This window comes from Patagioenas fasciata, chromosome 1 (genome assembly GCF_037038585.1).
Source record: "Patagioenas fasciata isolate bPatFas1 chromosome 1, bPatFas1.hap1, whole genome shotgun sequence".
NCBI lineage: Eukaryota > Metazoa > Chordata > Aves > Columbiformes > Columbidae > Patagioenas > Patagioenas fasciata.
The window spans coordinates 96,534,419-96,664,702 of NC_092520.1; the positions used below are offsets into that span (position 1 = coordinate 96,534,419).

General features: G+C 44.7%; 1 protein-coding gene across 3 annotated transcripts; it reads left to right on the forward strand.

Moving 5' to 3' along the window:
* The first annotated feature begins 49,887 nt into the window (after positions 1 to 49,887).
* Positions 49,888 to 108,160, forward strand: ABCG1 (ATP binding cassette subfamily G member 1). Of its 3 annotated transcripts, none has more exons than XM_065861274.2 (15): positions 49,888 to 50,037; positions 53,142 to 53,385; positions 84,533 to 84,650; positions 85,409 to 85,541; positions 86,947 to 86,997; positions 90,822 to 90,967; positions 91,671 to 91,794; positions 92,870 to 92,984; positions 93,682 to 93,830; positions 94,014 to 94,115; positions 95,764 to 95,932; positions 96,701 to 96,801; positions 97,271 to 97,429; positions 98,810 to 98,928; positions 100,310 to 108,160. In XM_065861274.2, the coding sequence occupies exons 1-15, from the start codon at positions 49,996 to 49,998 to the stop codon at positions 100,536 to 100,538; spliced, it is 2,001 nt and encodes a 666-aa protein (XP_065717346.1). In that variant the 5' UTR covers positions 49,888 to 49,995; the 3' UTR covers positions 100,539 to 108,160. The 3 variants fall into 3 exon arrangements, with proteins under 3 accessions (XP_065717346.1, XP_065717353.1, XP_071667577.1); XM_065861281.2 differs by lacking the exon at positions 49,888 to 50,037 and adding an exon at positions 50,485 to 50,601; XM_071811476.1 differs by lacking the exon at positions 49,888 to 50,037 and adding an exon at positions 50,542 to 50,623.
* The last annotated feature ends 22,124 nt before the right edge of the window (positions 108,161 to 130,284 follow it).

A 130,284-nucleotide genomic window follows, 5' to 3' on the forward strand; every position in this document is an offset into this window, starting at 1 on the left:
GCGGAGGCGGAGGTCACTTTGTCTTCCACGGAGAGCCCTTTGCCTGCCCTGAGCACGACCGCTGCAGGTAGCGGTGCCACGACCCCTGCCGCTGAAGCTCAAACGCCCACCATCAAGCACGTGAGCGGCACGACGGCTCAGCCCAACACCAAGACGCTCCTTTCCGTCCCTACCACATCGCTGGCCAACCCCTCTGCCACGGAGACAGACGGCGGAGCAGGGAGCACTGAGACTGCGCCCACGACGGCCACCCAGCAAGGGAGCTCGAGCGGCCCGTCTGCCGCCACCAGGGTGACCAGCTCCGCCTACCCGTTGATGACGCCCAACAACACGGCCACTGGCGTGGCCACAGCGACTGGCAGTGCTGCCTCCGTGTCTCTCAGCCCCACCTCAGCAGCGACCAGCCGCTCATCCTCTTCTACCTTGGCTTTCTCAGTAGGGACGCCCAGCCCGCAGCCGAGCAGCACCAGCCCCAGCACGGAGGCGGGCTTGGCCACCACATCCCGCTCCTCCACGACACTTGCGTCCACGGCACTTGAGTCCACCGCTCCTGCTGCCGCTTCTGGACACACCACCTTGGGGTCGGGCACCACGGCGCCAGAGCCTACGAGCCAGAACACAGCGTCCAGCACGCCCAGCCCCAGGCCATGGGTATCCAGCTCCAGCACGGCCCCAGACTCAGCTACAAGCCAGGTTAGCCACTCGTCCACGCTGGCTGGCAGCGCGCAGACACGGGCAGTGCAGCTCACCTCCAGCCCCCTCAAACAGGGGCAGGCCACGGCGGAGGCGGAGGTCACTTTGTCTTCCACGGAGAGCCCTTTGCCTGCCCTGAGCACGACCGCTGCAGGTAGCGGTGCCACGACCCCTGCCGCTGAAGCTCAAACGCCCACCATCAAGCACGTGAGCGGCACGACGGCTCAGCCCAACACCAAGACGCTCCTTTCCGTCCCTACCACATCGCTGGCCAACCCCTCTGCCACGGAGACAGACGGCGGAGCAGGGAGCACTGAGACTGCGCCCACGACGGCCAGCCAGCAAGGGAGCTCCAGCGGCCCGTCTGCCGCCACCAGGGTGACCAGCTCCGCCTACCCGTTGATGACGCCCAACAACACGGCCACTGGCGTGGCCACAGCGACTGGCAGTGCTGCCTCCGTGTCTCTCAGCCCCACCTCAGCAGCGACCAGCCGCTCATCCTCTTCTACCTTGGCTTTCTCAGTAGGGACGCCCAGCCCGCAGCCGAGCAGCACCAGCCCCAGCACGGAGGCGGGCTTGGCCACCACATCCCGCTCCTCCACGACACTTGCGTCCACGGCACTTGAGTCCACCGCTCCTGCTGCCGCTTCTGGCCACACCACCTTGGGGTCGGGCACCACGGCGCCAGAGCCTACGAGCCAGAACACAGCGTCCAGCACGCCCAGCCCCAGGCCATGGGTATCCAGCTCCAGCACGGCCCCAGACTCAGCTACAAGCCAGGTTAGCCACTCGTCCACGCTGGCTGGCAGCGCGCAGACACGGGCAGTGCAGCTCACCTCCAGCCCCCTCAAACAGGGGCAGGCCACGGCGGAGGCGGAGGTCACTTTGTCTTCCACGGAGAGCCCTTTGCCTGCCCTGAGCACGACCGCTGCAGGTAGCGGTGCCACGACCCCTGCCGCTGAAGCTCAAACGCCCACCATCAAGCACGTGAGCGGCACGACGGCTCAGCCCAACACCAAGACGCTCCTTTCCGTCCCTACCACATCGCTGGCCAACCCCTCTGCCACGGAGACAGACGGCGGAGCAGGGAGCACTGAGACTGCGCCCACGACGGCCACCCAGCAAGGGAGCTCGAGCGGCCCGTCTGCCGCCACCAGGGTGACCAGCTCCGCCTACCCGTTGATGACGCCCAACAACACGGCCACTGGCGTGGCCACAGCGACTGGCAGTGCTGCCTCCGTGTCTCTCAGCCCCACCTCAGCAGCGACCAGCCGCTCATCCTCTTCTACCTTGGCTTTCTCAGTAGGGACGCCCAGCCCGCAGCCGAGCAGCACCAGCCCCAGCACGGAGGCGGGCTTGGCCACCACATCCCGCTCCTCCACGACACTTGCGTCCACGGCACTTGAGTCCACCGCTCCTGCTGCCGCTTCTGGACACACCACCTTGGGGTCGGGCACCACGGCGCCAGAGCCTACGAGCCAGAACACAGCGTCCAGCACGCCCAGCCCCAGGCCATGGGTATCCAGCTCCAGCACGGCCCCAGACTCAGCTACAAGCCAGGTTAGCCACTCGTCCACGCTGGCTGGCAGCGCGCAGACACGGGCAGTGCAGCTCACCTCCAGCCCCCTCAAACAGGGGCAGGCCACGGCGGAGGCGGAGGTCACTTTGTCTTCCACGGAGAGCCCTTTGCCTGCCCTGAGCACGACCGCTGCAGGTAGCGGTGCCACGACCCCTGCCGCTGAAGCTCAAACGCCCACCATCAAGCACGTGAGCGGCACGACGGCTCAGCCCAACACCAAGACGCTCCTTTCCGTCCCTACCACATCGCTGGCCAACCCCTCTGCCACGGAGACAGACGGCGGAGCAGGGAGCACTGAGGCTGCGCCCACGACGGCCACCCAGCAAGGGAGCTCGAGCGGCCCGTCTGCCGCCACCAGGGTGACCAGCTCCGCCTACCCGTTGATGACGCCCAACAACACGGCCACTGGCGTGGCCACAGCGACTGGCAGTGCTGCCTCCGTGTCTCTCAGCCCCACCTCAGCAGCGACCAGCCGCTCATCCTCTTCTACCTTGGCTTTCTCAGTAGGGACGCCCAGCCCGCAGCCGAGCAGCACCAGCCCCAGCACGGAGGCGGGCTTGGCCACCACATCCCGCTCCTCCACGACACTTGCGTCCACGGCACTTGAGTCCACCGCTCCTGCTGCCGCTTCTGGCCACACCACCTTGGGGTCGGGCACCATGGCGCCAGAGCCTACGAGCCAGAACACAGCGTCCAGCACGCCCAGCCCCAGGCCATGGGTATCCAGCTCCAGCACGGCCCCAGACTCAGCTACAAGCCAGGTTAGCCACTCGTCCACGCTGGCTGGCAGCGCGCAGACACGGGCAGTGCAGCTCACCTCCAGCCCCCTCAAACAGGGGCAGGCCACGGCGGAGGCGGAGGTCACTTTGTCTTCCACGGAGAGCCCTTTGCCTGCCCTGAGCACGACCGCTGCAGGTAGCGGTGCCACGACCCCTGCCGCTGAAGCTCAAACGCCCACCATCAAGCACGTGAGCGGCACGACGGCTCAGCCCAACACCAAGACGCTCCTTTCCGTCCCTACCACATCGCTGGCCAACCCCTCTGCCACGGAGACAGACGGCGGAGCAGGGAGCACTGAGACTGCGCCCACGACGGCCACCCAGCAAGGGAGCTCGAGCGGCCCGTCTGCCGCCACCAGGGTGACCAGCTCCGCCTACCCGTTGATGACGCCCAACAACACGGCCACTGGCGTGGCCACAGCGACTGGCAGTGCTGCCTCCGTGTCTCTCAGCCCCACCTCAGCAGCGACCAGCCGCTCATCCTCTTCTACCTTGGCTTTCTCAGTAGGGACGCCCAGCCCGCAGCCGAGCAGCACCAGCCCCAGCACGGAGGCGGGCTTGGCCACCACATCCCGCTCCTCCACGACACTTGCGTCCACGGCACTTGAGTCCACCGCTCCTGCTGCCGCTTCTGGACACACCACCTTGGGGTCGGGCACCACGGCGCCAGAGCCTACGAGCCAGAACACAGCGTCCAGCACGCCCAGCCCCAGGCCATGGGTATCCAGCTCCAGCACGGCCCCAGACTCAGCTACAAGCCAGGTTAGCCACTCGTCCACGCTGGCTGGCAGCGCGCAGACACGGGCAGTGCAGCTCACCTCCAGCCCCCTCAAACAGGGGCAGGCCACGGCGGAGGCGGAGGTCACTTTGTCTTCCACGGAGAGCCCTTTGCCTGCCCTGAGCACGACCGCTGCAGGTAGCGGTGCCACGACCCCTGCCGCTGAAGCTCAAACGCCCACCATCAAGCACGTGAGCGGCACGACGGCTCAGCCCAACACCAAGACGCTCCTTTCCGTCCCTACCACATCGCTGGCCAACCCCTCTGCCACGGAGACAGACGGCGGAGCAGGGAGCACTGAGACTGCGCCCACGACGGCCAGCCAGCAAGGGAGCTCCAGCGGCCCGTCTGCCGCCACCAGGGTGACCAGCTCCGCCTACCCGTTCATGACGCCCAACAACACGGCCACTGGCGTGGCCACAGCGACTGGCAGTGCTGCCTCCGTGTCTCTCAGCCCCACCTCAGCAGCGACCAGCCGCTCATCCTCTTCTACCTTGGCTTTCTCAGTAGGGACGCCCAGCCCGCAGCCGAGCAGCACCAGCCCCAGCACGGAGGCGGGCTTGGCCACCACATCCCGCTCCTCCACGACACTTGCGCCCACGGCACTTGAGTCCACCGCTCCTGCTGCCGCTTCTGGCCACACCACCTTGGGGTCGGGCACCACGGCGCCAGAGCCTACGAGCCAGAACACAGCGTCCAGCACGCCCAGCCCCAGGCCATGGGTATCCAGCTCCAGCACGGCCCCAGACTCAGCTACAAGCCAGGTTAGCCACTCGTCCACGCTGGCTGGCAGCGCGCAGACACGGGCAGTGCAGCTCACCTCCAGCCCCCTCAAACAGGGGCAGGCCACGGCGGAGGCGGAGGTCACTTTGTCTTCCACGGAGAGCCCTTTGCCTGCCCTGAGCACGACCGCTGCAGGTAGCGGTGCCAAGACCCCTGCCGCTGAAGCTCAAACGCCCACCACCAACCACGTGAGCGGCACGACGGCTCAGCCCAACACCAAGACGCTCCTTTCCGTCCCTACCACATCGCTGGCCAACCCCTCTGCCACGGAGACAGACGGCGGAGCAGGGAGCACTGAGACTGCGCCCACGACGGCCACCCAGCAAGGGAGCTCGAGCGGCCCGTCTGCCGCCACCAGGGTGACCAGCTCCGCCTACCCGTTGATGACGCCCAACAACACGGCCACTGGCGTGGCCACAGCGACTGGCAGTGCTGCCTCCGTGTCTCTCAGCCCCACCTCAGCAGCGACCAGCCGCTCATCCTCTTCTACCTTGGCTTTCTCAGTAGGGACGCCCAGCCCGCAGCCGAGCAGCACCAGCCCCAGCACGGAGGCGGGCTTGGCCACCACATCCCGCTCCTCCACGACACTTGCGTCCACGGCACTTGAGTCCACCGCTCCTGCTGCCGCTTCTGGACACACCACCTTGGGGTCGGGCACCACGGCGCCAGAGCCTACGAGCCAGAACACAGCGTCCAGCACGCCCAGCCCCAGGCCATGGGTATCCAGCTCCAGCACGGCCCCAGACTCAGCTACAAGCCAGGTTAGCCACTCGTCCACGCTGGCTGGCAGCGCGCAGACACGGGCAGTGCAGCTCACCTCCAGCCCCCTCAAACAGGGGCAGGCCACGGCGGAGGCGGAGGTCACTTTGTCTTCCACGGAGAGCCCTTTGCCTGCCCTGAGCACGACCGCTGCAGGTAGCGGTGCCAAGACCCCTGCCGCTGAAGCTCAAACGCCCACCACCAACCACGTGAGCGGCACGACGGCTCAGCCCAACACCAAGACGCTCCTTTCCGTCCCTACCACATCGCTGGCCAACCCCTCTGCCACGGAGACAGACGGCGGAGCAGGGAGCACTGAGACTGCGCCCACGACGGCCACCCAGCAAGGGAGCTCGAGCGGCCCGTCTGCCGCCACCAGGGTGACCAGCTCCGCCTACCCGTTGATGACGCCCAACAACACGGCCACTGGCGTGGCCACAGCGACTGGCAGTGCTGCCTCCGTGTCTCTCAGCCCCACCTCAGCAGCGACCAGCCGCTCATCCTCTTCTACCTTGGCTTTCTCAGTAGGGACGCCCAGCCCGCAGCCGAGCAGCACCAGCCCCAGCACGGAGGCGGGCTTGGCCACCACATCCCGCTCCTCCACGACACTTGCGTCCACGGCACTTGAGTCCACCGCTCCTGCTGCCGCTTCTGGACACACCACCTTGGGGTCGGGCACCACGGCGCCAGAGCCTACGAGCCAGAACACAGCGTCCAGCACGCCCAGCCCCAGGCCATGGGTATCCAGCTCCAGCACGGCCCCAGACTCAGCTACAAGCCAGGTTAGCCACTCGTCCACGCTGGCTGGCAGCGCGCAGACACGGGCAGTGCAGCTCACCTCCAGCCCCCTCAAACAGGGGCAGGCCACGGCGGAGGCGGAGGTCACTTTGTCTTCCACGGAGAGCCCTTTGCCTGCCCTGAGCACGACCGCTGCAGGTAGCGGTGCCACGACCCCTGCCGCTGAAGCTCAAACGCCCACCATCAAGCACGTGAGCGGCACGACGGCTCAGCCCAACACCAAGACGCTCCTTTCCATCCCTACCACATCGCTGGCCAACCCCTCTGCCACGGAGACAGACGGCGGAGCAGGGAGCACTGAGACTGCGCCCACGACGGCCACCCAGCAAGGGAGCTCGAGCGGCCCGTCTGCCGCCACCAGGGTGACCAGCTCCGCCTACCCGTTGATGACGCCCAACAACACGGCCACTGGCGTGGCCACAGCGACTGGCAGTGCTGCCTCCGTGTCTCTCAGCCCCACCTCAGCAGCGACCAGCCGCTCATCCTCTTCTACCTTGGCTTTCTCAGTAGGGACGCCCAGCCCGCAGCCGAGCAGCACCAGCCCCAGCACGGAGGCGGGCTTGGCCACCACATCCCGCTCCTCCACGACACTTGCGTCCACGGCACTTGAGTCCACCGCTCCTGCTGCCGCTTCTGGACACACCACCTTGGGGTCGGGCACCACGGCGCCAGAGCCTACGAGCCAGAACACAGCGTCCAGCACGCCCAGCCCCAGGCCATGGGTATCCAGCTCCAGCACGGCCCCAGACTCAGCTACAAGCCAGGTTAGCCACTCGTCCACGCTGGCTGGCAGCGCGCAGACACGGGCAGTGCAGCTCACCTCCAGCCCCCTCAAACAGGGGCAGGCCACGGCGGAGGCGGAGGTCACTTTGTCTTCCACGGAGAGCCCTTTGCCTGCCCTGAGCACGACCGCTGCAGGTAGCGGTGCCACGACCCCTGCCGCTGAAGCTCAAACGCCCACCATCAAGCACGTGAGCGGCACGACGGCTCAGCCCAACACCAAGACGCTCCTTTCCGTCCCTACCACATCGCTGGCCAACCCCTCTGCCACGGAGACAGACGGCGGAGCAGGGAGCACTGAGACTGCGCCCACGACGGCCAGCCAGCAAGGGAGCTCCAGCGGCCCGTCTGCCGCCACCAGGGTGACCAGCTCCGCCTACCCGTTGATGACGCCCAACAACACGGCCACTGGCGTGGCCACAGCGACTGGCAGTGCTGCCTCCGTGTCTCTCAGCCCCACCTCAGCAGCGACCAGCCGCTCATCCTCTTCTACCTTGGCTTTCTCAGTAGGGACGCCCAGCCCGCAGCCGAGCAGCACCAGCCCCAGCACGGAGGCGGGCTTGGCCACCACATCCCGCTCCTCCACGACACTTGCGCCCACGGCACTTGAGTCCACCGCTCCTGCTGCCGCTTCTGGCCACACCACCTTGGGGTCGGGCACCACGGCGCCAGAGCCTACGAGCCAGAACACAGCGTCCAGCACGCCCAGCCCCAGGCCATGGGTATCCAGCTCCAGCACGGCCCCAGACTCAGCTACAAGCCAGGTTAGCCACTCGTCCACGCTGGCTGGCAGCGCGCAGACACGGGCAGTGCAGCTCACCTCCAGCCCCCTCAAACAGGGGCAGGCCACGGCGGAGGCGGAGGTCACTTTGTCTTCCACGGAGAGCCCTTTGCCTGCCCTGAGCACGACCGCTGCAGGTAGCGGTGCCAAGACCCCTGCCGCTGAAGCTCAAACGCCCACCACCAACCACGTGAGCGGCACGACGGCTCAGCCCAACACCAAGACGCTCCTTTCCGTCCCTACCACATCGCTGGCCAACCCCTCTGCCACGGAGACAGACGGCGGAGCAGGGAGCACTGAGACTGCGCCCACGACGGCCACCCAGCAAGGGAGCTCGAGCGGCCCGTCTGCCGCCACCAGGGTGACCAGCTCCGCCTACCCGTTGATGACGCCCAACAACACGGCCACTGGCGTGGCCACAGCGACTGGCAGTGCTGCCTCCGTGTCTCTCAGCCCCACCTCAGCAGCGACCAGCCGCTCATCCTCTTCTACCTTGGCTTTCTCAGTAGGGACGCCCAGCCCGCAGCCGAGCAGCACCAGCCCCAGCACGGAGGCGGGCTTGGCCACCACATCCCGCTCCTCCACGACACTTGCGTCCACGGCACTTGAGTCCACCGCTCCTGCTGCCGCTTCTGGCCACACCACCTTGGGGTCGGGCACCACGGCGCCAGAGCCTACGAGCCAGAACACAGCGTCCAGCACGCCCAGCCCCAGGCCATGGGTATCCAGCTCCAGCACGGCCCCAGACTCAGCTACAAGCCAGGTTAGCCACTCGTCCACGCTGGCTGGCAGCGCGCAGACACGGGCAGTGCAGCTCACCTCCAGCCCCCTCAAACAGGGGCAGGCCACGGCGGAGGCGGAGGTCACTTTGTCTTCCACGGAGAGCCCTTTGCCTGCCCTGAGCACGACCGCTGCAGGTAGCGGTGCCACGACCCCTGCCGCTGAAGCTCAAACGCCCACCATCAAGCACGTGAGCGGCACGACGGCTCAGCCCAACACCAAGACGCTCCTTTCCATCCCTACCACATCGCTGGCCAACCCCTCTGCCACGGAGACAGACGGCGGAGCAGGGAGCACTGAGACTGCGCCCACGACGGCCACCCAGCAAGGGAGCTCGAGCGGCCCGTCTGCCGCCACCAGGGTGACCAGCTCCGCCTACCCGTTGATGACGCCCAACAACACGGCCACTGGCGTGGCCACAGCGACTGGCAGTGCTGCCTCCGTGTCTCTCAGCCCCACCTCAGCAGCGACCAGCCGCTCATCCTCTTCTACCTTGGCTTTCTCAGTAGGGACGCCCAGCCCGCAGCCGAGCAGCACCAGCCCCAGCACGGAGGCGGGCTTGGCCACCACATCCCGCTCCTCCACGACACTTGCGTCCACGGCACTTGAGTCCACCGCTCCTGCTGCCGCTTCTGGACACACCACCTTGGGGTCGGGCACCACGGCGCCAGAGCCTACGAGCCAGAACACAGCGTCCAGCACGCCCAGCCCCAGGCCATGGGTATCCAGCTCCAGCACGGCCCCAGACTCAGCTACAAGCCAGGTTAGCCACTCGTCCACGCTGGCTGGCAGCGCGCAGACACGGGCAGTGCAGCTCACCTCCAGCCCCCTCAAACAGGGGCAGGCCACGGCGGAGGCGGAGGTCACTTTGTCTTCCACGGAGAGCCCTTTGCCTGCCCTGAGCACGACCGCTGCAGGTAGCGGTGCCACGACCCCTGCCGCTGAAGCTCAAACGCCCACCATCAAGCACGTGAGCGGCACGACGGCTCAGCCCAACACCAAGACGCTCCTTTCCATCCCTACCACATCGCTGGCCAACCCCTCTGCCACAGAGACAGACGGCGGAGCAGGGAGCACTGAGACTGCGCCCACGACGGCCACCCAGCAAGGGAGCTCGAGCGGCCCGTCTGCCGCCACCAGGGTGACCAGCTCCGCCTACCCGTTGATGACGCCCAACAACACGGCCACTGGCGTGGCCACAGCGACTGGCAGTGCTGCCTCCGTGTCTCTCAGCCCCACCTCAGCAGCGACCAGCCGCTCATCCTCTTCTACCTTGGCTTTCTCAGTAGGGACGCCCAGCCCGCAGCCGAGCAGCACCAGCCCCAGCACGGAGGCGGGCTTGGCCACCACATCCCGCTCCTCCACGACACTTGCGTCCACGGCACTTGAGTCCACCGCTCCTGCTGCCGCTTCTGGCCACACCACCTTGGGGTCGGGCACCATGGCGCCAGAGCCTACGAGCCAGAACACAGCGTCCAGCACGCCCAGCCCCAGGCCATGGGTATCCAGCTCCAGCACGGCCCCAGACTCAGCTACAAGCCAGGTTAGCCACTCGTCCACGCTGGCTGGCAGCGCGCAGACACGGGCAGTGCAGCTCACCTCCAGCCCCCTCAAACAGGGGCAGGCCACGGCGGAGGCGGAGGTCACTTTGTCTTCCACGGAGAGCCCTTTGCCTGCCCTGAGCACGACCGCTGCAGGTAGCGGTGCCACGACCCCTGCCGCTGAAGCTCAAACGCCCACCATCAAGCACGTGAGCGGCACGACGGCTCAGCCCAACACCAAGACGCTCCTTTCCGTCCCTACCACATCGCTGGCCAACCCCTCTGCCACGGAGACAGACGGCGGAGCAGGGAGCACTGAGACTGCGCCCACGACGGCCACCCAGCAAGGGAGCTCGAGCGGCCCGTCTGCCGCCACCAGGGTGACCAGCTCCGCCTACCCGTTGATGACGCCCAACAACACGGCCACTGGCGTGGCCACAGCGACTGGCAGTGCTGCCTCCGTGTCTCTCAGCCCCACCTCAGCAGCGACCAGCCGCTCATCCTCTTCTACCTTGGCTTTCTCAGTAGGGACGCCCAGCCCGCAGCCGAGCAGCACCAGCCCCAGCACGGAGGCGGGCTTGGCCACCACATCCCGCTCCTCCACGACACTTGCGTCCACGGCACTTGAGTCCACCGCTCCTGCTGCCGCTTCTGGACACACCACCTTGGGGTCGGGCACCACGGCGCCAGAGCCTACGAGCCAGAACACAGCGTCCAGCACGCCCAGCCCCAGGCCATGGGTATCCAGCTCCAGCACGGCCCCAGACTCAGCTACAAGCCAGGTTAGCCACTCGTCCACGCTGGCTGGCAGCGCGCAGACACGGGCAGTGCAGCTCACCTCCAGCCCCCTCAAACAGGGGCAGGCCACGGCGGAGGCGGAGGTCACTTTGTCTTCCACGGAGAGCCCTTTGCCTGCCCTGAGCACGACCGCTGCAGGTAGCGGTGCCACGACCCCTGCCGCTGAAGCTCAAACGCCCACCATCAAGCACGTGAGCGGCACGACGGCTCAGCCCAACACCAAGACGCTCCTTTCCGTCCCTACCACATCGCTGGCCAACCCCTCTGCCACGGAGACAGACGGCGGAGCAGGGAGCACTGAGACTGCGCCCACGACGGCCAGCCAGCAAGGGAGCTCGAGCGGCCCGTCTGCCGCCACCAGGGTGACCAGCTCCGCCTACCCGTTGATGACGCCCAACAACACGGCCACTGGCGTGGCCACAGCGACTGGCAGTGCTGCCTCCGTGTCTCTCAGCCCCACCTCAGCAGCGACCAGCCGCTCATCCTCTTCTACCTTGGCTTTCTCAGTAGGGACGCCCAGCCCGCAGCCGAGCAGCACCAGCCCCAGCACGGAGGCGGGCTTGGCCACCACATCCCGCTCCTCCACGACACTTGCGTCCACGGCACTTGAGTCCACCGCTCCTGCTGCCGCTTCTGGCCACACCACCTTGGGGTCGGGCACCACGGCGCCAGAGCCTACGAGCCAGAACACAGCGTCCAGCACGCCCAGCCCCAGGCCATGGGTATCCAGCTCCAGCACGGCCCCAGACTCAGCTACAAGCCAGGTTAGCCACTCGTCCACGCTGGCTGGCAGCGCGCAGACACGGGCAGTGCAGCTCACCTCCAGCCCCCTCAAACAGGGGCAGGCCACGGCGGAGGCGGAGGTCACTTTGTCTTCCACGGAGAGCCCTTTGCCTGCCCTGAGCACGACCGCTGCAGGTAGCGGTGCCACGACCCCTGCCGCTGAAGCTCAAACGCCCACCATCAAGCACGTGAGCGGCACGACGGCTCAGCCCAACACCAAGACGCTCCTTTCCATCCCTACCACATCGCTGGCCAACCCCTCTGCCACGGAGACAGACGGCGGAGCAGGGAGCACTGAGACTGCGCCCACGACGGCCACCCAGCAAGGGAGCTCGAGCGGCCCGTCTGCCGCCACCAGGGTGACCAGCTCCGCCTACCCGTTGATGACGCCCAACAACACGGCCACTGGCGTGGCCACAGCGACTGGCAGTGCTGCCTCCGTGTCTCTCAGCCCCACCTCAGCAGCGACCAGCCGCTCATCCTCTTCTACCTTGGCTTTCTCAGTAGGGACGCCCAGCCCGCAGCCGAGCAGCACCAGCCCCAGCACGGAGGCGGGCTTGGCCACCACATCCCGCTCCTCCACGACACTTGCGTCCACGGCACTTGAGTCCACCGCTCCTGCTGCCGCTTCTGGACACACCACCTTGGGGTCGGGCACCACGGCGCCAGAGCCTACGAGCCAGAACACAGCGTCCAGCACGCCCAGCCCCAGGCCATGGGTATCCAGCTCCAGCACGGCCCCAGACTCAGCTACAAGCCAGGTTAGCCACTCGTCCACGCTGGCTGGCAGCGCGCAGACACGGGCAGTGCAGCTCACCTCCAGCCCCCTCAAACAGGGGCAGGCCACGGCGGAGGCGGAGGTCACTTTGTCTTCCACGGAGAGCCCTTTGCCTGCCCTGAGCACGACCGCTGCAGGTAGCGGTGCCACGACCCCTGCCGCTGAAGCTCAAACGCCCACCATCAAGCACGTGAGCGGCACGACGGCTCAGCCCAACACCAAGACGCTCCTTTCCGTCCCTACCACATCGCTGGCCAACCCCTCTGCCACGGAGACAGACGGCGGAGCAGGGAGCACTGAGACTGCGCCCACGACGGCCAGCCAGCAAGGGAGCTCGAGCGGCCCGTCTGCCGCCACCAGGGTGACCAGCTCCGCCTACCCGTTGATGACGCCCAACAACACGGCCACTGGCGTGGCCACAGCGACTGGCAGTGCTGCCTCCGTGTCTCTCAGCCCCACCTCAGCAGCGACCAGCCGCTCATCCTCTTCTACCTTGGCTTTCTCAGTAGGGACGCCCAGCCCGCAGCCGAGCAGCACCAGCCCCAGCACGGAGGCGGGCTTGGCCACCACATCCCGCTCCTCCACGACACTTGCGTCCACGGCACTTGAGTCCACCGCTCCTGCTGCCGCTTCTGGCCACACCACCTTGGGGTCGGGCACCACGGCGCCAGAGCCTACGAGCCAGAACACAGCGTCCAGCACGCCCAGCCCCAGGCCATGGGTATCCAGCTCCAGCACGGCCCCAGACTCAGCTACAAGCCAGGTTAGCCACTCGTCCACGCTGGCTGGCAGCGCGCAGACACGGGCAGTGCAGCTCACCTCCAGCCCCCTCAAACAGGGGCAGGCCACGGCGGAGGCGGAGGTCACTTTGTCTTCCACGGAGAGCCCTTTGCCTGCCCTGAGCACGACCGCTGCAGGTAGCGGTGCCACGACCCCTGCCGCTGAAGCTCAAACGCCCACCATCAAGCACGTGAGCGGCACGACGGCTCAGCCCAACACCAAGACGCTCCTTTCCGTCCCTACCACATCGCTGGCCAACCCCTCTGCCACGGAGACAGACGGCGGAGCAGGGAGCACTGAGACTGCGCCCACGACGGCCACCCAGCAAGGGAGCTCGAGCGGCCCGTCTGCCGCCACCAGGGTGACCAGCTCCGCCTACCCGTTGATGACGCCCAACAACACGGCCACTGGCGTGGCCACAGCGACTGGCAGTGCTACCTCCGTGTCTCTCAGCCCCACGTCAGCAGCGACCAGCCGCTCATCCTCTTCTACCTTGGCTTTCTCAGTAGGGACGCCCAGCCCGCAGCCGAGCAGCACCAGCCCCAGCACGGAGGCGGGCTTGGCCACCACATCCCGCTCCTCCACGACACTTGCGTCCACGGCACTTGAGTCCACCGCTCCTGCTGCCGCTTCTGGACACACCACCTTGGGGTCGGGCACCACGGCGCCAGAGCCTACGAGCCAGAACACAGCGTCCAGCACGCCCAGCCCCAGGCCATGGGTATCCAGCTCCAGCACGGCCCCAGACTCAGCTACAAGCCAGGTTAGCCACTCGTCCACGCTGGCTGGCAGCGCGCAGACACGGGCAGTGCAGCTCACCTCCAGCCCCCTCAAACAGGGGCAGGCCACGGCGGAGGCGGAGGTCACTTTGTCTTCCACGGAGAGCCCTTTGCCTGCCCTGAGCACGACCGCTGCAGGTAGCGGTGCCACGACCCCTGCCGCTGAAGCTCAAACGCCCACCATCAAGCACGTGAGCGGCACGGCGGCTCAGCCCAACACCAAGACGCTCCTTTCCGTCCCTACCACATCGCTGGCCAACCCCTCTGCCACGGAGACAGACGGCGGAGCAGGGAGCACTGAGACTGCGCCCACGACGGCCACCCAGCAAGGGAGCTCGAGCCGCCCGTCTACCGCCACCCTGGTGACCAGCTCCGCCTACCCGTTGATGACGCCCAACAACATGGCCACTGGCGTGGCCACAGCAACTGGCAGTGCTGCCTCCATGTCTCTCAGCCCCACCTCAGCAGCGACCAGCCGCTCATCCTCTTCTACCTTGGCTTTCTCAGTAGGAACGCCCAGCCCGCAGCCGAGCAGCACCAGCCCCAGCACGGAGGCGGGCTTGGCCACCACATCCCGCTCCTCCACGACACTTGCGTCCACGGCACTTGAGTCCACCGCTCCTGCTGCCGCTTCTGGCCACACCACCTTGGGGTCGGGCACCACGGCGCCAGAGCCTACGAGCCAGAACACAGTGTCCAGCACGCCCAGCCCTAGGCCATGGGTATCCAGCTCCAGCACGGCCCCAGACTCAGCTACAAGCCAGGTTAGCCACTCGTCCACGCTGGCTGGCAGCGCGCAGACACGGGCAGTGCAGCTCACCTCCAGCCCCCTCAAACAGGGGCAGGCCACGGCGGAGGCGGAGGTCACTTTGTCTTCCACGGAGAGCCCTTTGCCTGCCCTGAGCACGACTGCTGCAGGTAGCGGTGCCACGACCCCTGCCGCTGAAGCTGAAACGCCCACCATCAAGCACGTGAGCGGCACGGCGGCTCAGCCCAACACCAAGACGCTCCTTTCCGTCCCTACCACATCGCTGGCCAACCCCTCTGCCACGGAGAAAGACGGCGGAGCAGGGAGCACTGAGACTGCGCCCACGACGGCCACCCAGCAAGGGAGCTCGAGCGGCCCGTCTGCCGCCACCAGGGTGACCAGCTCCGCCTACCCGTTGATGACGCCCAACAACACGGCCACTGGCGTGGCCACAGCGACTGGCAGTGCTGCCTCCGTGTCTCTCAGCCCCACCTCAGCAGCGACCAGCCGCTCATCCTCTTCTAGCTTGGCTTTCTCAGTAGGGACGCCCAGCCCGCAGCCGAGCAGCACCAGCCCCAGCACGGAGGTGGGCTTGGCCACCACATCCCGCTCCTCCACGACACTTGCGTCCACGGCACTTGAGTCCACCGCTCCTGCTGCCGCTTCTGGCCACACCACCTTGGGGTCGGGCACCACGGCGCCAGAGCCTACGAGCCAGAACACAGCGTCCAGCACGCCCAGCCCCAGGCCATGGGTATCCAGCTCCAGCACGGCCCCAGACTCAGCTACAAGCCAGGTTAGCCACTCGTCCACGCTGGCTGGCAGCGCGCAGACACGGGCAGTGCAGCTCACCTCCAGCCCCCTCAAACAGGGGCAGGCCACGGCGGAGGCGGAGGTCACTTTGTCTTCCACGGAGAGCCCTTTGCCTGCCCTGAGCATGACCGCTGCAGGTAGCGGTGCCACGACCCCTGCCGCTGAAGCTCAAACACGCACCTTCAACCACGTGAGCGGCACGATGGCTCAGCCCAACACCAAGACGCTCCTTTCCGTCCCTACCACATCGCTGGCCAACCCCTCTGCCACGGAGACAGACGGCGGAGCAGGGAGCACTGAGACTGCGCCCACGACGGCCACTCAGCAAGGGAGCTCGAGCGGCCCGTCTGCCGCCACCAGGGTGACCAGCTCCGCCTACCCGTTGATGACGCCCAACAACACGGCCACTGGCGTGGCCACAGCGACTGGCAGTGCTGCCTCCGTGTCTCTCAGCCCCACCTCAGCAGCGACCAGCCGCTCATCCTCTTCTACCTTGGCTTTCTCAGTAGCGACGCCCAGCCCGCAGCCGAGCAGCACCAGCCCCAGCACGGAGGCGGGCTTGGCCACCACATCCCGCTCCTCCACGACACTTGCGTCCGCGGCACTTGAGTCCACCGCTCCTGCTGCCGCTTCTGGCCACACCACCTTGGGGTCGGGCACCACGGCGCCAGAGCCTACGAGCCAGAACACAGCGTCCAGCACGCCCAGCCCCAGGCCATGGGTATCCAGCTCCAGCACGGCCCCAGACTCAGCTACAAGCCAGGTTAGCCACCTGTCCACGCTGGCTGGCAGCGCGCAGACACGGGCAGTGCAGCTCACCTCCAGCCCCCTCAAACAGGGGCAGGCCACGGCGGAGGCGGAGGTCACTTTGTCTTCCACGGAGAGCCCTTTGCCTGCCCTGAGCATGACCGCTGCAGGTAGCGGTGCCACGACCCCTGCCGCTGAAGCTCAAACGCCCACCATCAAGCACGTGAGCGGCACGACGGCTCAGCCCAACACCAAGACGCTCCTTTCCGTCCCTACCACATCGCTGGCCAACCCCTCTGCCACGGAGACAGACGGCGGAGCAGGGAGCACTGAGACTGCGCCCACGACGGCCACTCAGCAAGGGAGCTCGAGCCGCCCGTCTGCCGCCACCAGGGTGACCAGCTCCGCCTACCCGTTGATGACGCCCAACAACACGGCCACTGGCGTGGCCACAGCGACTGGCAGTGCTGCCTCCGTGTCTCTCAGCCCCACCTCAGCAGCGACCAGCCGCTCATCCTCTTCTAGCTTGGCTTTCTCAGTAGCGACGCCCAGCCCGCAGCCGAGCAGCACCAGCCCCAGCACGGAGGCGGGCTTGGCCACCACATCCCGCTCCTCCACGACACTTGCGTCCACGGCACTTGAGTCCACCGCTCCTGCTGCCGCTTCTGGACACACCACCTTGGGGTCGGGCACCACGGCGCCAGAGCCTACGAGCCAGAACACAGCGTCCAGCACGCCCAGCCCCAGGCCATGGGTATCCAGCTCCAGCACGGCCCCAGACTCAGCTACAAGCCAGGTTAGCCACTCGTCCACGCTGGCTGGCAGCGCGCAGACACGGGCAGTGCAGCTCACCTCCAGCCCCCTCAAACAGGGGCAGGCCACGGCGGAGGCAGAGGTCACTGTGTCTTCCACGGAGATCCCCTTGTCTGCTGTATCCTTGTCTAAAACTTCTCTGCTTGCTGCTACTACTATTGGTGTAGTTCAAAGTTCCACCACAAACTTGGGGAGCAGTCACACATCTGAGACCACTGCCAAGATTCCTTTTTTCATGCCTGCGACGTTGTTGGGAAGCCACTCCACCATGAGTTTTAGCAATTTATCATCTCTTAATTCTTCTTTCACTACAACTTGCTGTGAGTATTTTGGTACCTAATGCTAAATAAATTTTCAGGTTTTTAGCTATATTTGAGTACAGTTTAGTTCTATACTTGGTATTTTGAATCAGAATTTTAACTTTTTACTATATCTATTTGAATTTGCCTATTTTATAGAGGAATAGTAATAACATCATCAACATACATTTCTCATATTTTTAGGTGTAGCCTGCGGTAGTATTCATAGTGGTGCTTCTTGCTCTTATGTAGTGTGGTGTGTAACAGATGGAAAATGCTGTGAGTTATGTTTCTTAGGTAAACTAATATCAATAGGATGTTTAATTGTTGTTGTCTAGTCAATTTCTGAAATTGCATTTTATGGAATTCCAGAGGCAGTTTCTTCCTTATGAGAATTCTTCCATATGTATTTGTACAAACTTGGTTTTCATTTGTTTCAATAGTAATTCTGTTCTAGTGAGTGTCATGAAAGCACCAAAAAGTCAATTCAGGCAGTCCACAAGTTCCAAAACCGACTGTATTCTAGCTGCCAAAGTATAGCAAATTGTCTAGAAACAGGGTTTATACAAATTATTTAGAATTATGACAACATAAAATACAGTTTCAGATACCAGTTGAGGGCATTATTGAGGTATGACCACATAAGAGGATCCACAACATGTACCCATTCACTCACAAGAAACAAAATTGAGAGACCTCTTTCTCTGAAGGGTACCCAGAAGAGTATAGTCACTTGCCTGGGTTGGGCAAGAGCTCACTCAAGGATATATCCACCACTCACGAAATGAGGAGGTGAAACGCACTCAGTCCCAGGAAGTCTCCTTAGATGACATCCTGATCTAAGGGGAGGGCTCCAGCTCACAGTCCTCCTGCTCCAAGAAGACCGTTCAAAGGTGGTCTTTGGCAAGGACCCTGTTTTATAGCCTGGTCAGATCTGGCTGTGGTCATTATGGTGTGGTCGAGAAGCTTCTCTGGCCATCTCCTTTGTTGAGGATCCTGTCCATTGACTGAGCACCGTGGCACCACCCTAGGTGTGTAGATGGGGACAGGCACAGTTGGGCACAAAAGGTGTTGAAGAGCCATCAACTGTCATATTGAAGGCTTCAGTTCTCAGGGGATGTGCAACTGCTACAGTGAGTCTTTGGTTTTTGCCAAGTGGCTATTTGCCTACTTCAAAGAAAATGGAGAAATGAATTTTGCATCATTCTTTAACGGATAAAAAACTAAAGCAAAGATAGAATAGAGGAGAACTCATTATTTTTATATTCTGCTACAAACAAACAAACATAAAGACGGGATGTGATTTTCATTTTTGGATCATAATAGTATTCTGCTAGTTTGAATATAAATCTAAGGGGTTAATCCTTCTCTGAGTTGGAGTCTTAGTGCTCTTACAGAATTCAGTAGGAGATACGCACATGCATGATAAGGTATAACTTAGTCTTTCACACTTTGGTAAAAACATTGCAGAGACTTTTTTTTATTCCTTAGGGAAGCAGCTTTGCATTAATACTTTATTCCTTAAACACACAGAGACTATAACTGCAAGCCTTACAGGAATTTCCTTTTTGCTTTTTAGCTCCAATCACTTTCTCCATACAGCTGGAGAAGGTGACCAGTACAATGATACAGTTCAGCTGGAAACCTCAAGGTGGCACAAGAGACAGCCCTTACAGAGTGCATCTATGGGGAGGCTCTCCCCAGATGAAGATAACCCTCAATGAAAGTACTGCATTTAATAATCTGCTTTCTGATCATGAATACCAAATATCTGTGGATGTTTCAACTTGCTCTAAGAACGTCAGTACCTCCTTGAAAGTTCGGACAGGTATTCTCTCTGGAACCTTCTATTTTTCTTTTTTTGCATTAGCAGAATAACACATACATGGCCTGGTGATGAAGCCCTTTTTCACTGAGCAGCTACTGAGACATGAATAAGCTATATACTGAAATGAATAGGTAAAGGGAGTTCGAACTTTTGGACACCAAAAGCCTTCAAATTTTTCACAGGGCTAAGATACAAAGCCTCCCTTGCCATCCTGCCAAATCCAAAACTTCACTGAACTAGAACCACAGTGATTCAACATGCCAATCTCTCACAGCTTTGTACTTTTTACTCCTAAGCCTGTCCTTCTCCTGCATCTTCACACGCAAGTTGTCCCTACCTTTGGGTTCTCAGTCACATTTCAGCCAGCAGGTTTAAATCCACAGTCCTCCTTGGGAGGACTTAGCCTAGGAAAGCCCGGAGTCCTGTACCTCCTACTGCTTGCACACTTTGCAAATCCCAGCTTCTCTGTCAGTAGAAGCAGCAGCTGCAGCATAGCAAATGCTTGCAGTAGGATATACCAGTGTAGTGAAGTTCGCAAGTTCAATACCTTTTCTATTACCTATTAATTACCTGGAGTCTTGTTCTGTTTTCCTATGGGACAGCATCTGTGATTCTGGGAGCAACTGTGCTTCCTACATTAAGCAGTATGTTGGAAGGAGCAGAGTCAATGCACAGCAGGTCAAGGGCATGCCTCTTGCAGGGGCTGATGTTCAAAGCTGCCTTGCTGTGAGGCACATAATCCAAGGGAATGGTGCTCCTTTCCCTTGATACCATCTAGCAACTTGTCCTCTTCTTCCAGAGACACATTAAGTAAAAGGTGTGGAATACAGCAGTCATTGTGTGGTAGACAGTATTTACGGGTTATATTATGGCCATCTGTGGTGCAGGGAGTTAACCTATCTACTTTCACTTCTGGTCTGCTCTTATCCTTAGTTCAGGGGTGTCAAACTCATTTTCACTGGGAGCCACACCAGCCTTGAGGTTGCCTTGGAAGGGCCAAATGTAATTTTAGGACTGTATAAATAAAGGAGTAGTTACATTTATCAGTAGTAACATATTATAGTTACTTTAGGATTGTATAAATGTAGAAGTAGTTACATTTATTAGTAGTAATATAGTTACTTTAGAACTGCATAAATGTAGTAGTTACATTTATGCAGTTCTAAAGTTACTTTTGGCCCTCTGAAGGCAACCGCGAGGCTGATGTGCCCCCCCATGAAAATGAGTTTTACACCCCTGCCTTAGCTGAGGAACCATTTTTAAACAATGCCTATACTTTGACTGGTTATTCTGTCTTTAATATCTCCACAGCTGCTGAAGTCTTCAATGGAACCACTAGGATTATCAACGAAATATTCATACCTGAATATCAGAACAAATCAAGTATAGCATTTAAGGACTTTGAAACCAAGTTCATTAATGAGGTATTTTTCTTAGGAGTTCTAAACCAACATTTATTTTCTGTTGAGCCCTTCCTAATGTAAATAATCACGAGGATCTGGATATGTATAATCTTAAGTGTGGATGGTTAGAAACAAAGCATTACTTAAGGCCATACTTCTCATTTACATTGTGGTCCTTGGAGGCCCTGGTTTAAATGAAATTGTCTGGGACTTAAACACACTCTCCTACTATGAGAAATACTTCTAAATGAATAATTGCCAGCATTTTGGTCTAACAATTCTTTATGTTAAAGGACAAAAATAGAAAATAACTTAAACTTTTTACCTTGCAGACAGAAAAACATCTGCCACAGAAGATAGGAGAATTAATAAAGGGAAAAAAGCTGCGTATCATAATTAATAGCATCGAGAATGGCAGTGTGACTGTGAACTTTGACATTGTGTTGGACATAGGAGAAAATATAACAGAAAAGGAGATTTCAGATGCTTTTATAGAGGCCCTTAACATGAGTACTGTATTGAAGGCTGATCTTAAAAAGACTGTTATACAAGGTATGAATTCATTCATCACTGTGAATTCAAGTGGTAGTATATATTTCACTGAGGGTGGAATGGAATTTAGGTGGGGAAAGGCAACTGCAAATAGTATTCTCTTTATCTGTTTTTCTATTGCTGACTTAAATTTTTTTTCTGTTCTCTGTTTTGTTTAACTTCACGGCAGCAAGGAATAGCTGTCAGCCAGGATTAAATGGCTGTTCCCAACATGCTACCTGCACTGCTGAAGGAGCAAGTTATTCCTGTCACTGCAATGAAGGATTCACAGATAACAGTCCCCAGGTTCCAGGGAGAGTTTGTCAGCGAAAGCAGAATTCGCGTAACTGTTTTATCTTTTTCTTTTTTTTTTTTCTTTTTATTTTTCTTTTTTTTTTTTTTTAAGAAAACACTTCACAAAATTGCATATAAGGTCTTTTCCCTCCCCTGACTCTCCTTTAGATTACTTACACTGGCCTTTGATGGATTGCATTTGGTGTGAGAATGGGTACCACAATTAACTATTTCAGCAAACAATGGAAGCATATATTCTAGGTTTGATTATTGAAAGATGTTTATGAAAATAAATAGCATAAACTTGGTGAAACTTTAGAAGAAAATGTACTCACTGCCTCCAAATTGCTGTTTTACAGAACGGATTACTACAGTGCTTCCAAAAAGTGTTATAGCTAATTCCATTGTCCCTACCAGAATTACATCAGGACTTTGCAGTAAGTAAATATTTATTATTGAATACTAGAACTAAAATTATCCAATATTAGTTATTAAAATCAGATACTATACTCTTGTTCATCAGTTATTTCAGCTGTGAAGTAAAATCTTGGGTTATAACTTCAGAAAGGGAAGCCTGAGAAAACCACTGAAAAGACATAATTATACAAATATAAATCAAGACAGTTTCTACACCTTGTTAAAGCCCCCCCAAATCCAACAACATTACACTGGGTGCCCACCTCCAGTGATATGTGATTTTTCTTAATGCTATTATGAAGCACATTTATGGAATGCCTATCTACTGCTCTAAACCTGGAGTTGCCTGGTGGGTTTTTAGTAATCCATCCTCCTGATGATATCAGTATGAGTCAAATTGCAGTCCACCTCAGAACACTCATCGGAGCAGCTGCCTAGCCTGTGATGAGAAAGACTAGAAGCAAGTAAAGTGTCATCCATTTGTGTTTTGGAGCCATTAATGTGTGATTTTTATCTATAGAGAAAATAGTTTAGTTCTGATGTTGTGGGAGAATGGGGTGAAAGGCTGGAATCAGCCCTAAGAAAACTCACAAAGATTTATATTGATTTAATTTGTGTATTTTTTGCTTCAATGTTAAATGTGTAGAATTGCAGAAGTGAAATGAACTGCCCTCAGCTGCATGACGCTTTTTTGCTTTGCAGTGCCAGTGTCCATCGAAGTTCAGAATGTGACTGCAGAAGCAATACAATTCAGCTGGACTGGTGGCAGGAACAGCAGCCTCTATGCCATCTCCCTCATGGATGGAAACCGGAAGATAAATGAAACTACTACAAAAGAGACAAAAGCTGTCTTTAAACATTTACTTCCCGGTTATGTATACACAGTATCTGTGGCAGTATTATCTTGTGCTGAGAACAGCTGGACTTCAGTCAGTGTCCGGACAGGTATTTCCTTGATCATCTTGTAATTTCTTGTTAAGGAATGTACTCTCAGAATATCTTTTAATAATATGGTTGCGTTTGATTTCATACAGTATTATTCCTGTAAGTCATCTTTATTTATCTGACTGATTCCCCTAGTTTGATAGGACTACTTGGATTAAACAGGAGTTTGGAAGAGTAAGTGCCTATTCTGTAAAATTTCTGACCATGCTATATTGATGAACCATAATTCTGTACAAAAGTCAAGATATTTTAGTTGTAAATTTAACAGTACATATTCTGGTGATGTGAAGTTTATGCCGTACGTGCTTTTGTGAATGCAGGCAATCCTTAAGTGTCACTGTTATATTTTTAATTTCATCCTAGGGTATAGACATTAAGAGAGGCTATTTAATTGTATCACTGTACTAAAGCATGAAAAGTAGAATATATGTTCTATTTTTTCTCAGAATTTCAGATACACCCAGGAAGTATCTTACATCTTTTCCCTCAGCCAAATACACTTAACTAAACTTTTCATATAATGTACAGGGCCTCCCAGGTGACGTTGCCTTTCTTACAAAACATTCAGGGACTGCAGACATAATCTGGATCCAACATTCTAGCATCCAGGGCACTCAACAGGATCATCTTAGTTTAAATATCTGTACACTGATTGTCATCAGGCCATGGGTAGCTCTGCAAAAAATGTTGCAGGCAGTCAGGAACTTGCTTTTCTCGAAAGATCTTCCTCTGCCCACCTCTCACCACACAAAAGCTCTGTAGTGCCCTTAGAGTAGCTACAAGGTAAAAACTAATGAGGGTTCTCATCAATTCTTTCACAAGCCATCTTGAAAAGACTTAGGCATTTTACCTCAGCTATTCCAAATGGAAAAGAGTTCCAGAACTGCAATGCTGTGATGTTCTGAGAACACTGTCAAATTACCAACCTAAAAGTATCCATGGCAAATCTATTTTCATTTGCTTTTGAGCCAACATTGCTCTCTAACTTAAATAGTTCCTCTCTCTTCCCGTCTTCATATTGTGTTCTCAATTTCTGATACAATCACAAACATTTCCTACAGACAATGCTCTCAGACTTTGTTTGCTAGACTAGACAAGCCATTGTTTCCTAGTTTCCTTTCATAAGAAGAATTCTTCATTGCCTTGGAGGCCTCTTAGGCTCTGCTCTTTGTTTTTTGAAATAGAAATCACGTTTCTTGAGTGTGGGTGAGTGGGATTACACACAGACATCCAGGAAAGCTTGGACCATTGCTCTTACCATATCATTAGCATTCCCATCTCTACTGGAAATGTATTGAACAACACATCATAAGACTACTCACGCTTTTTTCATAGCTGCATCATAGCTGTGATCAGCTCAGACACTGAAATACTTTTTTTCTTCAATGCTGATGCTGCCAGGTTAGAGAATAAATTTTTATTGTTGTCCCTAAATGCACAACTTTCAGGGAAAGTCATCCCAGTGTTGCTGCTCCAGCCTTAGCTTCATCTAATTCCTTCTGGAAGATATTTCATTTCTGCCTTGTGTTAATGACACTACTAACTTTGTGCCATCGGCAAATTTTATGAGCAAACTGCTCCGTTTTCTGGCAAGATCTAGCACGGAAATGTTAAACAAGTTCTACACCCGAACTCAAGGAACACCACATGTAATACCTCTCTAAAGCAAGGTTTTTTCTTTTAAAGCTACCCATTGCCATCTCCCCATTAGGCAATTCATTTAGACAAATCTTTTTCCACTAAAAAATTACCACTTAGCACTGTATAATTTTGCTTTCCTATCATTGGAAGAGATCTGAAATTAAGCTTGTCAAAGGAAGCTATGAGGTTATTCTGGCATTTTACGCTTTTGCTAAAACTGTATTTCAGTTTCTCATACTTTCTCTGTAGCTGAGAAATGTTTCATTATGTTTTTAACATCCTTTAAAAGATCTAACAGAACTTTTGACAACTGTTACTTTCTTTCAGCATTTCTCGGCCTCTAAAACATAATTCTCTTTGTTGCAACCTCTTTTCAGTTCTCTAATGGATTGTCTGATTATTCTCAAAACTCTCTAGGACAATTCTAGCAGGTAAATGTAGGGTTCCTTCTTATGGATTTACCCTCTATCTTAGGCTTTAGGACCACAGAGTCAAGGAATTCTCATCATAATTTCTATTCAATTATTTCAATACCTCATTCCCGTGGCTTTCATTTATTAGTTTTCCTATTTAAAAAAAAAAAAAAAAAAAAAATTAAAAAAAAGTGATTCCTTTTGTAATCTGAAGACATCTGCCCTTCCAAAAAGTGTGAGCTAATTTTAAAAAAAGCCATAAAGAACAAGTCATCTGGATTTTATGTGGAGTTAAAGATCATGTTCAATTCTGTGAGGAGAACTATAGCTATACCCAATGAGCTACCATAATTTACTACTATTTTGACCCATTATCAATAATTCAGATTAGCCAGTCCAGACAAGAATACTGAGGTCCTGAGACTCCATAATGCATATTGTTTTCAAATGAATTTGCAGGTGGCTTTTACTTCTGAAAACTCTTATCTAGTTTACCTGAGTTGTACAAGCACATAACAGCACAACCTATATCTTTAAGTTCCATAAGAAATTAGAATTCTCAACATTATCTCAGTAAAGTTCTCGAATACCACCTACCCACTAACCACCTGCCTCCCTTCTGATACGTTCTGTTTTCATAGTCTGCAGTTTTAAGTTCTCACTGGGCAAAAGGAACTGCTGCTTAGGTTGTTCTTTGGCCATGATTAAATGCTTTTACATATTCCAGTTTGGAAGTATGATCCACTAGATGAAGCACAAAGAGGGTTTTTTCATCCTATCTTTTTCTTACTAGCAACAATCACACATACTCGGAAGCAATTATATTGATTTTTCTTTTAATCATTTTACAGATCCTGTTTCCTGTTTCAATAGAACTGAGTTTTGCTTACCAAAAAATACCGGCTGTCCTGACTTAAAAGATATTGTATGCTCACGTAAGTTTTATAGAATTTTAAAATTTATTTATTCATAGCTATGGTGTATCATTTCACAATATAGTATCTTTCATGAGTATTTTGCCATCTGTTTTATTATGTTTCTTCATATAGCAGCTGAAGTTCACACATCTTTGGTAAGGAAGCTGCCTTCATCAAACTTCAGTGTCAGCTTCCAACTCTATTTTTAATTTGGACTTTTCTATGTAAAGCACACTTCTTCCAGCTTAGGGCTTATCCACCTACTTGGGAAGATTGAAATGTACACAGTGTCTTGAAAAATCTAATAGACTCATCTTGCTTCTGCTGAAATCAATGGGAGAGTGGCTATTGAATTAGGGAGTAAGATGCACTTTGAATAATATAGAAATGAGTAACGAGTTGCGAGAATTGTGACTGACAAATTAGAAGAGTTTCAATTCTTGAAGGTTCAGAAGCCAGTACATTTGGTATGCTGACATGATACACTTTCTTATTACGCGATTAGTTTATTTTTATATCAATTTGTATTATTAATACATGTGATCATAAAGTTCAAAAAGCAAGTATGGAGTAACGTCCTGGGATTCACTTAATTGTTTCACTTTTTTTTTTTTTTTTCCAGAATACCAAGCATTTGCCTGCACTGTTTTGTTAAAAAGCCAGACATTTAAGCATATGCTATACAACTCTGATAGTGAAAGCTACAAAACAATGTCTGAAAGTATCAAAACAGAAGTAAGTTGCTGTAATCTCCTTTGTCATTATGAAAGATCTAAGTGAAGTTTTGCAATTAGCAACATCTGTTTCCTAGATTAAGTCTTAAATCAAGATTGTGATGGGAGAAAACAGTGTAGGAAGTACAAGAACTGTCTTGACTGAAGGAGAGAAAGCACGTTGTCCAACAAGGAGGTGTATGTTCCCTAACTCATCCTCAAATATAAGATATTTATTGAAAGGCATTTTAAAATTATATTTTTATAATCACAAGGAACATCTCATTATTTTTATTTTCTCCCACCTTGTTAAGCAGATGCCTGTAGAGACAGAAAAAACATTAGTACTCAAAAATAACATTTCAACACATACTTGTGTTGGAAATATGGGACCTTTACAAATGTGTACTGTTAGTCCAGATCATTGTGAGTTTGCTTCATTGTGGTGGTTACTGGGCTGGAGAAGGTATCAAGGGGACCATAACAGAGAAGAACTGAATAGAGAACAAGGAAGCTTAGAGACAGTAGATGATCCTAGTAAAGCTGACAAGCAGAAGCAGCAGTCTGCTGCACAGCATCTTTAGCAGAATTCTAAAGAAAAAGAGTAATAATTTACACACCTCAAAAGAATCCTGATATACATGAGACTGTTGGAAAGGTAAAGATACTGTAAGATTGGAGTAGACCGCATTTAAATAACTAACACAGAAAATTATTTTTAGTGTAATCATCATACATTTTAGTGAAGAGTCTTCATGCATTTCATAAGCAGTAGTTGATTTGTTCTCACAAGGCCAACTCCTTGTAACCTTATCTTATGACTGCTAATATCTCCATTTTGTGGATAGAAAATTTGCTTTACTGAATTTAAAAGGCTTCCTCCAACCTGACCGAATGAAAAAGGAGTCCCTTTACTGTGTTTTAATAAACTTTCAGGCTTTGTGCAACATGTCACTATGACAGTTATCACAATTTTCTCTAAAAAAATGGCAAAACCAAGGAGAAGCTATACTAACATAACTGAAAATGTAGCAAATTAGTCTGCTGGATTTTTTTTTTTTTTTTTTTTACAATTTGGCTATTGAACTATTTATTTAAAATTCCACAGTACTATCCCTCTGTAGTTGTAGTTTTTGAAATTTTACACTTTCAACTGCGTAGGCCAGGTTTCCTATCCAGACTGCTCATTGTGGTAAGGAAAAGAAAAGCATTTTTGGAGTCTCTGGCCAGAAAGCTTGATGTGACCTGTAGTTTGGGGTGAGGTTTTATCCCACAGAGAAAGATGGAGGTAGACAAATGGGCAGAGAATCAGAACAGAGTCCGTTATCATCTATGAAAAATAGTAATCCTTCAGACTTTTCAGGCAAAATATCATATTTTTCCACAGCAAGAAGATTTCTTTTTCCTAGTGGGTTGGACAAAAAATCTAATTTTCTGTAAATACCAGTCCTCGCAGAAACATTTAAATCAGCCTTACTTAAAAAGTAGAGCTACCTGTTCTTACCCTATATCCACATGAAAGCACTGGGCAAGTCTGTGCTTTTGGAGACATCAGTGTAAACCTGAATCCTTCCAATTGGTGTGATGGGATTAAACTTATTTTATGCCACAATTATTGAGAGACAAATCAGACCCTTGTCTCTGTATAGTTAATCTGTGGCATCATGATTTTTATAATCAGGTGATAAAAACATTTTAGCTGTTCTAAACCTCTAATGTCAAGTTGTATGCTGATAGTGTGTGTGTGACCACTCTTGAAGTTTAGCTATACATGTTAAAAAAGCTAGAGGACGCTGAAGGTAACTGTAGAAATGTTAGCTGCACTATGCAGATTCCAAATTTTGTACAGTCTGGGTCTTATATGGGTTTGTAGTCTGTGGAGGAAGACAACATTGACAGCTAGCTAAGCAGATTACTGCTTTGGAAGTTAAACTTTGATTTCATATTTTCTATCACAGACTGTGTGTTGTTTTGGAATCCTCCTTCAGTAAGATTTTTAGTGGTATAGACAAAAATTACTGTCAATATTCATTTATTTGTTATTCCATAGAGATTACCCTGGAAGAATGATAAGTGCAGAAAATTAATATCTTGATGTGTGTGTGATGTATGTATTCCTGCTTCGCCTCAGTTGACTAACACATGGAAAAACATCCATTTCAATTTACACAGGTTGTTAGAGAAATGCGCATTAAACTGAAGGATGACCACTTCGATATCGTTATGGTTGGATTCAGACCTGGAAGTGTGATTGCCTATTTTATTTCTCTGCTGCAAAAACAAGAGCCCATTGATGCGAATCTTCTGCAGGCATACTTAAGTCAAATATTAAAGAGCAAGTTTGGTGACCAAACTGAAGTAACTGTACAACGTAAGTGATATTGAAACAGCTTCTCTGTGATAGTGTAGGAATTAAAGGGTCAGATCTCCTGCTCTTCACAAAAGCTGATAAATTAACTTATTTCTTTTAAGAGGTTGAAGTATTTCAGATAACTTCTTTAAACATTCACAGAACACATAGTCCAGATAAAATATAGATGATGGATGCATTTTAAAGAGCCACTGCACACAGCTGGCTCCAGACTCAAAGGATAGATTCTCCTCACAAAGAAGGAGGCCTAGGTGAGCTTCTTGTTGCCGTGCGTATTAACCTTCATATCCTCCATCCTGATCCTAAAAGATTGGCTTTCAGTGGAGAAAGGGATGAGCAGACTTCTTCTGCAGTGACACCTGCGATACTTCTCTGTGGATAGAGATGTGAAGGAAGGATTCACCTCTTCTGCCCTAAGAAACCTTTGGCCCCTGCTTCCATGGCTGAAGGCAGTGTGGATTTAGCAACACAAAGTACTGCAGAGATCCAGCGAGTCTGAGAGGGAAAGCAGAAATTGTGCAGGAGGATATTAATCCAGAATATGCTGTCATGCTCATGGTAGTGGTAATATGCTTGTTGTGTTGCGCTGCTGCTATGAGTGTGGGGCTTTTCATACAACACTGATGTTCCCTCTGCCCCAGTCGATACCCTTTCTTTGTAAAAATGCTAGCTAGCACTATAATTTAGCCTTTTCACCATTTCCACACACATCTTTACCACAGAGATGAGCTATGCTTACACACACTACAAGTCTTTCATTGCCTTTACCTGGCAATTAGGAAGCTGTCTGGGTTTGGCCTATCAGTTTAGAGACTTTGATTTAAGTGGACTGTCTCATGGAACAAGACATGGGTAGGTGTGAGTACAGCTGACAAACCAGGTCCCGATTAATTTCACAAAGTTGCTTGTGAAAGTGTAAGGAGAACTGCATAGGTTAAATTATGTACAGCTCCATTTCATGGCTCCTTTTGACACCTTGGAGTGACTCCTTGTTGAGGTACAAACTGGAGTCCTCTCCTCCCAAAACCTTACAGATATTTTTCACCAAATAAACCCTGAGAACTGCTGATTATGGATGTCATGAATAGATCACAAGGACCTTCAGAGAGAGAGATGTCCATAAAATTTTCAAGTTAACAAATCTTTACTACATTAAAAAACATTTTTAATATTATTCAAATGTTTCAAAGTTTCAAAACACTGAAATACAGCTGTCGCTTAGGGTTCCAAGCTTTCTTATACTTACTTTTTACTGTTTGTAGCTAACATTTCTAAAATGTGTTTTAAATTTCCAGCTCTGTCTGCTCAGCCATCAACTGAAAACAGTTCCCCCTGGAAAGTGGCAGTGATTGTCCTTGGAGTTTTACTTGGACTTGCATTAGTGCTGATTCTTCTGGTAACATTGGCTTACATCTATACAAAGGAAAGAATGGGTAAATATTTGTTTGAACCCAAAGGACTCCTGGGAAATTTTGTCTACAAGCACCCATAATATAAGCCACCCATTTACATATTGGGTAAGGGGAAAAATGAATATATTTGTCTTAAAATTTAATGCTAATTGTTTATATTAACTTAAGATAACACTACCCTCTCATTCCCAATGCCCATCACCAAATTCTTGAGCTCCTAGCACCTCCAAAGAATCATCCTTTTAATGTTGCACTCGGGTATGGAGTGGGGAATTTTCCTTATTGTACATGTGGTAGAGTGAGGCACAGAGAAACTTCTGTTCTGACTGACCACTGCAGGTATTGCAATGATTCCTAACCATTGACTACAGAAAGAGACAGGATGTGAACTGCTCATTACGCTAATATTTAGATGACACAGCAAATAAAGTGATTAATGGCAGGCCACCTGACTAAACAGCTGAGCCCAGAGTCCATCCTGTTGGGCTTTATGCACTCGGCTGAGGGTGATTCACCCTACTTGAGATTTTTATCACCATATGATGCCTCTTACTCTCCAGTGACTGCAGAACAAGACCAGGGCATTTAATGTACCAGCATGTGTGGTTTGGTTCGGAGTATGAAGGGAAGTGGAATGGATTTGAGTTATATGAACTTGCTATAGGAGTCTTTGGTGGAACAGGAATTTGATCTGGAGACTTCTGAATTCAAGGATACTTTCTTTAATTGTTGGACTATGAAGAAATATATTACTTTATGTGACAAATATATAGCGTGCTAAATACAGGTGTGGTTTAATAGGAAATCAGTAATTGAAAAGCCTCAACATGTTACTAGATGAGGTAAGGGAGACAAAATTTTATTTGGGCTGAAGTATTTCACTCATCTATTTTTGGCTGCCAAAAACAGTTGGGGAAGGATGTATCATACAGTGCCATTTTGCCTTGCTTTTGATAATTGCAAAGTCTGCTAAAAGCAACCTGAAGAATCTTGTGGCATTGGACCAGACCTTGTGCTTCAGAGCAATGAAAAGAAAGCCTTTATCTGCTTTCACCACTCTTAGCCGCAGCCTCAGTGAAGTTACAGTCTGTTTCTCCTGTGGTGTATTTTTTCTGCTTGGGACACGTTGTTGAACAAATACTAAAGGGCAGTATATTGCTGTACATATTATCAGTAGGATTTATGTATTTAATCTCAAACCAGTTCTCCCTGTGTCTGCTGTGTATTTTGTCTGTATGCCAATGCTCTGTATTTGTGTCAAAGCACTGAATATCCTGTGACATTGAGGCCCTGGCTTATGCCCCCTGCACAGTTCAAGCCCTTTGTCTTTCTGGGTTATGTTATGGTTAGTTGGCATGAGTTAGAGTAAGGAGGTGTTCAAAACTGTAGCATGTTGTGGGACATTAGCAGTCGCAGGACCTCAGCAGAGTGGTGGTGCACAAGCAACTCTGCTGTCTTCTGGGTGCAGCCAGGGTTAATTTTTTTTATCCCTCCTTTCCTGTGGTACAGTATGGCTCCTTGGAGGAACCTTGCCAAGGACTCTGTATAAGCAGAAAGGTGAAGCCATCTCATGTGCTGGCCCTACTGCAAGAAGGCTGGTTTAGTTCAGGCTGTATCATCACCCTGATGAGGGAAGTCATGTCCAACCTTGCTCCTCCGTCCTTGGCAGTGTCACTGTGTGAGGCCAACGGGCTGTGCTGATTGAGAAAGGAAGGCTGTTTGAGTACTCAGGGCATCTTTACACACAAAGTTGTGTTGGTGGTTTATCTTCGTGTCTGGAATATTTATATATTTTTTTCCAGAGGGACCTATGGAAGAGAGGTCTTGAATTACTTGCTCTGCCTTTCCTTCTATGTAATATCAGCTTGGCTGCCTTTCTGCTCCAGTCTGGGGTATGGAGTCAAAGCCTACCTCACTGATGGGAAGTCAGTATGATTAATATTTGTTAAATTTATTTTGTGGGGGTTTTAAACATACCTAGCTCTGGTGCTGTCTTCACTGAGCAGTCACTAGCCAATGTATTCTGTCAGTAAATACAAGTTCTCCAGTGAGGTGTGTATTGAAAATACAAATGAATGCTCTTGCTTATGTTGATACTATTTTATTTCTGTTTTGAGGGGTCTGCCTTGAATAGCAAACTCTCATTGTTAGTAAACCTTTCTGATGTCCTTGCAAATAATGTTGAAATAAAGACCATGTACAGCAGGCTTGTACTATGGAATCCTGGGACTTGTTAATGCAAAATATATTTAGATTCTCTGAAGAAAAGTGGTATTTTAAATGATTTTCTCAAAAGTGCTCTACAAATAAAATCTCTATTTTTACGAATTTGCATTCTGATGGCATCTGCTGTTCTTATTTTTTCATGCAATTTGGAGCCTCTTCTAGCTGGAGGAGGGAAGGGTGGCCAATACTATCAATAATAGAGCTAACCTTGATCCAGTATGCAGTTACACAGAAACATGATCTCTTTGAACTAGATTAAACAAGAGAAGCTAGGTCTAATTTTTTTTACTCCAATAAAAATCTCCCTACCACCACACTGTGTTGTCTAGACCCTGAGAACTCTGAAAATGAGAACAAGAATAGTCAGAGCTCCCTTTTCCATGGGGAATCGCTTCCTCACGTACAAGCAGCATTTGGACAGGCCCATGCATATGCCCTACTCAGAGAGATTCAGACCCAGCAAGCGGGACAGGGGAATCAATGGCTGATGGTAAGATGCTCAAAGATGTCTAGGTAGCTGGCTCCTGTTGATATCAGTGGGATTTAAGCAGCCCCTACATCTTTGTGGGTCAGGTTCTATATGACTGAGGAAAGGCATTTTGCTTCTTTCAGACTCACTTTTTTTTTTTTTTTGTTTTCCGCTTGGACTGACATTATTACCCAGAAAAACATGAGCTGCTCTGGCTTCAAGAGACAGGGATGAGCCAGTGTCTGAACAGCAAAACCACACAAGTCTGGTTTCCTAGGGGCTGGCACCCTGCATGCTCTATACCCCATCACTGCAGTAACACACCTTCCCACCTCCATGACCTCCCCTGCCCCCAGTTCCATGGTCACTTCACTGTGCCAACTCCAGTCTTGCCTCTTCTCTCTCATCCTCTAGGCCTGTTTATCTGTGCAAGAGATGGCATAGTATGGGTAATGGTTGAGCTTTCCAGTAGTTCAAGCACTATTAAAAGCCCCTGATTTTCACCGTACTTCAGTGACCTCAGTATACTTGAGACCTCTGAGCCTCTCTTTGGAGTTATCTCCTATGCTGGGGATCTTTGATGTGATTGGCAGCAGGGCTGCTGTGGAACCTGCTGGACAGCCTGTCTGTGAGAGGAACTGAGCCAACAAGGGTTACTGGGGCCATCGCCTTTTGGGAGGTAGCACCATACTTGGCCCTTGGCTGCTGTTTTTGTTTCCCATCTGAGAAGCAACCTGGAGCTCTCCTGCCTCATGGTTCACAGAAGCCTGATGTAAGAACCTCAGTCCGCTGTATATGTTTTACCACTTCACTTTGATATAGGTGGTCAGAGTTTCTGACCAGTTATATCACTGATCACACAAGAGGAGACAGAAGTGTTTTCAGATATAGAAGAAATTCTGCAGATACTGGTGCAGAGGGGCAGAAGGTTCTGGGACAACTCACCTGTGGGACTGATGAGATTTCCAGCCCAGGGGGATTCTCTAAAAAATGCTAAAAGTTAGAGGTAACTTGCTGAAGTTCATAAATGTGGAAGATAATAAACTAAGCAATAAGTGGAGAGGTAAAAATGTTAAAAGGCATATATTGTAGGACAGCATGAAATACATGTCAGTCTGAAAGTAGAATGCTGACCAGCGCATACCAACCATAGTTTAGTCTATCAGCCATTTTTTTTGTAGAGACAGGAGGAATGCAGCCAGATAATGATATTATGTTTTGCTCATGTGAACCTCTGCAATATATGCCCTCTGCCCTCTGGTATTTAAGCTGTCATTCAAATGAGAGCATCAGATAAGGTTCCTCACATCTGTTGAACTCCTACCCTGTTTTGCAACAATTCCAAGATTTGGATATTCCCTTTCTTGGCAGCATTAGCTTCCTAGCCTCAGAAGAGGCTCATGACATGCTTGCTATGTAGAGAATTGTTATGTTGGCTCAGAAGACCCACCTAACTCAGCACTCCAGCTCAAACAGCTTTCAGATGACATGCAATCCCTCTCTTTTGTGGGTCTCAGTCTATGGTGGGTAGTATCAGTCTCTACTGCTCAAGGTTCTGCCCAGCTTCCAAGTGCTAGCCACTTAGGCTACCATTCCCTTCATGCATGCTGTGATCAAGGCTAAGATCTTAGGAAATATTGTGTTCTGTTCTTGTTGAAACCAATAGCAATCTGCCTCTGGCCTTTGTCATGTCATGTGATGGCCCTGGAACTCATGAGATGACACTCAAGTCTTCTGCTGATTTTTAAATACTTTCACTTTTCTACAATTTATTATTCTAGTTGCTGTCAATAACCAAAAGCTTTGCTCCATCTTCATAAGTTATTAGACCTTGTGACGAAAACGATGGTACTGTGAAACCAGGACCATACTCAGCTGTTACTGTGGAAGAGCAGGTTTTGCCATCACCATCTTCTATCCAATTGAGATTACATGGGCTACCCTAGGAATTTCCCTTAATGCCCTTGTTGTACACTCATGGTGAAGAGTGGGAGCTATACCTTCTTTAAAAGGGAGAAGCAAAACAACAGGACTGAACAAGAGAGGCCTGGGAAACACCAGCAATGTCACCTCTCTCCTGCTCTCCTCCAGCCTATGAGGCACTGCCAGAGAAACAGAAGACACTGGCTGATGAACACAGGGAAGCCACCAGGCCAGAAGTTCCCTTTGCAGAGAGCTGGCTCTACCCTGTGCTGAAATAGACACTGAAATGAGACACTAAAAGATCTAAAAACACTCAAGTTAGACAAAATAGCAAGAAGAGGGGTCAAAGCTGCAGATGATCCAAGACAATAGCATAGCGATGTGCCTTACCCAAGCTTACCCGCTTTCTTATCTCTTCCCAAACAGCAAGAAAATGCCGTAGGACTTCAGGATATATATATAACTATAGACTGAGGAGTGCATGCATGCACTCAACGCAGCCTGGAAAAATGAACGGGGTAGGACCTTGGCAGCTGGTGCTAGGAAGCACACACAAGCTGCAGAGACATCAGACTGCCAGGGCCTCAGGCCCACAGTACCTGCACACAGTATTGCCTGGCTTGACTAGAGACTGCAGCTAGTCCTTACGACTGACTTTGTAATAAAAAACCTGCTGACATCTGCTTTAAAGTGTAATTGTGTGGAAATAATTCAGCAATGGAAACATTACCATTGGTAATCCAAGCAGACCTGTGTCATTTTTACTTATCTTTATCGCAAGCTGGGTCGTCCCGGGACATTGCATTCAGGGGACCCAAGTCAATAACACACCTGTTTAGCTACTCTTGACCAGATCAAGCTGGTGCATCTGCCTGCTGGAAGCCCAGTTTCCACTTTATGAGCACAGCTTGGCAGCACTGCCACTGAAAAGGGGTTGGGTTTAAACATATTTGCTGTATAAACCAGCCCATCTGCCATTTTTTTCCAGTGTTTACTGGTTCTTTTAAGGACTCGGCTTCCAAACATTCAAAAAATCTAGGGCTGTGTTCAACTTGTGGTTAGAAAGCTTGTAGTGAGAAACTTGGAACTGGGCAGCTCACATCTACTTGGCCATCTCATGGCCCCAATTAAAAGTTTGTCCTGAGCAATCGAAGCTCCTTTGTATTGTAGGGCCTGGGTTACATCTCGCTTCAGTCACTCATGCTGTCTAGTGGACATCTGATCTCATGGTCAGATAATATGTGGAATTGCACTAGAAAATGTAGCAATAATAGATGTTTCCATTCAGATAAATGTAAATTTTTGTTACTGGTGTTGTAAACACCCTGTTCTAAGCCCACTGTGATCTTGCACTGGCATCAATATTAATGCAGGCTAGGCAGGATTATAGGTAGCTCAGGATGCTTTTAGGAAGATTAGGTCCTGTCATGGGTTCAAGGTGCTGCCTACAAGACCAATCAAGTCACTGAAGACAAGTTCAGGTTACTTTTCTGCAGTTCTGTGCCCTTACAGTTTGGCTCAAGCTGTTGCAGTGAGTCAGTGCAGGTGTGTGATCCCGCAGCAGATGTGCACAATCAAGCAAAAATATCTGTGGGGTTAGTTAGAAAAGGGTGTGGGAGGGAACAGACTTCAAAGACTACTTTAGTGGTAACACTTCGAACTTCATAAAGAAAGGGTTTTTGTTGTTGGTGGTGGTGGTGGTTGGCTTGTTTGTTTTTATTATGAGATTGGATGTATATAACACTACATATAATCTTTTAAAAATCTTGTTAGTAAATGATAAAATATGGATGGAAAACTACCCATTCCTGAAGATATAGGATCAAGAAATGCTGCAGTGTGCAGCAGCAGCCACAAGACGGTGCTCCCTGTATCTCCATCAGCGGCTCCAAGACCTGTTTGCACTGAAATCGTCAATAATTCCTGAATTTTTGGCTCAGTCTGCAGGACAGGGCAGGCTGGAAACTTAGTCCCCTTTCTGTGGCCTTTGCAATGCTTAAGTCCACTCAGTCCTGACTCAAAGCCATCCAGGTGTCTTCTTCTCCAGCATGGAAGGGTTGGGGAATGAATAAATGTCATCACCCTGCAGAGGTGACATGGAGCAGAGAGATGCTGGACAGGCAATGGGCGCTTCTGCTGCCTGCAGGTCACCTTGGCTGTGCCCTGGCAGCAGACTCAGTGGCTGTGCTGCCACAGGCATGAAGAGCCTTGCAGCTCTCTAGTTACACATCCAGTTAAGCTCAGGGGGAGTTACAGTCAAAAAAGGAAAGGGATAAAGGTGTCTGTGGAAATCTCAGTGTGATCCTACCTGTCTCTTTCAGTACCTAAATGCCAGTTTAAAGCATAGCCCTGAACTCTATGAATACACTCAAATAAAAATGTTTTGATTTGTTTGTTCCACACTCTCTTCATTTGCTTGCTTTCTCTGTTTTGGGTTGGTGCAAGGTGAAGTGAGAAGGGAGGACAGCGTGTCATCAACACTAGAAGCCAGCAGAGCCGTCAGGGAGCAAGGAACAGTCACTTGCAGCCTGAGGCAGGGGACTGATCTGTTTGTTTGTTGGACTTTGCACAGCTGTTATGGCAATGCAAATCACTAACTGGTCATCACTGTGGTCCGGTATTGGTAGCAGCTCCTAAACTTTAATTCATCCCATTGCATAAATTAACATTCTTTATTTTTTTCTGATTAAAAGGTTAACTGTACATCAAGCACATTAAAAATCTTAATCTGATTTCTCTTTGCACACTCAGAAGGCTTGTGCAGCATATGGACTCTTCATCTTTTCAGCTGTTACTCGTGGAGATTTTTACATTGGATTCACTGAATCAGCAACTTAAGTAAATTAATATTAAAAAAGATAAGATTTTACAAGCATGGCCAAATTATCTGTGTAAAAAACACCCTATGAATCAAAAATGTAATTAAATATTAGCTCGCAGCTAATTAAAAATGTGATATTTCAACTGTCATTTTCCTTAACTATCAATCACTAAGGTCATTTCATATGTCTAATCATTCCTCTTGTCTAAGGAAACAGATAGCTGCAGGGTGTCAGCTATCAGTGAGCTTGCTCGTTCTTTCATATCACATGGAAGAATCTGAATATTGGACCATTAGTTTTTAAATCCTAATTAGTGTTCGAAGAGAAGATGACTTCTACTCATCGAAGTCACCCCTGGAACAAGGAAATAAGAATGTGTGATTGATAACACATGGCAACAGGAGGCTATATGCTTGTCACTGCTGTGCCACCCAGTGTATAGGGCAAGTAATATGCTATAACCCTACAGCCATGCATTTGTGGGCTGTCCTACAGGACCAAAGGGATGGGTGGTATAATTCCAGATCTCCTTTCTGTTTTGCCAGAAGCAGACTAGGGAAGGGCAGCTCACCCTTGGCCAGGGGTGGGGACGAGGGGGTGTCACCCAGTAGGAATGTCCAGGAGGAAGGAGCCCTATGTGCAGGAACCACAGCTTTTTCCTGCCCAGAGATGCAATTGTATTCACTGTGTGATGTTGTGACAGGGATGAGGCCATTTGTCTTGCCTTGGGTTGGCCTCTGTTGTCAAGGGAGAGAAATGAGCACCTTCAGGATGTGATTCATCTGCCCTGTTTTAGCTATCTACTTCAGATGAGATGAAATCACCCAGAAATGTTTGTTTCTCTCCATTGACTCTGAAGGGAACCTAGACTAACACTAGCTCATGAACACCTACATTATAAGACAGCTGCCGGTGCTCAGATGAAACACCCTGTTCCCACCTTCCATGCCCTGGGAGAAGGTACCAGCTTTGCCCATCACACCAGCATCTGGTGGGGTGGGTCAGCAGGTCTGCGACATTATAGGCCTGGGCAGGGCACTATATCAGGTCACAGAGAAAGATCAGCAATTTTTGCAAGCATGGAGAATTCAGCAGCAGCAGCACTGAACTGGGAGCCTGTGGCTCTACAGGGGCACAGATGGCCCAAGAATTTTTCTCTCTTCTCCAGGATTTTGCCAATATTCACAGAATGGTTTGGGTTGGAAGGGATATCTGGAGATCATCTAGTTCAACCCACCTGCAAGGGCAGGTTCACCTAGAGCAGATCACACGGGAATGTGTCCAGGTAGGTTTTGAATTTCTCCAGAGAAGGAGACTCCACAACCTCTCTGAGCAGAGGTTCCAGTGCTCTGGACCATAGGGTCCACTTACCACAGTGCTTTTCATGACTAGTGTCTTTCCTCAGCTTTCTGCTTCAAATATAACCAGGATGGAGGTCTTACTAACAGAACACTGGCCTTGGAGGAAGTCGTGTGGGATAGGATATGCATCCCTCATGTCTTTCCCCTCTTACTGTGCCTGTCGGGATGCATCTTGAACCCAACACATGTTAGAGAAGAGGTGGAGCAGCACCAGTGCACTATTGCACATGTCCTTGTCTCCATCACAGTGCTGCAGCCTCCCATCCTCTGTTGCCTGCACATAGAGCTGCAACCAAATCATCTATATCAGCAAAGACTAGGCAAGCCAGGACTCAGCAAAGGTATGTGTGCGTGCAGATTATGTAGAAGTGAAAGAGACAGGAAAAAAAAAAGGCTTAAAGCACAGACAAACTGAAACTTCCTTTAATGCTACCTTGTCAGTGCATACTGCTAGAGCGAAGGAAGCAAGTTAAGGAGAGTTGTGACTGCTTTATTCCTTCACAACAGATATCTGCCCAGCCTTGCAAACTCGTGCCCACTGCACGGTGCCCTCAGAGCAGCCAGGAAGCAGGGACGTGCCATCACTGTGCACGCCTGACAGGAGATGCCTGTTCTGCATCTCACTGCCAGCAACCTGCCTTCCTCAGATAAGCAAGCAGATGTCTCATCTGATAGCATGAGGGAAATCACATAAACCCCTCCTCCCCTTCTTTTATATTTCCTACGGGCACAAAGCCTTGTGGTTGGCCTGTTATTAATGCGGGGTATTGCCACACTGCTCTGTGAACAATTTCCTCAATTCTAGCAAAAAACGCTGAAATACTTAGGAAAATTTGCAGTTTATGCCGTGCTTGAAAACTCCATTCTCCTTTAGTTGTTTAGTCTCCTGCTAGTAACTGGTTCCTGCTTCGCTGTGACAACTTGCTATTTGCTGGGTTGTCCTTAATGCCTTTGGCAAAACGACAGTGCAAATGTGTGCAAGGCGTAGTTACAGATCACTTGCAGGAAAATATGGTCTAGGTTGTCACTGCCAAAACCAAAAACTAGCAAAAGAAGCTCTCAGGTCACTATGAAGGGTAATCTGATTTTATTCTGCTTGTGCAATGTCAGAAGTTATTGGTATCTTAAATATGAGGAAATTAAGTTTCCTGCTCTGTCCTACAGCTTGTATTACAATTGTCTCTGTCGCATTCTCTTTTATTAAATGATCTCTCCATGGGTAGCTGGAAATAGTCTCTCTTTTCATTCTCTACATTGTACAATGCAGTTTGTAATTATTTCATGATAACTTTAATTAGTCATTCTTTCATTAACGTTACAAGAACCACATTTTGTGATTTATTTATTTTCTAGTTGACTACTCAGCTCTTAAAAGAGCTGGGGGAGTTGAGGGGCTTAAAAGAGAGTGAAATGGCTATTTAGTTTCAGAATTACCTCTGACAGAGTACACAACTGGTTGTCATTTTTTTCCGCCTAAAGGCATTACACTGGAAAACTGCCAAAGTCAAATGGCTCTGCAGGATCCTTCTTGTTTTCCTGTCAGCTTGCTTAGACCCTGGCTGGGGAGGCTGCAGGTGCTGCCCTTCAATCCATCGTGCCAGCTAGGCTGGCGGGGAGCCTGGCAGTGAAAACTACCATCCACGATTTGTCTAAAGGCTCTGTCTTCCCCTGATCCTCTTCTCCTCGTCACCTTCTATTCCCAACAAAAAGCTACTAGGCTGCTACAAAACTGGAGGTGTATCTTGAATAAAATGATGCTGAGACATTTCCATTTGATGTAGGGTTATGTTGTCATGTCCATCAGGGCTGTCCTCTTCTACTCAGAAAAGTTATCTGAGCTGAGTTTGAAGAATGGCTATGTTAGTCTGAGATGCTCAGGTGTGTGGTCTTGCCCTTAATGACACAGCCTGCTGCCACCGAGCACACGTTACACCATGAGTATATGCACACGTAGTTGCCAGGAGTTTCTCACCAAGGCCACGCTAAATCTGGAAACTCCACGTGTCCACAGTGCATGCACAGCTGACATTGAGAATAGATCTGAATTGTTCAAAATAGCAAGAGGAAACAGAGGGATGCTTGCTGTCTATGCACTACACAGAGTGTACCTTGGTGGAAATAAAAGTAGAAAGATTATAACATGGGGGGCATGCCATATTCTGCTGCTGACAGCAGTGAACCAATGCTGGAATTATTTAAAAGTACTAATCTGGTAACAATTAAAAGCATTGTGCCCGACATAGAGGAGCTAGGTACTTTCTGTCTCACTGGACTGGAAGCCAGTGGTTGCTGAGGGGCCACTGATGCCAGTCTGCCCATTTGCAAGCAAGGCAGCAGAAGAGTCCCAGTAGCGCTCTGTACGTGGGACAGACCCACTGTGAAACTCACATGACTCACAGCGCTGCAGAAAATAGCAGAGTAATTTAATAAGATCTGGAAAGGAGCTGCATGGTGTGAGTAAATCAAGACAAAGAAGTACTTTTCAGGCCCTTAGGATGGAAGATGATGCTACATAGCACTTGCTGGCACTAAACTTGTAAATCATTGCCCTGGATAGTTTGCAGTCATGATTAGTAAAAATATCTCTACAGAGAACCTTTATTATGTTGAATAAAATTTGGAGTCTTGGGGAAACATCATTATTCCTAAAAATGTTGCACTGGAACTCATAAAAGGCCAGAGCAATGGCTGGATTAGGTTGGGTTCTGTGACATCAGCTCAAGACAAAATAATGGAATGGCTTTAATAGTGAAATATAATATCAAACAACATGCAAAATGCCATGTGCTGAGAAGACTGTTCTATTCTGAGTCTGCCCTAGCCAGATCAGCCCTTTTTGATGAGCAGGTAACAGCCTGATTTACTGAAAATACATGTGTATTCACACATAATATAGCCACATTCTTGTGAAGTCTCACTTGGTATCCTACAACAATCTGTCCAATACTTTGTAATACAATAAAGTAAGATAAATAGTTTAGTAACTGATAAACTAAAATACCTCAAGGCAGTCACCACTGAGGAAGCTTCTAATGGGCATGTTTGTATTAAGATTCTGCTGGAGATAGTGTTAGGCCTGAAGTGATTAAATATTTGCATAGATGATTTGGAAGTAAATATAAGTCCTCCGCTGATTAAGGTGTGTGACTTATGCAGAGTGGTAAACAGAGAGGTTAGAACTGTTGCATGTAATGATCTTGACTTCTTGATAAGCTTGACCCACTTAAGCGAAATGTATTTAAGTAGTTGACTGCATGGACAGACATTTAGGAACAAGGAATGAAGGTCTTGCCTACAGAATATGATGCTGTATCCCAGCAGGAATGGACTCAGAAAATGATTTGGCAACCAAAGGATAAGCAAATCAGCATGAGCTCCCACAATTATGCTGTGGCCAAAAAAAGGTTAATGGGGTGTTTGCAGAAGTGCATAAGCAGGGCAGAAGAAGGGTAACGTTAACTCTAAACATAGCATTAGTGGGATCAATGCTGAAATGCTACATCAAGTTTTGTAATCAACTGCTCTAAAGAGAGGCTGACGAGGTATAAAAAAGAGACCCAAATGATTAGACATCAGGAGAAACTCGAGGTCAGTGTGTTTAGCTTATCAAAAAGAAGACTGGATACAACTTGATTATTATTTCCAAGTATCTACTTCCTTGGGACTGGTAGAGGGAAAAATACCAAACTGTAATGAGCTTTTTAAACTCATGTAAACAAATAGTTGAAAACTGGGGTAGACATATAAATATTCTAAAAAATTATTTGACAGCAAATGACGAATTGGTGGAATAAACTATCAAAGCCCTTCTTTGATTTGGTACCTTCAAATAAAGTCAGAACACTTGCTCAGAAAAGAGCTGAACATTACCAACTCCCATACAAGGTAACTGAGCATGATTGAAGGACTGGTGACATACAAGGGACCAGACTAGCAGATGTGACTCTTAGTGTGACATACATCAGTCTTTCAATGGGCAAATACAGGTAAATTAAGAAAGGCTTATTGGGAAAGGCTTTCACATGAGGTATGTGGGCTGACCAAGGAAGTCAGGTACTACTGAATACGATGGCTATGAGGTCTGTGATGGTGCTAAATTATTTGCAGGGTTGCAAGTGCACCACTCTCAAGCTTCTATTAGCTGTGCCAGGGACTCTGAGGAGTGTATCCCTCCAAACTGACAGACTGTCACTCTGATAACCATGACAAATTTGAGTGTAGTTCAGGGCATGCAGTTTGGCTCTCTCATGGGTAAGGACAGCTCTGCTTCCTTGGGAGGCTTCCAGGCAGCTTTTGCAGCATGTATCACACTAATTTCTTGTTTCTAGATGTAATTTTGGATAAAAGCATTACCAAGTACATGCAAGACACAAACAAGCACGTACTAAGCTTACCAGCTCCTAATATGCTCCTTTTTGTGTGGAGTCCTAGTAGGTGTCTGACATAAGTGTGTTGGTGATCTGTTCCCATGTCAGCCTCATGTGGGCTACTGGAAGGAGCAAGCGGGACAACTTTTCCAATGCCTCACTGGTAACTATACAGTTTTGAGGGGATTTGTAGTTTTCCTCCCCTGAGCTATAGCAGAACATGCAATTTTATGAGACTGAGACTCCACCAGACTGGTTTTGTTGCCTGGGAATCATGGTCAATATCTGCCAGGGATTTCAGTGCTGCAGGAAATAAATATATACACCTTCAGAGGGCATAGAAGGAGGTTCACGTCACTTATAAAATTATCTTTGAGATGTGCCAGATGGCATGGATGTGCAGAATAATCAAGGTTTCTCTTCTGAGTCTAACATCTCTCTGAAAGAGTCTTAAAATCCCAAATCTTCTGCTTCTGCTGCCAGTCATGTACAAAACCACCTGAGTGGACAGAGTTGGGAAAAGGACAGTTTTTCCTTACAATGTGGATGGTTAGAGTGCTTTTCTGGCAGGCACAGGAACTGCTCTACCTAACCTGGAGCAGGGGGTTTTATCTGGAGTCTCCTGTTCTTTGTAGAAGAGCTATATATCCTGGGATGAAACTCTGGACTTTATGATGAAGTTGTTCCACTTCACACAGAAACAAGGGGAGAGTGGCATTCACATCCCTTCTCCAGTTGGTGTTTAGCTGCATTTTCAAAGCAGAACTGGGAGGGGAGAGACACCCAATACTTTCGCTACAGAAAATTTCATTTCAGTGGCACAGATCATGTCCTGCCCCAACTGCCATGTTCAAAACCCTTCTTGAAACCAAGCAGAGACTGCATTTGAATTTACTTTTCAGGACCAGGATGAGTGCTCTGTGGCAGGACTACTGGCTGTGATGGGATAGGTGCTGTTTGTAACCTCCTGCAAGAAACACATGAGTTGGTGTCATGGCTGAGAATCCCCTTTGGAAACAGCTTTCAGGGACCACGTCCAAGTCCTCCAGACATGAGTCTTTCCTTGGCATGTCCTCCTGCCTAACTTTTCCTGCTGATGTCTGCATATTCCTTTACCAGGTACTTGACTCTATCTTTTGGCGTTGTACAGGGAGCCTAAGGTGGCAAAGGATTTCAGAAGGTTGGCATCACATCTGATTTTCAAGTAGACTCTTGAAAGTCTTTTCATCAGACTGTGAGAATATTTTCTTCACCTAATCTGCTCACGGACAGGGTTGCTGAAGTTTTGCCCCTTGGCTATCGTTGTGTGAGTGCTGTCATTTTTTCCCTTGTGTCCAGACCCTGAGGCTACAGACTGGGAAGGTGCAGTCAAGGGAGACATGACGCCTAAAATCTAGCTGCTTTTAGTGGTGATTTCCAGCCATTAGTCTGAATACCGTGTCTGCATGTCTGGTTATAACGAGAGCAGTATGATTTGAAGAAGAATGCACTGCAGGAATGCAGAGATATGTCTGTAATAGCCTCTGTGCTGGGGATCTTTTCCGAAGAGCCCTTCTCTGCTTCCAGCATGATGTACGGGTGACAGAAAAATTTGCTATTTCTCTTCTCATGATAACAGAGGCAAAGTAAATTTGCTGTGAGTATCCTATGTTGACATAAAATGAAAGTAGTGAGTTCATATATATTATGCTCAATCTTTGACAAAATAACTCTATTTGTTCAAGCAGGAAAAATGATGTTGTATTTTCTTGCTCTCCCTTCGCATGTCTTCGGATCATCTGGCAATGGCAACTGAGGGCTACTTAGATACAGACTAATGGACAACCATCTCCTGCAGAGCTGGGCTAATCTATTGCACCCACTGTTACTTCCTTCCAGCGTTATTCCCCCTCAGTTTGCTTGAGTCAAAACACTCAGACAAATAACCCCCTTGCATCAAAGTGAGCACTGTACACCGTACTGATTCCCATAAGTACAACAGAAATAGCCATAGAAGCGACTTGCTGCTAAAACTGGTCAGAAATAGGTTGATGTTTTGCTCTTGAATTTCTTGCCTGTGGATCTCAGAAGAGAAACATTTGAGTACCGAGACATAAACATACTGATAAAATCTCATGTAAAATAAACATGTGAAACCTCTTGTGTTATTCCTGAAAATGTTAGTTGAAGACAAAAGTGGTGTAAAAATACAACTTAGGTGGTGTCCATCTCTAGTTCCGTTTCTGGAGCCTTCTCCAGTTGATAGGGAAGCCAAGATTGACCTAGAATCCAGCTCAAATCAAGGTACATATTTAAGAAAGAAAGACTGAATTTTCTTTTTGGGATGCCCATTTCTCTCCACTGACTGAAAGAGCATCTGCATGACTAGCTTAGACACCAATTTTCTAAGCAGCTAAAATTAGAGATGAATCCCACCCATTATACAGAGTATACCTAACCTGAAAGGAATGACTGATTATGGCCTTCAATATTAAATAGATCTGAAGGCAGATCTGTTCTCATATAGCACTATGTGAATATTTCCAGTACAGTTAGGGATGTATTAATGTCACATATATAAAGACAGGACAAAATTGAGAGGGGTTATGATGGTTGTTTCAATAAACAGGGAAGGGGAGCAACAGGAATGGAGAAGAAAAATGTGGTCTAAGCCAGGGTTTTATTGTATTTTAGTAAGATGCTTATTCAAATTACCAGCTCACTGCCAAAAAAGTACTAGAATAGTCTTTTTAGTTGGAAACTGGGTGCAAAGCTGCTAGTAACTTCCTTGTACTAAAGGAAAGTTTGATATGTCAATGTTGGTTTGCTTGATGTATCACCTGAAAGTAATACACATGTTGATGTCTTTCAAGTCCTAATACATGGGAAGTTAAACAGAGAACAATATTGCTTTAGTTAAAATAATTTTATTCCAGTTAAGACTTTGATTTTTTTTTCCCCACTATGCTTTTCTTTCCTCTCTCTCTCTGTGTATGTATATATATATATATATATATATATATATATTTTTTTTTTTTTTTTAGAATAAAGACTCATGGCTACTAGCTGCCAGAAACCCAGTCTCTTCTCAGGACTGGACCATAAGATTTTTCTCAACTTCATCTTTAGGCTGTTCAAACCTACCAAACCTACCAATATTCCAGTCTTATTTCACTAAACCTACAGAAATAATTGGGTTAGGGCATAAGATGAGAGAAAACATACTTCAGAAGCCATCCAAAACAGTGTATATTTTCAAATGGCAAAGTGACACTACATCTAGGATAAGCTGTTATTGTTGGGTTTTTATTTAGGTCAACAATTCCATGAGTGTTTCACAGCGGGATATATCTCTTTGTGCTCTCAGGTCTTTTGACTTTTTAGGTGGACTTAGAAACATAATTCTGAAACAAAAATCCCAAATAGTGGGGTTTTTTTTAGAATCTTTTTTTTTTCTTTAAAAAAGGGCATTTTTCTCAAAAACTCCCTAAAACTTTTGCACAGAATTCCTGCCCAGACCAGTTTAAATTAACAGCAAGTCGCAAATAGTTACATTCAAGTTACTTTTAAAATTAAAACATTTTGCCTTTTAGAGTTAGACTTTCTTTTTCACATCTGACTCTTCCACACATCTCAGTTTAACTTTTCCTACATGTTGTATCTCAGCAGTTAAGTCCATGCTGGCCTCTGTATTTCCCCAGGCTATAGTGCTTCTGTACATGAAGTAGTTCTTCTACAGAGACACCAGAGCTATCAGTGAAACACTAAAGTTCCTCCCGTGGCTGTGCTGTAAATCTGCCCTCTCCTGCTGCTGGTATGTTTCCCCTTTGCCCTTCCCTTCCCAGTGCATTTGTGCTTGCAACGTCCTTTTTCTTTCCTGTGGGCTGCACCAGTCTGTAATGCTTACCCTGTTGCAAAGCCTGCAAGCGACTACTATTTCCTCATCTATTTTAGGAGTCAGAGTTCTGTCCCTGCCTGCTTGCCCTTGCCTTCATTTGTAGGGATTTTGTCCTGGATTTTTTTCAACACAGTTTTGTATCTCTCTCTCTTTTTTTTTTTTTTAATTTTCTTTCTTTTATTTTTTTTGCTTTCCCCACAGCATTGTGTTCTTGATCTTTTGTCTGCAGGGATCAGGGAATCACCTGTAAAGTTAATGGAAGAGTTAATGAGGGAATGTAGGAATGCAGGAGACTGCTATTTTTAGCATGCTTCGTCTTATGTAATAATTTTTTTCCCTGTGTGGTATCAAAATAGATACCAAATAGAACTTGGTTTCTGAGAAACCTGTTTTATCTCTCAGTCTTCTACAAGAAGCTCCCTTAGATACTGATACTGCAGCCACCGTGGGAAAAAAAAAAAAAAAAAGGTTCTTTGGCATCTAATAATGTACTCTCGCTCAGGAAAAACTCCTGGAGAAAGTGACAGGAGCGGTCCTTGGCTTTCCTGCCAAGAACTGGTTCCTGAAAGGTGCAGTCCAGCCCTTAGTGCTGTAAGCTGCTTATAGACAGAACTAAAACTTCTGTTTGTGCAGCAGATTTCAGCACTGTAAATTTAAGTTTTGTTACAGCCTTTGTTTTCTTTGCTTCTTCCAGAGCCTTTAAGAAGGTAAAACAGAGGAGAATAAGCACTCTGCCGGGTCAGTATCACACGTTCACTAACATCAGGGTATCTCCCGCTCTCTGTGTTTTGCTCCTCCTCACACTTAAATACATGATGTCTCTATGCAGCTTCTTTTACCCTGATAGACACATGTTCCAAATCGAGTTAATTAAACCCCTGGACTCTCACTGGAAGAATGCTTCATAATTTCTCCTTGTTTCTAGTATTAGGAGATAATTGTATTTCAAATTTCTTCTCAAACACAGTTGAAGCCTTCAATGAGGACTACTGGATGGGCCTATCTATATTTGGCCTGGTATTTCACAGCAGGTAGGCATTTCTTTCTCAATACATGAGTTATAAGCAAATTTGCTGCAACATCTACAGACTGAATCCAAGGCCAAGCCCAGTGAGTCTCCACGCTCCGTCCCTTGGGAATAGGATGCAGTAGATGGTAAAAGTTCACATTTCCAAGGGACAGTCTTCTTTCATGGAAGACATATCTATCAAGGGTTATCAGCACATTCAGGGGTGACAACTACATCAGGAAGTCCTTGAGCCAAAAACAGCTGTAGGCTGGGAAAGTATCAGGGAGAGATTTGATACAAGCTAGTCTTGTGCTTAAGCTCTTCTTCGAGCACCCATCTCCAGCTGCTGCCGAGAGGGCGGGTACTGCAGGAGACAAGCCCCCTTCTGACCCGGCACAGATGTTTTGTGCAGTAGTTCCCTCCCTGCAGGGCTGTGCTGCCTGCAGTAAACACCCCTTCACAGCTCAGCAAGGATAAAATACTTACCTACCTTCCAGGGGCTTTGTGAAGATTACCTCTATGTCTGTACAATGCTACGTGAGCACCAAGTGTTACGGCAAGCTCCCTGGTTAGACGATTCCTCACAGATTATAAACTCATACATATAACACTGATAGATGCTTTGAATTTAATTCTCAGACCCCTGATGTAATTTAGCCTCCCTTTTGTTCCTGCTTCCAGAGGAACAGAGATGGAGCCCCATCATGCACATTAAACAGGCCCAGTGAGTACATAATTGCAGGGGCACTTCAGATGGCTAGCGGATGTTCCAGTATCTGGCTTCTTGATGAATTGGTTGGGTAGAGCTTTCTGCCACCAGGTAGCATGGCTAATTAATTGGTGGGTATTCGGCTTCTTTGTGGACTGATTGGGAAGAACCTTCTGCCACCAGGTAGCACGGCTAATGAATCTAACTCAGAAGCTAGTCATGGATCTAGATACAAGTCAGCAGCACCAACACAACCCTAACGGCACATGATCACCACCCATTGCACTTCATGGGCAAGTGTGTAGTTCAGGCCCCATCTTTGCAGGATCTTGCTGAAGATTGTCAGAGGAAAAAAGTAACAAAGATGGACACTTGGTGACAACCTTCGTTTCTCTCCATTTCTGAACTACAACAGCTTGCCCAGCTTCTAAGTCAGTGGCATGTGAGTCCCAGGGCCAGAACAGCCATCTCCACCTGCGGGTGGAATGGCACTTTGGTGCTAAAATAGATGGTGCTTCGATTCCCTGTTTCCTCAAGGAATGCCATCTGGGTCCCCTCCAGGAGCTCATTAGGAGGCAATGCCCTGCAACCCCCCCCAGTTATGTCCCAGCCAGAGACTCTCGGTCCCCCGTCCCCTGGAGAAGCGTCTGCCGCGGGTTTCAGCAAAGCCACGGCCACCCGCGGGACGACCCGCTACCCACAGCGGGGACACGCTGCCCACGCCTCCCCACGGCGCAGGGATGCCCCTACGAACCGGCTCCCCCCAGCCCCACGGCGGGGGCAGTGCTTCCCGCAGCGGGCCGGGGCGGAGGCGGCCGCAGCGCGGCGGGAGGCCGCTCCCTCCCCGCCCGCCCGCCCGCAGCCAGTCTGTGCGGAGAGGCGGCACTCGAAGGCTCGGCGCGGTGCCGGCGGAGCGGGGCGGCAAGCGTTGCCAGCAGCCGGGCGGGCAGCGGGGCACATGGCATGTCTGATGGCGGCTTTCTCCCTGGGCACCGCTTTGGTAAGGGGTGCCCTGGCCTCCCTGCCGCCCTCCGCGGGGCCGCGGCGAGGGGCGGGCGGGGGGTGCTGCGCGACCAGTGCGGGCGAAGTGCGGGGCTGAGGGGCAGCACACACGGAGCGAGGGCACCATGAGGCTCCTTCCCGCTCTGCCTGGGGGAAAACCGGAGCCGGGCGACTGGTCCGGGGTTGTGTCCCGCCAAGGGGTGCCGGGTATCGGGTGCGGGGCACACCCCCCATGGCCGGCGGGGGGTGTGAGGGGCCGGCGGCGCACGGCGGAGTTTGACCGCTGGTTACCTCTGGGCTGTAGCTAAAGCCGGGGGATTAGCGGCGGTTCCGAGCATGCTCCCTGCGCTGCTGCGCCCCGTCCTTTTCAAAACAGATTTACGGAGAGACCGTCACCTTTGCATAACAGGCGGGCGAGCGGCAGAGGGGCGGGAGGCGGCTGGGCAAGGAGCGGGCAGAGCCGGTAGGACCGTCCTGCAGGTGGGGACGGCCGGGCGTTTGCTGCCGTGTCCGGAGAGCTCCGGGAAGCCGTCCTGCTCCTCACGAGAGGAAATAAAACTATGTGAGAAATTGTAGGGAAACAAGTAAGACGCGAGCGCGGTCCTTGAGAACATACCCTCTTCATGTCTGGTGGGCACGGGTTGAGAGTGCAGGGCGGTACCTGCACATCGGTGTGTCAGTGGAGAAATGAGCGGTGGGTTGGTGTTGGTGGATGTACAGACAGAGTTCAGGTGTGTTCAAGGAGCGGTTACACTGGCTAAAGCTGTGCCAGTCGTAACCACAGGACTTGCCCACCACACAGAGATGATCCTGCAGCTGGGAGATGTTTCCATCACCCCAAATGCTCGGGGAAGGGGATCCCTGCCCAAGCAGGTGGTACCTGGAGGAGGCAGATGTGTGATGGAGAGCTCACAAGACTCTGTCACCCTCTCCTGAGAACAGGCATTGCAGTCTGCTGTGTGGTTGAAGTGGCGTGCTTAATGACCCAGGAACAAAAGCCTCTGGCTTCATACTCAGAGATGATTAAGTAGGCAGAGGCAAGGATCTGGTCCAAAGGATGTTTCTTTTCAAATTGTTCTAAACTAGAGAAGCTCCAGCTGTCTTTTGAACGCTCAAGGTGACCTACTCATTGAGTCTTAGTTTTTGGACATTCCCTCTGATGTACAAAGGTTCTCAATGGTTCCTCCGAACCAAACAGCTTATGAGTGCTAAAGCAAGCCTTGAAAACATTTAGGAAAGGGTATTGTTCGTTCACCTTCTCTTATTTTTTAGGGAAGAGGGAGGTTTCCCTACTTGAATTGTTCAGTTCTAAGACGTTTCACATTACTCTTGTTATGTTCAAATTACATGCCATTACAGTCAACTATTTAAGAAGTTGGGAGTAAGTGTTACTGGATACCTGACCTTTGAGTAAGTTGAGCGCACAATTAAAATATCTTACTTGAATAAATGTGGTAAGCAGAGCTGATTTTTACATGAAGAACTTGAGACTTGTGCATAAAGCATGTGAAGACGCTAGCTATAAAGTGGTTATGTAGGACTGTATTTTTACTATTTTTCATCAGTAGTTATGTAAGACTGGTTTTCTTAAAATTTTTTTTTTTTTTATCAGCATACATGACAAGTGGCTGTTCTGAGCAGCACTGCTTTTACAGCATAAATGGGAAGACCACTGACCATGACAGAGGAGGCAAAAATAGCACAGTGAAAAGGAGGCAATGTAGCTTCTCAGTCTCATTGGAGGACAAGTAGGGGAAGGCAGTGGCATAACCTATAGCTCTTCATTTGGGGGGTGTTCACTACCGATGAAAAGTACTACAGCACATATGCTGCCCAAGAGATACCTTTGGGAACATGTGGATTGTTGGGCAGATGTGACAGCATGGAAGGCCTAGCTCATAAGCCAGCTATAATAGTATTTTCCAATACTGATCTGCATTAAAAAATGCTAAAATTTCTAATGGACAACTGTGCAGATGATGGGCCTTGCTTATGACATGCTCCAAACAACAGATGACAACAAACAGCTTCTGAACTGTTCAGAATTCTGTTTAGCTGAAGAGAGTTCACAATTGTTTTACTTCTGACCTTATAAACATCCTGTTGATATTAGTGTAAGGTGCCCATGCAGGTAAAAGGAAGGGAAAATGTTCAGATTCTGTGTGCATAATAAAAAAAAGAAGAAAAAGCAAAGTGGCAGGCCATTGTCATGGCCAGGAGAAGAGGGGGAAGAGATTCAATCAAAAAAATGCCAAGTGGAATTGCACTGGGTGCTACGATAGGCAAAGGGTAGTAAGAGGTATGAGTAAGCATGGAGCAGTGACCTTACAGTGTCAACAGTGCAAGTACTGGACCAGGGTTTAGTATGCTTATGTAGCTGATAAGATTTCCATTAGGGATCACCATCAAGCAAGTAAAGTGTGCAAGGATTTTTGGTTGGAAAGTGCTGTGCTTTCCTAAAAGACCTCTAGGAAAGAAGTTGTACTGTTCCAGGGTGCAGAGTCTCAAGAACTATTAGTGCAGGAGCAAATAAGACGCAAAGCAGTACATTTCAAAATTTACAGAAGTATAACTTGTGCAGTTTCACATTTACAGGAGTACGTTCTAATCCAAAGGAATAAGAGCTCTTCGACATTTTGAGTGGTTGTCTTTTGAAAAGTCTGCACAAATGATAGTTCAGCTAGCTCCCTTCCCCCTTCAGCCCTGTCCCAATACAAGCTCTGGAATCAGAGTGAGTAGAAACAAATTCTTTGAGTGTGTGAGAAACCAAATACAATGGGAATTGAACTTATAAATGTTTTATTAGTCTGGTGCAAGAACTAACTCTGTTCTGAAGATACTGATGTGTATATACCCTTCGAGAGGATACTGGTGCTAAAGGAACTGCCCTTTGTGTGCTGCAAGTGCAATAGCTTTTTTACCTCTTCTGTCAAGATGCTGGCAGAACAAACAAAAGATTGTTTTATTTGTTTCCCCTTTCAGTGCATTACTGTACAGGATTCTTGTGTTATTGAAATAATCATTCTAATACAAAAGGTTTTAAAACATGTTTGTAAACTAGAGTCTGTGAACTTTGTCTATTCTCCAACTTTTTTCCTCTAGAACGGCAGCAATTCTGCTTGTACCATGGTGGAGCCAAAGTCAGTGTGTGTTTCGGTGGATGAAGTGGTGTCGAACAGCACAGATAACCAAGACATTCGACTGATAAATGGACATTTAAAGAAGGTGGACAATACTCTGACGGAAGCTCATCGTTTCTCCTACCTACCCCGCAGACCAGCTGTGAATATTGAGTTTAAAGAACTATCATACTCTGTGCAAGAAGGGCCATGGTGGAGGAAGAAAGGTGAGGAAGACTTAATGTTTTGGCTAACATAGAAACATTATTGCTCATGTGGGCGGTCCTGATAGGTAAAACGGGTCCGTTGTGGATGGCAAAACAAAATGAGTAAAGGGAGTGTGTTTTCACAGTTACTTTTTGCTTGGCTTCTTTGCATACCCACTGCCCCCAGCTGGCACCATGGAACTCTCACAGAGCCTGATGCACAAGAGTGCACGGCCCCTTTGCACTCCAAGAAACTGTAGCTGCAGTAGTTCATACAACTGCTTATTTTTACCTCCCAATTCTGAAGCACCTGAAGTAAATACAGTATTTATGTGCTGCCAAATATCTGTCCTGTGATCTTGCACGTCTACAGTTCATTGTGGAGGGTGGGTAGAGCATGCAGTAGTTTAAAGATGGAGGTGGGGGGAACAGCCAGCATCTCAGAATTTTAGAAGGCATTTGAAACCAGGATAAAAATTATTCTCTTAAAATTCTGTGTTTGGAAATAAATGCTGTGAGCCATAGGAATGTCAGTCCATCCATGTCTCCTGGTGTTCCATGATGGGTCTCTGGAAGCTTACTGTTTCTTTCAACTGGTGAAACCACTGACTATTGCTAGGACTGAATCCTGAGGTTTAGTCAAGGACCAGGATGCTCTTTGCTAGCTATTTTGCTAGTAATACACATTAAAGTGTTCACAACCTACAATACAGGGCACACCAAAATGATACAGATACTGGATGAATCTCAAGTGAAGAGTTACTGCTTTCCTCTCACAATCCAGTTACACTGAGAGCTGGTTCTGAGACAATTCTTCTGGTGCTGATTTACTGTTGGGAGTAAGGAGGGCACATTTAGCTCTCTTCTTATGTTCTTGATCTATTCCAGTTCTGAAAGGTGGGTGTAAGGTGGCTCTGTCCTTTTTCATCTGTTTTGCATTTGTTCTTTTTATACCTTCATCTGCTTTGTGTAGCCATGTGTTTCCTAGAGAGTTTTTGTTTTGCGTGTGTGTGTGTGTAACTAGTTATCTCTGAAAGAAAAACTAGGTTGTGCAGTAAATTCCAGCTAGTGAAAAGAAGTAAGCCCAAGAGAAAATACTGAAATCTTCCGGAGAATTTTGTGTACTGAATGATATAACTGCTCTTCCTCAAGGAATTCTCTCTTAGTCATGTAAATTGGTATGGTTGTGTGCTTTAGTTCCTTTTAATAGATAAGCCCCTGCCAATGCACCACTCACCTGAGCCGTACTTGGTACTTGCACTTGCTCTGAGTTTATAAATCCACTGACTTAAAGGTTCCACTTAAAATTGTTTCACAAAGTACATTGCCGCTGTCTGGAAATCGTGTCATTATCACAACACCAAGGCTTTAGTAGTCTAAAAATGTGTGGTATGAAAAACACTGGAGCTATGGCCATGGAACCACTACTGTATGTGGGCAGCCTGTGCATACAGTTATTAATTTGTTGAAGAACGTGGAAACTTAAGGCTTTAATGGATTTTTTTTAACATCAAAACTATATTGGCACATACCTCCCTTCTTTTAATTCTTTATTAAAATTGCATGTATCTGTACTGTCCATAGGAGAACAACTCGGTTTGGCAGCAGCTTTCTTACATTCAAAATGATTTTTTATCTTATCAGAACAAACTGAAAAGTTGAGGATTTTTTTTTTTTCCCCAAGAAATGGAACTATGCCATAGTGTCTTATGTAAGATTTAAAACATGAAGTTCTTAACTGGATTTCTTTCTTACTGGCCAAAAGTAATCAAGGGGTTCTAGACCAAAAACCTCTGTCCACATTTGCTGACATGTCTGAGTGACTCAGCTTGAACAATATGACACATCCTGACAAGCTGTCCTGCTGCTGAAAAGGACGGGTTGTGGTATTTAGCTCTAGGGCATGGCTCACTATGACTGTGTCACTACACTTAGATTTGAAAGAGGAGGTGAAACTTTTCTGGCTATCTGTGAGCAGGAGTTCATATTCTTCCCTGCTCACCTGGTCTTGCACCATCTGTCTTTCCTGGGACCACTGAGGACAGCCTGTGAGTGGCTGTGGGGCATGCTGGCTACCAGCAGGTCTTGGCACTCTTCTGCTAGCCAAGGATCTAAAGAAGACTTGGGAGGGTTTACAGTCGATGCCAAGCTGAGTATGAGCCAAAGTGTGTTCTCACTGCAAGTACAGTAAACCACATAATGAGCTACCTTTGGAGGACATGGCCAGATGGAGGCAAGTAGTTATCCTTGACGTTGGTGAGAGCACAACTGGAATATTGCATCCAGGTTTGGGCCTTCCAGATCAACAGAGATATTGGGAAGCTGGGAAGGGTCTGTCAGGAGTAGAAAATTGGTCAGGGAAGCTACAAAGAGAGGCTGAGGAAGCCGGCTTGTTAGGTCCAGTGAAGGGGAAGCTGGGAGATGATCTTATTCTGGTGTACAACTACCTAGAGGGCAGGTATAAAGGCAGAAGAGCCAAGCTTTTGTCAGTAGTGCCTGCTGATAGACAAGAGCCAATGGCTACATATTGCAGTTTAGGTGGCTTGCAGTGAACATTAGGAAATATCCGTTCACCAGGAGGTTGGTGCAGTGCTGGGACCAGGTCACGCAGAGACAGTGTGCTTGCTCCCTGCCAGCAGGTGTAGATTTGGCTGGGCAGAGCCACAGCTGACCTCATCTTGTGTTGGTGATCATCTTGCTTTGAGCAGAAGGCTGGGCAAGGCAACCTCCAGAGGTCCCTTCCCAGCAACACTTCTATCATTTAGTGAATCGCTTGCCAGGTATAGAAACCTTTTGTAAACAAACTTTCCTTGCAGCCATATTCCCTACTCCAGGGACTGACCTGATGTATTTGCTTTAATAAAAAAGGTTTTCCGTTAGAGAAATAGAAAAGTGAATTGTCTAAACTGTCTCAAATAAAGGTAAGGACTGAACTGCCAGATTCCTTGAATTGTTTTAGTGGTTCTGCAATATAATTGTTTGTTGGCAATTTGGGATATCTCTATTTGAAACTGATAGGCTCGTAGATGAATATATGACACGTAAGACTGTTCTGAATGCCTCTTACTGGTTTCTTCTCTAATGGCAAATGGGGACTTTGCAATGGGTTTTAATCAGTTTCTGACCAACCAAAGGGCAATATTGTGTCTTGAAACACTGGTGGATATTTTAGCTCTATGCTCCTTGTGGGTTCCCTATGCTCAAAGGATCTGTCATTGCTGTGATCTGAAATTTCTAAATTTATGTTTTTATGAGAAGATAGCAGAAAATATATTCCTGAAGGTACAAAGTCCAGTGTAGGAAATGCAACTGATTTAAAACCAATAAACTTGCATGCACAAGCTGAAAAAAATAATGAAGTGGGAGATGTCTCTTGGTTCACGTTTTTCTTGGGTGCTGGTCATGGCAATAAGCAATAAGGGATGCTGGTATGAAAATGTGCCTTTTAAATTAATGGTGTTTCTGTTCTAGAATGGACCTTCGAAAAAACCCACTATTTCTACATCTTTCTCTGTGGCTGTAATGAATTAGTTAAAACTTTTCATGAGTGTTAGATCACCAAGGGAGAAGTATATTTTCCTTTCAAAGACAATTTGTGCCAGCATGTTGGAGAGAAATTCAACTAAAGAGCAACAACAAAAAATGTACTACCTTCAGTAAAGATGGTATTGCAAAGTAATGTTAACGTTAGGCTCTAAATTAACAAAAGGAGGAATAATTAGTAATGCTGCCATTGTGTTCTGTACTTAGCTGTATTGTTCAGACAGTGAAACTCATGGTATGTAACATCATTTACTTGTTATTAAAAGCACAAAGAAATGTGAATTTGCATTGCTTGTCAACAACAAAGACGCTAAATAAACCATTCTAGACTTTAAATTAGAATTTTTCATTGATTTGCGTCAGCCTTAAAATGCCTAATTTATCTATGAAATCTCATTTTCTCTTTAAAAATAAGGAAGAGCATTTATTTTCATTCTCAGTTTTATATGATAAATGCTGTTCTACTCATTTCAATGAGGTTTTATCAAATTCATAGCAAAGATTGGCATGAGTCTGGACCTGATTCATTCATGGTATAATTCTTCTAGAAGTCAGTGGTATTAACAAGGAAGGAATCTGGCAGCTGTATCCTTGATCAAGGCAGCTGCATCTGACCCACTCTGTTCCATAGGAGTTCTTACCAATGTGGGAATTTGGTAAAAGGTTAGAGAGGTAAAAGTTTCAGAAGATCTCAGATGACTTTGGCATTTTCCTCAGAAAGCTTTTAGGGCATTTGTCAACTGGTAGAATCAACTGTTTCTTCAGTTTTAAAGGAAAGAGATTGATAAGTGACTTAATTCGGAACTTGTGAGGGTAAGGATCTTCCAGAACCAAAAATGTGTCTTGGTCTGTGAGCCCAGCCTTTGTCCAAACACGTGCCCAGGGTCTGCAAGGTTCCAGGTTCACGTGACAGAGCTGCAGGACTGCTGGGAGAGAGACCGTGTTGTAAAATTAAGATGGACTGGCAAAGCTATTATAGAAAAAGGAAACTTGAGCACACAAAGAAATAACTGGGCAGTTTAGTCTGAGAATGCCTTCTCCTTTTCTATAGAAAGAGGGAGCTGGGTGGCTTCAAGGGGAAGAAAAAGAGGAGAATCCTCCATTAGATCCAGTGTGGGCTTCTTAAATGAGGAAAAGTGAGATCCACAGAGTTCAGAACAAAACATGGCCAAAATTCAGTGTCTCGTCACAAAGCCATTTATCTAAGTGTTGAGAAAGAGATCTGGAAGTGGCTCTTACCTTGGCTTCTGGACTGTTTAAACTGCAGTTGGAAATGCAAACCATGGAAACACATATTGGTTTTACCAGTTTATACAAGAGCTATAGATGTGTAGGTTTTTATGCTAGGACTGCCTGAAAACTGCAAGAGGATTTTGGAGAAAAGTCAGTGCCTTAGGTTTCAGCTGTTTTTGTTAAAAGCACCATAAAGTAATCTGCGTAGAAGAGTGGTTTGGGGATAAAAATGTGGATAGTCCCAAATACGAAGAGGGCACAAAAAGTACTTTGGAGCCTTCTGTCTTGGTCAAATTCATTGAGCTTTACTTTTCAAGATATTTACATTCTGTATAGCCACCAAAGGACATTTGTCCTATTGTTTCTAGGTGTTTATGTTATAATGTAGGAGGGAAATGGAAATATTGTTCTCACATAACTTGAGTGCATCCAGGAAGAAGTATTAATAAATTGGATCAAAGCTCTACAATAACTCAGGGATTACTTTTTTTCTTCTTACTTGTCAGTATTCATGGTTAATTAGGCAACTTTTTAGTTGGAAATTTCTCCACTGTTATTTTTAGGACTCTAATGACTCATTTGTACTGTGTTTGAGTGTAAGTTCTGATAGGATTTGGTCTTTAGTAACCTCTGTGGAACAGTCTCCAGCCAGCCAGAATGTGTCCAGGTATTTTTATGGAGCAGTTTAGTAGCAATACAGAAATTTGTGCTCCGTAGAAAATGTGATTTTTCTGTTATTTTGAGTTTGTTCTAGTGGCTCAGACTCTGTGGAAACAACCAGCCAGAGAGGTGCTGTCTTTTCTCACAAGGTTGTTGCTTCATGGCTTGGAGATTCAGCACATTAAAGGGCAGGAGTGGAAGGAGGGGAATGAAGGACTGTGCTTATTCTGGATGGCTCCATCGTGTCCGATGGGGAAACACTGAGTCTTTGGCAGGTTGCCTGATATTCATGAAATGAGAAAATTGTCCATCACAGTCTGAGACAATGTCGTCAGAACAGCTAGATACCTATTAATACACTTCAGCTAGGAGGTCTGTATATTATGTTAATACTGATCTTTGCCTAAGATGGAAACTTAACCCACTGTCAAATCGTTAGCAGAGATTTTAACAGGCTGGGTTCTGTTGATTTGCTTTGGTGCTCTATTACAAATTAGTTCTGGTACGTGCACTTGGACAGACCTGTTTCTTTTAATTTAGTTAACCATTTTTTGCTGCATCCTTTCTGTGACTTCATTTAAGAGATTTCACCCCCCTGCCCCCCACCAGGAGTTATCCAAAGACCCAAATGAAAAAGAGGAGGGGGAGCTGGGGAGGGGAGGATTTACCCTAAATTGTTTGCTAATCCTTGCTGGAAGAGTCGGGAAAAAAAAAAGCCTGTCCTGGTCCCCAGCAGGTGCACTGCGGTAGCGGTGCGGCTGCTCGGCTGGGGCTGGCCCGGTGCGGTTACTAGCGGGCGATGCACGGAGGTAACCCGGGGAGGATGCTCTCGCCTCGCCGCCCCGGCGCTGGTTGGCTGCTTCAGGCGCTGTTGCTAAGATGGGAGGAAAAGATGCAGAACAGTAAAGAGCGAAAACCTTTGCGAAAGAGTTTGGGGTTTTTTGTGGTATGTTTTTTTTTTTCGTTCCTTTTTTTTTTTTTTTTTGTCTTCCTCTGACAGATGGCTTGTATTGTTTTTGTACGTTTTTGCCTGCTTTGTCTGAGAGCATGTTTTCATCTTGGAGAGCAGGATGTATGCAAATTGAGATCCATATGTTAGAAAGAATAAACAAGTTAAGCTGGTTGAAATGAACTGTGACACTAGGAAAAAAGTTCCTTAAGGAAATATTTTGTGGATTCTTTTTCAGTGACTTAAAATGTTAGTGAAATAAATGAAAATGAAACGTAATTTTTAATGGAGGATTTCTAAATGCATACTTCAATCTTGATAAAATCCATGCAGTTTTACCACTTAATTCTGCCTCCAGATGGTAGAAATATACCAAGTAGTCACTGTTACTGGAACAGTTCACAGCATTTTATTAAGTGATACATAACTTTTCTTAGCATCCTGTTGCATGAGTTGTATAAAATGGAGGTTATTTGGGACAAGTCTTGATCAGCCCCTTTGTCTGACTCTTCTCTTGTTTCCCAGCTGAATATGACCTTACTTCAGCATTACTTATTTTCCTCCATGCAGAACCCATTGTTCTTGTTGTGGGTTTGATTTATTTTTGCACCTGGAGCTTTTTTTGGTAATATATCTGAGTTTGACTCAATGAGTTTTGGCCACTGAGACTTTGTGTGAGTAGAACATATTTTTCTGTTATGAAAACTTGTGGCTGAGAAAGGATGTTTGAGAGCGGTAACCAATTAAAACATTCCAGAATGTATATTCCAGGGAAGTGGTGATGGCAGTGGTGATAATGACTTGTTGGGAACTTGAGCTCTGGTCTCTGCTGTTTCCATCTCGCAGTAGGCCTGTGTTGAGGGCTGGCTGTAACTCACCCTGACAGCCCTCCACTGCAACTTTCTGTACATTGAGTGGGATTTGATGAAATGCTTTGCTGTCCTCTGCCCATACACAGTCATCTCTTGCTTGAGGTGTTGAGGAGGTAGAGACAGCATGTACCGTCATATGGGTGTACTTTTTTCACGTTTCAAAGTAGAATTAGTTCCATAGTCTGAAGATACATCTGAAGTCTGAAAGAAGATGAAGCAAGAGTCACTTTGCAATTTGAGGCTTCGGCCTTTGATCAGGGTTCTGCATACCCTCAGCGAAAGCAAAGAGGAATCACAAAAGCAACTGAGAATAGAAGCTAGCTCAAGAGTAAAAATGCTGTGGGGGCCCCTTTTTTCTTGTGTCATGTAATTTTGGAAGGTGCCTTCTGAAGGCTCATGGGGTCTAAACTTACCTGCTTACTAAGTCAGGTCTTTTGTTCCCAAGGGATTTAATATCTCAGAGTTCAGCTCTGTATCCTCTAAGAAATTCATTGCTTCACACTTCTCTGTAGCATTGTTCTTGTAGGTAAACTGGCTGGCTTTGGGAAGACAGAGTTCAGGGAACATGATACTACTCAAAATGTGGCGAATCCTCACAAGGAATGCTCAACTGTATTGTAATTCACAACCTGGCTACCTTTATCCTCTATTAGAAAATAGTATTTGGTCTCACTATTAAAATCAAGATCTCAAGACTCCAAACAAAATTCAAGGAGAATCCAAGCAAAATTAACATAATAGTTTAGCACACAGGAATTAATTGATTTAGATTTAATACTGAAGCACTGCAAACTGTGGGGTCAGTGCTGGGTCTCATGATGAATGTGCTTGAGGCAAAACCTGAATATGTTATCCAAAAAGACCAGGCCTTAGCCCCAGGACCTCTGGGACTTGCACACTCTTGAGGTGCATAAGGATACAAGTCTAACATAAAACTGACGTTTTGACAAAAGTAAGCTGTGAGTTTAGGTCAGCTTGCCAATCATATGAAGTCAGGGAAGGTCCGCCTGGCCCCGTGTCCCTTCTCTGACAGCAGCTAGAGCTGAATGCTTGGGGAAGGGTTCAAGGGCAGGCAGGTTTGTGGTAGCAGTGTTTCCCTGGGATCGCACAGCTTGCTGCTCAGAGGTTTCCTGAACCAGGAATTATCGAGAGACCTGTTGAAATAGCCCATTGGTGATGATTCAGGTATTTGAAAACGGCTCCCTTGTGAATTATGTCCTTTAGTGCAGACTTTGGAGTTTAATTTGACCTTTGGATACTTTGTCTCTTAGAAAAGAAGATTTTAGAATGAGTATTTGATACAGAATGTAATGTTAGTATAAAATACAGAAGGACTGGTACTGTGTAAGTGTCTCTGGAATGAGGACAAAATAATTCTGTTTAGGAACTGGTGTGTTTGGAGACGTATGCTGCAATATGTCTTGAGTCATGCTGCGGGAACCTTCGTAACTGCGTTTCCTGATGGGACTTTTTTGTTGTTGTTAGGCTTGTATTCTCATTTACAGTTCATTTAGACTTTGCTGCTTTCAGTGAGAGACACAGATGCACTCTGAAGACTTAATTCTCTTCAGAGAGGATAGGGATGAAACCTTCCACGTTCTTTTCAGAAAGAACTATACAAAATTACATAATAGTTGAACTGAGTTAACCACTTGTTTGTTTGATCATTTTTCATCAACGTATCTGTTCCAAAGAAAATAAATGGCAGGGACCTTGGCTTTACAAGATACGTTACCATCTGCTTCTCATCTAGTATCTACAGCCTACATCTTTTGTACACAAATCATATTTCTTCCTGCTTTGCATGTTTAGAATAACAAGAAATATTGTTCGTAATTGCAGTACATCTGCAAGAGACAGGAGAAGACAGAACATGCAATGGTCAGGTTCCTGGGTAAGTGAGAAGGAGACCTCTGCTCTGTCTCTTGCTGATCTTTAGAGGATAGGCTTTTATGCCAGACAAAAGAAAGGAATTTCAAATGAAGTGATGCACCTAGTTAATAGGAAGTCTGAAGAAGAAAAAAAAATCTGAAGGTTTTAATACTCTTGTTAAGCAATGGAGTTGAATTGTGCGCTATTGCATCTATTTTGTGCTTGTAGAAGCAGTCAAGTGGATGAGGCTGCACCCACAGAACATGGTTGGTAAAAGTTTTTTAGTCATAATCCAGTTATTACCTGAAGTGCTTTGGAAATTAAGCACTCTAATAGCACCAGCATTACAGGACTAGAATTGGTAAATGGGTAGAAAATTAAAAGGAAGGGGATTGAAGGTAAATATTTGCTATTAGAGTTATTTTTTTCTGGGTCAAAAAGCCACACACTTCAGCCAGCTTATTGAATATGAATATTGAGGCCAGACTATCTAAAATAACTCTGAGTCTCATGAAGGTGAAGCCTGTTGGTGGCTGTCTGGGACTGAGCTTCCTTCTACACTCAGAGAGGTGAAGGTCATATGCTGCCACCATTGAAATGTGAGAGTTAGAAATACAAGGAAGAATACAGAGGGGTGCATCTGTGCACAGCTGGCCATGAAAAGTTACTCACTTGGGTTTTGGTTTTGACCCTGAATCTTGGAGAATTATTTGAAGGAGAAATTGCCCCGGAGGAGCCAATTGACAGTAAATAAGTATTAAGCATGCAGATGCTTCATCAGAAGCCTTTCTGAAAGCTGGTTGGATCAGGTCTGGTTTGTAATCAGAACTGCAAGTTCTTCACAAGAAGCTTGCAAAAGTTTCTAATTGTGGTGATTGTAAAACAAGACTGTTGTCAGTAGCCAAATCTGGTGGGGCTTCAGGACCCACACGAATTTCACTTGCCCCAGCCCTGTTGGTACTTAGCAGCTTCGGTTCTGAATTTAGAAGTCCAGTTAGTAATGAGGCAGGGCACATATTCCCAATAGGCACATGCATGTCCATATGTGCCATACATTCAGCCAGCCATAGGGACCAGCACAAGCACAGAAATGCCTTTACAGCACCCACCTAAACACAGGTGGCACTTGCGCAAACCTGGCCACCACCGATGGCTCACGGCCCTTCCTTCCTGCAGCTGCTTGAGGGTCACACAGGCACACAAGGCAGGTCTCTCCGCCAGTGAGTTTTGATCACTCTCTGAATCCCATCACTGGCCCAGACTCTGATCTTCTCCAGTTTTTGGCACCTGGACCTACAGGCCCTCAGGTCTGCAGCCTCTGACTCCAGCGGTGAGTCACTGAGATACGCACTGGGCGTGCAGATGGGGGTGCATTCACACGGTGAGTAGTTGGGAATAGTGTTTGGCAGGAGTACAGGTTGGACTGTGGTGATCAGGGGCAAGGATTGGTCAGATAGACAGTACTGACCAGCTGCCTGTTCACATGCTTCTGGTCCCTTTAATCTGTTCTTTCCATCTGTTTTCTCAGGCTTGTTTCTCCTCAGTCCTTGATCCATCCATTTCCCTGCCTTTGGCAATTCCCCTAAACGTCTGGAGATAAGTATTTGTTTCTCACTCTCTGTAGTTACCATACTCACTCACAGCTGGTTTTACACCATCCCAAACCTCTGTTCTCCCTGAATGATGTGGTAAGTCCTATTTCCTTTCAGACCACCACCCCCTCTTGCTTGCACGGCATTCCAGGGAGAGAGTTTCCCTGTTGACACATCTTGGTGGGTTTTCCTCCAGGAACAGTGGTCCTGTCCTTTTCCTTTGAGTGTCTTCAGACTGGCCAAATCAGGGGGCTGCATTTGCACTGGGTGGGTTTGTAGAGTTGTTCCTCTGAGCCTCGCCTCAGTCTCTGTGCCCAGTTTCACTGGCCTTTGATCACGTAACTGAGCAAAGACCATTTTTAGACTTTCTTGGCTGATTTGGTTGTTCTAAGCTTTCTGTTTAAAAATAAATGAAATAATGTGCCTGGCCAGTCTGTTGCTTAAGCCTATGCAAAATTTCCCTGTGATGTAAATTGTCATTGAAGTGGAACTCACACTGGCACATTTTTACCCTCACATGTGAAAGTTTCAGGCAAGTTGTGAGTAACTGCAAACAGGGAATCAAGCTGTTGTCAATTATGATTATAATAAATCAGGTACTGCTGTCTTAAAGTCTGAATTATGACTGTGTGTGTGAGCAGATATATTAAAAACATTCAGAGGAGCTTCACAGACGTTCCTGAAGAAGGTTGACTAGTTGATCTCTTGTCCAGGAAAATGGTGATGTAAACCTCAAGGAGAAATACGTTACCTGAAGTAGCCACAATTCCATGAAGCCTGGGATTACTGTAAGACTAGGTGTTCACAGAGAATTATTTTGTTTTGTCCAGTAGTAGTATGACACCTAGGGACACTAAAAGAAAGGTGAAACTCCGGAATATTCATAACACAGCATGTTTACTCTTTATCCTCCAAACAGAAGCACTAGCATCATCCTCCTGAATACCATATACTCTAAATATGCCATTTATGCATTATAAAAACAAAACAAGTAGATAAAAATAAAGCAGACCTTCTCATACAGGGCATGGCTGTGGCATTTTGACACTCAGCACGAAATTCTTATTGACAGGCAGTAAAAATAAACTCCCCAAGCGAAAGGAGTTGGGGCAAAAAGTGACACACATTCTGCAATAAATAAAATTAACTTTGAAGCCAACCTGAGATCCATCTCAGACGTTTGTACTCTACCACTTTAAAAGTACAGGGCCAAGCGAACCTTGAAATAACCACTATGGCATAATGAATAGAGCTTCTCCAAGGATTAGGTATTGACAGTCTGCCAGGAGTGTTGCCTGTGATAGAACATTTTGGGCCAAATTCCTCGCTGAGATACATTAACTGAAATGAGTAAAGCTTGCTGAAAGAGGAGTGTGGCCTACTACCTAAATGACGGTTTTTCAGTCATTAGTATGGTTTAATGCTAAAACTGCGTTCTAAAAATCAGAGAAGCTAATGCAGTTCATATGAAATGTCAGAGTGTTGAATGTGAACCAATATGCTTTTCAGGCCAAATTAGGGCTTTTGACTACCAGCATAGTAAAGCAAAGCCCTTCTTCTTCCTACTCCCTCACATCGCCCACCATTTTAACCTAAGAAAACTTGTCCTGACTTGGATTCCAACTCCTTGTGGCCGAGAAGGCCAATGGCATCCTGGGGTGTATTAGAAGGGGGGTGGTTAGTAGATCAAGAGAGGTTCTTCTTCCCCTCTACTCTGCCCTGGTGAGACCACATCTGGAATATTGTGCCCAGTTCTGGGCCCCTCAGTTCAAGGAGGGCAGGGAACTACTGGAGAGAGTCCAGCACAGGGCAACAAAGATGATTAAGGGAGTGAAGCATCTCCCTTACGAGGAAAGGCTGAGGGAGCTGGGGCTCTTTAGCTTGGAGAATAGGAGACTGAGGGGTGACCTCATTAATGTTTATAAATACGTAAAAGGTAAGTGTCATGAGGATGAAGCCAGGCTCTTCTTGGTGACAACCAACAGTAGGACAAGGGGTAATGGGTTCAAACTGGAACACAAGAGGTTCCACTTAAATTTGAGAAGAAACTTCTTCTCAGTGAGGGTAACAGAACACTGGAACAGGCTGCTGAGGGAGGTTGTGGAGTCTCCTTCTCTGGAGACATTCAAAACCCACCTGGACATCTTCCTGTGCAACCTCATCTAGGTGTTCCTGCTCCAGCAGGACGATTGGACTAGGTGATCTTTCGAGGTCCCTTCCGATTCCTAACATTCTGTGATTCTGTGATTCCTGTCTATCTAGATATTCAGTGTTACAAATGAGAGAGTGCAAGAAATGTCATCATGCAGTACAGGCATGTCCCAGAGCATCAGAGGCCCCCCTTTCAGAGTGCAAGGAGTAATGTATTCTTCCTACCTTTCTTTTTAGTAATCTGAGTCTATTTTATGTGCATTGCCTTTATTTTCATATTTATAGATGTGTTCAATGTATATGTAGAGATACAACTAATATATTTGTATAGATATGTGTAGATATAAGGGTGTGAGTATATGTAGATGTATATATTATCTCTGTTTTCATATATGTGTGTCTATGCGCATACAGGTGTATTTATTTATGTACCAAAACTGGTTTGTATCACTATACCAAATATTTTGAAGATAACATTTTTATAGAGGTATATATTCCTCCTCCTTTGTAGTGACAAGATGATATAATTATAGAAAAGCAGCAACAACCTGATTTTTTTTTTAATGAAAAGCAAAAGAATATCGTTAGCTTAGAAGTGGTTCAAGTCTGTTGCTACTGGATTAACAGCATAACAAGCTAAAATAGCAGGAAGAATGACTGTAAAATGGAAGCTGTTTTATCCACCTGAATGCCAGTGGTGTAAAGAATGGTATAAAAAAAAGATAGCGTTCTGCTGATGCTTTTCAAAAGGGGCTTATTACATTACATAAGTTGAGTAATTTTCTGCTCTCAGTCATTTCTCTTATAATCAGGTTGCTTGTGCTTTGTTCTTGTTTTCCTTAGAAGCTATAAGAAAGAATGGCTTGGAATTCTCATGTAAATCAATGGTGGGTCCAATTCATACATGTTTGATAAATTTGGCATATTTATAACTGCTGCCATTGTTGCCTGAATTTCCTTTTTATTAATCTGAGCGTTATTGCAATTCACTTTCCTGCCGGGTGTAGAGGAGAATATGTTCATGTGCCAGATAAATGTGTGCTACTTCTGTTCATTTGAATAGTGGTTTGCTGGTGACAGAAAACTGGAAGGAGTGCGTATCTTGGGGAGCAGAAGGAAAATGCCAAGGTTTTATGTAAACTAATGGGAACATGTGCTTTGATTTGCAAGAGCCACCAAGAGACTGGTGCAAAGAACAGGAATCTGGTGATGTTCTTCTGGCTGGTTTTCTTGGGGGCTAGAAAAGTCACTTGGCTGCATCAGGAAGGACAAATAACAGCACCCAAGATCGGCAAATCAAGGGCATTTCCCAGAAACAGCTCTGCGCACAGGGTGGGTGTGTCTGGTTGTGGCCAGGCTTGAGAGGATCCGCGCTGCGTACCCTGGGCACTGGACAAATCTCAGAGGTGGAAGCAGGAGTGCTCTGTGGTCTTTTCTTGACAGGGATGAGGGGAATGGGATAGGAGTGGTAAAAGCTGCATTGTTGTCATCTTTTTTGCTGGCCACACTGGCACTGATACACCTCAGGATTTGTATGAATCGCTTAGTATGTTTTAAAAGATTGTTTCTCCTGCTTTTTTTTTAGCTCCGCTAATTAACCGCATTTGTAGCCATTCTGTGCAAGTACTGATACTACAACATATAGGAAGAAGTGACTCCAAATGCTTCCAGGGTGTTTACAACTGCACACAAGGAAAGGAGATTGAAGATATAGTCAAGATTAACCTCTCCTTTTGTATCGCAGTATCATCATCTAATTAGATCAGAAGCAAAGCCCTGAGGCTTAGTCAGTATTAGAGCGTAGGCACCCATTTCAGGAGGAGGCCTTTGAGAAGAGTAGTCTTCAGCCGTCCACCTACACCATTTTCTTTGTGGCTTTGCAAAATGGAAAATGCGACAGATGTAAACCTCCCCAAAGGCAGTTGCATCTTCTTCTTCCATGTACTGCCTTTAAAGAGACTTTTGCCCCTCTGAACCACAGACTCTCGGACTATCCCTGCAGTTGAGCCTTGCCTTTGCTGTCCCTGAGCTGGCAGCGCAGAAACAGAACATATCCTCTGGAATTCAGTGGGTCACATCCTGCGGAAAGTGTCTGCCAGTTTGGAATCATCCATGCTATTTTATTACAGGCACAAGTAGCCTGTATCAGTGAACTGAAGCTGCAATGCTGATAAGATGGATGGAGAGGAAATAAGAAGGAGCAGGGAATTCTTCCCAGTGCCAGAAGAGGTCCTTTACCTGAACAAGGACTCTTTTCACCTAGTAGTTGCTTTGCCTTATGGCCAAGATAGTTCAGATATGTGGAGGTCCTGCAGCTGAGGCTGTTGCCACACAATTCGTAGGTCCCACGCTGGGGGCTTATATACAGTGGGACTCATGCCTGATGCTGTGATTTTTGTTCTCCGTCAGTTCCAAAGTGACTTTCTGGTTTAGGTTCAGCAAACAACCCTCTAGAAGAGCGTGTCTTATGCAGTTTCCCTAATGGTTCTTCTAACATAACAGATGGTGGGATTTTTGTGGGCAAAGCCAAACTGTGGCTTTGATTAAGTTTTGAATTTACTACTCTATGTGAAACTAATCCTTATATGACCTTTGGCTTATTGATGTGTAAGGATCTTACAGCGTTGCTTTGGATCCTAGTAGGAAAGCATACTGTGGCAAACCCTTTCATTGTATTGGGACAATTTTTCATCAGCAAATAAGTGGAGAGTGTGGGAGAGAATAATAGAATCGATCAGATTCTGTCCCTCTTCTGAGATCTTAGTATTTGATGTGAGATGACTTAAGAACATGGGACCATGAATCTGACCAGGGCATGTAGAGGCTACTGTGGTAATAGTAACAACAACTCTAAAATACAGAAGAACTCTTACAAATATTACAAATACAGAAGTGGAAACTCCTCTGCTAGGGTCAGATAGTACAGCTTAAAAGCAATTGGTTGGATTTCACTCAGGTCTTCTTTGGAAGTGGAGTGAGTGGTGACTCATGTACATACAGAAATTTTAAGAAGTAGTAATATTTTCAAAATGTTGTGATCTGATGACAGCACGATACTCTGGCTTGTTGCAGCCCCTGTCAGCATAATGTCATCTCACCTGTTGTCACAAAGACACCAGTGGTACATTCACCACTTGCACATAATAATCAAAAGCATTTAGCTAGCGCTGGAGTGAAGACTAACAATATTAGAGGTGTGCTTTTTTTTTCCATTTGCACACAGCCTACAACTGTCATTATATCCAGAAAATTTTGCCTAAAACTTTGACCTTGTGCATCTCCCCTGTGGCACTGAACACACTGCCCTCAGAAGGCCCAGCTGCAGCCCGGCGTACTGCAGCTGCTGTATTGCTGCATGTAATGAAGCTGCTCATGTCACAATCTGATATTAAGTCGTGCATAGCTATATCAGAGATTTTTAAAAACATGGATTACGTGATCAGTTAGTGGCTAATAGGCAGTGGACCACATTTTCCCTTCGGCTCTCAGAGCGTTGAGACAGGCTTGACAGTCAGATTCCTGTGAGTCCATGTAGGTTTCTGCTGTTTAAGAGGCTGTGTCGAAGCTAGACCACAACCTAGGCTCTCTTTATAGACAGAAGAGATTTCACTGATGGTCAATGGAGTATATCTTACTCTTAATTTAATCTCAAGCGAGGCAAACAAGTGACTCTCCACATTTACTAGGAGGAAGGCACAGCCTCTCCCTCACTCCCCATCACTGGAACAGGGGAGAGGATCAGAAAAGCAGAAGCTCAAAACTTGTGGAATGAGATAAGGGCAGTTCAATAAGTGAAGCAAAGCTACACACACAAGCAAAGCAAAATGAATTTATTCGCAGCTTCCCATCAGTCGGCAGGTGTTCAGCTACTGTCTGAGAAGCAGGGCCTCAGCATGTGGAAGGGTCACTTGAGAAGACAGATGCTATAACCCCAAATGCCCTTTCTTCCTCCCCCTTTCACCCAGATTTTATCGCCAAGCACGACATGGTATAGGATGAGATATCCCTTTGGTCCGCTGTCCCGGCTGTGTCCCCTCCCAGCTTCTTGTGCACCCCAGCCTACTCTGAAAAAATAAAACCTTGACTTAATGCAAGCACTGTTCAGCCAAAACACTGGTGTGTTATCCACACTCTTTTAGTCACAGATCCAAAACACAGCGCCGTATCAACTGCTCTGCAGAAAGTTAACTCCATCCCAGCCAGACGTGGTAGAATAGCTCTCATGCAAATGTTTACATTGTAGATGTTTGCAGCTAGTTAAAATAAATCCCACCTTGAGATTTCGAGTTCTTGGTGTATTAGTATGCCTACATGGAAGGTTTCCACCTTCCAGTTTTTGAATCCTGCAATATTGCCATGTGTCGAGATTGTCATGAATCCTTGCTTTTCATCCTTCAGCCCATGTCAGCTACTGAACTAGTGTAACCTGTGCTGCTGTACTGATTTTAGTGGTGGTATTTTGTTTTATGGGAAGGTGAGTCCAGAGAGTGCATGTGGTTTTTAGGATCAAAACAGGGGGTTTTGAGGTGGCATGGATGTTGTTCTCTGTTTCTTCAGTATTTCATTTAAAGTGACAGTACTTGCAAGGAAAACCATGTAAGCAGCCTGGACTCTTATCTCCTTTTTCTTTCCTGTGTGTAATGGTTTGTTAATAGGTAGCATAGATAAATGACCTAGAAGTATGATAAGCATAGGTAGGCCAGTCATACAGAAGACATACAATTAAAGAATAAAGAAACCTCAAGAGAGGAGTCCAGCTTAATTTTCTGGTAATGTATCCAACCAGCACTTTTTGAAATGTCATTGTCAGTTCAGTTGATGATCAGGGAAAGGTGGAAACATGTTGTTTTGACTTTGGGAAACAGAAGTGTTTTGGAATATAGTTTACAGGGACATCTAATTGGAAGGATGTGCAAAGACCAACACTCTTTATGTGGGCCTCTCTTACTAGTGATATACATAAGTGTTCAAGCCATTAACATAGCTAGGTTCTTCTGATGGATTTCTAGTTTGTGGAGGAAGCAACTCCTTTGACTACCAAATTTTTCCTGTCTCAATAGACCAGTTGGATCAGCCAAAATCCAACTTAAGTCTTTCCATAGTTTACCCCTTGCCCTTTCATTGAAAAGTTGAATGACCTAATTGTAAAGAGGAACAAAGAGTGTCAAAAGAAGTTACAGGTGTTACTGGGAAATTAACCAATGCAGACATGAAGTATAAGTGAAAGGACTGTTAACACAGAGGATGTCCAGATGAGCTTATAATGAAGATCCCTCTGGAAATTTTCAGTATCCTCTTTTTGTTGGAAAATGGCAGTGCATCAGAATAGAAACATGATGTTTCTTCACTACATTTTTATGACTACATTTTCATGGAGATTTTTCAGGTTGAGGATTTTCTAGGAAGAGAGAAAACTCAGTCAGGACACTTGAAAATGTGAGACCCAAGCTGGAGTTCTTGATCTGACTCAAGGACTTAATCTTGGTTCACCCTCACCTCAGTGTGTTCCACTGGCCTCTGGAATAATTTGTTACTGGTTTGTAAAAAACACAACAAAAATCTGACAGCAAAGTTGAGTTTTCTCTCTGCCTCAGAATAAGAACAAAATGGAAACTTGAGGTCGAAATCATGCTTTGTGAAATGAGTTATTGCTTCTCAACTTCCTTTACTAATCATTTTGTAGATAATTTAGAAAAGACAGGATTTCCAAAATGCTGAGTGATTCTGATGCCTTGTTTTAGCATGTCCTGAAATTGTGAATTAAAGTTCATTAGCCTTTTTTTAAACTTCAGATAATTTTAATGTGTACATTTGAATTTTCTTAGTATGTGAAATAACAGTTAATCAATTCAATGTTACTTATACAGCAATCTAAGAGTCTCTGTCAAATGATTATTACTCATTTGTGTGTGATTTGTGTCTTTACATGGGACATATTATTGATAAAACATTTAATTGCTTAGAATATATGGTTAGCACCAAGAGTTTTGTTTGTGCTACTCTATAAACTTTCGCTAATCTATAATATAGAATGTAGGTCAGCTGGAGCTTTTTAAAACAGATGGAAATTTGGTAGTTTAGGGTAGTTTGATGGATGCAGATCCCTACATGGCTGCCAACTTCTCCAGTTCCAAATTGTGAAAAAAGCAGCAACCAGACTGCTGAAAGCCACTTATTCTAAATAATTTTCATTCCAGAAGCAGCAATGCCCTGTGCAGTTGGGTTTTGTTTGTAACATATTCAGCACTGACATACTACAGAAGATTATAATTAGTTCAGTGGTGTTTAGAGGATTTTATATTTAGTTTGCAGACAATGAAAAGTGTTTTAATTTGGGCAACTTCAATAGCGTAAATATGCAAGAAGAGAGGTAAAATCACAGTTGTTCTAAGTAAAATGGGGGGACTGATGGTAATGCAGCACTTATTTCCTCACACACTTGTAGTTTTCCTTTATTTTTTCATTTAGGATCGTAGTTTATATCTGTTACTTGATTAGTGCTAGAATAAAGTAACCATATTATCCTGTGTTTCTGTTTCATGAAAGCTGAGAGTGTTAGGACAAATGGGCAAAATCGGTATGGCCATTTCTGAAAACAGAAGTCTCCCAGCTGTTCATATGGCTGACCACAGGGGATGTCCTGCTGCTGGAGGAGCTTCTTCAGCCTCAGAGGTTCTTCTGAACGTGACTCCTGTTCTCATTCACTGAGCTCTTCCACTTTTGGAGACCAATCTCTGAAGTTTCTGCTCAGGTAGCTCCTGGCTGTATGTAGTGTCTCACCTCTGAGATTTGCCTCTGACTGTGCTTCAGAGGGCACTCACTGCTGGTTCCAAGTGTTCCTCAGCCTGCTTGTGGGAGAGGATGGGATGGGATTTGGTGGAAGCACTTCTTGCAGTTTGCAGTGCCGAACTGGTTTGGGAGCGTGGGAAGAGGCAGGAGAAGGATGTGCAGAGTTGTTCAGAAGGTCGGAGGGCTGGGGTGCTCAGCAGCTGCCTGTTCTTCCGCAGAAGTTCCTGCAGCAAATTGTCATCTCTATTGCAGTTGAATAAGACTGCTTTGAAAAAACACTTTTTGTTTGGAGTCAAACATAGTGATTTGAGTTATAAGCTGACTTGTGAACTGCGATTTTTTTTTTAAAGGTCAAAAAGTGTGGCAGCTTTTAAATTGCAGTGACCAGGACTGAAAGCATTTTTCAGAGTCCAAGAAATGTGGCTCCCTATGTTTGTAAGGGCTAGGGACAGAATGTTGTCTCGTGAGTATGTAAATAATCTCAGAAATCTGTGTTTTAAACGATGACTCTTGTTGCCAATAGTTCAGAAAAATATATAGGATTTTTCCTATGCAGTTTGCAGGAGACATTTCATCACATTCCAATTTAACCTAGAGTTTGTGATAAGAATGTATGCAGGAGTATTAGAGGAAGCTTTCCTTTACACACCAAGCTCTTCAGACTAGATAATGCCATCAGGCCCAGCTTGGAGGAAAGAGGTGCTATGCAACTTCTGCTGCTTCCGCTGTAACTCTAGAAAGCCTCACGGCATTCCTCTCTAGCCCTTGCATAGGAAGGTAGGGGGAGAGAGCCAAAGTTTTACTTTTGCTTTTTTTCCCTCCCTGCTTTCTTGCTGTGTGCATGCATGTGGGTGGGAGAGGCTGGGAGAAAGAAGGGTGAGAGCAACAGTAAAAAATGTGGTGATCCTGAACATCAACACGGAAGACCCCAGTGTTCTTCTCTGAGGAAGGAAGGGTTTCTGTTTCCCTTGTGGCAGAGTGACCCAGCTGGAGCTGCACTTTGAAATGAAGGCAGATGGGCAGTTCAGTTCATAACAGCTGCCGGGCTATTTTGGAATATCTCCTACTTGAAGATTTTTTTTCAAAAGAGAAAGGATGTTGGGAAGGGTTCTGGTTTTATCCATTTGTAAGACTCTGAATAACACTATTTGTACTTTGAGGTATAAAGGTACTGCAATTATCAGAAATTACTTTCTGCCTGACTGGCATGCATAAACAGATTTCATCTCTAAATGTACGTATCGGGCTCGTGACTTTAGTTTGTCATTTGAGAGAATGTGTCAGCCTTTCATTTCAAATTGTGTTGGCTCTTCTTTTGTCAGGAAGGACCTTTCTTGCACTTTAAGTAACAGAAACAAAGGCAATTAAAAATAAGTCAGCAAAAAGCAATTATCAAACAAGAATTAGGCTATGGATATTGCTTTGAAAAGACATTTTCACCACATTCAGAAAAAAAGATGAAGCTGTGCGTCATTCATACATGTTTGGTTTTTTTGTTTTTTTTCCCTTTCATGTTTCCTAAGTGTTGAAGATAAATTAGGGTAGCTATTTTCTGTGCAGGCAAAGTACAAGCTATGCCCCGGATCTCCAAATGCTTCAACATGTAAATACCGCTTCTGAAGGCATCAGGTCTTGCTGCAAGTACAGATTTATTTGCAGTCATGTTTGAAGGTTACTATGGTTCATTGACCCATTTAATTGTCACTCTCTATCCTCTGTTGCAGGCATACGGCTTTATGTGCATGTGTATTGAAGATGAACAGCTTTAACTCTCTCAGGCAGAAACATTCAACAGAGAAACAGACAAGAACCAAATCTTGCTGTGGGCATATCTGATTAAAGTTAATAGACAGGACCCATATATAATCATAATCATCCTGTGAACCTCAGTAGAAGGCTGTAACCTTGCTGTAGGACTGGCTAAAGGGAGCTATACAGAAAAGGTGAATACAAGGAAAGGCTCAGAGCAGTTGTTCCAGTGGGGCTAGTATAAACCAATATGAGATGGTTTTTTTACCAAGAATGGTGTGTAGTAGTTACCTGGGCCTCTTATTGGCTCTGGTTGCACTGATGGGTTACTTATGTACTTCAGCTCTGCCTGGTCATAGCCATAAAGAGCAAAGATTTAAAGATGGCCAGCACAAAACCCATTAGTCTCACAGCATGGTGGGGAGGCATAATCAATAGTTGCAGGAGTGAGGAGGTGTGCCCACAGTGCGACTGACTCCTCTCCCCCTCCCCCGTACCCTTGGAGGGATGCAAGTCGCAAGATAGTCTACAAATACTGTGTCCACCTCCCAGCACTTCAGTCACCTGATATTTGGTGGTACGGGTTCTGTGTACGTAAACTTGTTTACAGAGAAATGTTACTTGGCCAGGAGATGTGATACAGGCAGACAAAGTGAGTGAAGTTGGATAGTCTGTTAAACCTTCCAACTCAAAATTACAGGGTTGCAGAAGCTGCAGCACAACAGACTGTCATATCTGATTAATTATTCTGAAGAAAAGCTAAATACTAAAATAATGCAATGAGTAGCCAATATAATAAAGAGCACAGTTTACAGAATCCTTATTTTGAAGTTTCAAGAGAGTGAAATCTTTACTTTGGGCTTTTTTTTTTTCTGAGCTGCACAATGTGGACTGTCATATCCAATGTCTTGTGTAAGTTTAATATCTAGTCCAGTGATCTCAGAGAACAATGACATTAAAGGGTCTTTTCAGATTCTCTATAATCTACAGTTTTGTTTAAGATTCTCCCTCTGCTAGAACTATTTTCTCAACTAGATTGCCATCTTCTCATCATCGTACTCTCATTCGTTATACAACATGCCCTACAGTAACAAGGAATTTCATGTCATAAATCTTGCTTTGGGCTCTTATAATCTCTCTTGAGGCTCCAATTTACTGTGCATTTTACTGAATTGCCACAGCAGGAAGTTAGCTGATACTTTTAGCACAAAGGACGAGTGCTGATAGAAGTCAAGTCATGGGCACCCACACAAACAAAATTCAAAAACTGCTTTAAAGTTTATTCTGAATTGCCTTTTAATTAACTTCTAATCTTCCAAAGCATATTTGGATTTTTCAGGCTTTGAGATTTTCTGGTTAAGTTTGAACCAAGTGCTACCAATACAGTGAGGTGTTCTTGAGCTAGTAGATAGCTTGAAGCAAAAATGTGTAAAGTTTTGAACTGTCCCCAGTGTGAAGTAAGCACTAAATACTAATGATAAAATAAAAACACAGTATCTAATACATTTGTACATCCCAAACATGGGCAGGATGCTTTTCTTGGTAAGTTCATAGGAGGCATCTTGAATGTGGAATGTCAATCCAGCTTGAAGATTTTGAGTGTGTAGTTTGTGTGCTTAGTTACTGCATTTGTGCAAGCAAATGAGGGACAGTGATCAAAATGTCTTTGTCCGTTTTATTTGTGACTGATACTGAAATCAGTGATGATTTTGTTGGCAAAGTATGAGATTTATCACAGCATCTAGAGGTTTGATGCATAGTCTAAGATAATTGTCCTGAGTTCCCTGTATAGTTAAAAGATGCACTTCTAGAGGGTTATTGATCCCTTCCCAGAATAGGAATGAAAAATAGGCAGAATTACCTGTTAGGTGTGCCTGTTTACTTCTATTGGTAATAAATAGGTTGTACACAGTGAATTTAGGTTAAATGTCGAATGTTCAGATGTATAAGATTGTGTAGATTGAATGCTACAAGGCTCACGGTGAGCATGGGCTAAGCTCTCTATCCAAGTTATGAATAATCCGTCCCATGATCACTAAGTGGGAAATCGGCTGTGGATCAAGAGCAATATGTTTAAGAAGGCCTGGTTGTGGGCTATCTTAAGAAATGCAGTTTAGTCCACAAAGAAAGAGCTTTGCTACTCAGGGGGTTTTCTATTTTTTCTTTCTTATATACCCCCCCCCCCTTTTTTTTTTTTTTGTAAAGCATGAACGACTTATATTTTTAGGTTGAGAGGAAATGATTCCTCATTTCTGATTTAAAAAGGACTTTGAGGCAAAGGAATTTGATTTAGTTCCTTCAAATACTGGCTTAGCTTTTCTGCCCTCTTTGTCCTGATGTTTTGGTGCCTGGCATGGTGTTTTATAGACGTTTATATAACGAAGGTCATTTATCTGAGGCAAGGTACAAGAATGCATTACAATTGTAAATTCCCTTAATTGTCCTAAAGCAGGGCTCAGAGCCTAGACAATGGAAAATCCTATTGTTCTACATCCCTGAGAGACGTGTGAATAGAATAGAAGTATATGGATGTGTGGATTCTAAAGCTTCAGTGTAAGAATGATTCATAAATAGGTTTATTCACTTGTGATACACCAATCATCTGTGAATTTACTTATAGGTTTTATTTGGTAGACAGTTACCTTAAACATACTTGTTATTTCTAGTGTGACTTTGCCCCTTGGACTTTACAGAAGTACAGTTCAGGCCATATACAATTAAGAAAATTCCTATTATTAAAGCAATGTATTTTTTCATTCTGTCAGGAAAGCTCTTTCTATCCCACACTCTTTTTGGAAGCTAAAAGATACCTCTTTTTCTTCCTAAGTATCAGTACCTGTAATTCACTTTAACTTAAGCCTGTGTAAACTCAATGGGGAACTTGGGAAAGAAGTGTCCATTTAAATAATCCCCATCACTAGTTTGTTGGTTTTTTTTTTTTTAATTCAAATTGTTTGAATAACTATCCACTGATACAGATAATCCCTCTCACCTGAGAAACTACATACTCTTAAACTTTAGCAAACCCTGTCTGTACCACTGAGAGGAAAATGTTCTGTACTCATGTAGCAGGGGGGCAACATGGTACCCTGGGTGGTTAATAGCAGAAGTAGACATACATGGAAAATATCTCCCTGTTTCAGAAATACCCTGTCTTTGAACTAACTTCAATTTAGATGAAAAGCCCAAAGTATCTTCATCTTATTGGGAAGTGATTTAATTTTTATTTTATACTAAAATAAAGCAAACAAGCAATCCAGTTTGGCATGGAATTATTTTAATGGGCCAGCATGAATTGTGCATAAAGGGCAATTTCATTTAAGTCCTCTTTTTGTTTCAGAATGGAGAAGAAAAGGAATCTCAAGAGATGGATTCCTGGGTGGCACAAACTGCTGGAAGGTCCCCACCTGCTGAAGGGTCTGTCCCACCTCCCCACCTTGCTTGTAACCCGTGAGGTCTTGTCCTGGCAGTGACAGCCCCACAGCCCATGCAGCTGAAAACAAACCCTTTTTGTTCTTAATTTCCAAGGAACTGTTTCCAGGTGGATGGGCTAGATGTCCTCACTGGTTGTGCAGGTGCACTTGAAAACCAGCTCATGGGAAGGTGTCCAGGGAAGAGAGGGCAGAAGGACACTACCCTCTTCAGTAACAACTTCATCTCCTCTAGCTGTAAGCTGCTTCTGAAACTGTGTGCTCCAAATAGCCCCAAACCCACAAACTGAGCCACCATCTCGCAGTACCTACTAGTCACTCCACACATCTCCTGGTATGTGTACAGCTGTCATGTTTACAGGCACAAATCGATGGTTGTGTGGCTGCCAAGTTGTAAAATGGAACTGTTAATCATCAGGAGCTAATTTACTTCCACAATTATGTTATTTATGTGCAAAGAAGAGGAACCTGCACCTGTTTTCTTGTGCAAATAGACTATGTGCTTGTGACTTTGAGCTCCAAAAAGTAGCACAATAAATGGAAGATATTTTCTGTCACTGCCCTCAGTGCTTTGCAGAACCAACCTGCTGTTCTCCTGTAGGTGCATGCTTGCTTCTGGGGTTTAGGAAGATGCTCGCTCAGTGCAGCAGGGGGACAGAGTGAGTAGAGCATGAGGAGACTGAGAGGGACTCCATGGGACAGCAATATGGGGTGACTTTCTCCAGGAACTTCATGTAAATCTCTGTGCTGCCACTCCCTGGCCCACAGGGATAAAACTCTGTTAGATGAAGCAGGCCAGCATAGTCTCTACCCAGTAATCATGGAGGTGGTTTGCTTTAACAGTGGCTTCTTCTCAGGCCTGAGGACAAGGGTTGAGATGGACGAAGTGAGTAATAGAGGAGGATCGGACAAGAGGACTTCTTGTTGGTATATTTACATCAAAGTATAAAGAAAAAGCTTTTTGCTGGTGTAAAAATGATTAAGAAATATGTTTCCTAACTAATGTTTATTACATCTACAAATGTTTCTAGTGTAAATCTGGCCTTGGGCTGTTATCTGTCTGTGTGTGTTTCATCATCTTGTGCTTGTCTGTGGAGTTGTGCCAGCATTCCCCAACTGTTCAGTTTTCTGATATAAATCTAAAGAGCCTATTAATGAAATGCCTGCCAGATATCATAAAGATGTTTTCCACATCTGGTTGGACTTCTGCAAGCTCTTTCTCTCATCCATAAGTCACTAACTTTCTGTTTGATGTGATAAGTGACCTGTTTAGTCTGTTTTTCCATTACTTGTGGTGTTGCACAGTAGGCAAACCAGGGAGTGCTTTTTACCCATGGGAGTGTGGATATGGTAGAGCTCAGGAGCAGCAGCAAAGCCCTGTGTTTCCTGGAAGCATTTTTCCATAATAGGAGGACTTCCTACTCTTGTCTCAGGGGTAAAGATGTGGATGTGGCATCTTGCTTCCGCATCCGTTATTTGGGTTTTGTGTGGGAGAATTCCCTGGACTTTGGCATATTTTTAAAATTGAAATGAGGAAGTGAGATGAGGACTCAGCCTATAAATTTTAGAACAGGAAAATGCAATGAAGTTTCATTAATGGGATAGGGTCAGGAGACAGTGCCAAGAAATCGCTGTGGTTTCTTCTCATGATTTAATGGACAGTTTGATTGATGTTACTGTACATGAACAAATTTATGTGTTTATAACAAATTGCTGTTTAAAAAGTGTGTTTCTCATATAAGGTATTAAAGTAGGGCAGGTTAGTAATATAGCACTTGCCAGAGGTGTCTTCTGTATTTCCAGCTGGATGTTTGTCAGCAGGAATGTATCACATCCCATCTAAAAAAGCACCACAAAAAGACATAGAAACATAGTACTTTTTAATAAACAAATGGTGCACTTCTACCTGGCTGCAGGGAGGGTTGTTTCATAGGTTTCCTATGTTCCCTATTTGGTGTAGTGAATTTTCTGAGGAAACTTTGAGCAATTTCAGGCCAGTGGTACTTGCAGAGTACCGACAACTATTTCTTACCTTCAGAAGAGCTTGTGATGAAAGAGAAATGGTTCAGATATATTGGGAAGGGCAAATCCTGCTCTAATTGCAGCGAGCAGGGAAAGCCTGCTGCTGTGCTCACCTGGGACCTGAGATGGGCTCTTGGTGCCTATTGGTGGATGCAGAATTAGGCTACAATGCTTAGAAACTTCTAGGAGTCTGTGTGACATTTCTCTGAGTAACAAATGAATATACTACTGAAAATGAAATGCAAATGAATGAAGCATTTTAGTCAGAAACCTAGAGACGGTATTTACCTGAGGAAATTCACTGTAAGGGTAGGAGTTTTAGTTATGATTTTTTTTGCTGCTGATTCAGACACTTTCTAAAGCATGCGCTCCTACCCTCAGTATGGGGAAAGGGTGACCTGCTTCTCTCCAGATGGATTGCAAATTTTTTGTTAGAATGATAAAACTGAATCTCCTCAGAAATCTTTGTAGAATCCATGAGGAAGCAGATACAACCATCAACACATCCATTAGCAAAGATTTTGGTGACTTGAGCAATGAGAGCTCCCTTGGTATCTTCATCAATACCAGAGGTCAGCCTCGATCAGCTCATGAAACAAGGGGCTGCTGTGGGCTTTGTGAGGGAAATCCGCCTCTTGAATGGGGGGTCTGTTCGGGCCAGTCATGTGTTTCTGGCTGCAAATTTGGTCTAATATCACAGTGTCTGGAGTTTGATTTCAGTGGGAACTCCTTACATGGGAAAATGAAATACAACTGGCTTCTCAGGAGAAGTAATTGGAATCTAGAATGTAATGTGAGGTGAAACCAAGACCAAAAATTCTTACATCACCTGAATTTTCTGTTTCAGTTTTCATTTATTACTTTTTGTATTCTGTTTTTAGTGGGTTGGACTGAGAATGTTGCTGAATGCTTGCTCTGGTTGGTGGTGGTACATTAATGTCCTGTTGACAAATTTATATTTTATAATTAAGTAGTTGTTGAAAACTGGTATTTGCGTTCTCATAGGCGTTAACCCCTAGATATATATTTTAAGGGTGAGATCACAGTAACTCCAGGAGGGGACACTGGAAAATCAAAAGGATCCAAGCTACTTTCCATTGAAAATCAAAATGCTTTTAAGAGAAATACTGAAAGTCATGATGCCAAACTTGGTCTTGGTGTAAGTCCAGTCCTAAAGGAGACAGCCACTGCGGTGCTCAAACTGAATTGCCTGTAATATGCACCCATCTTGGGGCGAGTTCACTTTGAGGTTCAGCCTTTCATTAAACTCTGGGGTGTTGAAACTCCCTATTGCACGGATCATGAACTAGTCAGCTGAGGAAAATGAAGGAGGCCAGGTAAACCGGGTTTGAAGGTGGTCAGCAGATGGATGTGAAACAATCCCTGTACTGTAAGAGTACAATCCCCTTCAAATGCATAATCTGTTTCTCGTGAAAGACATGTGGCCCAGTATAGAAGTTTTAGGTCAACTGATTCAGTTAAAGATTAGCCTCGATATTCTGAAAAAGAAGACTGTAGTTACTTATGGACTCTAATTCCTTATAAAGGATTATACTGGGCACCGCACTGCTGCTACAGTGTCAAATCTTTTTGTGGGTATGCTAAATTAACCTTTGTAATAGAAAAGCTTCTTTTGTGCTTCCAGTCAAAAGAAGAGATGGTTTTGAGTCTTTAACAACTTAAAATGCCAATGATTGGGATCCTAATCTAAAATTCATATTTTTTTCTATTTCTTCTTAAATCATGTTCCTCTACTATTTCGCAAATGAGTGTCCCGCTGTGTTCTAACATTGTGTGCAGGATACTTAAAATGGAAATCTCCATCAGAGGGGCAGGAACAAGTGCAGATAATGAGAGGGAAGGTACTGTAATTAAAGGTAAAGTGATTATCATTTGTGAAATTATGTTTGGAAAAGTGACTTTAACAGATGTAATGTTAAATCTCACAGTCATGTAGTGAGAGGAAAGGCTTCAGTTTTAGGTAGTGGTATATGTGTTGGTACCTGTTCTCAGATGATGAGTGTGTGTTTTGGATTGTACCTCCCTCAGTATTTATGGCAGTGCACACTCTTCATGCTCCTCTATAAGTTTGTGTAATATTCACTGTCTCAATCTTGAAACTCATGATGAGCTGACTATTATGAAACTCTGACGAGAACCCTTTGCCCTAGAAATCAGGTCAGAATGAGCTCACACAATAGAAATTTTTGGGATGGAGTTGCCATGTGATGTTCTGTCATGTTGAACTGCTTTGCAGGGCAGACAGGGAATAGAGACAGACACCAATGAGTACTTTACTCTGTGTACTACTTGTGGGACCTGGTGAAGGAAATCCTGTCCCAGTGGAAGTCAATGACAGGGCAACTTGGCCAATGTGAGAAAGAGTTTCTTAGCTCCATATGCCTTCTGTGTGTGGTGAGTGTGTGCATAATGCAAATCATTGGTGGTAAAGTCCAATGTTTGAGTCCCTATTAGGTTATAGGCTTGGGAGGCAGCTGGTTCTCATGACACTTAAGGGATAGTATGAAGGACTTCCACCCTATAGATCCCATCTAGTGAATATTGTCATGTTTGAAAGCTCTAATCTCTTCCTTGTACTTTTCTTTCAAATGCTGATTTCTGAAATGCGGTGACATTGGTGTGAGGGACAAACTTGTTAGACCTTGTTGGGGTGCCATGGACTTCTCTCCTCAAAATAACTGTTCCTTTTGATAGGTTATCTTTGCTTTTGTTCTTAGGACTCGCTCCACAAACAGACAATGTAAATACACTAGTGGTTTAATACCCATGATATTTTGTAGCTTCCAAACAAGTTGTTTGGTCGAGGACAAGCATTTAGAGTGAAGAATTACTAGCCTATTAAAAAAAAGGCACTTGAGCAAACTGTTATGTAGATACATTTGGTCTGTTATCATTTTCTAGGACATTTGCCATGAAAACAGTAGGATCAAATATTTCAAGAGAGACTTTTCACAGCTACTGCTTTTCTCCTGGTCTAGGGAATGGTCAGAGAAGAGTATTGATTGTGGATCTGGGAGATCCCATGGCAGCATTATGTTAGTGTTTTTGTGCAAAAGTTTGCTCTCTGTGGCATTGAAAGGGTGTTAACAGAGACTAGAGAAAGAAGAAAACTAGAATTCTAAGCAGGGATAAAAAGAAACCAAAAAATGGTGGCGCGAGGAATAAAGAGAAGATAATCTGCCATTCATTTTCTAGGAGCTTGCAGATAAGGTGATTTTTTTACAGCATTTCAATGTTCCAGCTACAACTTACGCTAATGATAATCACAGCACTGGGATAGTTTATGTGTGACATATAAATACTGCCTGCATATACACCAGTGTGGCAAAATGAATTGCCCAATCCCAGCACGGCATGTAAACAGATCTTCCACCCTTCTGTTTTGGTTTTAGTTTAATTACAGAAACATTTTCAACATATGAGATTGTTTTTTGACACGTTTCTTACTATTGAAAGTTTTAATGAAAAGCACTGGTAATTGCATTAAAGTAAGGAAGTAAAAAAATGAAAGAGATCCTGAAAAGTCTAAATGCCTGTCAGGGTACAGTCATTATGCCTTCAAATGGGAGTCATGCAAATGGATACAACTAAGCCCAAATCTGGAATTCTCGTTGGAGTCCAGTTTGCTTACACTTAAGAGTGACATGGAGTTTGGGGCTTTAAATTAAGGTTTATTGGCAAAGGTAGCTTATTCAAGAATAAGGTGAGATATTTGAAGTTGGTGGTGTGGTTATTCTAGAACAGCTTCGCCTGAGGACATATTTACTGTGGCATGATCTTGTGAAATCAATTTATCTAAATGAGAAAAAAAAAAAAAAAAAGGGTAAGTTCTTAATCTGGAATAAGCATTTCCCTAGGAATTATTTTTACAGAGTAATTGTGGTCAGTCTCCCTCACTAGACAAACCTTTATAGCTCTTGTGTAATGTTAGCGGTGGAGTATTAGATACGGTAATGGAGACACAGACATCCTAGTACCATACTCTGAGAAGACACTTAACAAATGACAGCAAGGTTTCTTTGCCCTGTTTGACAATTTTTCTAGAGTGAATCAAGAGCGTGTGATCCTGTAATCCTGCCATACTACTTGTGTAGTGGGAGGAGGCTGCTGCTCCCGTTCAGAATTTGGCTTTTGATAGTTATTGTGGCATGCTGATCTTAGCATCAGTCTCTCAGTAGGTTCCTGCTTACGCCCGTTTGTCAAAATTGTTTAGAGAAAATAAACTTTCATGGCCCACCAGATGTGATCATGAAGGGTTCAGTGAACTTTTCTTTCTTCTTTCAGGTTATAAGACCCTTTTGAAAGGAATTTCAGGGAAGTTCAGCAGTGGAGAACTTGTTGCAATTATGGGTCCTTCAGGAGCTGGGAAGTCAACGCTCATGAACATTCTGGCAGGATACAGGTCAGTAACAATGAAAATCCTAAGTAAGGTAAGGTCACCTAGCCTGATGGCTTCTTGGAGACAACAGCAGCAGAAGTCTTACCCCAGTGTTTGTAGAAAACAGATTTTTCACAGACTTTGAATTAGATTCTTATTGCTCATATTTTTTCTCTTTATCCTGTACTGGTTGCTTAGGATTTATCTGTTAGCAAGTCAGATCCAAAAATAGGAAGCAATTTAAAGTCCAAGACACCACAATTTTTTTCCTTTCTAACTGTGTAACAAATCTGACTCAGTGTCTTCTGTTCATAATGCTTTTAAATCACATTTTATAAGCACTTGAAAAAAAATTACCCTTTTTAGTTGCCACTTTAATAATGTTGATGTCCTCTTGGCCGAACTGCGAAGTGTGAAGTGACAGTGGTTCGTCTTCCTGAGTCCTGCATTATATAGCCAAAGTGTTTCTGTGTTATTGTTATTAGGACATAAGGAACAGAATAGAAAAACCTAAAAAAAATCACTTAAATGGCTTGATTTATTTTCAGACATTCATATAAGACAGCACACATTTTATACTAACTTCGAGTAAAATTTTCCGTAACACTGCGTGATGCCTCTTATGAAAGAAAGTATAATCATGAAGTAAATTAGTTTCTATGCACTGTATCTGTTTTATTCCATCGTGGGCAATAATTACCTAAGACTTCCACATACTGAGGCCTGTGGCAGCACAACTGAAGGCAAGAGTCACCCCTGGTTATTTTCTTGACTCGTTTCAGAGAGACGGGAATGAAAGGAGAAATTCTCATCAATGGACAACCTCGTGACCTGCGCTCTTTTCGCAAAGTCTCCTGCTACATCATGCAAGATGACATGCTCCTTCCTCATCTGACTGTTCAGGAAGCTATGATGGTGAGCTTTAGTTCTTGCTCTAGTTTATTGGAATGGGAGAAAATGGTACTGTGCACATGTTCTTACTCCTGGTAGTGCCACGAGCCATTTTCTCTATTTGATCCCACTCAATGAAAGTGCTCTTACTTCAGTGATGCCTTGAATTCCATTTCAGGCTCATCCTTCTAGTTGTCTGATCTTCTTTAGCTTCATCATTTTCAATTTGTGACCAGCATTGTGATTTGGAAGAAGATCTAAGGCTGTACTCCTTAGACCTCCCAGAGAATGGAGCCTGCAATTCTGCACAGAGTGGGTCTTTGTAGGCACCATTTTTTTTCTTGGTTAAGTAACCTTGTCTCACTTTCTCTCCATCTTCCATGTTCTGATTTCAAGGTGCTATTTTGACTTGAGCACAGTCTCTCTGCTTCTTCTGCTCTCTGCTCCTTCTACTCTTTTTTTGCTTTTTCTTTAATAAAGGCATTGTATAAAATCTCTTCCAGTTCTTCACAAGAAAACAACAGGAACAGAATAATCACAAGACTACAGGCAGCATAAATTATTCTTACTGTCTTTAATAGAATCAAGAAGTTTTCTGCTTGCCAGCTTGACCAAGTCTAGAAGTGCCTGTTGCTCAGTTTGAGAAATGAGCCACTTTTTCCTCAGAGGATGTTATGAAAATAAGGCTAGCATACTGTATGCTAGCATCAATTCACAAATTTTAAGGCCAGAAAAATCACTGTAGTTTTTATGTGGCTAGTTTTCTGGAAATGTTCTTCTTTGTAAGAAAGTTTTTCTTCTCTTTTGTTTATTTGAACATTGTAGTCAGAATCCTGTAGGACCGCTTTTGTAGAAGTGGGCCCAGATGATACTTGTTGTCTAAATTAGTCAATCAAGGCTCTGACAAAAATGATTACTTAACAGTTTAATTGCTTCTAATAAAGGTTAATCATAATGTTTTGTGGAGCTGCCTCTTAGAAGAGCATATGACATCTGTAACAAAATTATTTATTTCTGTACTCATTTGTTCAAATCCTGGAGAATAGCAGTGTTTTGGTCATTCTCATGATATGAATGAAGCACAAATAAACTGTCATTCTAGCATTGCCTGTGAAGTTAGTGGCTATGCAAAAAGTGTTATTCCTGTCTTCCCCTAAAGCTCTTTGGCTTGCAGGATGGCCTTTCTTTTTAATATGCTTTTTGTTAGATGCTGGAGTGATTCTTAGGTCAGATTATACTCAGTCACCTACTGCACAGGCATCTCTGATGCTTGTGATTTGAACACTATAGTTTAATTTAAACTTTCCTGACTGGGTTGAAAGAAGTGGTTTAAATGGTACATTGGGATGTTGTGCCTGAGGCATCCACTCTAACTGGTTGTTGTGCTTCAGACCAGTTCAAAATCAAATTCCTTTGTGTCACATTCCAGGTGTCTGCTCATCTGAAACTTCAAGAGAAAGATGAAGGCAGGAGAGAAATGGTATGTATACTGTCCATCAAACTGAGAATTTCAGGAATGCCAAAGAAGTCTGTGAAGTGAGCTCTGTAAAGCAGATATTTTTATCTAACATTGAATTGTGTTGGTCTTGTAATGATAGAAAAAATCCTGAGCTCAAAGTTGACAGGTATCATTATGAGGGACCATTTACTACAGTCTATATAAAGATTGCTTTCAGTATGAGACTGAATAGATAATTGTAAAAGACCTACTGAGGTGAATCCACAAGTTTTGTAGGATTCCTTTCAGTGTACCTTAGCACCATAGATTCTCTTACATGCATGTGTGAGGGTTCAGGCGTCTCGTGTGTGGTGAGAAAAATCAGTCATGTCTGGCAATGGTGAGCATAGCCCTTAATTTTTCCAAGGACTAATGAAAAACTCAGCAGTTCTTGTAACTGGTGCAGAAATATCTTTGCTGGTGTTTGAAAGTGTTGATCTTTATGGCTATGCTGGTGGCCATATTGTTGCACTAGACAAGTCAATGCAGTCACAGTTAAGATACAGACTAATGTATTTTGAAGCTGTGTTGGATGACTGAGGTTTGGACAAGTGAGAGATCAGTCTGAAATACTCACATGTGTTTTCTAAAACACTGGGAATGAGTTTCACAACTTACTCTTGCACATTTACTAGACTGTCCTGCTTCTGCCTGTGGCTGACATGGCTTTCCTGGGTGGGAGAGAAGTCTTGGTGTGTTATTGCCCATGGAGACCTATATAACCCAGCTGGACCTTCACTAGGAAGCGTTCTCTCACCCATCTGGTTACCATGATTCCTGCCCATTGTTTGATCTGACACAGGGCTGTGCTTTTGAAGAAAATACCTTGAAGGTGTGTGACCAGATAAAAAGGCTTCTGACATGTTAGCTTGTGCATGAAGCAGCATTCTCAGCTGAATTTTGGTTACCGCAGTTATACTTCGAAGGGCTGGAAATGTGCGCTTTCTACACATTTATTCTGCACTTGAAGTGTGTATGCCTGTGTATTCCTAAGGACATTCAGAGCTCACCTGTCTCTGCTGGGGTGGAGTTACCAGGGCATGCTGAAACCTGCGAGAGGAACAGTTTGGTGCTGCACAGCATGTTTTAAAACCACATACACCCTCAGAGGATAATGCCTGGAGCTAAACATAAACAAAAACTCACAGCACTGGTGAAAGCAGATATGGTTCAGGTTGTTTAGAGAGTTGTAGCTCGGAAAGTGTTCAGAGGTGTTTTGACTGGCCTCAGGCTGTGTTTCAGTCTACCTTAAGACAGCACCAGCAAGGAGACAGTGTGGTCTCTCACACGCTGCCTCCTGAAGAGGAAGCCTCTGGGATGTGGGGATTGTGCTGAGGGCCAGTGGGGCTCACATGAGAACATAGCTCCGTGGCTAATGTTGAGATTTACCTTCCAAGAAAGCTGTCTGGTCCTTCGACCTTTATTAGGGACATGTATGTTACTCTAGACGGGTCTTCTAATGGCTTAGTACCTCGGTTGTCCTGCCGATGAAAAGGGAGTTACTATTGGTATAGGAAGCTTCCAATGTTTTTGCTATACTTCTGTAAAATTCAAGTTTTATGCTTTCCATAATTTTTCAGTGTTCTTTTTTATAAATAGAAAGAAGGTTGATCTTTTCATTTTGGTGCATTTTGTGCTCCCAAAACCATGCACTGAGGAGACCCTTTGCAGGCACATTAGGAGATCTTGCAGGTGACTGGAAGAAGCCACCTCGCAGGACTCAATTGAAACCAAGTTGTGCAGGAGGAAGGAAGAGATGAGGAGACACAGGAGTGGGAGTGGGAGTGGAATGTGGACATGAGAAAGTTGTGGCCTGTAGTCTCAGGAATGTGAGAGGCTTCCTGCTTTTCCCCAGGTGTCAGTTCATTTTTTTTAATCCGATGGAGGCCTGAACTTCCCTTGTTGGGCTTAACCATTTCAGAGGAGTCTCTTTTCTAGTGAAAGGCACCACTGGCAGTAGGTGGCATGTGATTCTGAAATAGAGGTTTATAAAGGAAAAGGCAAAACTGCTTCTGACCCACCTGAAGAAAAGTATGCCTGAAATGTGAAAGCTATGGCAACCTCAAAGGTAGAGCAGCCACTGTTTTGGCTGTCTTCTGTTTCTATTTCCAAACTGGAAAATTCAGCATTTCTTCAGTCTCTAAGAATCCTTGAAAATCAGAAAGAGCTCCAGAGAGGGAAACTTACGGGAATCAACATATGTTTGGTAGCTTAAGATTGCTTTGATTCTCTCACATACTTTTTTTTTTTTTTTTCTTTTTAATGAGCGAAACACAGATTTTGGGGTTTTTTTAATCAGAAAACACATTTATTTAGAAACAGCTGTTAATTTTATTTATACTTTGAAAGTCTTAATTCGCTTACACTTTAATAAGTTAGGCTGAGCAAGTTAATTTACTGGTTCACACTGTCAGTGTAATTACAAACAGCTCTTTGAGGAAAAAGCTGTGCTATATGCATTTATTCAACACATACTAGAAAGGCAATCATTTTCTGGCTAGTGTTACTGGCTTGTGCTGGACTAGATCATGCATTTTATTGTAAATTATGAGATAAATGTTTATCATAGATAAATTTTATGAATTTATGCACTTGTGTTGGGAAGATTACAGATGCTTCTTTAAAACAGGGACAAGTGAAAAATTCATCCAGTGAACCATAGTTTGTTTCTAGTTGACCTACATTGTGCTGCGCCTGTCCCGTAGCATCCTTCCTAGAGATAAAGGGAGAGAGGTAGTTGGGCTCTTCTCTCTGAGAACAAAGGTTAGTGAGTTTTGTTATTTTTTCTCCCACTCTCACTGAGAGAGGTAGCTCCTGGAAAACAAAGTCAGGACAAGTGAAGGGTCAGGCCCTGGTTGATCTAACCAATTTTTACCATATTAGCCACCCTTTCTCACCCTCCACCCAGGTAACTATTACTTTAAAAAATGACAGGCTCCTTTTCATATACTTCAGTGAAGTATTCAATGTGAGGCTTGCTTTCTACCTCTTATGTGGTAGAGTTTTTAATTGCTTGACCAGTGTAGCTTGTATTCACTCATTTTTATGTCTAGGTTTTTACTGATGCCAAAGAACTATTTTCCTCATGTAGGGCTACCAGGCCAGATCTACAGTCACTGAAACAGAAAAAATCATAGCAGCTGGGATTGTCTGCCTTGTGCTGCAGACCCTGAGACAAGCTGTGCCCTTCCTGAGGCTGTGCCTTGAGGAAATCCCAAATATCTGCAAGTACATGTGACAACTGAACTGGGTCTGAGAAGAATGAAAACACTCAAAATCAATGGCTGCATTTTATAAAGAGTAAGCTGTGAGGAACAGATGAGAGAAGAGCAGGTCATGGCTCTGTAGAAACCACTGATTTTTTTCTTACACAGTTCTCCAGTCCCTTGTAAATAAAGTCTAGAAGTTCAGCTGAAATCAGCTTCTTGGTTGCCTTGTGTAATAACTCCTCATGTACTGCAAAGCTCTTTTGGTATCAGTGGGGGGTTCTGATACCACTGAGGGGTTCTATAGAAGAACTGATTGTCACTCCATTTTGACAGGCAAGGCTTCCATACGGAGACAGGTCATGTCAGACAAACAAGTAGAATTTGGGTCAAAATAGGAAATGGTAGGCTGTTAAGCCCCATTGAATCTAATAAATGCTTAAGATCCACTTTGGGTACATTAGATGGAAAAAGCCTTTGGTGTAGGAATCGTGAAGCAAAGTCATGAGGTCGTTTACGTTCTCCAGGAAAATCAGTAAAGAGGCTTTTTTTTTTTTTGTGCTAACAGGTTTAAATGATGCATCATTGCGTTTTCTCTAGGTAAAGGAAATATTGACAGCCCTCGGATTGCTGACATGTGCCAATACGAGGACTGGGAGTCTTTCTGGAGGCCAGAGAAAGCGTCTTGCCATTGCTTTGGAGCTGGTGAACAATCCTCCTGTCATGTTTTTTGATGAACCAACCAGGTACTTCAAGGCCAAAAATTAAAGATAGGCAAATATTGCTATATATAGTAGAAGAGTATTGCAGAAAGGTTTGTCACCTCTAAGTCCTTGGAAAAGGCTCGTTTTGTGTTGCCTGTAAGTACTGAATAAGACCAGAAGAAATAATTTGATTTAGGTACTTAGTGCCTTGGGTCACTGCTGTAACTGATGGACCATGGGACTATAAATAGTTTTTAAGGGAGATACAAACTGGAACAGGAAGGCAGAGAGAGAGAGGAAATTACTTTCAGATGGTGGCATGAGTTTTGTTTTTCAAGAAAAGATAACTTGACTATAAGCATTTTAAAGTGTGACTTTTAATACTGAGTGTAGCATATTTAGAGTCAAATTCTGTGATCTGTCTAGGAGGAGACTGGGAGAGCTATGAATATGTATCTATTCATTAAAATTGGGAGCATTTAAATCTACAGTCCTAAAATGTAGAAGTCCCCTAAGGCAGCTTTGAGAATACTCTTTAGTTTTCATTCTGAGGCAGTCTTCCAACTTAATTAAAAGACTGATGGAGAAATACAAGCATAAGGTTGGCAGATGATAAAATTAAACTGCTACAGAGAAAATTCATAACAGGATAATAGTGAGAGACCCAAGTAGCAAATACGTGTGCTAGTTTTGAGTGGTTCCTATGGACTTGTGCATGACAAAGCGTTTCTTTCTTTTTATTCAGTGGCTTGGATAGTGCATCATGTTTTCAGGTTGTGTCTCTGATGAAGGCTTTGGCGCAGGGTGGCAGGTCCGTCATCTGCACAATTCACCAGCCCAGTGCTAAACTGTTTGAGTTGTTTGACCAGGTAATAAACTCTTTATGTGTGTTTTAGGTAGGTAATGCTTTCAAGGCTACGCTATTTTAAGTAAAACCAGGAATTATTGTAGTTAATTATAGAAATTGAATAAATAAGAGCAAAATATCCTTTTTTATTATGTTTTTTTTCTTTGTCTCTGCCTGTTTCCATTATTTACATGTAGCATTTTAAAATAATCTGGCTGGTATGTTTGTTTGAAATTAGGATTATTGCGCTTCTGATTTTCATGCCTTTACCTACCCCTGTTCCAGGGCACAGGGCTATCAGTAAAGTAAATTAATTGAAGTAGTTTAAAAGCAAGAGAGCTTTAGTGCCAATGTCTGCAATGTTACTAGTACACATTCTCATCCTAGCTACACAGTTGTAAATTTAGAAGAGTTTATTCATGTGAAATAATCATAATTGAAATAAAGTCTGTTGGAGATCTCTTCTCTGACCTAACAACAGATGTAGACCATGTGTGTTTAGGTTAGATTTAAATTTACTTTAATCTTGTTAGGAGATTTAAATTAGACCTGTGAGAGCTAAGAGAAAACCTACTACACCTTATGTGAACAAGCTCTTGCAGATTGCCAGTCTGGCAAGGAGGTTTATTTAAAGTCAATAGTGTGGCTAAAAGTAAGAATAATCAAGCTGTTACCTATGGCTGGGCTGTTCCACCTCTCATTCTGTTCCTACATTCACCAGCCTCATCTCTCAGCCCAAAATATCTGTAATATGTGGAAATTAGATGTCTTGACTGTACAGTTTATTTCCTATTTTCAGCTTGTGTCTGAGGCTGGAATGAGTCTCTTTTCTGTGTTAATGTGCTTTAAGTCCTGGTGAGAATGTTTGCAGAATTCAAATCCTTAGGTATTTCATTTCCCATTAGTTGTAATTCCTTGCAAAGCTAGTTCCAAGTGGTGACAAATCTTCCCAAGTTGTTCTTCCTACAAGGACAACTAGAGGTCATTAGGTTCGTGGATTGTTGTCATACAGATAGCAGGTTCAAATACTTTGCTACTATTTCATGGTTTTCTTTTCCTTTTTTTTTTTCTTTCTTTTTCTTTGCCTTGTTTTTCAGCTCTATGTCTTAAGTCAAGGTCAATGCATTTACCGTGGGAAGGTATTAAACCTGGTCCCTTACCTGAGAGATTTGGGTTTGAATTGCCCAACCTACCACAACCCAGCAGATTTTGGTAAGATCCATTTGAGTAGTTGATTTAATTTATGTTGTATTTGATTAGCACCTTCAGGGTAATGGGGGCCGTGGTGTGTTTTATACTTTTGTACATATATATGTGTATGCTTGTGTACATATATGTACCAAAATTCAAAATAAAAATATTCGATTTTTTTCTAAGTAATTTGAATGCCATCTAGTGGTAGAATTTAGTGAATATCTCTCTGCGGTGCAAGTCCAGGTCCAGGAAATGAAAGATGAAACATATTGTTTAGTGTTTTACAGTAATTAATCTTAGTGGCTTTTCAAAGTGGCTCCAGTATTCTGGTTTTTTGGTTGGTTGGTTGGTTGGTTTTTTTACCTTGAACAATACCAGTGTGTTATTGTACTGCTAATAGCATTGAGAGTTTTTTCATTGTTGTTTCTTAGTTCCAAAGAAGCAGTAATTTTTGGTACTAAGACAATCCCATATTCACTCCCTTTCCTCTAAAATGGTTCATTTAACTTCCAGGATGAAGAGAACTCCCTGAAGACTTATAGAAAGATACATTTCAATTATTTGTGTATACATATGAATCTGCATGTGGCATTTTAGAGCCTGTTTTAAGCAGAACTCCTGTTTCTGTCGGTGCAACAGAATCAAGGGGATCTAATAATAAGGCCTGTAACGAATCAGTAGAGTAAACCAGTAACTTACCTTCTGGTTTGTGTAGTTATGGAAGTAGCATCTGGTGAATACGGAGACCAAAACAGCCGGCTGGTGAGGGCGGTACGGGAGAGGATCTGTGACACAGACTACAAGAGAGATGTTGGTGGGGAAAATGAGTTGAACCCCTTCCTCTGGCACCGGCCCTCTGAAGAGGTAGTTTGTACATCACAGCTACTGGGCATGGCTTGGGCTGGGAGCGGGAGGGAGAGAATTTAAATCCTCAGTCAATGGAGGAGGTTTCTGGGCACGTTCGGCTGATGAGAGCAGGGTTTTGTAAATGAAAACTAAGCAAGATACTGCAAAGAAAGAAGTTTATTCTTTCATGTGTTTCCGCAGGATTCCTCTTCCACAGAGGGCTGCCACAGCTTCTCCGCCAGCTGCCTAACCCAGTTCTGTATCCTCTTCAAAAGAACTTTTCTCACCATCATGAGGGATTCGGTAAGGCTGCCTTTATAATAACTTCAGTAGCAAAAAGGTCAATTCAGTTGGTTGTGAGGAAGTGTAGGACGCCTTAAAGGCCCTGCCCAACAGCCTCTGCATAAAGATAGTCACAGAATTTCAAAGGAAAGAGACTGATCTATCAGTCTTGCTATTAAATATACCATCTTCATTGTGAACAACAGTTTTCTTCAGAGGAACTCAGAAGCCTAAAAACCTAATGCCTAAATCCCCTCTGTGCTGGCAGGTCCCTTATACAGTTAACTGTCCTACTTAAAAATGAGTGGGAGGTTGTACTGGTATGTCAAAATATTAGTTTTTCCAGAAAATTCAGGGTGGCAGAGATGATAATTTCTGTGTGATGTAAGGTTAATACTTTGTTTTTCCTTGTGAAATAGAAAATGGATAAATAAAAATTTAGCTCCTCTGACGAAAACAGAACACTTCTAGTTTTATAAATTTAATATCAAGATGAAGTAAGTGTCATAATGAAACTCTTCATTCCCATGCTAAAAAACATATCTCTCACCTTTTTTCTTAAAAATAAGCAATCCCCTTAAAAATGCGAAACCCTGCAGTTTTCATGTAAGTCAATTAAATGTTTTGTGTGACCATTGTGTCCAGGCCTCTCCTGTCAGGTAACCACGGTATTTCTTCCCTTTCAAAAAGGGAAATGCTGTATTGAGTGCCATAGTAAAAGCAGTCAGCTGTTGTCCCTAGTGCTCTGGTTGGGAAGATATGGCAGAACTATGTTATTCTGATGGTTAGGGAGCATCTTCTTATTTCCAGACCACCTTTCTTATGCCCATTTGTCATAAGTTGTTCTTGTGCCTTGCTGTTTTAGATTATAGCACATTTGTCATTCAAGGATTAATTAATTGCTGAATTTTGCCTTCCTGCAATCTGGAATGGTTTGCACATCTGGTCTAGTACCAAATATTTGGTCAAAAATGAACTGACATGCTCATGTGGGAGGGCTGTTGTAATCCAAAGCGTACATACAGCTTCACATTCTCCATGTTGCTCAACTAGCCGATCAAGAATGTCTTTGGTACACATGGAGGGCACATCTCAGATGTGTTCAAGCACTAACCGTGGATCATATGGTCCTGAGCTTGTCTCCACCAATGGGAAACTGTAACTTTTTTTCTGATGTGTGGGTGGAAAAACAGTGTTGTTTTTAAGATTTTTTTCTTTTTCTGGCTCAAGTCTAAAGGCTAATTTATGCCTGATAGAGTTAGTTTGGTCTATACAAGCCTGAAATACCTTCTCTGCCTCACTTCTGCTCTGGGAAATTTATCATTTAGTGAGAGAGACTGCTTATCCTGGTGGAAGATGGCCAATGGCTCCATGACCATGTCAGACAGTAAGATTTTATGTTGCAGCATTTGCAGTTCCTGTCCTAGTTTACAGGAAGAAATTTTCTATACTGTAATAGGCGTGTGTCTGATTCACACTGGGAAGCTCATCACTGTAATTTTCCTTAGCTGAAGCCCAGTTTGCCAATAGGAAATTAACTTTTCTATATACATTCTTCTAGACATAAATACTCCTTTTCTGCAATCTGTATATCTGATTTCAATCATATTGCTGTCGTTTTTGAGCTCAGACTTTCTGATCAGAAATACTACTCATTCCTTGTTTCTAGGTCCTGACACATTTGCGTATCACCTCACACATTGGTATCGGGCTGCTCATCGGCTTGCTCTACTTAGGCATTGGGAATGAAGCTAAGAAAGTCCTCAGCAACTCTGGCTTCCTCTTCTTTTCCATGTTGTTTCTTATGTTTGCTGCGCTCATGCCAACTGTCCTTACATGTAAGTGCCAGTCGTGCTGCTAAATCAATGGAGATTGCAGTAAGCTGGGAGGGTGTTGTAATGTATCTGTTTCGTGTAAGATAACATTTGACTGGTGCTTCTACTTCTAAGACAGGTGTGGGGGTTAATCTTGCACTCACTGAACTGCTGTGTACAGGCAAACAGAGACAGGCTTGTCCAGTGGCACCTCTCTCTCCCCAGTTTTGGAAGTGTTTCTCAAGCCTGACAGTTCACTGTTGCAGTCCTGAACTGGAATTTCCCCTTTTCCTAAGGTGCCCGTGCACCTCAAGTGCATCATGAGCTTGTATTTGGTCTTAGGGAAGCTGTAATAAGTTCTCTAGGACCTCTGAATCATGAATTCTGCATAAGATCAGTGTATTCATGTGGTGACAGAAGCAAACTCTTGCAGTATGGACGGTTCCATACTTCCTCTGGGAGCACTGTTTCTTTGGCTTCCGTGTTGGACCAGAGGGCGTAACCAGAGTCTTTAAGTTCTAACACCATTTTTATTTCAAAAAGCCACTTTGAAGGACGTTCACATTATCTGAGTAGACTGGTACATATCCTAGAGAGTGACTGTCTCTCAGACTTGACCTCTACCATGTCATTGCAAATCATACAAACTGTTGTTGGTCTATCAAAGGCCTCAGAGTTCCAGTCCCATTATGGGACTGCAGCAATTCAGGATTAGATATGCATAAACTATGTTTTTGTGTTCAAGAATATTGCACATTGACAACGTGACTTACTGCTTTGTGTTCTCTGCAGTTCCTCTTGAGATGGGAGTATTTCTTAGAGAACATCTGAATTACTGGTACAGCTTAAAAGCCTACTATCTCGCCAAAACCATGGCTGACGTTCCTTTTCAGGTATATGCTCTACTCTTCAATAAAACAAACATTTAAGTTAATGGCAAGTCCACTTGCCAAGAAGATCAATAGTGGTGGTTTATCCATCTGAATAGTGGAGAAACTGCCTGTATGTGTGTGCTGAAGCTTCAGGTCCAAAGTAAACCACCTTAACAGTAAACAACAGGACTTTACGAAAGCTGAGACCTGACACAATATTTTTTGGATAAATGGTTCACCATCTTTGGGTTTGTACAGAAGGGGAATTGGAAAGGGCTGTAAGTGAGCAGGATCTGTTTTCTAAAGTTCAGATAGTAAGACAGATATCACAGTCTGCAGCGGATGTATTTATTCTCCTCAGCCTTGCCTGTCATGTCATGGAAAGGCTGAGAGCTGTGGATTAACTAGGACTCCCTGTGTTTTTGTCTTATTCAGAGTAACAGTGAATGTTTGGCTTCACTGGCCTAACTCCAAGTGTATCTCCTTGCAGATCATGTTTCCTGTGGCTTACTGCAGCATTGTGTACTGGATGACTTCACAGCCCTCTGATGCACTCAGATTTGTCCTCTTCGCAGCCTTGGGAACCATGACGTCTCTGGTGGCTCAGTCACTGGGTCTTCTCATAGGTGCAGCCTCTACATCCCTTCAGGTACTGGTGGTGTTTTGTGGTCTCACAGGAGCCCTGCTGTCCCATAACACTGACAACTTCACTGTGACTGCTGCTGCGTCCCCACGACATTTGTTGAGAGATGATGGGAAGAAAGTTGTCTTGGTCAGATATAGCTACTTTATGCTTCCTGCTCGCATCAACTTAAACAGCATGTACATGCAGCGGATCTGAGGCTCTTAAGTTCCTTCCCCATCTGAATGGGGCTGTGCCTGCCCTGCTTGATTGGGTTGTCACTGTTCATCCCAGGCTGCACAGGTCTTAGAAACAGCAAAACTGAGCAACTTCTGTGCATGTGGAGGTAGGCCATGAGGATCAATAGCTCAGGAGAGGGCTCTTCCTTACACATATGTTGCAGGAGGCAAAGTAGGAAAAGGCTTACCCAGAGACTAAACCTCTGCAGAGGAAAGGATTGAAGCAGCTCTTGGCATGACTGTCAGACTGGGAGCTGACCATGTGACTCCATTCTGCTTCCAGGCAGGTCTGCCGAGGTGACCCGTCCACAGCAGAACTGTTTTGTGGTGTACATGATAAAGGATGATGTTGACATTAATATGCATTGATGCTACCAAGATTTCTACAGTAGAAGACTTAATTCCCTCTCTGTGCCACCTTGTGGATACCAGCATAGCCATGTTCCATGATCCCTGTGCTCTCCCAAGAGATACCTGTATGGCCCTTTGCCCTGGAAGGAATGTAGAAAGGACAGGCTGGAGCTGGGCCAAGATCTATCTTCTCCGCCAAAGCCACCCAGCTAGAGGCGTTCTTCATCCTCTTTACCACGTTTCAGGAACAGCTCAAGCTACTGTTCATGTAGGGTTAATGAGGAGGGAGGTCTGTGTGTCCTCAGTGGGGAGTGAGTGAGAAAGGATAATATTTAGGAAGAGGGGTCTCATACCCACAGAAGCAAGGGAATCAGAGTGCCCATCTTGCTCTGTGAACTTCTTGGTGGATTCAAGTCCTTTTAAAGGACAAATCTCAGCACAGCAGCATTGTCAACTAGTAGAAGGGTTTAGGAAGAGGAGAGGAGAGGAACTCCTTTTGCTACACTAAGAGCATCTAACACTTCATTCCCCAAGAAACCTTGTCCAATAAATTCAGTAATTTCCTGGTATTTGGGACTGTGATAATTTTGGGGAGTAGCATTGTAAGAAGGCCTTGAATGACATTGCTCCTCACTGCCAAAAGAGTAAGTTTTCCTTGCCTATTAGGATTTGGCACAGAACAGATGGTTTGCCATAAGTCTGCTATTTATAGGCTAATTTCCTCACTGGATGTCAGGACAACAGATGAAAGAGCAAGCTAATTTTAATTTTTTACCTGGCTGTCTGACAAGAGACTGTCTATTCCTTCTCTTCACAGGTGGCCACTTTTGTGGGTCCAGTTACTGCCATTCCTGTGCTTCTGTTCTCTGGGTTTTTTGTCAGCTTTGACACCATCCCAACATACCTCCAGTGGATGTCATACATTTCCTACGTCAGGTACTGCTACGGAGGCCATTAACCTCCCATCTTGGAAATGCTGTTTGCCTTCACTTGTTTGGTTATATTGGGTGCCAGAGAGACTATGTTCACAGCACACTCTTTTATAGATGTGGGTATGATGTATACCACATTACCTCACTGCATTTTATGTTGTATGTGATGTGAAATAAATATGAACATTCAGTACAGATTATCAGCTGGAAATCCATGTCAGTCCCCTTGAATTCAGTGGGATAGCACAGCATGCAAATAACCTGCATTTTGCAATACAGAATTTCTGAAATAAGAGGGGCAGTATGCCCAGCTGAAAAATTGATGCCAGCACCTCATTTTGGAAGAAAATTATTTATAAATCACTGTTCTGTCCTAGGTAGACTTGTTGGATAAAGACCTGTTTTTAAGTTTTACCATAGCACTGCCACAAGAGGCATGGGATTTGTGTCATTTGTAATCTAAACTAGTATTTTAAGAACCATAAGGCACTTTATATCCTATATCTGTTGCTCTCACTATCTGAGACAGCTATCTTAAGATGGGTTGATTGCCATCAGGAAACCTCTGGAGCCTAGCACAGAGGGATAGTTTAGACTAGACACTTAAATGTTTATAACTGAAATTATGGAAGGTGAATTTTACCATCTCCCTTTTCCCTGCCCAAGCTGCACTATTACTGAGAAAACCCAAACTAAAATATCCTCTCATTTAACAAATGAGGTCTTACCTTGAGATCTATCAAAGATCAAGAGACCACACCCCCTGAATTAGTTGCTAGAATTCAAGATGAGGCTTTAAACCATTGTCTAGCCCATGTGGGTTCTCCTGGAGCCGGCAAGATCCATCAAATTCATGGAATCTATGATGATCTATCTTCTTGCAAAGTCAAATCCTAAGTGCACCCAGTGCCAGGGGACACATGGGAACTGTGGGTCTTTAGTGAAACTAAAGCACATGAAGGAAAGAGGTATTCTAGACTGATGCCAGTCTTAACATATTTCTGACTTCAAACCATAATTGTTTCCCCATTGCTTGGTTTCAAAATGTAGAATTAATGATGTCACTTTTAGAAGGGGAATTTCTGAATGTGAGCTGAAAGTACTCTGCTTTGTATCTTAAAATTTTTCTTTGGGGAAATTGCACAATGCACTAACTGGGAGCTGTTAAAGGGAAAACTTCTGTCCTTGTTCAAACTTATGTAAAATGCCAGTGACATGTTATTTTCTTGATTGCAACAAGGATAGAGTTTGCCCTGAGACCTGTCAGAATGGTATTGAACCCCTCAGTGTTTCCAGCTGAGGTCTCATAGGGATCATATCGCTGGTGAAGTACATCTAAACACATCGTCAGGACTTTTCCTTGTAACCATCCTTCTTCTTTCCAGATATGGGTTCGAAGGAGTTATTCTTTCCATCTATGGACTGGATCGAGAAGATCTGCATTGTGACAAAGATGAGACTTGCCACTTTCAAAAATCAGAGGCCATTCTGAGAGAACTGGATGTAGAAAATGCCAAACTTTACCTGGACTTCATTGTTCTTGGAATTTTCTTCATCTCTTTGCGCCTAATCGCCTATTTTGTTCTCAGATACAAAATCCGAGCAGAGAGGTAAAGGAAAAACATCTAAAACGATGCTGTAGGAAGATCTTTAGTCATGCAGTAGAGGGCACTTGACATTGTCTCACTGTGGCAGGCCAGTCTCCAGTGCCCAGCTAGATGCTGGTATGACCTAGCCGATAGAGAACCACAATGGGATAGTGGACATATAGTGTTAAGCCAATCAGTCCAGTTGGGTTGGGTCACGTTTTCATTACACTTTCTAGCTTTAACTAGGAAGAATAAATAGAAGGGAATTTTACGCTGCAGAATATCAATACCGAGGCAGTGTAACTGTAATAAAAAAACCTGGCTGCAGGAACTTTCCTTATGAAAACCAATTTCGTGATAAGGTAATACTAGTTTTGGTAGCCAGAATAGTATAATATCATCTACACTTGACAAGGTAGTGAGATGCAAAATGGGAAATGCAAAGAAAATAGTATTCTCTCATATTTTTAAATTCAGAGTTTCATCTTTGCAGTTTTCTATGTATTATTTTGCAATTCTTTCCAACAGAATTACCCCTTCTGGCCAAAAGTCTGTAAATGTATTAATAAGGTGAAGATATCTTTTTAATATGGATACTTTTTTAAAACATACCTAAAGTGATTCAAGTCATTATTTTTGTTTCTGTCTAAATTTAGAATTCTGGTGCTTTACTTGTTGAGCTGGTCTCATATCTGGAAACAGTAATGATAAGAGGACAAGGCAGATTCTGAGTCTGCACTAAACCTGTGGTCCATATATGGAAGCAACAATAGATAGCACAGGTAGTCAGACATGTTCAAGCTGTCGCTGAATGATTGAATAAACATTCATTTGCAGTATCTTTTAAATCCTCAATATTTGTGATATTTAAAATACTAGCTTTGCTCATTATCTGTTTGATCTACCTCCTGCGAATGAAAAAATGAAAGCACTCCAGGGCTCATTTTTTTTTCTTAAATTGTGAAAGCAGAATCTATCCATAAAGCCTGAGCGAATGTTAAAGCCTGATGGAATGCAAGAGTTATCCACAGCTCAAAGCCTGGGGTATTGTGTTGAAACACTTGTGACTGCTTCATGAGGCAGCGTTCATTATATCTGCAACATGCTACATGTAGGACTCCGCTCAAAATATACCAATGACCTTGTAATACTGCAGGTCTAATTATGCCAAGCAGCTTTGTTCTCATCCCGAATTCTACATGCACGACATGGGAATTAATTGCTAATTGACCTAAACACCAATTAAACAGTTAAAAGAAACATACATCTGTTTTGCATATCTCACCTTTGTGAACTTGACAAGAGGGAATTCTCTTTCCAAGGTGATGGGAATTTTGTCACTGATTTTCATGTGTTTGGATTTTCAACCCAAAATGAAATTGTGGGGCACATAGTCATGATGGACACCGTGGTGAACTTCTGTGAAAATTCCACTACCTTCTGCCATTACTGTGCATTTACCTCTGAGTCAGACTGACAAATTCTATAAATGCATTATTCCTGTCAGGATGCTAAAGTCTTGTAGACTGGAAGCAGCTCGATGTCAGCAAAAACCCTTCAGGAGCTCAGCAGCTCATGACAGTAGATGAAGAGAGACCTTGCACATCTGCTGGTCACCAGCCATTGCAATTCACAGACTGCTCTCAAGGACTCCATGGCTACATCTGTATTAGTAAATTAAATAGTGCCAGGCCTGTTTCTCTTAGTCCTCAGACAACTGGGGCAGATAGGAGTGGTCCCTGTGCTGTCCTAACTCCTAAACGGAGCCCAGACATTGTCTGGAAGAGCTCTGGCTGGGCTGGGCTGGAGCTCTGCCATTTAACACTGAAGACATTTCTTTCCCAGTTTTCTTGTCTTGTGCCGAGGCTCTGTTTAATTTACCAATACAGACGTAGACCGGGTGTGTCTGTTAAGCTCAGGGTGCTTTAATTAAACCCAAGTTCTGGAAGAATTTAGGTCAAGTCACATGCTTTAGGAAGTTTAGCTGAACTTTCCCTGAAACTAAGATTAACCTGTGAAAGCAAGGCCAGTCTTTACTGTATAAGAAAAAAAAAAAAAAACCAAACAAAACAACAAAACTCCTCACACAACCTTATTGCATAGTTTTGTTGCTGTTTTTTCACAAAAAGCTTTTATACAGCTCTGCAATTCTTCCGCGCATAAACACAAGCAGGTATGCACCTATGTGGGTGTCCGATATGAGAAATTAAGAATGCTGGTTATTCTAAATAATAGTCATAACTGTGAACAGTTTTTAAATAAGTCACAAGCTAAAATCTCTTGGCACAATATGCCTTGATTATTTCAAAACTCTCAAAATATTTGTGAAGATTACAGGCGGTTCAAATGCTGTTTGGAAGCAGACAAAAGGCAATGTTTGCCAAATTGCTCTTTTGTTGCGCACTGCTGGTTCCACTGTAGGCTACCTGAGTATGGAAAACTCTGACATCCACGGCATTAAATACCTTCAGGTTGTTGTGTTTACCAACGAAATTTACCAAATACCACATTGAAAATCCATTGCAGGGCACCAGATGAAGTGACTTTGCTGACATTTCAACGCTGTTAGCTTACACGATGGGCATGCTATCCTCTCCCATCTAGAGCAATTTAGCAGTATGGGTTCCTTGGATTCTGTCTTGTTATCTGTGCCTATTCCTCTGCTGTAGACATTATTATTTTACCTTTTTAGTCTGCAACATATCCTCCTGTACTGTAACTTTGTGGTGTTATGGTAGCCAAAAGTCTGGTTCTCCACTGATGCTCCTGAGAAAATGCATGCTCTGAAATATTTTTTGTCTCTCCTTTTTTTGTTAGATATGCTTTTTCCCAGCCATCTGCTGGTAGCATTTAGCTGAAAGTTACTATTCTAAGGAATACTTTCAGATGGCAATATCCCAGTAAAGAAAGAAAATTCTCTTGAAACTCAGTGCTACACATAAAGGACTTAGTTCTAAAATTAACTAATGATAGCTCTTTTGTCACTACTGTGAGACAGAAGTGTTTAAAGTCCATCCCAATTATGTTATAATGTACTGCAAAGATTTTTAGCGTAGTCTCAGCTTGGCTTTTTCTTGTTTATGTGGAAATAAATTCTAACAGGCTGTTATAAAATGCATTCCCAGGTTAATGGACTGAGCATGCATGTGCTGTGTTGTTAAGCAACCACATTGTGAAGCTCTGAAGGCTTCACGCAGAAGAATAACGAGACCAGCAAGGTTCTAAAGACTTCAGATCCTCAATTCATATAGCCATATATAAATAGCCATGAACTGGTTGAAATCCATGCCATTATTACCATTCAAACCAGTCACAGTCTGTCTAAAAGTTGTGTAAGAGGCTAAATGTATCTAAAGGTTTCTTGAAGACTGAATGTATGATTTCTCTTGGGATTTCAGAAAGACTTTAGTGTTGTTGGCCTCTTTGTTTTATTTTGACTTCTTTTGACATATTGCTTTGGTTACTGTGTGCATCAGTTAAGACTTGAGGTGCTTCAATTTTTTTTTGTTGTTTTTCTTTGTGGAAACTTGCATACAATCTGAAAAATCCTGAAAGTTTTTTTGAAATAACTTAAAACATTATAATTATTATTACAATTAAATAAAAGATTTGGAAAACAGATTCTACTCGCATAAGAAATTGAGCTAATTTCATCTTTATAGATCAAAGGGAGTAACGGAAGAATATCTGGTGCTGAAATCGTGTTCACTTCTTAATATTTGGAACCCAAGGTATGTTTTTTTAGTTAAAGGAGAAGAATATATATACACATAATAGGGAGAACCTGTTATGTAAGTGGGAGATAATGAACACTTGAGTCCAAGTGCTGGATATATCAGGTGACTGGCATTTCAATCTGCTCTTGTGTCAAGGTCTATGTTGTCAACAGAAGTGAATGTTTCACTAAACATTTTCTTTCTGGAAAGGAGTGTGGTACATACTGACGCGTACCACTCCTGTGATCCTCACAGAGGAGGTCCTCTCTGTCCTGTTTACTCGACACTAGATGGATGGGTTTGGCTCTAATGGGATCCTTTGAAGCCCCATTCCAACGAAGTGCTTAAGTATCTTAATAACTTCTTACATCTGCATTGTCTCATGTGAATAAAAGGAAAGACTAATGTCTTTAAGGTGAAGTCCAGGCTTAAATGCTTTGCTGGGTGAGGGCTGTATTGCACAGGAAGACTGAGATGTTGGCTGTCTAAACAGACTCGAGACTATACTGAAAAATCTGTGTGCTTTGAGTTAGTCTTTAGGAGATTACAGCTTTACAGTGATCCTGAATTAATCTTTTCGAATCACGAAATACTTCTTTTGAGGGGAAGAGGAGAATGAAAATCAAGCATGGAGACAAGTGTATATTTTTATGTATATTTGTTGTTGCTTTATGTAATTGCTTTTGTTATCTGCATAGTTTAGTAGGGTAAAATGAAATTTCTGGTTTTTTTCTCTCTGTACCAGAAATGCCAATCCAGGACTGCTTTACATTTGAACAATGTCAGCATTCCAAACTAAGCAGGAAGGGCTCCTAATTAATTATTTTTCGCTGTTAGCTTTTATTGTCATATGAATTTATGCTTTTATCTCCTGCTCTGTGGTGATCATATTCAGGAAGAATAACAAAGGGCAGAGGGAGAGACTTAAGGTGCAATTACGATGTTTCCAAACAGAGCTCCTCAGAAAACATGAGTGAGGAGGGTGCAGACGACACCTCTTTCTGCACCCTGATGCACCTTCTTCCATGTTGCCTTTGCTCCTTGAGCTTCAGGTCATGTCTCGTTTGGTGGCCATAGGAGACAGGGTCACACGTGCTTGTCCTGTGTCAGGCAGGAGAGCCCCAGCACCGCAGGATTGGTCACCAGCTCCTTCCCTGGGGTCAGGTCAGTTCTGTGGGGGATTTTTGATATCTGTGGGATCTGCTGTGGCACTCCATGATCTTAGTGAGGCAGAAACTGCCTTGGAGTCTTCTTCACGGGGGTTGAGCACAGTATTTTCTTTCCTGGTCTGGCACTGGCTCTACTCTGGTGTATCCTCATTCACGGAGGATTTTGAAGTGTATCAGCTGTCTTGGGTTGAGTGAGATGTAAGCACAAGCTCAAATGCTTTTCCAAACAGAACAGTTCTTTTGACCTGTGTTTGTTTTGGGCCAAGGTTTGTGAGTTATGAGTGTGGACATGGCTGAAAAGGACATCAGCTGCACGAGCAGCAGCCTGGCAAAGCTTCCGAGTGCATGGGAAGAGCTCGGGGTGTGGGTGGGCAGCCGCAGCGCTGGCCAGCCAGTGAGGATCCAGGCGTGGAAATTACCTGCATGCTGCTCTTAACTGTGGATAACATGGTCTGGCCAATGAAATTCAGTTCATTTCCATCAACTGGATAGTGTTTTTGGAGATGGTTTATCTCACGAAACTATAGCTGTGTAAAAATGAGAGACCCGGTCTAAGTTAATAGTCTACTTTTCCCTGTGATAAAAGGATTGTTGTTCCCTTTAACATTCACACAGAGCAGCAAAGATCCCTGCCAAAAGCAGGAATATTAGAAAACGTTGAGGTTGGTTTTGGCAGTAGCTGGCCTTAGGCTCTTCCAGAGCAGGGTGACTGTGATAGATAACCAGTCTGTATTTCTGCAGAGGGGATCTCAGTGGTAGCTGCACAGATACTGTCCCATGTGTTGTTTTTTTTTCCTTTAGAAAATTATCTTCTTATGTGCATCCCATTTTCCTACCAGAACAGCAATTGCTCAGAATTTCTTTCCTTTACTTCTTTATGAAAAGCTGTTTCTAAAGTATGATAATTTGAAAAGCTGTTGGGAACTAGAAGCAAGCAGAAAATGACACTATGTCATATCCTCTGTAAGAACTGGTGACAGGCTGATCGTTGCTGTGCCCGTGACACTGCCACACAGCACTAATGAATGCATAAATTAAGTGCTGAATGTCACCGAAGTTAATCACAAGCTCTGCTGTTCATGGACAGGGGTAGTGGTGTTTTCAGGGGTCACCTCCTACTGTCTTGCTCTCAAATACCTGTTTTCATAATGTATAAAGAGATTGTTGAAATGTATCCCACTGAATGGTTTGTATAAACCCAGATGTCATTCTGCATATTACATGTCCAAAAGTTGCAGGTTGAGCCTGCAAGCATAACAAGTTTCCTTTTAATTCTGTGTGTATGTTACGGTATTTCTGCTTCTATACACATTTCATGTAGTTTGTGAAGGAGTAGTAGTACTGCAAAGCACAAAATCTAGTTTCAATGATTTTATTATTTTGAAATCTTATCATGAACCATGACTTTATGCAGTTGTCAACTGTATAACCTTCCTTCAAGAGAATTAGATTTCTGTTGAGAGCCATTGCCAGCACAGTAAATCAATGGGTGACCAGTCAAAATATGTGTCCTTTGGCACAAGAAATCCCCAGGGCTCAGCCTGCATTCTCTGCATTGCTTATGCCCTCAAGATCCATCTTTTGTCAACCCATTTTCTTTCTGGAGGCCTCCATGCAACTCAGCCCATGCTTACCAATTCCTTGTGTCCTTATTGCTAGATATTTGTGGTTGCTTTCCATGTGGCGTGTAAAAATGAGCTGCTTGGGAACAGTGCGAGGTAGGCAGGGGTAGAAGGGTGACTTTCAGACTTCTTTGAGCTATGGAATACCTAATGTGCTGGATCTATGGGTATGCTTTACTCTTTCAAGTAGAAAAAAATAGAAAATGTCTATTTAAGCAGATTGCAAGGCAACATGGAAGTCTTTATTTTTCAGGTTGATGGGGATTTTTTACATCAGTGACATCTGTGATGTCTTTCTTTCGAACCCCATTGTAGCTTATTTTAGTGGCCTGTTTAGGGTAATCATTATTGCAAACTCTTTTCTATTACTTCCAAAAACAACTTTTCTGACCTCAATAATGATTGTACCAACCTTTACAAATGTGAATTAGTTTTTGAGCAATTTTAAAAATATGAAAAAAAATGTTCTTAAATTACAGTATAAGTAAATTAAACTTTAGGAAAAGATTACATAGATATATCTAAAAAGAAGACAAGTCCTGCAGAGTAGCCAAGCCTCTACATGGGTCAGTAAAGATTTGTGAAATACCTTATCTGATTCACTTTATTGTAAGGTACTGCCCTTGAATCTGTTATTGAATTATTTAACATTTGTTCTTTTGTTTTTAAAGCAAGAGTCAATGCAAGGTATCATTTTAAATCAGCGTGCTAAAGTGTGCATATTCTGTATATCTAATACGTCATTGCTGTCTCTGGTTTCTGTAATGCATTTGCATTACTATGAATCAATTTTATTATGCTTCTCTAGAGACTATTGCTGCCTGCACGCTGTGATATATTTGCACTGTTGTAGATATATATACACATATATATATATAATTAAATAAACCATGTATTTTTCAGGATGCTTGTTACCTTTGTAGTTTACGCTTAGCAGTACAGTGGACCTGAGTAAAAAAAGTGGGATGTGGGGCATTCTGATGATATATTACAATAATAGAGAAATCTTTGTATATTTCTGTATACTTAATACCTGTAAGAAGAGATTTGTATGTGCATTATTTTCCAAACTAGGGCTTTGTTTTCTGAGACTTGAGAACATTTATGATAATGTAACCAAAAAAAAAAAAAAAATTCAAATAAAGCGTTATTATTTTCAGACAGATGCCTTTGTCCCTGTTCTCTCTCAAAGGGAAGTGGCAGGTGCGTTGGTAGTGATATGTTTTCACTGCCTGCTCCTGGGTTCTGGAAGGACATTGAATTGCCTGTTTCATTTGTATATTGTGGTGGTTTCAGGTAACTCGCAATACAAGTAGGTTACAGATGTATGCAGTAAAAATTCTTTAAAACATTAAGTACAGTCACATTGGCTCAGAGCAAAGGTCTATATTGCTCGGTACCTGACAGCGAACAACAGCACTGCCAAAAGAAGAGGGCAAAGAACAGGGGGTGCATCCCTGACAAACCCTACACAGGTTGAGGACTTATTCAACCAGGGGGATTTTCTTTGTGTTTTCTTGCCTTTGATGGATTTTCCTTCCACAGATTGACCTGCTGTTCATCTGGACCATGCTGCCTGCAAGTGTCAGCAGATGTTCCCCATGCTCTTTCATTACAGGAGGCAGTAGAGGATCGTTCCCTCTTTACCTTCTGCTCAGCACTTTGCAGTGTACAGATTTCCTCCTCCATTGTTCCCAGCTAAAGAGAAACCATGTTTTATTCTGCCAGTCAAACCTGTCCGGTCCTCATTTTACAGGACACCGTTCTCCCTTGTTCAGCGACAACACCCATGCTATGTTCTTCTGCAACCTTCTGTGCATTTCTGTCTTCATGAAAGGTCTCTTCAGCTAGTTCAAAAGGCCAATATTTTTCTTCTCTTGTTTCTCCTGTAGATCCACGTTGTCCAGGAAATGGCATGCTTACTGTTTCTGCCAGTGTCCCAAAATGCAGTCCATGAGGTGTTGGGGCTGCTGCTTCCCATTTTACTGGTAGGAAATCTCTTGGGCAGGAAACTCAACCTGTATAAGGCCTCAAGAAGAGCAGTGTCAGAAGGAGGATTTCAGTGTAGGTGTCCCTTACTTTGCCCTATACTTTGGCTTTGTGGCTTTTCATGCTATTAAGCTGTTTGATTGTGTATTGGACTTCAAGTCAAGCGTAGACAACATGGCTGTCCTTGTGCCACCCCTCCTGACTACCACGGCAACAAAATTACCTGCATTGGTCACCACAGTTCAAGGGTAAGAGCCATGACTTTTACAAGTTAGTTAAGCATCCAGTCCTAGGTAACTTGAGCAGTGATGCTCAAAGGATTAATTACCCTAAGGACGCAATAGGATTGCATATTCCAAACTGGCAGCAAGAGAATTTTCTGATGATAACAGAGATCATAGTTGGTGTTACGTTTTATAGACCTGCAAATAATACTAGGTTGAAGGAATTATGGTCCCAGAAACTAGATACCTCCCCATGCCAACTGGCAAGGAAAGAGGAGGAACAAGACTCCTTTGTAGCCCGAGTGGCAACATAACATGTTAAGTGTTTCACATTACAGTTTATGCTATGAAATAACCCAACCATAAACTTCTCATTAGTAACGCTGTAAAAATTAATATACCTCACATGCGGTTAACATCCACTGTGTTCTCCAAATGGATTCATAAAATAAAGAGCATTTGAAAGCAAAGGACAGTTTGTGTTGTATTTTCTAATAGCTATCAATTTAAAATCTGCTTCGTAATGCAGGTTGGAAGGCATTGGAAGCCAGGAAAGCTGCTGCGGTAAGAATGATGGCCTCTTTCAGAATGGGAGAATACTAGGATCTGTGCAGTGTCCAGGTGAGCAGTGAGCAGCTGTCATGCTGTCAGTCACCAGCACTGACATTTTAACTTGGAAGAGCCTTGACAAAGGGCTTGGCAGGGAAGTGTACATTGCAAGCTCTATTTAGGGCAGAAAAGTTGTCAAGGGCTGGATTAGTTAACTTGGCACTAATTGCATCAATTTCTTTTTTTCTAATTTATTTTAAATTTCATAGACTCATTTGTTTTTTTTTCTGTGCCTTCAAGATATTTCAAGATTTGTGAGTTTTATATGCAATGTTAACTTTGTGCAACGGCACTGCTGGATACCTGGCATCTCAGTTTTGTGGCTGTGCCGACACACACATAGGGGTCATCTCCTCTGGAGACATTCAAGACCCACCTGGACACATTCCTGTGCTATCTGCTCTGGTGAACCTGCTACAGCAGGTGGGTTGGACTAGATGATCTCCAGAGGACCCTTCCAACCCCAACCAGTTTGTGATTCTGTGAAGGCTAAGAAGGAAATGAACACTTGACCTCTTCCACAGATAGAAAACATTATCAAAACATGAAGCTGATCCGTTGTCAGCCTCTGACGCTATTTCACCCCACTTCTTTCTAGCACACAGACATCCTCTTGTTCCACTGCCAGGTCATCTTCTCTTTTGGGCAGGTTGAATAAAGCTCCACCTCTTCGTAGGACCTCCCTGCTCATCCACATCTGTCGAGTCAAATATTAAGTAGATTTCATGGCTTTAGCAAGAGTCCCACAGGTGCTTTTTGTATTTCTGCTGTGTAATGATCAGGAGGTAGCCCCAACGTAGTTACAAAAGAAACAAAAGCTACAGTAAAGCTTTTGATTTTGCTCCTTCTGTTTATTGAAAACCATCTAAGTCTTGGTGAAGCATCCCTTGGATGGGGTGTAATGCCAAGTCTGAAAAAGGGTAACAAGCAGGGGAAATCCTCCTTTGTGGCAGGAAGGAGCATGCATCCTGGCTGGTTTTCACTTGCTAAATTTACCTTTCACAAAGCTTCCTGGAAACACCACAGGCCAAAATAATCAAAATTATGATAACTGCTTTGGAACAACTGTCAGTCTACTCCTGTGTTTAGTCAGACCCAGCTAACTTCCACAGGCTTTGAACCCTGGGAATTTCCTGGAGTTTCTGCAACAAGTTCAGCAATAAAGGTGTTTGGCTCAGCTGCAGTGAAATATTCTGATTCCAGAATTCCAGGATTTAATTTTAATTGTAGTATTTCAGTGTTAAATCCCTCAAAAATATTATTTTTTTTTTTCCAAAACAACCTTTTGCTATGCCCAGAGATGGAAACACATGTGGAAGGAAGCCTGGGAGACCTAACTCAGAGACAGATGGGAACAAGACACTGAGAGAGTCTGTCTTTATCTAGTGTCTTCTCTGAGGGAAATTTCTAGGTACCGCCACTGGGTGTATGAAGGCTGCTCACAAAGCACAGAAAGTTATTACAGCTGGATGAATAGATACACTAGCCTCCAGCAGAAAATTACTTTGTTTTCTTACACTGCTCACCTCTGACAGGCACACAGAAATTTTACCATTCCCAAGCTGGATGGAGCAGCGCCAAATGACTGTGAACACTTGAACAAACCAGCATCCTCTTCGACAGCATCTGTGAGTGTTAGTTCTAGCACTTGAATGTGTTGCACCTTGCAGCACACATATTTTAAAGCAAAGTCTACCTGTTTGGCCACTGTCTTCCAGGACCAAGGCCACATTTGTAGTCTCATCCTCCCATTGTGTACTTGGTGGGGTGTACTGGGAGAGGGACCATGTATGCAGTCTTAGATAGGTGGGCAGCTCACTGTTTTGTATGCTGACACTGGCAGCTTTCAAATGCTTTACAAGAAGGTTCAGATGGGGAAAAAGAATTCTACAGGGTAATAATGGACTGTTCTGCCCAAAGAGGACTTTTTTTTCTGGCAGAGAGCTGCTTGGGAAACTCTCACTTGAACTTTGCTCATGAGGAAGGTTTTGCAACCCACAACCTCAGAGCAGTAAATCTCCCTTTTTGAACTCAGCCTGGCAGCAAGGGCAACCTCCTGGAAACTGAATCTGGGTCTCAAGATCATAGTTCTGCTTGGTTTTAACACATGGAATCAGATTTGGTTCTTCTGTCTTACCTTCTGCTATCCAAGCTGTTTAATGGCATCACAGTCAAGTTTTCAAGCTTTAGTAAAACCAGTAGCTCATTCGAGACTTTTGGCAGAACTGTGCAATTTAGCTGCTCTCAAAAGAGGAAGATTTCAGTTTCTGTATTCTTTTTCACTTTGGTTTAGCACCTTGTCTGAAACCTTTCTTTTGAATGGAAGCTTTGCTGGAAGAGTGTCTGATACTAGCTGTAGCAGGAAGCAAACCCTTTCCAGAGACATTTGGGGATGGGATCCGAAGTAGGTGGGTACACTAAAATACACATTTTTGGAAGTGTTTTCAGTTATATCCCTTTTTCACGTTGCTACAGATTTGTTCTATGTTGCTAGCATCCATCTGCTCTGAGGTCCTTGTCTGTCCTAGTTTTCTTCCCGGATAATTTTCCGTGTCAGCCAAATACAGCTTTCTTGCATCGCTTCAAGATGAGAATTATTTCTGAGACCTTTTCCTTGGCTACAGCTGCTTTAAAAAAATGTAGAATATCCTTAGTCGCTGGAGAAGCAAACAGACAGTCAATCTGCAATGTCAAACATTTCAGCCTTTATTAGAAGCTGAAGCATTGGTTGCACACAGCTGTCGCTATTACAGAGACAGTTTGGGACTGCCAGGCATTTGTGATTTTAAACGTCATCCACGATCTGCGTAATGGCCTGATTAGCACAAATGCTTTGTGTCACAGAGAATTGATCCCTGTTATGGTAGCACCTTTGCTGACGAAAATCATATAGCTGACCTACTTTATTTTTCCCGTAGAAAGCTATTCAGAACTTTGTTTACCTATTCAGCACTGGCTGTACAGCAATGTGGGTACACAAGCAGAGTTGCAGAGACACAAGGGGTGAGTCTTCATTTGAGTTTCTCATATTCGCTTCTCAGAACTGATTCACACTTGTGACAGGCCTGCGTTTTGTTAGAAGAGAAGCTTCATTGTACGCTCATCCTGCCCCTCCCCCTAGACAACCCTTTTGATCACTGATGGACGGGGGCTGGATGAACACATGAAATGACCCAGCGTGGCCACCCATGATTCTCAAAGTGTTGTGGGTGCGCTGGGATTTCTTTCCATTATACAGTTTAATTGGGTAAAGTAAGCAGCCTGAAAAACTAAAAACAGTTTTGAAGTTTCTAAGTTCTCTTCCTGGTACTGGATAGAGCTACATGCAGCAAAAAGAACAAGAAAGATGAAAAAGAGACAGAAAAAGGCAGACTTAATACAGTCCAAAATGTGAAGCTATTTCAATCTTGTTATCTAGTGTAGCTTGTTGATTGATTGACACAAAATAAATAAACGAACTGCACATATCTACTTGTGTCTATCTGCTGGCCGGACTGTGAGCTCCAAAAGGCAATCAGCTGCCAGCAGCCACGATGCCTGTGTTCCCATGCAGTGACTCGTCTTTCTTGGGCCTCTGCCACCAGATCAGCTAGGAAAGCTGACATCGAGTCAGAAATCTGTGCAAGGGCAGTGGTGTTCCCCAAATCTTTCTCCCTCCTGTCCCTTCAGTGGCTCTCTTTAGCATCAAGAGACACTGATGGGAAAACCCAGGGAAGGAGAGCAAATACACAGAGCTGCTTGTCTGGACACCTTGTGAAGCCGGGTAGGGAGGAAAGCCTTGCTGGGCAGTTCAGTTCACCCTACAGGGGACATCTAAATCAGCCAGGTGATTTCGGCCCAAAGGTTTTTCTCTCTGAGGGCTGTGAACAGGGCCCATGAGGACTGATTCAGGTGTGGGGAGCCTGCAGCATCACCCTGAAAGCGAGGAGAGGAAGGTCCCTCCTTCTATAGTCACATCTTTGCAGGTCCTGCACACTCTCTGTTTCAGGATTTCACCTCACTCTACCTGGGCTCTGTCTGCTGTCTTCAAATCCTCAGCAGCTGTGGCTTTTATTCTGTTTTTGCAGCTTGTTTTCTCACACACCAAAAAAAAAAAAAAAAAAAAAAAAAGGTGTTAATTTTAAGAATTCTAAGTAGTTTTTTTCAAGTGCTTTTGAAGTGCTTTTGGGTGAATGTAGATAACAGTGTACACAGGGAGACCTCAAGCATTTACTTACTGTAAATTCCCAGAATAGCCATTGTCCCTTAGAGCTTACTGATGATAACAGACCCACGGATGTAACTACATAAAAGTAAACACTGAATATTTTCAGTATTCAGAAGGGCGAGTGGCCCCTGTGAAGCTGGGTATCAGCTAACAAATGCCAGCAGTCTCTTGCAAGTATGAAGTGTAACTAACACCAAGTGCCGTGTTCCTTTCGGAAGTGTCAGTGACTACTCTCTCCTCAGCAGGTTGCTAAGATGCCAAATTTCCTGGGAAACAGAGAAATACAGAATTTTAAAATAAAGACAGCAGAGAATTCACAAATTGTGTCTCAGTTCTTTTATTACAGTGAAAACCTGCTTGGTACTAGCCTATTGAAAGAATAAAAGCTGCAAGTAACTTTTCATCAGAAAGGAGTCAATCCAAGGTAAAAATGACCTAGAAATCATAGCTGTTGCAAACTGTAAAGTCTGAGTTGGGACTCTCAGCTGTTGTTTCCCATTGGAGTATGTCCAAAGATCGGAAGGTTCTTGATGGAAGTTTCTCCTTTAACAAGCTGGGGAGGTAAAGAGGAGAAGCAGATTAAGGGACACGTTTTCTTCATAAATTACACAAAAAGTGTTTTTCCTAGATGCAAGACATCAAAAAGGCAATTTTTTAGCAATTGCTTCCTCACCACCACCATCCATACATGTGTTTTCCTAACTATTATTCAGATAAGTAAAACCAAACTATGGTGAATTGTTTCCAGGAAGAAATACACTGTGAGGCAGGTTGGAATTGGCTGAGGCTATTGGCTATTTACGTTATACATACTGAAAGGTCAATCCTAACAAAAAAAATGGAAACAGGGGATCAGAAATTTCTGCAAGGTTCATTCCACATTTTGAAAGCAGAGCCTTTTATCTCTTGTGACAAAGTAGATGTGAGTTTGGTAGCTGCACCTCTACCATCATGTCAGCTGAGGGCTTGAGCTCACATTTGAGCCTGGGCTGCCTGTGCAGCCACATCGCCCACAAGTCCCTGGCTCAAATGTGGCAACACCCACCCCTCTGCAAGAAGCCGGTCTCTTTAGGGTTTAACCACCTCCTTCCTGCTTACACCCTGGGTGAGGAAGCCCTGCACCCACACCGGGAAGGAGATGCTAATCATCTTGCTCATTACCTTGAGCATGGCCTCCTGTCACTCTGGGCTCACAGAGGACACCAGACCTGGGCACAGCATGGACCCTGCCAGGAGCTGTGGTGTGTCCATGGGGACATGGGGGACAATGTCTCATGCAAGATATTACCTTCCTCCATCATGCGGTGGTAGAAGCACCAGGGGACACCAGCAGGATATGCCCTGAAGCAGCAGCCTTTCCTTTCGCACTCCTGAGCCGTGATGCCGGGGAAGCCACAGTTTATCCTGATGGGAGCATCGTTGGGACATACTTTCCTAACTGCATAAAGTAAAACAGAAGGAAGCAAGGAGGCCGTATTACTTTATGCTCCATTTACCTGGTGGCATAATTCACAAATAAAGGGCAGGCCATGAAGGTGAGGTCAGTGAGCAGACATGACAGCCATGATGACCTTCTCCACACCAATTTCAGGCAGCAGTTTCACCCAAGCTCTTACCAATTCTTAGGCAAATCTGAATAACAAGGAGTGAGGAATTGCTGCTGTGCCCCAGAGGCCAGAGAGGACAAAATCCACCCCTAGAAAAGCCTGGCAGGTGGCAACCCAGCTTTACCTTTCCTAGATCCAGCAGTAGAGTCAGGAGCCGAATGTCTCCTGTAATGGTACTACAAACATTAGACTCAGACCAGGGTATATTTGTGACCTGACCCAATGCTAACTCCAAAGCAGCCTGGCTAATGTGGAGAGGAAGATCCTGTCTCCTCTGCATATCAACTTGAGTTATGGAAAGGAAGCAGGTCATTTAAGAGGAAATCACAACTCATGCAGGCAATTAAAAGTAAAATCACAGGTAAAGAGGTTATATTACCCAGCCTGAATAATTCGGTTTTCCTCTCCTGAAACAGTTCTGTGCAGAAAATCAATTATATGAAAATGACACTGTAAGCTGCTGGCATTTGTTTTTCAAGAGTTTAATGAAATGCAAGCAGCGTTCAAAAGCGAAATTACTTTCTTCCTCTGACAGTTCTGAGTCCCTTTGACCAATCTGTATTCATATCAAGTTCTTTTATCCAGTAACATTTCCTTGGCGACTTTGCTTCCTTCCATTTCAGCTGTGCAACTGCTGAGATTGCCCTGAACTTCTCCTAAGCAGGAGTTGCACAGTCAGCCCAGCAAGTGTAGTTTACTTTTAGCAGGTATGTAAAACATACACCAAATCCTCGGAGGGCTGGAACAGCAGCTCATACATTTTCTGAGGAAACAAATGCAAAAAAATGGAAGTAGGAGTTTAGAAGCTTTAGGGGGAAGGATCTAATGGAGAGAAGTATTTCCCTGGGATATTTTAGAAATTCTGTTGAAGACTGGGAGAAAAAATGGGAGAAAAAAAAAAAAAAAACACCAAGAGGAATTATACTGGGAAACAGAAGGAAGTAGCAATTATCAAAACAGACTGGAGAAAAGGACAAAAAACCTAGAAGTTACAGCATTTAGTGGTTTTTTGTACAGGTGCCAAACAGCTACAGATGGACTCATCTACTCAGGACTTTCTAATTTCTTTGACATTCAGCACTAAAGTCCTCCTCTGCCATGTAGAAAACCCATGCAAATAGGTGCTGAGGATCCCTTTCTCCACCAATTAACCAGACCACAACTGGCAGTGAAATTATTTTAAACAATCAGCATGGGTTATTTGATAACTAGAAAGCTGAAGAAAGAGGAAATGTCTTGTGTGAAGAGGCTGAGATAGAAGACTGATGGATAGGCCAGGTTTGACTTCGCATTTTGCTACCAGTGATCTTCTAATAGAGGTTTGTGCCCCCTTCATTTGGCCAAGAAGAAAAGCCGAGCTGCTCCCCGATTGTACACACTCCTGCATAATTGAACACTAGGTAAATCAGTGTTTCTGGCAGAGATATTACCTTTCTTTACTTTAGGAGCAAAGCACCAGGGAACACCGGGGACTGAAGAATTGAAGCAGCACCCAGCTTTCCTGCACTCCACTGCTGAGATTCCTGGGTAGCCGCAGTTCCTCCGCTCCCTGGGGGCCTGTTTGCACTGGCATCTTGCTGTTCAGGACAAAAACTGCAAGTTACTGGCTGTCAGTTTGCGCATTTGTTGGCAGAAATTAATTTGTCAGGTGTACATGGTGAACAATTATTTTTCTTGAGACTCTGTCTGTCTTTGCAAGTGTACATGACCTGTCGCTTGCTTAGACCAGAACTTGTGCAATTTAAAAGCTGCTTTTAAACTCCCACCTATTTCAGTAAGGGCTGTACTCCAGCCTTTTGGAATCTGTGGCCTCTCTTAGAGCCAAGCCAGTCCAGCATGCTGGAGTCTCTGGACTTCAGATAGACCACATAAAATGGTAAGAACCCATAACTTCAAAATGTCATCCTAGTGAATGTTTGCTGCTTTGCCCATCTCATATGAAGAAAGAAAGAGTTAAGAGTCCAGTGGATATTCAAACCACAAAATTTTTGCATTATTGTCAGGCAACCATAGAAACACAGGATTACATGCAAATAGTTGCAGCTATACTTTTAACATTTTAAGTCTACTGCATAGTCATACACAACCAAGAAATTCTAGAGATGTCCCTAGGTGTCTGCCATTGAGTTACTTGCTTTCCACTTATTGTCTAATGACTTGTCTTTTATTGACAAGGTAGATAGCCTTCTTTGAATTTGTATTCATGTTGCAAAGTAGAATAAAATAAATGTCAGAAGACTACTCAGGCAGAGCTATCTCCTGTTCCAGTCCTGGTCCTGTTCTATTGAGCTCCTGGGCATGTTTGTCCCTCTGCCCATGCAGCAGGTTCCTGGTTATTCCACCAACAAAAGAGCTCACATGCAGTCTTTTTTATTTTGCCATAGATTTCTCTGAAAAAAATTAAAAAGTAGACTCCAGCTTTGGTAATAGCACCAGAGCTAGACATTTACTGTCTTGATATATAAACTGGAGACGCACTTTTGCTGCAGTTACAATCGGGAGGATCAGGCCCACATACAAACCTGTGAACACAACAACAGATGAAGGTACTTACTTGGTGGTGCCTTTCCCTCTGCCAAGGTGCTGAGGGCTATGATGAGGATGGCGGAGAGCACGCAGACCACTTTGAGATCCATTGCTCGTGGAAGGCAGGTGGAGGAGAGGTGCCACTCTCCCTTGGAGCAGCTTGTTTTATACATTCCTTGTGTTTGCCCAGCGAGGTCTGATAACATTGTTCAATCTGATGCTTCATCCAGCCGTTGGGTTTTCTTTTGTTTAATTAGGAAATGTTGCCATGCACATTTTGATATCTCTGAGATAAATTTCTAGGCTCCTGTGAGCTACTGATCACGTATCTATTACGTACCTATAGATACATATCTATTACGTGACTCCATAATATATTAATTGGACATTACTGCATGTCTCTGGCAGCCCCAGCTGATTCCATTGCCATTAGTGTATTTCAGACCTCTGTGTTTATCTTCAGACCTTCACTGTTTGCCACTACTGAAAAACACATTCATATATTTCCTATATGAGTGTATCTTCTCTGCCTAAACTTTTCCCTGGCCTTAAGGCTTTGGGTTATGCTTGCTCTGAAATGGGTAAGGCAGGAGAGCTGGAGGTGTGACACCTCCAAGCTTCAGGAGACCACAGGGGGAACCGTGCTGGGGATCCGAGAACTGATCCAACAGACCTGAAGAAATATAATATGTAAACAGAGAAAGTGGAAGCTGTGATTGTGAAATACTGAGCCTGGATGAAGCCACTGTTTGTTTCCAGACATGAAGCATTTACATCAGTGTGGAACAGGAAAAGAAGTTAAGATCAGGGGAGAAAATAAAAATCACTGAAGAGAGACAACAGCATAAAGACTTGAGAAAGGAGTATCCCCTCTGCCTGTTCCCAAGAGCAGACTATCGCTTTGCAACCTGTCCAACACCACAGTCACATGATTTGCCAAAACCAAACTTTTGAAGCACCATGTCTGACCTATTAATTTCCTAATTTCTTTCCTCCTGGTTTCAAAGTTGACCTCTAACACAGCCTTTGGGCTCTGTCAGGACAATGGGCCTTGTGTCTTGGACTACCCAGTCAGACTTTAATCTCCTTTTTGGACCTTTTCCTGACATTTACTGTAACATTTCTTAACTTCTAGCTACTTCCCAATGCTTGAACACAAGCAGAGCAGTGCCAGGGAGGGGGAAACAAGCAGTGGGATAGTGGGACCAGCTCCACACCCTCTCCAAATGAGACACCTGCAGAGCGGGCAGGGCTGGCCACAGCCCTGTGGTGTTCTGCCTTGTCCCTTTTCCATGGGAAAACACCAGGGAATTATTCCTGTTCATTTCCAGAGAGAGGATTCAATGCATCTTTTTTGATCTTTGACAGAATTGTGTCTTCATGCCTTTGATTATGATACACGAGTTTGTTTTGTACCTCTTTCCTTGAAGAAGTTCAAAGTGAGAATTTTTAACTTCTACAGTTGTGTTTTGAAGCTAATTTATTTGTTGAGAAGTATTTTGAACCCTGTGGGAGGGATTTTGGTCTAAAAGGGAAAAAATAACTGAGATAATTTTCTTGCTGTTTATCTTATTTCTTGCTTTATGGACTTTATTTATGTTCATCCCTATTTAATATATTTATGGTGCCTCTCATTGAAAGTTACAATTCATAAACCAGGCATTTTTTTTATCCTTCTATTCACAAGATACCAAGTTGCAGGCAGAAAAGGACAGTGCTCCAGCACTTAGCAGTTCATGTGACAGCTTTTACCTCCATCACTGGGAGAAAATGTCACTTAAAAAATCCAGTTTTCTCCTTACATGCAACCTCAACAGTGCTCCCAAAGGCTCACAGTGATGCCTGGTCCAACAAAGTCATTAGCAATTTTTCCATCAGCTTTCTTCTCACAGTGCGGGGGTGAGTTTGGCTGAAATGTTGCTTGTTGTTGAGAGAAAAATGGTCATCCTGAGCAGGGGACGGTGCTGCTTTCAGACCTCCATGGGGTTCTCTGTAGATTATCGACCCATCGCGTGAGTCAGGTGAAACTGTTGATAACATTTGTCCCTCCTGCCTCTTACTGGACATTAATTAAGTCCTTATCTGCGGGCTGTCACCTCTTGGGCCTGATCCCAACTGCATGCACAAAGGCAAATCTACCACTGAGCTTTTGCTGCGGAAATAGCATATGATTGGCATCTTAAAACAAACAGGCCAAAAGAAATAAGCTTCTTGTTTTCTGCCAGCGGATAACTTTAAGATCTTCAATATATTTATATAGCAAAGCCTTGAAAATTATCTGGGGTTTCCCTGTAAATGTGTTTCCTTTCCTGAGGCTGGTACCTATCTAGACTTTTTGGTAACTCAGCATAGAGTGCCCAGGCTTTGTCCATGGTCAGAAGGGGCTTGGAGGGCTCCTTCTTCCTCTCCAGCCTCCGGCTCCTCCCTCACCATCCTCCTTCCATCCCAGGGGACTTTTAGCTGAACTGTGGTGCATTTGCTTCCTTCCCAGCAAGCACATGGAGAAATCACCATGGCTGGTACAGACCTTCTGTCAGTAACAGGCTCCAGCTGTGTATTCTGATACTGCAGAGCTTTTAAAGGATGTGAGTAATGTTGTTGTTTTTTTTTTTTTTTTTTCCTTTTCCCTTAAAAACAAAGAACTGGCAACCAACTGTACAACTTAGTTTTTCATCTTAAAGGAAGCCTTTTGTCCTAAAGGGAATTTCCTTCTGAGGTAACTGTCAGTATGAGTGCTGACCTGAGAAATCTATCATTGCATCAACACCACTGCATGTGAGCCCACAAAATAAGCCCCAAGTTTTGAGTGTTCCCTAAAATAAATCATCATAAAAGAGAAAAAAAAATGAGACAAAGAAGGGGAGAGTCTTCAGCAATTTTGCTCCTCCCAGCTGTGCAAGGGACACTTCGCAGGGGGAGACACTCAGGTGCAGGGATAGTCTGACAACACCACTTAGATGGACCTCACTACATGCCACCCATTTGCTGCAATACTGTTTTTTATGAAAGTGTTTAATACTGGTTTTTATGAGAGTGTTTCTAAAAACCACAGCAATGAGCAATACTCTCCTCCCTTATTGTTAGGCTTACTGTTTGCCTTGCTCTGATAGCCCCTGGTGCCCTGCTGTATCTCCCTCAACCCCTTTTAGAGGTACACAGGAGGTGGTGTGGGGAACAGGCAGTACACATGCCTGCTCTCCCCCACAGTGTGGCCTGTAGGACCATAACATTTAAAGGGTCTATTTTTCAGTGTGTACTTCCCGTGGGGCCCATAGGCCCACTTTGTGGGGCTGCTCTACCATGAGGAGTTATATGGGCGGTTTGTGTATGGCACCCACACAAACCACCTCTGTGTGTGTACACGCCAGGTACCCACACAGTGGGCAACTGCTGCATCTGTGGGCAGGGTCTGGGCTCCCCACAGGGGGATGTTCATCTCAGAGTGCATCTCTGAATGAGATGCTGTGGTTGGAATTAGGTCCTCAGCAAACCTTTTTGTTTTCAATAGGCAGATTCCCACGTGTCGCTTGTCCTTACAAGGTGTGGTACAGTGATGAACTTCCTTGCTGCTCCTGATAAAACCTAAAGAAAATTAAGTACAGATAAATAAACTAGGGAGCTGGATTTGGAGCTGCAGCATACAGCGGGGATCCTGGTCTAATGGCAGATACCATTCCAGTCCTCCCCAATCCCTGACACAAACTAGAGTTACCTGGAGGTTGAAAAACTTGTAATAGAATCTTTAAGGGATGTTGCAGCCGATTCCTGTTGTTCCTTGCTGTTCTGAGCTTGAACTCATTTATTTCAGTGTCAAACACATGTGGGAACAGGAATTTTAAGAGGCCAGCAAAGTTGTTGGCATTGTGCAGGAGTGTGCATTTGAACTCAAGCAAAATTACCAGGGAGAGGTTCCCAGTAAGATTCACAGCTCAATGCCAGTAATAAGCATCATGGTCTCAGATTTCTATTGGGCTTCCCTAACAGAGGTTGTTCTCTAGCCCACATAGGAAATCCCTGTGTTTTTGAAGCTTGAAGGTCAATATTTTGAGTGTGTGTGGGAGGCATCTAACCATGTTATTTTTAGATATAGGTCTGTTGTAAAACATGCACAAAAATTTTGTCTCCCACAAAGCAGGCAGGAGCTGTGCTGCAGCTTGGATGTGTCCACGCAGAGCGGTACAACCTGTGGTGCTTGCTTGGGTCACCCTTGTTGGGCACAGATTGGGGCTGGTTTTCACTTTTCCTGTCAGGGTAGCCCCCAATTCAGAACCAACCAACCAAGTGATGCTTCACAGGAAAGCTTAAAAATACCACATCTAGGAAAACACAGCCAGACCTAAATAAAGCACATGAGACCCTAAAGGCTGCAACTGCACATGTTGTTAAATATAGACTGAAGTATCAGACAGGTGAGATTTTTAGGAAAAGTTAAAGACTCATTTATATCTGTAAGGCCCTGGAGTCCAGCCAGAGGTTTTGCAATGCTCCAGTCACATGGTTGCTGCTTGGCTTACTTTTGCATGCCACACTAGAGAAAAAGATGTTGCATAAAAACATCAGCCATCAGAAGAGGGGCAGATATGTGTCACTAGGGAGAACAGGGGAAGAAATGAGTTAGGAGAAATTGGATATAGAAAGGAATCCTGTGACCCTTACACACCCCTAAGCTCAGATGTAGGTTACTGCAGCAGCCAGTGTCCCACCACACTTCTTGTCTCCACAAGCTGCTAAACTCACCCTCAGTGGAACCAAAATTTTAACAGGTCTGGAGAAGAAACCACAGGAAGAGAGAGAAGCATTGCCCTGTAAATGAAAAGAAAAAAAAAAAAAAAAAAGGAAGAAAAAAATAGTAGAGATATGAGGTACTATATGGTCTCTGATAACCTGTTGTGTAAGGTGTTGATCCGTGCTTGGGAGCAGTGAGCCAACCCTGGCATTTCTGATGTAAATGAGAGAATTAGCCTCCCACATATTTTAACCAGGTTAGTTAGCACAAAAAAGCCCTCAAATCATGATGCCATCTGTCTATCTACCAAATACCATTGTGGATTCAAAAACTGAACAGAGAAAACTGCATCTTAGTTCTGGGAATGGACAGTTCAAAGTAACCATTGAGATTCACAACTTTGATAAACAAACTTTGATAAACATACCTACCTAAAATATACTAAAGCAGGTGTCAAAACTGACTTTAACCTGGTGTGTACAGTCTCCTTCATGGGATTTTTGTAAAAGAACATGTCATTTCTACAAACCAGAGGCAGTGCTGGAGGAGAGCTTTTGTCACATTTCTGTGGCCAACATTCTTGCACAAGGTAAAATGAAAAAAATAATTATCTGAAGTTAATCAAACATATAACTCAGAGCTGAGTCAATTCTAAAAGCCTGAATTTCAACATCCAATACATTGCAAAAGGTTTTGATTGCAACTGCAAATCTCGGTGCCAATTTAGAAACACAGGTCCAAGCCTATTTTCTTCATGCTTCTGGGTTCTCCAAGCAGCCCATGATATCTGCATTGCCAGAATTAGGTCCTTTTTTTTTTGTGTGAGCACCAAAGCAACACCGGAAAATGCTTATTGTCCTGAGACGAGGTGGCAACCAACCTGTGAAGAAGAGAACACATTGGTTTTAAGTGGCAAGGCAGGGAAATATGTGTTTCATTTATTTTCTAGACCCCATCAGTTTTACAGTGACCTAGAGAGGGGGAGAAACCCTTGAACTGGGCCTGAGAAATGCAGAAAATCTTGTTCAAGATGTGGCCATTGAAAAGCCTCTTTATGATAGCAGTTGTGACGCGTTCCAGCTTAACATGCCCCAAGCCATCAAAATGCTCAAATCCTGATCTAAATCCTGACTTTCTAAAAAGGGAAACATATAAACCAAGGAGACTTATTAAATGGAACTTACAGGAAGAGTAAAATGGGTGAAATGTTTGCAAACAGCAGGGTGCTATTTAAAGACACAATATGAAAGACTCGGAGTAAATATTTACCATCAAACAAAAAATATGAAAAGGGTATCCTCCGGCATGCATAGAGACTCAGAATAACTAAATGGCAAAGTAAGGGAAGCTACTAGAAGAAAAAAGACTTATTTCAAAGCCAAATACATAAAACAAAACCAAAACCAAAACCAAACAAAAACCTGACCACAGGAAAAGTAAAATCATAAAGAGGTAAACAAATAACTTCTTTTAAAATAGGAGATGAAGGTCAGCAGTCGCAAGGAAAGGAGAGGATTTTTGTTGTTCATGATCCTCATAAATGATCAGGAAATCTTGGTGAATAATGAGGTGATGAATACACTGATGATTCAGAATTATTTTTCATATTTTTCAAAAGTGCAGGTAACCGAACAGTCGCAGAATTATCTTACAAAACTAACTATGTGATAAATGGCAAATGAAAGGCAGAGTGGGTTACGTGCAAAGCATACGGAGAAAGATTAACCCAACTATATATAAAAAAAGATAGGCTACAAATTAGCTATTGTCACTTTGCATCACTGTGGATATGCCATTTGAATATTCAAAGTGTCAAAAAGGCAAATTGAGTTTCCATAGTTATTAGGAAAGGGACTGAGTACAAAGCAGCAAACATAATTTTGATACTGCTGCAATCCCTGCTGCTCTCATGGCTGTATCACTTTGTGATGTTCTGGTTGCCCCAAGTTAAAAAGGAGGAAGTATCATTAAAAGAGATGCTTAGAAAAGCCCTCTGGTTCATGAGAGCAATGAGCTATGAAAAAGGTTTTTTGAAGAGTGCAAGAATCTTAGAAACTAAGTTGTCACAGGACAGACAAAGAAGTTTTCTCCTGGATAAATAACAGGGTAACAAGCAGAGGGTGGGAGCCAGTGGGTGGTTTTCCCTGGAGGGAGGGGTCACAAAGAGGCTCCTGCAGAGAGTTATGCTGGGACCTTTGCAGCTCAACAAACTCACAAACATCTGGAGGAGGAGGCAAGAGGGTAACATTTGTTGACAACACAATATTTCTGTGGTAGTTAAGATATGGGCCAATTGCTCAGATGGATTGTATGAAACTGAATGACTTCAGAATAAGATGACAGGTGATGCTCAACATCTGTAAATATGAAGCAATGCATTCCTGGGAAAGGAGCAATTCTACCTTTTCAGATAAAATGATAGGCCCTGAGCTGATCATGATCACTCAGGTGCATGTGAGTGCGTTGTAAGTATGACACGAGCATATGGAGGATAACAGACAGTTTTATGAAAACACCAGCTCAGTGCTTAGCAACCATGGGAAAAGTAAATTGCAGGTTAACAATTATTAGGCAAGGGATAGAGAATCACACAAATTCACACTGTTGTACCATCTTACAAGCACACAGTACCTCCACTTTTTCATGCCATGTTCTCAACCTCCAGCCTGTAAAATGTCCTGTGACAAGGACAATGGTGTGAGATACCATGCACACCAGAAATGACCACATACGCTAAGTTTCTCCAGGCTCTGAGCTCCACACAGGTCACAGGAGGCATTGTCTCATCTGATATAAAAGTCTGAGTGGTGGGTCAGCAGCAAGTGAAGGAAGAAGGTTCTTCATTGAGTAAGTGGGCATCATGTAGTTCAGCTGTGGAGCTCCCTTCTGCAGGATGTTGAGGATGCTAAAACTTCACACAGGTCTGACAAATGATTGGATGAAGTAGTTGAAGAAAAATTATTTGGGGCTATTAAATGCCTAAACTATTCATTTGTCTCAGGAAATATCTAATCTGTGAATCACTGGAGGTTGGAAGACTATTCTGTGAAAGTATCACTGCCCGTGGTTGGCTGGACTTTAACTAATGTTATTCATCATTTCTCAGAATAGAACAACCTGAAGAAATTTAATAAAATGATGACGCAGGAGTTGTAAATGAGAAGAATACAGTGTATGGCTGTATTCTCTCTACTCCTTCTTAAAGTTTTCCTGTAAGCACCTGTAACCAGCCATGCAAATCATGGGGAACTGGACTAGGGATGGATTTAGATTAGTCTGGCTCATCCTATAATTTTATCATTGCATGTTTTGATTTTCATCATCTTTAGGACCATCTTTTCAAACTCTCCTGGAACGATGAGTTTAATCATCTGGCGAAAGTTTCAAGCTCAAAACCAAGATAATTTAATTTAGTTTTAATACCGAATCTGGCAAAAATGTCCCAGTTTGGAGAATGGAAAATTCTGTGATGAAGGGGAGGGGTTTCACAGATGCTTCTGAAATTCGCCAAAACTCAAAGCAAACCCACCCCAATGGATTGCTTGTAATTACCAGAGGACAGGTTATTTCAGAAAAGTTTTGCCGTCATTGTTTCAAAAGCGAGTAGCAAAAAGATGCTGCCTAAACTGCTGTCTCCAAATAATGGCACGAACTGGAGAAGGCTCAGAGGGAGGTACACTGTGGCTGGGTCTGTAAAAATATTAGAGGGCAGAAAGTGACCTAGGCCGGCTTAGCTCAGCTGCTAGCAAAAATTACCTACAGTGGTGCCAGAGTGGAGTCAAGATTCCACTCAACTGCTTTTAGCAAGTTTCAATTATTTCTCTTTTCATTGATGACAGTGAGTGGAGAAAATACTGGCCAGCAAGTGTTTCTTCAGTACCAAGTAACTGCGGTTAAAAATAGAGGGAGAAATATTAAGTTCTAATATTAGCAAGAGTATATGAGGATTAATGGGGAAGCTGCCACAGGGGAAAACCGTCTATATAGTTAAATTCTTCAAATGAGTTTACTAAATAATTGAAGAAAAATGTAGAAAGAAGTAGGAATTTCAAAAGAAAAAAGAGGTTAGCTATAAAATTCCTTCAAAACATTCTTTTAAAGGATTTTAAATAAAGTGACTATATGAAGTGCACTGTAAAGTTTGAGTAAGAATCTGAAAAGGAAAAAATACTTTCCTCCTCTCAAAACTATAAGATCTTAACAATAACTTTTTTTCTTCTTTTTTTTTTCTGTATTTTTCATAATGCATTAGTGCAGGTGAGAGCATTGCAGAAGCCACAAAGGTATTTAGCTCAGGCCTAGACAAGTGCGTTGCTGTCTCCAGCTGGGGTGAAGGATGCCATGCAGGTAAAATAGCACCTGAGGCTGCCCTTGCTGCATCTTTCCTCATTTAACCTGACAAAGATGATGCACCAGACCGAGCTATAGATGAGCTACAAGAACTACAGCAAATGTACCCAGCAGGATGAAAATATTGCTCATTAGAGTTGTCTGGGTTATTTTTTCAACATAAAGTTTCTTCAGGATGAGTAGGTTGAAATAGATGCCTGTGAGGATTGCTTTGGCAAAACACTGCTGTGACAGTTTTTCCCAATCTGAAGGTGTCTGGGGATGGCACAGACAGCAAGTGAGAAAGCTCTCTGCGAGCTCAACATAAAGTCATTTGCCACAGTTCCTGGAGGGAAAAAATCCATCAGGCTTTAAAAACAAACAAACAAACAGAAAAACAAAAATCACAGTTGGTTCATGAATTCAGTAACTCTGGAATAACCAGCAGCTGGGAGTATACTAGAAGCAAATGGCTGCTGTGTTGTTGTGACCGTGGAGACCGGTGTCCAGGGCCGAAGGAAGCACAGCTTTGCTCTTTTGAACTTGTTGAGGGGGTGGCACCAGCTCAGTCTTTTCCCCTTGCATATAACACCCTCCCTCAGATCTGTGAGGCAAAGTGAGAGCTAAAGCCAGAAAAACCCTTAATAGTGGGAACATATGGCCTTTTGTTTGCAAATAGGAAAGCAATCAAATTTTTATGATAAAATATGTTGCTCACATTTTCTGTATATGTCACACAGACATTGTAGTAGCCCAAGAGGACTCTCACGTTGGATCACTGGATTAAATCTCTCATTTGTAGCACAACAAAGTAAATTGTCAAACATATTTCTGCCCACAGTAGCAAAACAGAAATGGTTTCATGCCCATAAATACAGGGAGGAAATGTTAATATTGCATTAAATCAAGCAGCTTCCCTCTCTGTCATATTTTGCTTTTCAGAAGTGAGATCTGAGTTCTCAATGTCTCTCTGCTAATGGAAAAACTCTGAAAACTAATTAAAAAGTCTTTATTCAATGGGCTGTGGAGAATTTATAGTGGTGAAACTGTCTGTGTCGGACAAATACGTTATTGATAGTCCAGTGGGAGCGAATGCTGAAGAGCCTACAAAGAAGAGAGAGAGAAAAAGGAACTGGGTAGTACACTGCGGGTCGTTTCAGACAGCTGGGTGCTGGTGTGTGGGGAGGCTGAGGAAGGGAGAGGGCTGGGGATGTGCTGGTGTCAGCACTAACAAATGCTGCTCCAGGAGAGGTTTCGACGAGAGAATCGGAGATGTCCTGTGGGCTTTTACCTTTTCTCAAGGAAGGGGCTGCATCTGTGATTTTGGTTGACCAAAAGGGCAGCAAACCATTGCACAAGGCATGAGTGTCTGGTAACGTTAAAGAAATCTTCTTGACCCTAGGTTTCCCGTAGCATAGTCTCAGACATCTGTGCTTACAGAATTGATTTAATAAAAACTAAAAAATTAATTGAAAATTATAGCAAATAAATAGTCCAGGCCAGGTCTCAAGGGGAGTGACTGTGAGAAAAAAGAGGCTTGGGCTTTTAAATTGCCTCAATCTATGCACCTCCTCTTCACATGTCCTTCGTGCACTGTCCACATGCCTTTCAGTCCAATGGTAATTCAGGGCTCGGGCTTCTTTGGTTTCTTATTTGATTCACTTTTCTCCATCTTCCAGGCAGCCTTTTACTGTTCTTATCTTGATGGCTTGCAGCCTCTGATGACAGTATTGTCTCTTTGTCTCCTGGTACCAGTCTTCATGGTTCCCCCACCACCATCACCAAGCAACCAGGTTAAGATAAGTTCACAGCTTGTGGCTTGGAATCCCAGGGGGCTAGGCCACTCACACTAAGTTTGGCTATTCTTGCTAGAATAGGTTATTCAAACAAAAGAATACAGCTAAAACAATAGAATACAATTTCAAAGTTAGTTTGATTTAACTTATTCTGCAACAAGTAACATCACAGATCTCTCCTGAAGGGTGAAGGCAAATACTGAAGCAGAGCACCAGACCATCCTGGACACTCTGTTACCTGCAGTGACACTTGGCCACCCTGGCAGTCACCAGCAGGTAGCGGTTTCCTGAGAGTACACACCAGAGCCTGGCTCAGCTCCAGCTCTGTCAAAGGCTTTTGGGGAGTTCAGGAGCTGCTGCTTCCCTGAGACTACCCCACATGGTAGGGGACTCTGGGAGTGACCTGCACCCTGGGCTGAAGGAGGACAAGGCTGCTGGGATGGGCTATGCACACAGCCCTGGCCGTCCCCTGAAATTTTTCCTCTTGGTCCCCAGGAGCTGTGGTATCTGCATTATAGCCCTTAGTGGCACTTTGTTCATAGATAAAGGCATATTAACCACAACTAGGATAGACAAGGAGTGCTGGTTAGATTCAGTGACCTGTTGTAACAGCCATCAAGGCTTCTGGATGGCCTTCTTCAGCAACATCCTCTGCACAACCACATGTGTGCAGAGGGCAGGTTTTGCCATTGATGAACTTCATGGAAACCTGGTGGACTTCAGGCTGGGTCCAAGGCATTTCTCATTTCATCAGCCAGAGATTGAAGACAGCTTTTTTCTCAAAGTGAAACCAGTTTTCCCAAAGCAGGAACAGGCTCTTGCCCAGCCATTACAGGCATGATCACGCCAGGCAGGCAATGGAAAGCAGGCCAGCCCTCTCACCAGTCCTGCCCCACTGAAAACACTTTCTTGGTGGCAAATGTCCCCCTCACACCCTTAGAGACCTGCTCTGTCACATCCTGAGCTGGTTACTGGTGCACAGCATGAGCACACAGCACTTTGCAATGGCAGAACTCATTGCTGACAGCAAGGTTGAGTTACATATAAGCTGAGCGATGAGTTTCTGGTTGTTGGAACCCACTGTTACTGTGTTCTACAAAAGTTGTTTCTGTGTTTTAGTCTTGGGCTGGCTGGACTTTGTTTGGAAAGGTTCAAAACCTCTTACTTCATCTCCCTGATAACAAAGGAGAGCTTTAGAAATGTGGAGAACATGAGGCCCCTATAAGAAAGGGCCTGATTTCTGAACAAGCC

Excerpts from the sequence above, each read along its gene's own strand:
- ABCG1 (XM_065861274.2), top strand. The coding sequence starts at position 49,996 with ATGGCATGTCTGATGGCGGCTTTCTCCCTGGGCACCGCTTTG. Across the intron at positions 86,998-90,821 it reads ATGAAGGCAGGAGAGAAATG|GTAAAGGAAATATTGACAGC; the intron begins GTATGTATACTG and ends CGTTTTCTCTAG. Across the intron at positions 96,802-97,270 it reads TGGCTGACGTTCCTTTTCAG|ATCATGTTTCCTGTGGCTTA; the intron begins GTATATGCTCTA and ends ATCTCCTTGCAG.